Source organism: Capricornis sumatraensis, chromosome 1, assembly GCF_032405125.1.
Source record: "Capricornis sumatraensis isolate serow.1 chromosome 1, serow.2, whole genome shotgun sequence".
Classification (NCBI taxonomy): Eukaryota; Metazoa; Chordata; class Mammalia; order Artiodactyla; family Bovidae; genus Capricornis; species Capricornis sumatraensis.
In genome coordinates this window covers 250,021,437-250,164,232 of record NC_091069.1, presented here as the reverse complement: position 1 = coordinate 250,164,232, position 142,796 = coordinate 250,021,437, and the positions used below count along the sequence as shown (strand labels likewise).

The window sequence follows — 142,796 nt, the reverse complement described above, 5'->3', positions numbered from 1 at the left end:
TCTCTTACGGCCTTCCACTGATTAGATGAGGCCCACCCATGTTTTAGAGGGCAATCTGCTTCACTCAAAGTCTGCTGATTTAATGTTAATCTCATCTTTTTAAAACAAACAAACGAAAAACCTTCATGGCAATATCCAGATGTGTTTGACCAAATACCTGAGCATTGTGACCCAGTCAAGTTGACACACAAAATTAATCATCCCTTGTCAATCATTTAAAAATTACATTTTGGGAGAAACTATAAGGAGAGGAAAATATCCTCCTTTTTGAAGAGTGAATCACCTAATCTTCCCTCACACAACATGAATTATTTCTACCATATATGTGCATATTTATTTTTATACTTCAAAAACAAACTTTTATTCCTAATTACATAGGTGGGGCAAGGGTGAGGGATCTCTAAAGGCATTAGTCTAACCATTAATAATATTTGCACATTTTCTTTCTACTTACTTTATTAACAGTGAAGACTTTTCCAGTAAACCACAGATGTCGTGCCATTCCTCCCCAAAATCTCTGTTTGCCTGTCTTAAAAAGACAAATATTTCTCCCCTAAACAAATATCATCACCACCACCATCACAAAATCAGGACAAATTTTTTCATAATGTCCAACCCCCAGTTCATGCTCTGATTTCTCAAACTGCCCCAAAATATGCTCCACAGCTGGCCTCTCTCAAAGAGGACTGAATCCAGGCTGCACATGGTTTGTTCCAGTCCCGGATGTGGCGTTCCCAGACCACATGCCGTTTCCACAACATGGACATGGAGACCTGGGCTGGCGTCCTGGAGAGCATCCACTCCTGGATTTGCCTGGTGGCTGCTTGTCTTGTCATTCCTGCAGCTGGAAGTTCGCTCTGAAGGCCTGTTAGACTTGAGTTAATTGTTTGGGCGACAGTGCCCTGTAGCTGATGTCTGTGGACTTGCATCACAGGAAGAGACGCAAAATCCAGGCATCACCCTGTCGTGGAGCCAAGATTGACTCAGGTTCAGGCTTCAGCCAGCGATGCTGGCTCACCCAGCAGAGCAGCCACAGTGCCTGGCCCACCTGCCCACCCATCTAGAGACTACTCGCAGCCATTGTTCAGGAGCCCACGGGGCCATCTCAAAGCGGCAAGGCAGGTTCACGTGGAAGCTGGGGGCTGGCTGCCACCCTTGCTGTTGCCAACTTTGTTGTGCTGCCCCCACCGCCCGCTGTGGAGTGGGCAGTCCAGCTCCCAAGCAAGTGCGCTGCTGGGCCTTGGCCCCACCCGGGTAAGCAGGGCAGGAGGGCACCATGGCCAGGGGCACTTCTGTTGTTCGGTCACTCAGTTGTGTTTGCCTCTTTGCGACCTCATGGACTGAAGCACGCCAGGCTTCCCTATGTGCCAGAGTTTGTTTAAACTCGTGTCCATTGATTAGCTGATGGAATCCACCGAGGCCCCCAGTGCCTCACGGGGTCCCCACCCCCATACCCTGTGACCGTGTGGGCCCAGTAAGAGCTTCTTTCGCTGAATTACATTTCGGAAAGTAGCCTCTTCCTGTGGGGACGGCTATAACCCGGCAGGGACTTGCATCCGTGGCCTGTTTCTCCAGGTGGCTGCTCCTGCCTCTCGCTTTCCCCACACGGCCCTCTTCGTGTGACCACGTCCATCCCGCCCTGGGGTCACGGAGCAGCAGCTCCAAACTCACCCCCTGAGGCCAGCACAGCCTGTCCACATCCATCCAGCCTACGGGGGGGAGGTGGACAGAGGCCCTTCCCCCGGTGGGGGTTGGAGAGAACCAACAGGCTCTACAGGCTGGGCCACCCCAGGAACCAAATGCCTCTCCTGGGAGAAAAGGCCTGACTTTCAGTACCTGCCTCTGTCCACAGCATGAACACCCCACCCGGCAGGCTGGGTGACAGCCAGGTCCGACCGCCGTCCAGGGACCAGGGCCCCAGGAGACCTCGCAGGCTGAAAGCAGAGACCACATCCAGGGAGATATGGGCATACTGCCCCTAAAAGCTGACCTCCCGTCTTCACAGTGTGACTGTCGGCTAGGTTTTGCTCACCCACTTCTCTGTAACAATACCCCAAACTCAGTCTACTTAACTCATGGGTAGAATGTGGCAGGGCTCCCTTGGCCAGTCTGCCTCTTCTCCATGGGTACCAATGGGTGACACCAGGAGGCTGGGGCTGGAATCCCCTGCAGGCTGAGCTCAGACCTGGGGGAATGGGCTGCCAGCTGCCAGATGCATCCAGGAAATGCCACATAAGATGGTACACACTCTGCTCCAGGGCTGGAGGACGGCTGCTCAGACCGGGGGTGGGGTCCTGCCCTAGGAAGTGGGTGGGTGCCCTTGGCTGGCACAGAGCCCATGGGGCCACTGGGGACTCAAGGCCCTTAGTCTTTCTGTCCAAATTGCATAGCCCATGCCAGCCGCACGTGTAACCAGCATGTGTGGCTGTTGATGGCCAGGCTGCTGCCTTCGATTAACTGATGGCATTCGGCAGAGGCAGGCTCAGCGGCCTCCTGGGGCCTGAGCTTGGCCGTCAGAATTCTCATGCTGAACCTGATCCAGAAGCAGGCCGTCTGGGTGGTGCATGTGCAGTGGGTGGCCCCAGCCCGGGCTCTTCCCGCCTCCTCACCGACCCCAGAGTCCCGTGAGGCCTCCCCCAGGGCTGTGCAGAAAGAGCCTCCACTGCCTGCACGGAAGAGCCCTGAGGGGTGCCCATTGCTTCTCAATAAAATGGGGCTTGAGGGAGAAGCCTGAGTGGCACAGGAGATGTGGTTCAAAAGGGGGAGAAGCAGAAAGATGCTCATGCGACCAGACTCTGCGGCCAAGATGGAGCAGCACAGAGGCACCGAATCAGGAGCAGCGCAGAGAAGAGGAGAAGCTGGGGCCTCCCACTTCCCCAGGAGCCCTCATGGAGCCCCAGCTCCCCCAGGACCACACTGCCCACAGGCCTCGGTCTGCAGGTCTGCACCCGTGCGCATCCCAGGCTCCTGGACGCCACCTGGGTCTCGCCCTCCTCGAGGGGCAGGTGGGCAGATGTTGGGGATTGCAGGGTCCACGTGGGCTAATTACCAGCTAACTGCTGCTCTGACCTGCCCAGCAGCTTTGTCACGGCTGGACACACCGCCAGCACTATTCTGCCACCCAGGGGTCTGTGAGAGACTGCACGGGCTGCAGTGCACACACACACAAGCACACACACACTTGCACATACAGTACAGACACTCGCAGATAGAAGCACACACACACACAGAGTCTTGAGCACAGCAATTGCGGGCAGAGCCACAGTCTGACCAGGGCAGCACGGAGCTCAGCTGGGGAGGACAGGGGGACCTGTCAGCCTCCATGGTGGGGTCGGATAGCACCCATGGGGAGGAGGTGACACGGGGCTTGGTTCTAGACTTGCTGCTCATGAGCATGGACAGTGGCCCAGCACCATGGGAGCGTGACCCCAGATCTCCAAGCTCCCCTGGGTTTCACAGGCGTTCGTGACTCGGACGCAGTCACTCCCGAGTTCTGGAAAGATGGGACTCAGGCTGAAAGGACAGCAAGACGACCCCAGTGCTCTGTCTGCATTGGGAGTCTTAACCCCACACCGCCCCTGTGGCCATGGACACTTGGCAAAGAGATTGGAGCCTGTGATTTCATCATGAACCCTTGACCACCCCAGGGGAGGATCAAGGGGTCCTGAAGGCACAGCCCTCTGAAAGCAGAGAGTTGTCCCCACTGGAGTCGATGAGCCGAAGCTGCCTGGGAGACTGAGGGCCACCAGGAGAGGACCTAGTACATCATCCAGGCCAGGGAGCTGCCCCCACCCAACAGCCAGCAAGAAAACAGGTCTCTCAGCTTTGCTACTGCAGGGCCCTGCGTTCTGCCCACAGTGCAGTGAGCATGGAAGAGGCCCTGTGCTTCGACTCAGCCCTGCCAGCATGGGCCTTGACGGCGACCTTGAGCAGGACCCAGGCCCACCGGCTGCACTTCCAACCTACAGACTGAGCTGACAAGTGCTGACGGGATCTCCCGTGTACTTCTTTATTTTTATTGTGGTAAAGTACACACCACAAGAAATTTACAGTTTTATCTCTACATCGAGCTGCACTAAGTACTTCATAGAACTGCACGGCCATTGCTTCTGTCTCAGAACCTCATCTTCCCAGGCATACCAGGTGGACAGACCCCAAGTTCATATCTTTGAAGACGTACTTGGAGAAAGTGCGGGCCTTGGTCAGAAGCCAGAAGAGCCATGGGAAGCCCCAGCCTGGCCCCTGGGGCGGCTCATTTCCTCCTGGGCAAGCCCCACTCTGTTTACTTTCTCTGAGCTGCCTTCCCACTGGGGAAACTCCATGCCCAGCACATGGAGACCAGCTCCCAGGAGAACATTCCACCCCCTGCAAGCTGGGGCGCAGCGAGGAAGTGGGCGAACACTCTTCTGGGTGCTACCTGGTGGGAAAGAGGAAGGCATCTGCCCACTCTTGACCTTGGGCGCCGGGACAGTGGGCCCCCTTCCTCCGGACTTCCTGGCATCCCACTGGCACCTGCAGCCTGGGATTTCTGCAGGAGAGTGGGGGGAGGGGTTGGTTTGCACGTGGCCCCCTAGGCAGCCCCTCTGCACAACCACTGCAGGTTCGTTCAAGGCAAGAAATCTGCGAGAGGCTGCCTCCCCATCCTCTCCAAGCCCCATTGCCTCAGTTATGTCTGGTCTCCTGGTCCCACGACAGGTTCCAAATGTAGCACCTCTCTGAGTGGACATGAACACACACACGCGCAGGTGTACAAGCTCCTATGTACAAATGCACACGGGCCTCAGAGTCCAGGGGTCAGGAGGGCCCAGGCACCTTTCGGAGGCCACCTTCCTCCCCAGGAGCAGACAGGCATGGGGTGGACAGGGCGTCTCGGTTCCTCTCTTAACCTGAGCATGGCGCGTCAAAAGAGGAGCTGACATTCCTGTCCTCGCATCTACTTTCTGCTCAGCAAATTGGAAATTACTTTGGAATAACTCCTCCTCCAGTCCCCCAGCTTCAGCTTTTTTATTTAGAAGTTTTCCTTTTTGCAGGAAGCCCGCATGCAGGCAGGAGGGGCCTGGCTGAGTGTGGGTGCCTCTTCTGGTGGTTTCCACAGAGGGTACTGTGAGCGGACAGATGCCCGGCCACTCCGCCAGGGCTTAGGAAACTACTTGCCACTCACACACCCGCAGAGAGGCTGTGTGCCCAGCATGGAAGACACGCTGGACATGAGCACTCGATGCATGAACCAGGTCCCGTGTACAGAGACGTGTCTGCTCCCGTGAGGTCATGTCACAAACATGGATGTGTGCAGCTTCAGGACACACCTTCCCACAGCTGTAGGGATGCATGGCATGCTTTCTGATGCACTTCGTGGGGAATTTGGAAAGTACAGAAGAACTCGGAGAAGAACCCGAAAATCACCCAGTTTGTGGCCAGCCACCGCCCAGGATGTTTAAGTCACGGGGGGTGGGTGGGGGTGGTCATATTAAATGATATGACCAAGTCGCCCACAGTGGCAGTGAGGACGGAAGTCTGTTAAATACAACAGGACATCCGTGCTCACATCCAGCCCCTGATCTGCCCCAGCAGCAGAGCGAGCATACAGCCAGAACAGGCGGGGGTCCCTGACTGAGGAGTGGGGCAGGCCAAGTCCCTGGAGGGTGGGGACAGATGTAGGATCATGCCTGGTGGCCCTCTCTGTGGCTGACGGTGGGGATGGGCTGGGGGTGGCAGCTGGCAGTTCAGTTGCCTGCTCTAAGCGAAGGCCCCTCCTGAAGTCCTGGACCCCCGTCCTCACCCCAGGGTCCTGCTGTCCCAGGAGCAGCTTCCCAGACCCCAGAATGCACCTTCAGGACCCTTGGGTGGGGTTCCACTAGGATAAGCTGGCCAATCTCCTAGAGGCTTGGCCCCTCCTTGACTGCCCCAGAGCAGGAATGAGAAAGCATTCCCCGAAACCATCCTCTCGGTCAGACCTGGGCACCAGCCAGCATGGAGATCTGGTGGAAAGGGCTCCCTGCCAGCCGGAACCTCTGCCTCCCCAGCCTGGTCACCTAGCAGCTCTCTCCATCAGACTGTGACCCCAGGACTGCACTTGCCCGCAAGGCAGCCTCCATGCTCCCGGCCCACCAGCAGCCCCCAGAGTCCCTCATCCAGGTCCTGTGTCCCAGCCTTTCTGGCTCACAACTCCCTTCACTATTTTGCCACTTTTAATAAAGACATGAGTTTAGGGTTAAAAAAAGGTTAATTTTCTATCTGTAGCTTATTACAGATTTATTTAATAGATTGAAAGTGAAAGTGATAGTCACTTGTCATATCCAACTCTTTGTGAGGCATGGACTATACCCCACCAGGCTCCTCTGTCCATGGGATTCTCCCGGCAAGGATACTGGAGTGGGTTGTCATTCATTTCTCCAGGGGATCTTCCTGACCCAGGGACTTAACATGGGTCTCCTGCATTGCAGGCAGATTCTTGACTATCTGAGCCCCCAGGGAAGCCCCAGTAAAATTTAAACTAAATATAAGAAAGACCAATGTCAACCTCCACTCATCCACCTTTGTAAGAAGAACACACATTTTTCTGAGTGATAACATGTTTAATGCACCACAAAGTGCTTGATTTGGCAGAAAACCTGCGCCAGAACATAGATGGCATCTAGCTTCCTGTCCTGGCCGCACGCCCGGGCACACCATCCTCAGAGGGGACTGTCACAGGGAAGTCAGCTGCCAGCTTTCATCGCATCCAAGCCATCTCCAGGAGAAGAGCTTGATGCTGCAGGCCACTTGGGTATGCTTCTTGTCAGAAAGGAAGGCAGGACTTCTGGCCCAGAAAGCAGCCTGTGGACCACACCAGGCATGGACCCACGGCACTGGTTCTGGTTCATGGGCAGCCAGGTGCGGCAGGTACCTCAACCTGCCGAACCACCCAGTTCCCGAGTCCCATCAACTACAGGTGAAAGTGAGCCCCATCCTGAGCCCACGGCCTCTGCAAAGAAGGAGGTAGAAATACCCAATGCTTCTCAGTGAGGCTGGATGTGTGTGATACACACATCCTACAAAGCTGAGTTGGACACAGATCCCAGGACTGAACCACCTGGAGAGATGGGCCCGAGGCCCTGTGGGGTCAGGGTTGGGCAGGTGGACGCAGGCGAGAACTCGACCTCCAGCCACCTTTGGGGCATATGGGGGTCCCCAGATGGCCTGTCTTCTGTCCCAATTCCTTGGCAGGTTGCTCTTTATACAGAAATCAGGCAGATGCTGCCCTAGGAACGACAGGCCTCTGTCCTGGCCCCGCAGGAATGTGGCCCCCGAGGAGGCTGGCTGTCCTCTTGTCATGCCCACTGCCCCCTGGACCTGCCCCTCCCTCGCCTAAGGCTCCAGGACGGTACAGCACAGCTGCCTGGCTGCCTTCACCCAGGGACATGATGTCCACTACCCCGGGGCCAGGACATCGGCCTGCCTGCCAGTCTACCCCCACCTTTCCAGCTGCAAGATGTGGTGTGGATGCTGGGCACCCTGCTGCTGGGCGAGTGGGGAGCAGCAGGCACTCCCCACAGCAGGAAAGTGCCAGGGGCCCTGGGCACAGGAGCCATGAGGGCCTGTGTGGATGGAGCCCCAGGGGTGTGAAGGCTGCAGTTTCTACTGGAGGAAACAAAGACCTGGCCAGATGGAGGGGCCATCCTGTTCCCCGATGTCAGGAGAGGGGAGCCCAGGCTGCTAGCTTGGCCTCTGAACATGTCCCCCTTTTAACAACTGCCTTCCAGCTTCACTGACTCCAAGCTCCAGTTCAGGGACTCCCCAGTCCTGCAGCAACATCGCCCTCAGCACATGGGCTCCCGGCCAGCTGGGAGCTGAGGAGGTGGGCAGGGTGCCAGGGCACATAGCTGGCAGGAGTGCCTGCCCCGCCCACCCAGTGCCATGCCCGCCTGAGGCTCTGGGAGAGGGCTCACTTCCTCCCACTGCCTGTCTCAGGGTCCAGCTCCCACGTGAAAGAACGAAACATCAGGGCAAGTCCCCCGGCTACTTCCCAGGAAAGTCCCAACCGAGTCCCGCTCCCTTGACACTTTCAAGGCTTATTTTAGCCCAGGAGGAAAGGGGATTTCTCTCTCCTGTGTCTGACAGGCATTCTGGGCCCCTCATATGTCCCAACCCGGCCCTGACAGTCACCAGCTCCTGCTGCAGCCACGGAGCCTGAAGTTTCCCGAAGGCTGATGAGGCTGCACCCACACAGGTGGTGAGGAGCCCCCAGGCCAGTGCCCATTGCACCCAAAGGATTGGGGAACAGATCGTCCCCCAGGTCAGTGCCCACCACACCCCCAGGACTAAGGACAGATATATCCCCAGGCCAGTGCCTACCACAATCCCCAGGACTGGGGACAGATTACTCCCCTGTCCAGCACCCACAGCAACCCCAGGACTGGGAACAGATTACTCCCCTGTCCAGTACCCAACACATCCCCCAGGATTGGGGTCAGACCACCCCCCTAGGCCAGAACCCAACACACCCCCCAGGATTGGGGTCAGACCACCCCCCTAGGCCAGTACCCATCACACCCCCAAGGACTGGGGACAGACCATCCCCAGACCATCATTCACTGCGTCCAGGACTGGGGGCACTAAAAGCACCGTCACAAGGCGCTTCCCCTCAGCAGCTCACATCATGCCTTTCCAGGCCTTTCTTGGGCCACAGATTCTGCAACCACCTGATTAGGGATACCCCCCCACCAAGCAGGGTCGTGGCCTCTTCCCATCAATGGGGCTCTGGCTGCAGTTATGAGTGGGGTGAGAGGAGGGGAACCTCTTCTCAGCAGGGTGTCCCGTGGTACAGAAGTGTGGGGCCCTGGGGAACGTGGTGAGGGACAGTGGCCCAGAGGAGGTGGACACGGCTACAGGAGACGTGCTCAGGCCCTCCTCCCTCTCACCCACCGGCAACCTTGACCTCATAGGGCCTCCTGAGCCTCAGTGTGCCTCCTTGAGCTGCCTGGTCCCAGCCCTTATTCCAGCCTTCTAAGAACTGGGACCACGCACACTTGCCGCGGTCCTGACACCCTGCCCCTCTGGTCTCTGTTCTCTCCCCGCAAACCCGAGGGGTCTGTACGTTGGTCACTGACTTTTACCCAAGCCTGGACACGTGTCCACTCTCTGCCAGCTCTCCCTGGGCCTGGGGTGAGTGCAACTTGGAAAGGAGCCCTCCAAGCGAGAGGAATAGCCTGTGCAAAGGCCCCGGGGCGGAGGTGCCTGGAGAGAGCTGAGCTTGGAGAGGTCGGGGATCAGGGCGGGCCTGGGTGCAGCCTGGCAAGCCGGCACTCAGGGTGTGGGCTGGGGGAGTGGGTGCCGACTCCCACCCCTCTGACCCGGGCGAGGCTGCCCAGGATACTGGCCAGCCAGCCCTCTCTCATGCCGTCAGCTGACCTGGTGACTCCACTTTCACCTGGGGTTTCCCCGCGAGTGTCTCCGTGGCAGGGAGACTGGCCAGGAAAGTCCCAGACCACAGGCGACGAGGGAAAGTAGGCTCCCGGCCAAACTGGGCAAGGCCAGGCCAGTGGTGCCTGGAGGACTCCCGAGGGCCAGAGTTCAGGCTCCAGTTCCTCCAAGGGGCCGTGCGGACCCCAAAGGGCCTGCAAGGAGACCCCTGACAGGCCTTGGCCTGTGTCCGCGCCGGCCTCTCGGTCTCTGCTCTGCCCTCAGCCCTGAGGCCACAGCCATCTGTGGGCGTGGCCCACGGACCTCAGGGCCTGAGAGCTGATTGCCCTCTGGGAAGTAACCCCGATGCTGGGGAGTGGGGGTGGCCAAGAGCAGGGGTGCGGTGGGTGTGGGGTCTGGGGGATGAGGACCCCAATCTCAGGTAGAGGGGGCAGGTTCAAATGTGCGGGGCTGAGCGGCCACAGCAGGGGGGCTCTGGGCTCAGTGGGGGATGTGGTGGAGGAGATCTGAGAATCCAGAGTGAAAGGAGCCCCGAGAGGACATGACAGGGTGGAGGGGCGGCCGGGGATGTGCGGAAGTGCTTTCATGCCAGGAGGTCCTGCCCCTTCCAGTGCAGCCCCAGAGGTCAGAGGTCAAGCATGTGGACAGTTGCTGGGCTGTGTGGGGGGGGCTCCAGGGCTGCAATAACAGGGCACAGTAGGGGTCATGCCCCAATAGAGAGGGACAGTGGGGGTGTCCTGGGCCTGAGCTGCCCACCTCCTCCCAGGGTGCAAGAGCACATGTAGTGAGGGGGGCCCCAGAGGTACCCTGTTCCCACTGGGGTTCCTGGGAAGCAGGTGGCCGGTGGAGGTCACAGTCCTGAAGGTAGGGAGGAGAGGCCCCCACCCGCTGAGGGAGATAGCCCAGGCCTCACCATCACCCCTAAACGCCATGGCCAGCACGTACACGGAGTCCCTCTCCTCCTCACCTGTCCTTCTCTGTCCCTGCGCTGGGGACCAGGGTCCCCTGAGAGTGTACAGCCCACAGGGAGCACACGCGGGTTCTCCCAAAGGGACCCCACTAGCCAGAGTCCATTCAATGACGGACCTCGCTCCACCCTGCCAGTCTCAGCACCCTCTCCTTCCGGTCCTGAGACAGCTGGCGTCCTGTCTGACCCCCCCACCCCGTGCCTCCAGGATTTGCACCCCCGCCTGCTCAGACCAGCCGCTCTCCCCCGTGGCAGCCAGCTCTCTCCTAATCCTTCTCCAGGAAAAGGTCCAAGCCCGGGTTCCTGTCTGTGGACGGACAGGCTGTGACTCTCCCTGGGCCCTGACGTCGTCTTGGCTGTGCCTTGTCAAGAACCCAGCCCCTGTCACCCTGGAACCAGTGCCCGAGTCCCGACTTCCACTGATTGGACTTCTTGGCCCCACTGACCATCACTGGCCCACTCGCTGCTCCTTATCTTGACCGTCCAGGCCCTCCTAAGGCAGCCAGGTGACCCTCTAGAAGCCGTTTCCAGCATGCCTCTCCTCTGACTCCCAGGGGCACACCAAAGGCACCGACAGCCCATTCAAGTCGGCCGACAGTCCTGTGCTGCCGCCTGAACACGCACCCCAGCCCAGGACAGCTTGCACGCCCGCTGTCCCTCCAGCCTGTGTCCTCGGCTCCATCTGCACACCGCTGGGTGCACCCCTGCCCCAGGGCTGGCGTCCTCTTGTGAGCAGTGGTGGGAGATACCGGCCACGTTTGGATGTGAGCAAACCCTGACCCACCCCATGGAGTCCACTCCCCGCTGGCCTGGCCACATCCTCACGTGCCAGGGTCCACGGCTGGATGCATCCATGCCCCTCGCCTGCAGTGCCCACCTGGCTCCCCACAACCCTCAAGCACCTCAGGAAGCAGCTCCTTATTCTCCCCATTTCACAGGTGAGGAAGTTGAGGCCCAGAGAGTTAGGCGGCTCACCCCAGGCCACAAAGTGCAGAGGACGGAGCTTGTTCAGAGAGAAGGGGCCCTGCCCACGCCCACGGCAGCCACACCTCAGGCTTGCGGCGGGGAAGCCCCTGGAGGGAGCGTGCAGCTGCAAGGACAGGGCTCTAGCACCGGACACTTCAGACATCAAAACAGTTTCAAGAGTGGAAGAAGTCTGTGTGCAGAGCACTGCTTTGGGTATTTGAGGAAACGGGGTTGAATGTCACACTTTCTCCACACTGACAGCACTTCCGTCGGGGAAGTCAGTGCAGGCGGCTCGGAGCCCTGGCCTCAGGAAACAGCCCGTCAGGGCCTGCGCTGAGCCCCAAGGACCACGAGGAAACCCGCACCTTCCTCGGAGCCGGAGACAGAGGCCGAGATGTGAAACCCGGGTCTCGTGAGTCATATCACGAAGTTCTTAGAAACCGAGAGTTTCAGGGCAAGGGGGAGGTGGCACAGACAACCACACGGCCGAGCCTCCCGATGTCGCGTGAGCAGCCACGCTGCCGTGCGTGTCCACCTGTGTGTGTGTTTACCCTGCGCTCCACATCCTAGCTAGCTTGATGCAATGATCTGGAGACAGGGACACCTGAGGCCACTGATTGAGCCTGGGCCTCGGTCTCAAATCCCCCTCCCTTCGGAAAGGAACCAGGAAGGAGGTGGGTGCAAACCCGCGAAGGGGGGTGGAGGGGGGCGCAGGTGCGGCCAGGAGGCACTCGCCACCTGGGACTGTGGGTTGGGGGGAGGCCGGCGGCCACACTATGGACACTTTGAGGGTCAGAGTAACGGCTGTGACCCACTGAAACACTCTGAATGAGTAAAAATCCATAAATCCAGAGAGATACTTTTAAAAACTCTAAGGCTAAATCTAAATGAAGACAGCAAGAGACTGGAGACAGAGGGAAAGGGAACTCGATAGTGGGGAAGCGAAAGCACCCCCACCTGCCACCCCCTGAGAGCCGCAGGGCTGATCAGCTGGGCTCTGCAATTGCTCAGTACCACCCCCACCTCCTGGGACAGAGGCAGAGGGGGGCCACCAGCTGAAGGGTCCCCGGGGACCAGGTATCTCTTGGGGTGAAGAGGGGTCCCCAGTGACTTAGGAGTTGCCCGGGGTGTGGGCCTGCCTGCGGAGAGGTCACAGGCGCCCCTTGTTGGCTGCCCTGGCAGAGGAGCAAGCTCTTGGCAGCGCTCGCTGCAAGGACCTGGCAAGAGGTGTCTGAGCTGGAGCTCAGCAGCTTCCAGACCAGGGGTCCTCACCCTGAGGCTGCTGAGCTCTGGGGGGACAGCTCTGTGTGGTGGGGGCTGCCCTGCACGGTGCAGGGTGTTGAACTGTGCTGCCATCCCTGGGAGTGACTGCCCTGAATGTCTCTGAGTGTTGGTGACTATCTCCTGGGGGCAAAGTTAAGGATGACCACTCTGGACCCTGGTTTCCTCCAGGTAACAGGAAACCAGGCAAGGGACTTGTGGGCAAGCCAGAGACTGCAGGCGACAGTGAGACGGATCCAGACTGTGGACTGACTGCAGCCAAGTAGTGTCATCAACGAGAGAGTGTGGCCCGAGGCGGGCTGTGACCTGGAGTGCAGGCTGGTGGGCATCTGGGAGACAGGGGCAGGGAGGGAGATGGAGGTGGGCAGTGAGGAGCTACGGATATCCTGAGGGCAGAGAGGTCATTGTGGTGACCTCTCCTTATCCCAGAAGTTGGCTCAGGGATCCAGTGTCCAATGTCTACGACTCACTTTAAGTGGAATATCCAAAAACAACATATATGCTGATATCAGAAGAGGTGGAGTGAACTTGCTAACTGCTTTCCTGGGATACAGGATGTGGGTGAGGTCCTCAAACTTCCTAGACACTTAGCAGTTTTCACAATACACCCCCATTGAGATGACTGTGATGTAGAAACAAAGAAACAGGAACCCAAGTGTTGGTGACGATGAGCCTGTAAGGCGGTGCAACTGCCAGGGTGCAACCACAGGATGGTGGTTCCTCAACCAGTGAGAAATAGAATTTCCATATGACTCACTTCTAGGCATAGACACCAAGGAATTGAAAGCAGGGCCTCAGACAGGTCTTTTGAGATGTATTAGCACATCTGTGTTCATAGCAGCATTACTGACAACTGCTAAGGGGTGGACACCACTCAAGGGCACGTGCGTGGATGGATGGATGGATGGACAAAACGTGGTCCATCCGCACAAGGTCCATCTTCCAGCCTTGAAAAGGAAGGAGGCCCTGACACCTGCTACACATGGATGAACCTTGAGGACACGATGCTCAGGGACCCCAGCCAGACACAAGACGAATACTGTGTGATCCACTCACCTGAGGTTCCTGGCGGGGTCAGATCCATAGAGACAGGAAGGAGATGGTGAGGGCCAGGGGCTGGGGTGGGGGAGGGGGACTGTTTCCTGGGGATGGAGGTTCAGTTTGGAAGATGGGAAGTCCTGGAGATGATGGTGGCAATGCTTGCACAACACGAGTGTACTTAACGCCACTGAGCTGCGCACTTAAAAATGGTTATGGTGGCAAGTTTTACATTATATATATATTTCCTACAATTTTATAGAAGGAAATACTGGTTTCAAAAAAGTTTTCACAACAAAGCACTGGAGAAAACTTCCCTCAGACCCCAGGGTCCTTTCTGGAGAGAAGGCCCGCTCACGTCAGCCTGCTCACGTCAGCCCAGCTTGGTGGCTGCAGCTGGTGAGTGGGGGCGGGGGCTGGGAGAGAGGGGAACAGGGCCCTGGCAGCTCCAGTCGCTGGGCCACCGCGGGGGTTGGGGTGGACTTCCGCTCTACCTTCCTGAGTCTGACAACTGCCCACTCAGTGGTCCTAAAATTCAGGCCTCCGCACCGCCCACCAACCTCCAGCACTTCCCCAATATTTCCCGAGACCGCAGCCTGACCCCCTGCTCTGAGGGAAGCCAGCACTGTGGCTGGAACACACGCAGCTGGCCGCCCCCACCTGGGGGTTCCTGGATTTCTCCCCACTTCCTCCACGGGTAGCTTCCTTGTCTACCCCTGTCCTGTAGCGCACACTGTTCACCCTTCACTTGTCCCAAACCTGGAGGGGCCTGTGGGGCTGGGCAGGTGGCAGTCATGGGACCAGGAACTGGCTCCCATCTGCAGCCACTCCTGGGCACCTGGGGAGAATGTGGGGGGGTCACCGGGGCGGACACTCTAATCGGCATCACAGGCCCCCCGGCCTCCAGTCGAGTCCCCCACACGGCTGCTCTCTTGGCACAGGCTGGCCTCCTCCTGGAAGTGGGGGTACCCTTCTGAGGTTGAGGAGAAGTTTCCATAAAGCAGCTCAGCCATGGGGACCCCCCGCGCCACCCACTTGCCCCCCAGACCTCATCCCTGTTCCAGAGGGACGTCCCCTCCCCTCTGGAGGTGACCCCTGCAGGTGACCAAATGGCACTTCTGGGGCTGGAGGTGGACAGGGAGGAATAAGGCTGCGGCTGGGCTGGTGTTGGCTGGAGGCTAGGGGTCACGGGTCAGAGGGCACCCAGTGCCAAGGAGGGTGCCCAGATACACAGGGACCTGGGGCAGTTGGGTGTGGGGGAGGAGATTATCAGAAGAGGCCAACACAGAGCTGGACCTGGGAACTGGGATCCTGGCCCCCTCCCCTGGCTGGTGGGGGCCAAGGTCCAAGCCCCATGGCCTCAGCCCGGGGCCCCACTACAGGGAGGCCAGGGGTCCTGGGAGAGGGCAGCCCTGAGGCTGGTGCTCCAGGGCAGTCTGGCCACCAGCTTCCTAGTGAGTCACCACATGGCTCGGAGGACACTGTCCTGGTCAGGCTGTCACACCACAGAGACGGCACTGGTGTGACCCCTGGGATCCTTCCAAAACCCTTCAGACCAGGGGCGTTTCCCTGCCTCTGGGTCTTCCTCAGGTCACTGTGGGCAGGTGGACAGATGGAGCGGCCACCCCTGTGCCAAGTGGGTGCCTGAGGCCACCGGCTCTGAGCCCAGGGGTGGGGGGGCACACCAGGGTGTGGTGCCACCTCCCTGCACCACTAGGGTCTCCTCCGCGGTTAACTCCAGGCTGGAATGCGGACGCTCAGGGCCCATACCTGAAGCTCCATGCGATGGCCGCACCGAGGGTCAGGGTCAGGCACTGCTCTCACCAGCTGGGCTCCCCCAGCGTCTGGCCCTGGAGGGTTGACGGCACTCGGTTAGGCGTTTGTTTCGCAACAGAGGACACCCTGAGGTCCAAGTTCAACAGCCTGGGCAGGCGGGAGGTCTGGACTGAGGTCAGTGAGAGGAACTGACTGGGAGGGGAGGGGATGGCTCCCTGGGCAGTGGGGCTGAGGCCCACCTGGGGTAGACAGTGATCGCACTGCAAACCCCAGCTGACACCCTGGCTGGCAGACAGGCCCCCACATGGCGCCCCCGCTCTTCCTCAGGCCTCTCCTGACCTAGGACCCCACGGACCCCAGGAGAGGAAGCTGACTTCGGAGCTGCCCACCTTGCTGGCTACAGCGGGCACCCACCTCCTTCTCCGACCTGAGTCACAGTTTCCAGGTCAGGCCCCGGCCTTCCTCCTTTTCAGCAGGAGGCCGAGGATTCCGTGCCCAGCCGCGGGTGCGGTGGGCTGCTTGGTGAGAACCTGGGAATCACCTTGAGGGAGTGGCCACGTCCACTCTAAGAGGGGCGGCCCCCACCCTCATTCGCCATCGTATCACTCCCTGGAGCTGCTGTAAGCACAGACATGGGCCTTCAGGCAACAGAGATCCAACCCCTCATGTTCCCAAGGCTAGGGTTGGAAACCCAGGTGTCTGCAGGGTTGTTCCCTCCTGGAGACTCAGGGAGGCCCTGCTCCAGCCTTGTCTCCAGCTCCAGGGGCTCCACGTGTCCTCCGCTCATGGCCACATCATGCCATCACTACACAGCCTCCTCCTCTCACCGTGTTTCCTGTAGGGACACCTGTCCCTGGACTTAGGGCTGACCCTAGTAACCAGAACCATCTCATCTCAGGATCCTCAATGTAATCACCTTTGCAAAGACCTCGCTTCCAGGAAAGGGGTCCAGGTGGAAGCATCTTTGGGGCGGGCATGATTCAACCCTCTATAGGATCTGGACCAGTATACTCCTTCCCAGAAAAGCAGCCGTGTCCAGACCATGTCCACATGTGCTCTGCAGACCAGCACCTTGGGGACGCAGGGTCCTGGACAGCACCCCCAGTGGGATTACAGACGAGGGGTAGGGGGGTTGTTTATGATGCCAACGCCTTTAGTCCAGGTCCCAGGAAGGAGTTCCTCAGGGCAGGGCCCCACAGCATGACTGGAGCAAGATACAAGCAAAGAAGGTTGGTGGGGTCCGTGGGGTCAGCAGGGTCCGTGACTCTGTGAGGTGCGCCCCTGGGAGGTATGTGCAGGACCCAAGATGTTCTCCCTTAAAGACGCTGGTTTGGTTCAGTTCCATTTAACCTGCTGTTTTCCTATACAGGAAAGGCCACCCACCCAGATGGATGCTGGACACCAGGCCCCCTCCCCCTGCAAAAGAGGCTGGGCCATGGGCCTGGCCCTCCCAGGACCTGGGATGGTGCCCAGACAGAGGGCCTGCCCTCGCTGCACCCCCTCCACAGGCTCTCCATCGTCCTCCGCCACCCCTGGGGCTCCAGAAGGCCCTTGGGAGTGAGCTGGAAACCAGGGCCAGCTGCTGGGCTCAGGACAGAAGCCTAGGAAAAGACTTGGGGTCAGGGTCACCTGGAAACCCAGGCTGGGCAGCGGTTACTTAAACCCAGAGCCCCGGCCCAGTCTGGAGGGAGCTTCAGAGGAAAAAAGCCATGTGACAACCCTTAACATGAGAAGGAGACACTCAGGGGCCTCGGCTCAGCCTGAGTACCGGGGTGACGAAGGGGGCTGGCTGCTCGGAGATCCCGGGGCTGACAGGACTCCTGCTGAGGGTGAGTAGGTGATCAGATGGCTCTGGGGACCAGAGGGTGACGAGTCTCATATAGAGGGTGGGGCTGGGGGGTCCCAGCGGAGAGGGAGGTGCGCAGAGGAGCCTGACTGGTGCCTCCGCCCCAGGCTCTAGGTCAGCATGAACGGGAAGGGGCGCATCTGGCCTGGGACAAAGGCTGTGGCTGGACGGTGGCGGGGGGCGGGGGTGAGGAGACCAGAGAGGAGAGAGGGGGAGGGGCAGCATGGTGGGGGGCAGGGGGCTGAACCTTCCTTTCCATGTCCTTCCCATGATTTGCCGAAGGTTCCAGGAGAAAGTCTCAGGGGAGAGGTGACCTTGAGGGCCAGGCTGGGGGCAGCCAGCGGACCCCTAGAGCCCCAAGCCCCACACGTGCTCTGACCTGCCTGGAGCCTGCGGTGACAGTGGGCCAGGGGGCCGGGAGCGGGGCCCTGGCCCATGGTCCTGAGCAGCCCCACCTGCCCTTGGATCCTGCCTGGAAGCTCCGCCTTCACCTCCTGACCCACTGCCCGCCCACCTGCACGTGCAGACGTCGAGTGTGCTCAGAACACGGCTCCTCTCAGACCAGCTACACAGACAGCGGGGCCTCCACCTGTCAGCCAGCGACCCCGTGAGCCCCGGACCAGGCTGTGGGGTTGCCATTCCCTCCTCCAGGGGATCTTCCCAACAGGAATTGAATCAAGGTCTCCCGCATTGCAGGTGGATTCTTTACCAGCTGAGCCATGAGGGAAGCCTGTGGGAATGCCCAGCACAAGCCAGGAGCACACGCATAGTGGAGGGACCTAACACGGGATTCCTGGGAGAAGGGCGTCTCTGCAGCAGCCCCAGGGGAGGCCTGGGGAGCCCCCTGCCCAGCCCGAGGACACCCAGCCCCTCCACCAGGACCCCGGTGGCCCCAGTCCTGGCCCGTCACGTTGGGAACGTCCCTTGAAGGGCAGCTCCCGCCGTGGGAACCTCCCCTACTGCAGCTCAGCTGTGCCTGTTCACAACCTCGGTCCTGTAACCTGCTTCTGAGAAAATACTCCGAGGAAAAAGCCTTAGAGGCCAAACTGTTCTTGCCAATGTTACTTGCATCAGGAAAAATCGCAAACAACCCCAATGTGGGTCACAGTAATGGGAAGAGGAGGGAGTTTTATGTAAAGGCCCCGTGGAGAAAACAGCACGGCCACTTGGAGGCCCCAGGTCCTGGCAGGGATGTCGGAAAGGCCGTGAGACCCAGGGCTTGTCAAACAGGCTGCAGGGCGCACGTTGAGTGTGCATGCCCCAAACATACCAACGACAACATGCCGCTGCTTCGGGGCCCCTCCCCGGCATGACACCACCGTGGAGGCAACTCAGCAGCCAGAGGAGCCCCTGGACAGCCCTCCCTCAGCTTCCCACACTGGCCGGCCCTGCTTTGCCGGGTGCGGGGGAATAAAAGGCTTTTCCACGGGAAGGGCCGCCTCCATGTCCATCGGGGCAAAGGGCGGCATGGCCACCTCTGGACAGGCACCGGCCTCGGCTGTGCTGCCCACTGTCCCCCTCCACCCCGCTCAGCCTCCGGGAGCCTGAGGCGGACAGCAGCCCCACATCATGTGTCAGGCGAGCCCTTTGTCAGCACAGCAGCCGTGAGCCAGTGAGGGGGTAGCCCCAGGTCTGGGCTGGGGGCTCCCAGCGTGCCGGTGTCTGCTCTGGTTTCCTATTGGCTTTACTGGGATTGCTGGGGAGGAAGGCAGGGTCCACCAAGTCAGACCCTCCCAGAAGCACCCCAAGATGCAGGTAACACATGAACTGGGCCAGGGGCCAGGCGGGGAGGCCCTGCTGCCCGCCCTCGCTCAGGAGCCCACAGGACTGAGCCCCAGCGGGCACAGCATGGACCTGAGTGGCTGGGCTTTAAGCTCTAAGGTGACTCACTTGCTAAGGACTGACCTTTCAGAGCCACATAGCGCCCCCATAAAAGCTGGTGCCTAAATAGAACTCCCCTCCCCCACACAAAACCCCCACGGGCTCCAGAAACCAATTTCCTCCTCTGGACGGAGCTGAAGGTTGTGCCACTGGCTGCCACCTGCCCAGCTCCAGACCTGTGCCAGCCCTGCCCTGCAGAAGCAGTCAGGCAGGTGAAGGGACAAGTAAGTCCTGCCCAGGACATCACGGGCCCAGAGCTGGTGGGGGACCATGCTCACTCTCACAGATCCTCTCCCAGCTCCTCCATCCTTCTGTGCCCTCATCCCAGCCTGCCCATGGTGGGCACTCGGGGCAGTGGGCTCCAGGAACCAGTCCTGAAGTCCCTACCCAGGCAGAGGCACCTGGGAACCCATGTCCCGGGCCTGACGGATGGGGCAGGGGCAATGGGAGCCCCACCCACCTTGCCGGCTGGAATCTCGAAGCTAACTCACCCTCTGGGGCCCAGGATCCACCTTGAGCCTGCCATGCTCGCCCCTGTCTGCCCATGTTCACGCCCCTCCTCCATCCTCCATAAACCCCTTGACCCCCCGCCCCAGGCGGCTTCTAGAGTGCTGGTCTGAGGCAGCCTGTGGGAGCCCTGGCTGAGCAGAGGGAGGCCCTGTGGGCACCGTGGGGTCACGTCCCAGCCCTGGGGCGGCCAGAAGAGGGTGGGCTCTGGGGAGAAAGCGGCTGTCAGGACTTCCTCGGACCCCCTTGGTGCTGGGGCCCCGCTGCTGTGCTCACAGACTGGTGGAGAGAGGCAAACAGGCTCGGGGCGCGGCCGAGGCTTCAGCATTGCCGCGAAGAGCTAGGGTCTGACACCCAAGGGGCCTCTTAATTTTTCCTCTGAGCATGTCCAGATCCAAAATCCATGTCCACCTTGAGCTGACAAGTCCCGTATCCAGGGTGATGAGGCAGAGTGCCTGGAACTGACTCTGCTGGCAGGCTTATGGCATCAGGATTGTCCTTGTCAACCACAGAACCATCTGCTTTAATATAGCTAAAATGGTGACAGCTAAAAACAACCTGTGCTCACCCTGGAAAGTCCATGGACCAGGAGTGGGGTGGGGGAGTGGGGGCCAGTGCCCTCATCCTGGGTTGTGTCGGGGCCAGCTGTTGGCAGGGGCCCTGCAAGCCTGTTCACCCTGTCCAAGAGGGTCCACCCAGAATGAGCTCTGCTGTCAGATGGGCACTGCCTGACCCCAGGTGGTTAACAGCCTCACCATCAGCCTCTGTACTGACTTTAAAAAAAGATGGCTTTACGAGTTGACTGGTGTCCTTCAAAATCTGTATGTTGGAGCCCCGGCCCCCAGCACTGGAAACGTGACGTGTGGAGGTGAGGCCTCCAGACGTGACTGTGTTATAGGGAGGTCACCGGAGCTGGTGCAATTCAACCTGGCCAGCGTCCTTCCGACCAGGGGAGATCAGATATAAACAAGGGACAAGCGTGGGAGACACGGGGCGGGGATGGCTGTCACACGCGTAGGAGGAGGCATCAGAGGGATCCTGCTGACTCCCTGGTCTCAGGCCTCCAGCCTCGACTGAGAAAGAACAAACTTCTGCTGTGAAAGCCGCCCCATCCATGGTTTCGGATATGACAGCCTGAGAGGACTGGGTTCCAAGCTTCCCCGCAAGGACCTCAGTGCCTGCAAAGCTCTGGTGTCATCCCCAGGTCAGGGCCGGGCCTTTCGGGCTGAGGGCCCCGCATCCCCGAAGGACCCCCAGCCAGGGCCACCGAACCCGCGGTGGACGTGGAGACTTCCAGCAGCAAGTCTCAGGGAACTTGCTGTTTGGGGCCAGATCAGAGCACCATGAGACATTTGATGAGAAATATTTTAGTACTTCTGCTATTTGACCTCAGCCCAAACCAGGAAGTGCAGGGATGCATGCCACGGAGATAGAAAGTAAAGATAACATTTTCAAAAGGAGCCACGGGTTATGATGTCTGAATTCCATAAATTCTTCCTGAGTCCCCCACTGTGTTCCTGGCCCTCAGTCCCTTCAGGAATGCCCTTCTGGAACCAAGAGGTCAGGCTGCACATGTGAGGGGGCTGGGGGTGGGGCCTGAGGGGCTGCAGTGTTGGCCAGAAAGGCCAGGGCGGCCGCTGTCTCCACATGGGAACCGTGCACAGGGATCAGCAGTGGAGCTCCAAACCAAGCACTGCGAGGCCCCAAGGCCCACAGTCCCCAGGCCAAGGCAGGAGGCTGGGCCCCGCAGGCTGGGTCAGGCCCCACCACAGCAGGAGAAAGTCACTGACCTCTGCTTTAAAAGCAGCGCCCCTCCCCGCCCAACCCTGTGGGGTCAGGACACTTCTGGCTTCCTGTTTCAGCACACCAGCCCCTGAGTCACCCTCCCCTCCAGGCAGAGGTGGGGACCCACACAGCCAGGCCCTCAGGAGCTGCGAAAGCCTTTCTTGGGGGCGGGGCCCTGGGCTGCTGTTGTCATAGCAACAGGGGCAGCTGGGCCCTGAGGTCAGAAGTGACGTCCCACCGCTGCCCCTGGCAGTGAGGTCCTGGGCTCGAGTGACTGAGTGGTGGTTGTTTCTTATGGCTGCTGCGGTTTTCTAAGAAGGTAACTCATGCTATGTAATAGTAACAAAAATAATCATTACTGTTCATGCAAACTGGCATCTCTCTGACTACTCTAGACGCTGGCATACATGCACACATTAATGCGCACAACACACACACGTGCACACACCAACACGCGTGTATCAGCACCACACAGAACCACACATGCCTATTCACCTGCGCACTCACATGACACACCAACATGCATGTACACGCCTATCTGCACACACTTGTGCACATATACCCTGTACACACATGCACACACTTACACACATATACCCTATACATGCATGCACACTTGTGCACATACACTCAACCACACACAGCCCAAGTCCTCAAAAGCCCCCATGAGCAGGCGCTGTCACCTCCATTTCTCTGTGGCCTCAGCACTCACGAGATTTGCCTGTGGTCACGCAGGAGAAGGGATCAAGGTGCAGACCAAACACTGTTCTTTGCCCAGCAGTGCCCTGGGTCGGGGGGAGGGGTGGTGCTGCTGGTGGTCATAGGACTCATGTGCCCACAGCACAGAGAGGCCAGCAAGGACCTCCCTCTGGCAGCTCCAGTGGACTTGGGGCACCTGGACTCCTCCAGCACTCAAGCTCATGCCAAACGTCTACCCTCCTGGAAATCCAAAACACCCAACCTCGGTTCCCTGAGGACTGGCGTGGGGCCACGGGACCTGACTGCAGAGCATCCGGGGAGCCGGGCCTGCCTCGCTGGGTAGGCCTGTTCTAGAAACATCTGTTGCCCGCTGGGGAGCTCCAGTCCACACATGGATGAGCTCCCAGCACACACAACACCTCGGGTATTTCTTCCCTGTGAGACTGTTCTGTTTCTCTCTTGGATGAACAATGGCTTTGGATTTTTACATCTGTGACTCCTGAAGCCCCTCACCACTCCTTTCACTGTAGACTCACCAAGCAACCCGGCTGCAGGGCCCTCTGCCCGGTGAGCCCCCTTCTCCGGATCCTCAGAGCCCAGGCCTGCAGGCACGCATACAGCATAGCTGGTTGGGGGGACTCTGGTGAGTTGGGCCAGCGCTGGGTCAGTGTGACCCTCAGGACTTGAGCTGCTAACTCGAGACCCTTCCCAGTAGGGCAGTCGAGGGCACAGGAGTCCCTGGTATCAGGAGACACCAGCCACACAGGGCTGATGAGGAAAAGGGACTTGACCATTGGCGACTTCACCTGAGGCCAGCTCATTCCCAGAATTCTCCAGGGCAAGCTCAGGAACCCCTCCCCTGTGTAAGCCCGTGTGTGTGGGTCTCGGTTTTGGAATTGACCATTCTGAATCCAAATGCCCCTACTTTTGAAATTCATCTTCAATTCACATCAAGGCAGAATTTACTTAGCTATTAAAAGGCCAAGGGGGGCTTTCCTGGTGGTCCAGTGGTTTGTTCAGCTCAGTTCAGTTGCTCTGTCATGTCTGACTCTTTGTGACCCCATGGACTGCAGCACGCCATGCTTCCCTGTCCATTACCAACTCCCGGAGTTTGCTCAGACTCTCGTCCTTCACGTCGGTAATGCCATCCAACCATCTCATCCTCTGTCATCCCCTTCTCCTCCTGCTTTTACTCTTTCCCAGCATCAGGGTCTTTTCCAATAAGTAAGTTCTTCACATCAGGTGGCCAAAGTATTGGAGCTTCAGCTTCAGCATCAGTCCCTCCAATGAATATTCAGGACTGACTTCCTTTAGGATTGACTGGTTTGATCTCCTTGCAAACCAAGGGACTCTCAAGAGTCTTCTCCAACACCACAGTTCAAAAGCATCAATTCTTCAGCACTTAGCTTTCTTTATGATCCAAAGCTCACATCCATACATGACTACTGGAAAAACCATAGCTTTGACTAGGTGAACCTTTGTCAGCAAAGTAATGGCTCTGCTTTTGAATATGCTGTCTAGGCTGGTCATAGCTTTTCTTCCAATGAGCAAGCATCTTTTAATTTCATGGCTGCAGTCACCATCTGCAGTGATTTTGGAGCCCAAGAAAATAAAGTCTGTCACTGTTTCCATTGTTTCCCCATCTATTTGCCATGAAGTGATGGGACCGGATGCCATGATCTTCGTTTTTGAATGTTGAGTTTTAAGCCAGGTTTTTCACTCTCCTCTTTCACTTTCATCAAGAAGTCTTTAGTTCCTCCTCACTTTCTGCCTTAACGATGGTCATCTGCGTATCTGTGGTTATCGATGTTTCTCTCAGCAATCTTGATTCCAGCCTGTGCTTCATCCAGCCCAGCATTTCTCATGACGTACTCTGCATATAAATTAAACAAGAAGGGTGACAATATACAGCCTTGATGTACTCTTTTCCCAATATGGAACCAGTCCGTTGTTTCATGTCCAGTTCTAACTGTTGCTTCGTAATCTGCACACAGGTTTCTCAGGAGGCAGGTAAGGTGGTCTGGTATTCCCATCTCTTGAAAAATTTTCCAGTTTGTTGTGATCCACAGTCAAAGGCTTTAGCATAGTCAATAAAGCAGAAGTAGATGTTTTTCTGGAACTCTCTTGCTTTTTGTATTATCCAACAAATACTGGCAATTTGATCTCTGGTTCCTCTGCTTTTTCTCAGTCCAGCTTGAACATCTGGAAGTTATCAGTTCACGTACTGTTGAAGCCTAGCTTGGAGAATTTTGAGCATTACTTTGCTAGTGTGTGAGATGAGTGCAACTGTATAATAGTTTGAGCGTTCTTTGCCGTTGCCTTTCTTTGGGATTGGATTGAAAGCTGCCCTTTTCTAGTCCCGTAGTCACTGCTGAGTTTTCCAAATCTGCTGGGATGTTGAGTGCAGCACTTGCACAGCATCGTCTTTTAGGATTTGAAACCGCTCAGCTGTACACACAATGTACAGCACAAACATTTCTGCTCTACAAAGACACGATCAGGAGAATGAGAAGAGCCACAGATTGAGATAATTACAGAAGACTTATCTGAGAAAGGGCTGTTATCCAAAACATACCAAGAGGTCTTAAATCGTAACAAAAAGTAAATGAACAACAGATTTTGAAGTGGACAGAAGATCTGAAAACATACTTTACTGAAGATACACAGATGGCAAATGAGCCTGTGAAAAGATTCGCCACGTCACACGTTATCAGGAGGAAAATGGAAACAGCAGTGAGCTGCTCCTAAGCACCCCTTGTGGGGCCAAAACCCCACGCCTGACACACCCAAGGCCAGGGAGGATGTGGTGCCCTGCCTCACTGCTCGAGGGAGTGCAGAGAGGTACAGCCATCGTGAGGGACACACTGTGGTCTCTTTCAAACTGAACGTACTCCCACCATACAATCCAGCAGCTGTGCTCCTGGGGTTTACCCAAAGGAGCTAAAAACTATCCACACAAAAACCCGCGCACACACATCTACGGCAGCTTTTTTCCACAACCACCAAAACTTGGGAGCAAACAAGATGCCCCTCAGTAGGTAAAGGGATAAACAACGGGTCCATTCTGACAACGGAGTATCGTTTCAGCACCAAGAAGAAATGAGCCATCAAGTCAAGGCCTGGAGGAACCTTAACGAATACAGTAAGTGAAAGAAGCCGGTCTGAAAAGGCTACAGACTGCTTCCAACTGCACAGCATTCTGGAAAAGGCCAAACTATGGAGACAGTAAGATCAGAGGCTGCCAGGAGAAGGGCTGGGAGGGCTGCCCAGGTGGAGCTGTTTTAGAGCACACCCGTCTGTATGATACCACCATGGTATCACTGTCATTACACACGTCATGGTATCACATGTCGTTACACGTGCATCTCGACACACGGGCTGTCCAACACCAGGAGTGACCCCCGGGTACACTGTGGACTCGGGCGGGTGAGGCATCGGTGCAGGCCTCTCAGCTGTAGCAGCTCCACATCTGGTGGGGTTGCTGACAGCAGGGGAGGTTGTGTGCATGGAGGTGGGAACCCTGTACCTTCCCATCAACCTTCCTGCAAACGTAAGACTGCGCTAAAAAATAAAGTCTGTGTAAGACAGAGAACCATGTTATCACAGGAAGTCCTGCAGGAAGAGGAAGCTGTGGAAAAGCAGGTCTGTCAAGCAGCAGGGCCACAGGGCACGCCTGGGGCAGGCTGAGGCCCCAGCCCGGCCGGCAAGCTACGCAGCTTCCGGTGCCCACTAGTAAACTCACAGCCTGGTCCTGGGGAGACCGAGGAGCAGTCCAGTATCCTCTCTTTCGGAGCTCTGAATCCTCAAGGATAGGACCAGTGACAAGTCAGTGATGAGAACGTGCACCTGCGTGTGCACAGGCACACACACACACACACACACACACACACACACACACACACACGTCACAAACCAAGAGTTCAAGGCAGCAAACCAGGGGGTACCGCCTCAGCCAGACAGCATGGCAAGCCCTCAGCAGGGTGACAGTGGGGCAGGGAGCTGAGGGCCGAGGGGGTGGTAGTCCAGAAGCAGGCTTTCCAGGTGGAAGGGACTGGAGAGGTCGTGAGGAGGTGTCCATGAAGGGGCCCAGACAGGGGGACAGGGAGGGACAGCGGGGGCCAGGAGGGCCTTGGGGAGAAATGAAAAGCCCTGCCCCCTGGGTGCAGGAGGCGGCAGCTTGGGGAGGCTGCCCACCTGGGCTGGGTCAACCCTGGAGCCTGCACCAGGCCTGAGGATGACTCTGCAGCGCCCCTGGTGGCCACCTCCTGTCAAGAAGCCTCCAGGGACCCAGAGCCCTGAGGCACCAGTGCCTCCCACCATCGGTGCCACGCTGTCCTTGACCCCAGGACCCCTGCTGGGCACCTGCATGCCACTCCTGCCAGGACCACGCTTCACACACAGCCACCTGCTCGCTCTGCTGTTGACCCTGCTCAGATGGTGACCATCCCCTCCCTGATGGCCCTCTTGCCCCCTGTGTCCCTGCCCCTTGCACCCCAGCCCGGGGACACTGCCTGGCATGAGGCAGGCACTCAGTCCTTGTCAACTGGACTCGTGCCTGGACTCCCTCTGGCTCTGGTCTGCTGGTCCCTCCGGGGCTTCTGAACATCTCAGATGTGTTTCCAGAGCCATGTTCTTTGCTGGTCCTGCTGCCTAACCTGGGCCCCTAGCTGAGGACCCCTCCTAGGGCTGGCACCAGGGCTAAGCGGGCAGGTGCACAGTCCGCAGGACAGCGCGATGGCTGGCACCTAGACCTGACACCCAGGTGCTTTGTGTGGAAGAGTCCAGGGCAGACAACAGGGAACCATGTGATGATACCAAGTGACCACACCAACGTCCTTGGGGGGCTTTCTCATGAGCTCTCCCTGCTCTCCCTGGTCACCTGCACTCTGGCCAGTTCACGGCAGGTGGCAGCAGAGGAGGTGAAATCCAGGGGCCCCACCCCTTGGACACCGAAGCCCCACAGGCCACAGGCCTCACCTCCAGTCGTGGGATGAACCCGAGCAAGCGGGGGCCCTGGTGGCCTCATGGTGATGGTTCTTGGGCCGCCACACCATGCTCTGATCCGCAGGCATGGCCCCGGGATTTCTGGAAGAGAAGGATGGAATGCAGAGCAGAGGGTTCCAGACCAACCACTGACCTAACACAGAGGCAGAGTAACAGCGGACCCAGGTTTCTGTGGAAGCACGGGAGAGCGCGACTTCCTTCCAGGGGAGAAAGCTCTTCCACAAAAGGACAGAAACGCAGGCAGCAAGGGGAGGTGCACACCTGTGACTCTGCACACTGCCACCTGCACATGCAGGCACTCACGGGCACACACACATTTGTAGTGAACTTGTCTGTGAACAAGCTCCTTAGGAGGAGCTGTCACCCTCAGCTCCCTGACCTCCGCAGGCTCTGCAAGCCCTCTGCAGCCGCCCGGGGCAGGATGGTCCTGGCCAGCCAGGTTGGTGCCCCCAAGGGGGCCCAGGAGCTTGTGTCCCAGGGGACCCAGCCTCGTGGGAGGACAACAGGCCACCAGAGAACGAGTTCTTGGGGAGGAAAGAACAGCAGACACGAGACACCGGGACGCTGAGGGAACTGGGTGGGTGTGGACTCAGGTTCTACTGGGCCTTCCGCAGGCCCCTGCCCCACCCACGGTACCCAAGAACCCAGACAGCCACTAGAAGGGCGTCGTTGTACCTGATGTGGGGCAGGGGGCAGTGTGGGGGACCTGTCCAGGCCCCTGCCCAGAACACCCAGACACAGCTCAGTGTGGACTGGGTCCAGCAGCCTTCTCGGGACCAGGCATGGACGCGGCAGCACTGAGCAGCAGGTCCCTGAGGACGGGCGGGCAGGGCTGTGCTGTGACGCGCAGAGCCCTGTCTGTCCCGGGACAGACACCGCCCTGGCTCAGAGGAGGGCGCCGGTCAGCACCACTCAGACTTCACAGCTCCGCCCTCACGTCCTGGTCCCCTTGACCCCCTGCTCAGAGCCCGACCCCCAGGGCCCACCCTCCCTTCCTGACATGAGCAGACCTGAGCCCAAGGTGAGGAGCTCACATGGGCTGCCCCTTGTTTGCGGGCTCAGGAGGCCTGGATGGGGTGCCCTTGTCTGTCTCGGACACAAGTTTACCCGCCCAGCCGATGGCCTGCCGCTCTAGAAAAGCCTCAGGTCATTCTAATTAGGACACGTCTACTCCAGGTGAGAGAATCTTTAATTACCGATGAGATGATATTTTGGTCTCCTAACTATGAGATTTGTGAGCTTCAAGAACGTTGCCTTCCAAATACTACATAAGGTGCCAAGGCGAGCCCGACCTCAGCCTGGCGTCACCTCAACCTGCTGCTTGTGCTGAAGAGCCGACTCGAGCTGAAGCCTGAGCCCGCAGAGCAAGTAGCCAGCGCTCCTCAGAGCGCAGGCCCCGCCGTCCCCTCCCTCCTTGCTGGGGGAATATCTCACGTCAGCCTCCCGTCCGGAGTGTGTGCGAAGTGCCCTCCTTCCAAAGACGACGCCTACACGTTTAAGCAAGAGTCAGCCCCTGCAGGGTCCCAAGCCAACGGGAGGGTGGCTGTGCGGGGAGCTGGGCGGGCCTATGCCGAGGCCTCAGCGGCCAGCAAGCTCCAGCACCTTCTGCACCATGGCGCCGATGCCGTCGTGGATGTGGTGGAGAGCGGTGTCACACATGAAGGCCGGGGTCGTGACCACCTTGTTCTTCTGGTCCACGTGAGCCTCGTGCACACAGGTTATGGAAAAACACCCGCAGCCAGGACCAGGACGATCTGGTGTCCAGCGCCACCCTGCACCCCCAGGAGTGCATCCCCCTCCTGCCCCACAACAGCACTTGGAAGGGGCTTCTGGCACTGACTGTGCTGCCTCAGCAAAGACCCGAGACCAGCCAGCAAGCTGCTGAGACCCCACAAACAGAGCGCCGCTTCCTGACCCGCACCCCAGTGGCAAGCCACTGAGGGGCCAGCTGCAGGGCATCTCCACACCACACAGCCACAGCCACCACCACCCCCACCCCCGCCACGAGCCCAAAACCGTCTCCTTGGCCCACCCACGAAGCCCGAGTCTGGGGTGCGCTAAGATCAGTGGGCACCGCTGTGGGGACGTGGGAACAGAGCCACTGGGCAGAGAAAGCATCATCCTCACTGCCACACCCATCACTCAGGTGCCCTGGGCACCCCCGCCCTGCAGTGCCCCAGGGCAGCCCCGAGTGGCCAGAGGGGGTCCCCACGCTGCCCCAGCTGTTGGAAGGATATGGTCACGCCCATGACACAGTGCTTGGCGCCCAGAGCTTTGATGACCTCCGCGGTCCCGGCGTGCGGCCACTTGCCGCCTTCCTCCTGCTCGTGGCCCACAGTGACCTCGACGCCTCTGAGCACTTTGGCCGCAAGCACCGGAGCGATGCAGCACAAGCTGAAAGGGGACGAGAAGGGGTCAGCTCAGGATCACACGTGGCCACCCGGCCGGGGGCACAGTGAGGCCACCTGGGGAACACAGTGAGCCTCAGAAAGGAGTGTGACCTCTGTGCTGTGGGCTCTGCCGGTTCCAAGGGCTACAGTCTGACCCCGACCCTGGGCTGCCTGCCTGACTGACCTGCGGAGCGTGGGGCAGTGCAGGGCCCGGCGCCAGGCTGGGGAGCCTCGGGGGGCAGTCAGCTGAGGTCCCGGCTGCCACATGTGCAACAGGCGCCCGGCAGCGTCCCGGGTCCCAGGGAGTGGACCGTGCATGGCAGCACTGCCTCTGGCCAAGGCTTCTGGCCGGTTTGTCACACGACAGAGAAGCTGGACGGCACTGACTGGCTCCAACCCGACGTCCTTCTCTGGAGGGAGAGCAGGGGGCTGGGGGACGTGGTCCAACCAGCAGCCTTGCCTGGCCTGTCGAGTGGAGGCGAGGGCCCTGTCCTAGCAGCAGGCCGAGCCCACCCCTGCTCCCCACAGCAGACTGTCCCCAGAGGCGCCCAGCAGGTTCATGGGGACACCTGCCACGTGGGTGCCTGATCTGAGGTCCTGCTCTTCATCGAGGGGCTTCTGACCGGCAGCTCCTGAGCCCCTGGATCAGCAAACTTGAGTTCCACGGGAGCCAGGGCTGCACCAGTGCCCTGCTCCCCAAGACAGCACATGTGACACCCGCCACAGCGGCTCCGGGCCTGGCCGGCCCCACTCCCCTGGGGCCCAAACGCCAAGGGGCTGCGCCCCACCTCCCCCACCTGTTCATCTGGTCCTGAGCTGACCTTAAGACCAAGTGTGCACTCCCTGTCATAAAACGTCCTAAGAATGTAATCTTCACACTAATTGGTACCACAGGATCTGGGGACAAGATAAATCCTGGACCAGGTGAGCATCATCGGAACCAGCGCCCTGGGGGCCTGTCGTGTCGCCAGGCCACAAGCACCCAACTCAGCAGGCGATGCCCAGAGGTGCAGGCTGCCAGGGGCTCCTGCAGTGTGGGGACGAACGCAGAGGCCTGGCACAAAGCCTGCTGCTCCCCTACGCCGTCCGTAATCCTGACAAGCAGGCCGAGGAGTGATGGGCGGGCAGCTTGGAAGGAGGATGTGAGAAGCCCTGACCTAGAAAGGGCGTTTTGCTTGTGGTCGAATGACACTGCCACTTGTATAAAGAAACAGGTGAGCTGGTGCAGGAGGCACTGAACAGAGCTGCCCAGAGTGACCTGACAGCCACCATAGGGCCATGTCCCCGCTCTGCGCCCTTCCCCCGGCTCCCATGCAGCTCGGCTGAGGCGTCCGCTCACTGGAGGAGTGTCCGCTGGGAGGCGGAGGAGCGCCCACCGGGAGGTGGTCAATCTGCTGGGCACCCACCCTGTTCATCATGCCGACGAACTCTTAGAGGAAGAGCGCGAGGCGCTTATCCACACACACAAGCCCTGCCTCAGCGAGGCACCACGGCTGATCAGCTGGGCTCTGCAATTGCTCGGAACTGCCTCCCACGGGCAGTCGGAGCATGGGATGGAGATGTTGTACGGGCACATGCCCTCTGGGGCTATGGCTGCTGCGGGATGTGTGTCCTGGACGTTGAACCCGTGGTAGGCTGTCCTCTCCAGCCTTAGCGCTCTACACCTCCTTCTCCAGTTGGCCGAGAGAAAGCAAGCAGCTGTGCGATGGAGGCCTGGCAAGTTTTGCTTTCAATGCGTCTGTGCGCCACTGTGCTCCTGGGAGGACTTCCCCAGTCAGGGATGACCCCAGAGCACGAGAACCATGTGCTCCAGCACTGCCATCTCAGTAAAGCAGGACTGAGGAGCCCCCGGGGGTGCTCGTGGACAGGACAGCCTGACGAGCAGGTCTGATGATGACGCGGCCATTTCTTGTCCTTGAGAGCCTCCTGGTGTGAGTTACAGCCAGTCTGTTGGGACCAGGACCAAGGACCAAGGACCGGGCAGTGAGGAGTGGCTGTGCCCTGAGTGTGGGCCCAGTGTGCGACCGCCACAGGATCTTGTCCCCAGGGAAGCTCAGCTGTGTCACAGGGGCCAGCATTGTGCTTACGCGGCTGTGGCTCCAGGAAGGACAGGCCAGCTAGCCTAGGGGCTGCCTGAGCCGGGAGCGAGTAGAGGCCTGGCAAAGGCTAGGGCCAGAGCAGGACCAGGGAACCTTCTAGACATGGACAGACTCACCCTCTCCCCTCCCTGTTATGTCACCCAGAAACATTAATGTAACCACACAACTTCAGAATTCTCAGAGCTGGAAGGCTTTGTGAACTCACACAAAACCCCCTGAGTTACAGTGAGGAAAGGGCCTAGAGTTTCCAAAACCACACAGCTCCAAGCCCAGCTCCTGGCTGGGGGACCCGGCGTGACCACGCTGCGGGATCCACCATGGCCCTCCCACCACCGGGCTACAGCCGCCCCTCCCAGCTGCACCTACCCAATGGGCTTTCCGGCCTGGTGGAACTCCTTCAGCACGCGCTCTACGTCTCTGTTGACCTTGCAGGTGCCCCCATCCACGGCAAATGTGCTCCTGCCACGAGAAGAGGGCTCCTCAGACCTCAGGGCTTCACTCCGCCGGCCTGGGGAGCACCCCCTCCTGGATCCCGAGTGCTCCGTCAGCTTCTCAGCAGCTGAAGGAAGTGACACGTGTGCAAACACATGTGGGCGCTCAGCTGTCTACTCGGTCAGCCCTGGAGCAGCAGGAAGCGCCGCTGGCCTGAAACCCATGACGGAGCCTGTGTATCACTAACAGGGATGAGAGTCAAGTCAAACAAGACCCGTCTTCTTCACAAGACAAGAGCACCGAGGGTCTGGATGGTCCCCCTCCATTGGGTGGGCTCAGACCCAGCGACACCACAGCACTCTCTGCCACGAGCCCCTTCTTGGCTCCCTCAGTCAAGGCCTCTGCCCCGGTAGGCTCTCAGGCTGTGTGAGAGCCTCAAAACGGGTCAGACTTTACACTTTAACCACACGCACATCAGCTAAATCCTCACAAGTGATGAAGATTCCTGGAGTCTCGTTAGCCCCATGTCACTACATGATGGTATCTGCATGCGCGGCCGCCCGTTAATGGACAAGTCGCAGCTTTAACTGAAAAATACAAAGTGCAGAACAAGAGGCTCCCATCTTACTGGATTTTTAAGACATGTGTGTGAATCTCGCGGAAATCAGAGTTGGCAACGGTACTGGAGAGGGGTCCTGGGGTCCTGTGCAGGAAGAACTGGGGTTCCACAGGGAACAGGTCACGCTGAGCTCGCCTGCTGCCCCATGTGCATCGCACAGACCACTGGGAAGAAGCTGGCCTTTCTTCTGGAAAGGTCAGAGAGAGAGCTCCCTGGGGGTCTGTGAGCTCACGGACAAGGATGCTGACCCAAGGCCCCGCTTCCTCACGACCGCTAAGTCACATGAGGCAGGTCGTGAGCCACACCAGAGATACAACCCCAACCCCCTCCCCACCACACACACAACGACACAGTGGTGCCACTGCCCTCAGACTGGGCAACGTCTAGGGACTGGGGCAGGCTCTGTGAATCCAGCTCATCCTTCAGAGACAGAAGCCTGGTCCCGCCAGGGGGACGAGCCCAGCTGACACAGACGAGACCTGCTGCCTCCCGCCAAGAGGCTCGGGGGCATGGAGACAGTGGAGAGCAGCCCAAGGCTGGCCGTGAGAGAGGCAGTGGGCACAAGGTGTGGCAGGAGTGCGGGGAAGGACTGTGGAAACCGCTGGCAATGTAAGAGAGGAGGCTCTCTGGGGACGCCCGCGAGCAGAGGGGAGCCTGGAGGTGAAGGGCCAGGGGTAGGGATGGACTCAGAATGGAAGCACCTCTGCCCTTGCTCCCGGGGGCATGGCACCCGGGCAGACAGAGCGCCAGCTGGGAGGCCATCATGCTGCAGCAGAACCACCACCAGTGAATGGCTCAACGGAGGAGAATGGTGGTGTTGGGCACACCACACCGTGCTGGAGCCCCAGAGCCGTGGGCATGGCTGTCTGGTGCCTCCTGGCATAGCCCCAGCTGCAGCGAGCCCCTCCACCACGGGAGCAGCAGCCCTGTGCAAGGCGGAAGGGATGTGCTGGGCCCGCGAGGCCAGCGTAAGGGGACGTCCATGAAACGTGGAGAAGAGAGTTAACGGAACGGAGAACAGAAAGAGGATCTGAAAGCCAAAACACGTCACGGCTGCGGTCATGACGGCCTCCCGGCTAGAGGTCCAGTTACCCTCCGGTTCCCACAGGGCAGAAAGAACAGGGCGCCTGGCCTCATCAGGACCGTGGCCAAATGGCCCCACTGGGAAGGAAGGACTGTTGCCCCCCTGCAAGGTCCACAAGAGGGCGGGTGTCTGCGGGGAACAGCTCCGGGGAGCGACCCCCCAACTCCACGCCTGATGGATGGCCTGGTCCGGGAGCCTCCTCCCTTCGGGGTCCCGTCCTGAGGCAGCTACATCGTCACTGTCCCCCAACAGCTGCTCCTGTCATCATCGTGTCCCCACCTGACGCCCCGGGGGAAAAGGAGGAGAGCCCAAGCAGCAACACATACAGGTTTTTGGCGGCCCCAAAGCCCCCAGGGAAGATGGCCGCGTCATGGTTGACGGCAGTGAGCTTGGCCAGGTCGGTGATCTTGCCTCGCGCGATCCTCGCCGACTCAGTCAGAACGTTCCTGGGGATGAGCAGAGGCCCCAAAGGGTCAGTGCAGACAGTCCATCCCTCAGCACGGACAGGGGCGGGGTGGAGCTGCCCTGACACAAGAGGACCCATCCTCCCAGCTCACAGGCCGCACAGTGACAGGGACCCCAGCAGGTCTACACTTAGTCTCCGGACCCTATCAAACGGCGCTCAGAACCACCACACCTGGTCACTCAGATGCCAGCGTAAGGTAGGGCCACCAGGTGGCGTTCAGTGAAGAGAGCAGATGGGACGGAACTGTGGGTGGAGCGTCAAGAGGCGACTTTGAAGGACCAGCCGCAGCGGGAACTTCTCTCCGCCCTGTGGGCAGCCCAGGCCAGGGTCCTCACTGGGGGCCCTCAGTCCCCGGACAGGGCACCATGCTTCCTTCCCACCACCCCGTCCCTCACTTTCCGCACCCTGGCCTGAGGGCCCCTAGGAAACAGCCTCCAGGGGCTGTCACCCCATAGCCCAGGCAGGACGGAATCTGAGGGCAGGGCTGCACACCCTCAGAACAGAAATGCTGGTGGGAGTTGCTCACAGATATCTGGGGCCCAGGCAGGTGGATGAGGTTCAAGGCCAAAGGAACGCACACGCCTTCGGTCAGAAGGCAGGTATGAGAGCTCACTGGGGAGACCCGCCTTCTTGTTCCTGTAGTGTGGGAAGCGAGAGCACCCTGAGGCCCGGGACAAGCCCAGGACCACGGCTGTGAAGTCCACCTGAACACGGGCTCGGCTCACAGCTAAGACGAAGCAACTGTGGGCGGGCTCTCGGGGAGTTTCAGCCCGCCCCGTCCACACTGAGGGATGAGGCAGAGGGCTCGTACCTGGTCTCGCCCTCGGAAGGCTGTCCCTTGATGTGGTCAATCACGTGCATCTGAGGGACATCAGGGGCGAAGATCTGGACCTCGGCCCCCCCGCGGCTCAGGTGGACCAGGATCCTGCATGGGGGGAACCAGACCAGACTGACCTGTGCCCAGCCCACCCTTTCCTGCCCACAGACGCTTATAAACACAGGGTTTCAGCTGACGGACAGGCACACACTCCTCACACAGGTTAAGCCTCCTTGCTCTGAAAACAGTTATAGCTGGCTCGCTAACAACCCAAATGCCCTCCATGTGAGTCGCCGTCACTGATCTGGAGGAGACCAGTCAGCGCCCAAGCTCCTTCTACAAACCAGGGTATGGGGACGGGTGACCAGCTGCGGTCATAGTCTGGATGTCTAGGTTCCCAGGCGGCCTCTGGGCACTTGTCCTCCCGCAGGCCAGCTGACAATGGCCTCGAGGGTTTGAGGAGGGCTTCTGGTGGGTCTAGTCCCCTCAACCTTCCCCTCATGGGGGTGGGAAGCAGGAAGACACGTAGGCATTCCAGGAGCTGCCGATGATAGGAGCGTTGCCCAGGGCTGCTTGGTGCCAGCCCGAGTCCAAACACTGGCATGTGATCCATCCCTGGCAGGGCTGTCACCACTCCCTTCCAGGGAAGGAGGTGATATGAGAGCATGACCCCAAGAGAGATCACAGCCATCTCCTGGCAGGGCTGGAAACCCCTGGTTCTGGTCTCTGCTCCTTAAACCTCATGTACATTCGACCCATGAAATCCACTCCCTGTCCAGCCAACACCAACAGACGCTGGCCACCCGCAATGGGAGGGTTCAGTGTCAGAGTCCTCGGGGGGTGGGGGGGGGGATGTTCCCTAACCACTACCTAACTCTGCTGTCCCACGAGCTTTGAATCTCACAGCCTCTTCAGTCCTGCTCACAGTAACTTCTCAAATAAATGAAAAGCCAAAATATAAACTACTTGGTAATAAGTGACAGGCTACACCAGTAACACCTGTCTACAGTGAGGTCATTGCACCACCCTTCACAATCACACTGTAAACATGGGATAGAGCTCGATCTCCAAAACACAGGATCTGGTGATTCCAACGTGTGTAACACAGGTGTGTGGAGAAACAGGAGGGCAGAGAGTGTTTACTGCTGGGTGACATCAGAGGCGACGCTAAAATGCTTATTTTGTGCCTCCCTGTATTTCATATGCATGACTTCAAATGTTTTCCTTCGCGTCCACCATGGTCTCTGCCTTTCTAACCAGCAGGAAGGTTTCTCCAGACGGTTCAGGAAAAGGGGAACCGGCCCTCCCGAGGGTGAGCCGCCCGGGGGCTTACGATGAGGCCTCGTGGAGCTCGGTTCCATCGTAGACCCCGCATCCAGACAGCACCTGCGGGGATAGAGGGCCGGTCACCAGAGTCAAGGGGTCCGCCGGACAGCCGATCGCCTCCAACGGGGGGAGAGACAGACTTCGGGGGCGGGGAAGGGCTGGGGAGCCGAGGGAGGGCGTGGGTGAAGAAGGCGGGCCTCGGCGCTCGGCCCCCACGGCCCCAGGTTCCCATCTCCCCAGGTGACAGCGTCCGCTCACCACTGCAACCCTGGGCCCGGGGCGCGGGGCGGAGGCGTGGAGGGCCGCGCGCGAGGAGGGCGCCGGTCCGCCGAAGGGCAGCGGCCACAGGCCGGGACGCGGCGCGAATCCGGCGGTCACCGCCAGCCTTGACGCCGCCAGAGCCCTGAACGCCGCCATGCTGCGCAAGGAGAACAGGGTCACAGGTCACGGTGGGCGGGGCCGCGCCTGCGCCGTAGCCCGGGAGTCGGGCTCCGCCCCGCGAGCGCAGGTGGTCCCGCAGTGATCTGCGCGGCCTCGCGCGCAGTCGCCGCTCCGCGCCGGTTTCCCCGGGGCGGGACGACGCAGGGTCGCAGCCCCCTAGAAGCACTGTGCTGAGATACTGGTTCCGGAAAGTTAACTTTCAGTGTCGCCATAAGGCCTCAACGTGACTGGCGACACCGAGTGGCCGGCGCCCGCTTGTCCAGCTCTCATCCACGGCCCCTTTCCGGTTCGCTGAGTTGGGACGGAGTGAGGGTCCCGACTATAGCGGCCTGGCGACCTTACCCCACCCCCATCCCCCCCACCCTCGCCGCCGTTCCCCAACCCCCACCCGAGTTTCCATTGACCCAGTTGTGCAAGGGGAAGGTCAGGTAGAGGCCAGGTCTTTGCGGAGCAAAGGCTTTATCACGGGGCCAGGCAAGGACCAGGGGGTGAAGCTCAGATGTGTGTACCTGAGGGCTTCGGAGGGGCTGTTTATGCGGAAGTAAGAAGCCAGAAGGGAAGGGTGGGATTGATGGAAAGCAGCCTTATGGAGAGCTCTGCGCTGGGGCAGTGGCGGCACTTCATGCCTCTTCCCAGGTCCATGTGCAGACTGGGAGTAGGACACGGTGGGTCTTCGGCCCTCGATGACTAAAGTTCACAATCCTTCATTCTTGTCTTTCATGTGCCCACGTGATTCTTGGTCAGAGGGACTGTCAGCAAGCTGTTTCCCTGTTCAGTTGGTTGGTTGTGTTTGACTCTTTGCGACCCCATGGACTGCAGCACACCGGGCTTCCCTGTGCTTCACCATCCCCGGAGCTTGCTCAAACTCATTCTATCGAGTCAGTGATGCCATCCAATCATCCCATCCTCTGTCATCCCCTTCTCCTCCTGCCCTCAATCTTTCCCAACATCAGGGTCTTTACCAATAAGTCAGCTCTTCGCATCAGGTGGCCAAAGTATTGGAGCTTCAGCTTCAGCTTCAGTCCTTCCAGTGAATATTCAGGGCTGACTGCCTTTAGGATTGACTGGTTTGATCTTGCAGTCCAAGGGATGCTCCAAAGCCTTCTCCAACACCACAGTTCAAAATCATCAATTCTTCGACCTCAGCCTTTGTGGTCCAAGTCTCACTTCCATACTTGACTACTGAAAAAACCATAGCTTTTACTAGATGCCCCTTTGTTGGCAAAGTAATGGCTCTGCTTTTTAATATACTGTCTAGGTAGGTCATAGCGTTTCTTTCCAAGGAGCAAACATCTTTTAATTTCATAGCTGCAGTCACCATCTGCAGTAGTTTTAGAGTCCAAGAAAATAAAGTTTGTCATCATTTCCATTGTTTCCCCATCTATTTGCCATGAAGTAATGGGACCGGATGCCATCATCTTCATTGTTTGAATGTTGAATTTTAAGCCAGCTTTTCACTCTCCCACTTTCATCAAGAGGCTCTTTAGCTCCTCTTTGCTTTCTGCCATAAAGGTAGAGTCATCTGCATATCTGAGGTTATTGATATTTCTCCCGGCAATCTTGATTCCAGCTTGTGCTTCATCCAGGCTGGCATTTCTCATGCTATACTCTGCATATAAGTTAAATAAACAGGGTGACACTGTACAGCCTTGATGTACTCCTTTCTCAATATGGAACCAGTCTGTTGTTTCATGTCTGAGTTTAATTGTTGTTTCTTGACCTGCACACAGGTTTCTCAGGAGGCAGGTAAGGTGATCTGGTATTTCCATCTCTTTAAGAATTTTCCACAGTTTGTTGTGATCCAGTCACCCCTGCAAACAGGCTTGGTTTTCTCTGTATCATTTCCTACCTCATGGGCCTTGTAACTTACAGGGGTGGTTTTAGTCCATGCCTGTCTTTGGGTCATTCCTCAGTCTTGAGGGATGGAGGCAACCACTGCTTTAGCTGCCTCCTGTTGCTAAGGGGCATAGGCCTAGCAAGGGCTTGGGGAATAAAACAGTTTGACAATGGAGCTATACACACTCTCGGGTATGCAAACTGGATGGTTGGAGGGACTGCTATCTACCGGCTCAGGGTTGACACAGGGGTTGACAAAGAGGAATAATCTGGTTGCCTGTGGCCTTAGGGAGACAAACTTGACATGAAAGTTAAGAATTACAGGCCCAAACAGAGGAATCAATCGTGCTGTAACTAAAGAAGTACCAGCGGATAAAGCCAATTTTACTCAAACTTACAGGAAGGTCCTTTATAGAACCCCATGCCTCCAGGACAGAATCAGCAGGGCTGTGTCCCCAGCTGCCCCGTTGGTATAGTTCCTTTCTGTCACAGCCACTCATTGGGTGGTGGCCATGCGCAGCAGCAGGTGTGGCAGCCACACAGACACCTTGTTCTGCCAGGAGAGAACTGAGGGCTGCTCTATTCATCACCATGCTGTCTACACAGCTCTCCACGGTCTGTAGTCTAACCAGAGGCTGGTGTTTCAGCCGGTTCCTCCACTGAGGTGGGTAGATCTCTGATAGGCCCCCTTCCCATGGTGAGCTCGTCCTGGGCTAAGCTGGCACCCGTGATCATCAACCCTGAGGCCTGCTCTGCCGGGGTCCAGCCCCAGTGGATCCAGGGTAATTCGAAGACTGGATGGAGTCAGCATCTAGGAAGGAACTTATTATAAAGAGAGATTAGAAGACAGTAGGAAAATTAGTGGAGAAAAGAGGCTGATATTCCTTGGTTTACACGGAAAGCTAATAAAGTCTCAAGACAAGAAACTTGCACCATCTACGTTAGGCCACAGGCGCCCGCTTGAATAGCGGAGGGTGCCCCGCCTTGGGCTCCCTCTTGTGTGGGTCTTAGAAGCCCGGGCAAATAAGTAGACACGGAGAGCCTCTGCGTTCCAAGGGATCGGCCTGAAAAAGGGAGGGAGGGAGAGGGAGAAAGAGAGAGAGTCGACATGGGGGGAGCCAGATTTCTGAGAAACTGGTCCGAGAAACTGGTCCATCCTTTATTTTCCAGGAAAGCTCTTTATCTTTTGGTTGTACATAGAGATCAATGGATAATACAAAGTCATGCAGGGTCGGCAGCCCTGACCCTTATCGAGACCAGGCTTTCTCTCTGCATACCTAGTTGTATACATAGGTCTTAGGTGATTTACATCATCTTCTGGCCAGGAGGCCATTAGCATTTTAATGGCCCTTTTCTGATAAGGGTCCGTCAACCAGAAAACTTATTTGCCCTAAAAGTGTTGTTCTTACTAAAGTCTGGTGCCACTCTCAGAAAGCACTAATTAAGGTTACATTCTTACATAGCAAGGACACAACAATTTATAACAAGGAAAGAGGAGTACAGTGATTTAAAACAAAGAGAAAATTCATTAACTCAAAAGTCTAGTATTGCTAACATCAAAACTACTATATTCTTTTTCTACATCCCAATTACATTGATTAATATCCTCCAGGTGCCTAAAAGATAAAGGATATGGAGGCCTGGCGACAGTCATTAACACAACAATGAAAACCTACACCGATATAATTTTTAGCTCTTTAAAAAGGGGCTCTATAAGATGCTTTACGCTTTGTGCCTCTCGCGGTTGGGGGGCTATAAACAATCACATGCATAGCTGTAAAAATCTGGGTAAGCCTGTCAGGCAAGTTAGAGAGCCATCAAAGGGGTTTGATCTGAGACACTCCTTTTATATGCAGAAGACTGTTAACTGGAGCTCTAAGTTTTCCAGAGAAAGGTGGTAAGGGATAGCCCCTGTTAATGTCAGAAATATAGGTGAAAGGCATAATGCAGCAAGGCAGGCAGACTCTGGTTTTTGGGGCAGATGCATGAGCAGACCCAGTGATGCTCCCTTAAGGCCCGACTCGCCTGCCTGGCCCCTTAACCTCATGACCTTTGCCACGGGCGGGACTCCTTGTGCTGGCTCCCGGCACTGCTCCCTTTTTATCTGCTCTCCTGGGTGAAAAATACTTGTCTTGGAATGACATGTTACAACCCTTGTGAGCTGGGCGCCACCTTCTGCTCGCTGTCACTCATGCCAGTAGATGGAGACCAAGTTCAGTTCAGAAGCAAAGGGAAACTTTATTCTGTAATGATGAAGAGTGAGCAGTGTGAGCACATACCAGAGCGCACAGGCTCGGCCCTGAAAGGCTGTAGGTGACGCTGCTTTACAGGCTGCTCCCAGAGGGAGGGTTGGAGTTGTGGGTCAGGCTGGTCGAGGTGTCAGGCACAGTGACTTTACACTGGGAACTCTTTAAGTAATTCCTGTCTGGGGACCTGTTACACTTATTTTACTTGAACCCATGCTTCATACTCAATGGGCTCTTGGTAGCCAGCATGTTCTAAGGCTGCCCAGACAAGTTAGGAGCACCCTGGAAGGCTTGTCCATCTTTGATTTGGGTCAGTTCCTTTGCTGACTCATTTTGGATCCCCCTGTGGAATAGATAACAAGCTGTAAGGTTAGTTTGCGGCTGGCACCCAATTGCTAGGGTGTCCTGGGTTGCGGATAATGGCAGGTCCGAGCTCTGTAGGGAGGCATTTAAGTACATCGTTAAGGGACCTGTCTGGTGGTGTGCAGGCTTTCCTAGTGGCTCTGGTGCAGAATCTGCCTGACAATGAGGGAAACATGGGTTCAATCACTGGTCCGGGAGGATCCCACTTGTCAGGGAGAAAGTAAGCCCACATGCCCGAACTACTGAGCCTGCCTGCCTAGAGCTCGTGCTCTGCAGTAAGACAAGCCACCACAGTGAGAAGCCTGTGCACAAGGAAGAGTGGCCCCGCTTGCCACTAGAGAAAGCCCACCTGCAATGAAGACCCAGTGCTGCCAAAAATAAACATACAAAAATCTGTAAAGACAAGAACTGTATAGCTGCATGTAATGGGCAAGTCAAATTAACACAGGAATTTTGTTTCAGGAGTGATGTTGGGGCAGCCTCTAGAGGAAAGTCAAGGTTACATTACTCAGTCCTCTTCTGATTATTAGTGGGGGAGCCTGACCCCAAGATGGGCGTGGGAAGACAGACCCTACAACCGCTCTTCACCGCCTGCTGCCGTAGTGGCTTTTGACAGTAGATTCAGAGTATTTGTGTCCCAATCTTGGTGGGTGACAACCAGCAGCAGGGAGAGGGGAGAAAAAGGTCTGTCCGAATTCTTTTTAGGACCATGGGGATAGCTTACAGATGAGTTATCTGTGTCTGAACATACACAACCATCCATGTGTTTATTTTATAGCTTAAGACCCAGTGATGGAAGAGGATCTGATAGATATTATATTTACAGAACACACACGTTTCACAAGCAGATAGGAGAGCCCCGCAAGGTGACACACCCGACAAGCAGGAGCCTGCCTGCTGCTCTTCCCAGTAACGTCCAGTGACTCCTGGCCATACCTCTGGAGACCTGCAGGCTGGGGCCTGTGTCCCGACCCTGGAGGCTGTCACTGCTGAGAGACCAGGCGCCTGGCTGTGGTCTGGACCACCCTCGTGGTGACCCTTCCTAACGGGCCTCGCGGGATGGAGTCCTCCTTGGAGCTGGCAAGCAGGTCCGACAAGTCTCCCTGGGAAGCCCATCCAGGCCCAGCCTTGGGGCTCCCAGGCCATCTCCAAACTCAGAGTCCAGCGATGCTCCTTGCTCCAACCCTGGGCAGGGAGATGGGGCTGGTGGCCAGGCTACCTGGCCAGCTCACCTGTTCGCTGGCATGGAGGTGCCAGCACGACAGTCACACCCAGGATGCGTTACAAGCACTTTAAATTCAGAGATCAGGCTTAATACATATGTTTTAGAAATACATGTCTTTTTCATCCCTAAAATTATCAAAACTTTATATAAAAAATATAAAAATCCTCATACAAAGTTTGCATCTACACACGTTGGCACACTAGCCTCTCTGCAAGGTGTTTTCAACGGCAGCCGCTCCCGGGCCCTGAGTGCTCAGCCATGCCTGCCGGGAACCCAACCCCGCGGCGGTGTTTGGTGCCTGCCGCGGAGCGAGTCCCAGGCCTGGGGCTCTGGCTCTCGGGACGGCTGCCCCCCGCGGTGGCGGCCCCTCCTCGCCCAGTGTCCCAACCAGAGCTGTGGGGTGCGGCCCTAGGCCAGTGGCCCGTCCGCGTGCCCAGGCCCTCCCCCGAGCAGGTGCAGACTGTCGTCGTCGTCCTCGGACGCGTCTGCCTCCTCCTCACTGCCCGGTGGCTCTGAGGGCCGCTTCAGGCCCCGCTGCTTTGAGATGGCCAGCGCGTACTGCAGGTTGTAGCGGTTCCAGTCACAGCTGTGAGGACACATGGGACTCGTGTCAGTGAGACCGACACGGGGGCCCTTTGAGCCCAGGTCTGACAACACGGGGAGTGACCCTGGCTGGACCAGCTGGCGACAGTGAAAGCCCCCTTGCTCCCTCCCACCGGGAGACATCACATACAGTTTGGAGACATCATCCAAGTGGCGCTGGATGTTCTTCTGAAGGAACTGAACCACTGGCAGCAGCGTCCCCACTCTGGAAAAAGACGTTCCTCAGCGTGGGCTGCCACCCGAGGCCCCCGGGACCCACTCCACGCCGTCCCCGGGTAAAGGCTGCCGCCCCCATCCCAGCCAGCGGCCCCAGTGATGGGAGTCCACGGTGAGTGGGCAGGGTGTACCTGGATTTCAGCTTCTGTCCGTGCACCATGAGCAGTTTCTGAGTCCATATGAGGTAGAATTCTAAATGGCGAGATACTTCAAAGGATGAAGCTAAAAACTCCAGCACCTTCTCAACGTACAAGTCAGGCAGGGAGGAGCTTATGACCTCGACTGTGAGGGAAGGACAGCCACACTCAGCCCACAAAGACCCCGTCAGGAGAGATGTGCTCACAGCTTGTGGCCTCTGCACATGCAGAACCGGCCAGCATGTGTGAACGCAGGCCCCTGGGGGCCCCCCGCTCCTCTGGCCCAGGCTCACTCTCATCCCAGGGCACCGCCTCCAGGGTCTCCTGCAGCAGCTTCTTCTCGTTGAGCCGGAAGGCTAGGAGGATGGCCCTGGTGAAGTCCCGCTGGCGCAGCGCTGCCCGGATCCGCACAGGGGTGACGCTGGTGTCCAGCTCGAACGGGTCAAAGAGCATCTGGGCATCCAAGGAGTAAATCAGGAGCCCCTCGGTGGTGGTGGCCGCCCAGCAGCGCCCTGCAACAAAAAGCAGACTTGAGAAAAGCTTCCTGAACATTTATTTCCACTTTTCCCCTTTTTTTGAAGCACAGGTCCTGAACACATCTGGGACCCCAAGTGAAAGTGTGGAGGGAGCCTGGGGATGCTGGCCCCTCAGGAAGGGGTGCCTGGGCCTCTGTTATGGCCCCTGTGAACCCCAGCCACTAAGACCCTGTCCTGTCCCCGCCAGACACTCCAGGGGTTGGGGCGGCCGGGGGATGAGGCCCAAGGACGACACCACTGTGGGGGGGTGGGGGAGCCGCCTGCCTCCATGCCCCCACGCCAGGCATGTCTACAGCCACATCTGCCCTCCAGCAAGGACACAGATGACATCTGACCCCAGGGGGACTGTGGTGCCCAGAGCTGGCCCCGGGAGCAGGGTGACAGGCCCAGAAGCCCATCGGGACCAAGCCCACCTCTCCCACCCTGATGACCCGAAGCCCAGGGCTCACCGGTGGGGGAGAAGCGGAGCGAAGTCACCCTGATCTCAGGTTTGAAGTGCCGGGAGCTCATGTCACCTGGGAATAGAGATCCCCCTACTCAGAGGGCTGCACACACCTCAGCACCCCCCCACAGAGGGAGGTCCACGGTGCAGGGCCTCAGGTGCTACTTCGCGGGTGCTGGCGGCCTCCACAGGCAAGCCCTCAGTGTAGACACTCCCGTGGGCTAGGGCCCAGCCTAGAGCAGCCCCCCTGCGCCTAGGGAAAGCCCCGCCCAGCCCAGGGCTGCCAGGCAGGGGAGGCCCTGCACTCCTGACACAAGGCTTTTTCTCTGGCCACATGGGGGCAGGTACTAGGAGCAAGGCACAGGGCTGGGCGCCAGCCAGACATCCAGCTGCTCACAGGGGGGCCCACCCAGGCCAGGTTCCTGGACATCAATCGCTATAGCCTCAACAAGGGAGCAAAGCTGCTATTACCCAGGAAAGTGGCCAGGGAGCAGGACAGCCCGCCATGGCCTGGCTGCGGGACACGAGAGAACCCCCTGCTCACCTTTCTTCACACCCGGCAATGGTATGACAACCCCGCCCTCCTCCGCAGCATCTTGGTCAATGAGTGCCAGGTTGCCAAACTCCGTCATTTTCCTTCGGTTCAAAAATTCCTGAAGGGCGAAACCCAGACATCTCACTGTGGGAGGTGGGAAGGTGCACTCATCTGCCCCACCTCCCCCTGCATCACCAACACGGGGCCCAGTTCTGCCCGGAACCCACACGGGACACAGCGAGCCCGAGACAAGACAGCCCGGGGCCCACAGTCAGGCCTGAAGAGGGCGGGTTCTCGTAACTCAACGTCTGAACAGAGGGTGCGCGAGAGCCTGCAAGGGAGACGCACGTGGGGAGCCTCTGCTGCCACTTGCCTCAGCCTGTCCTATGGACATGATGAGAATATCCCAGCCCCAACACCTCGGAGGGGTGGGCTGCGGCCACACAGAGAAGCCCCTCACCCTGGCACGAGGGCCAGGACAGGTGAACCCAGGCGAGCACACCTGTCTGGAGGGTCCCCCAGGTTGCCTGTAGGGCTAGGGTGTGAGGAGGCCTCCAGGTGAGGCCGGACAGCTCTGGGGACCACGGAGCCCTGCAGCGCCCCCAAAACTCACACACCTCCATGGCGTCCAATGACAGGTTGCAGGAGATCTCGAACTTCTTCCTGAGAATCTGCTCCCTGACGTGATAGATGCACACGAACTTGGACATCCCTCCCGCCAGGATGCTCTGGCCATCCGCGGAGTAGCACAGAGTGGTGAAGGCCCTGGGCAGAGGGCATGCGGGCTTAGTCACCATCCAGAGGGCAAATGGCATGCGCCCCTGCCCCCTCCAGGGCTCCAGCCCAAACCCTGCAGCCCCGTCACCCGGCTCCCCGCGGGCAGCACGACCCCTGGAGGAGGTCAAGGACCGCAGCGCTGCGTCAGGGCGCTTCCAACTGAAGTCAGCACGGAGACGGGTCAGCCCGCCCACCACCCCCACAGCAGCCGCAGACAGGACCAGAGCTCAGGCCTGCGCTGCCCTGGCTGGCTCCCAGGACTTGAGACTACAACCTGGGGTTTGGCAAAGGATTCTTAGATATGACACAAAGAGCTCCAGTGACCAAAAAAAACAAGTGGGGCTTTGTCACAGTTAAAATCGTTTGTGCTTCACATTAAAATCCTTGAGAGAAAGTGGAGACGAGCGACTGGGGGAGGAGGTATCTGCAGATTGTGTATTTGATGAGGCCTCGTATCTCGAGTCTGCAGAGAGCCCTTGCAACTCGGCACCACAGACACACACCCATTAAGACAGCCCACACATGATGGCCTGTCAGCTGATGATCAGATGCCCAGGAACACCAGCGCACGGGGGACGCCAAGCCCCAGGCATGGCTACACCGCCCCGCCCCCCACAGCGCAGCTGTGACTGTAAACCAGAGTAAAGAGCACTGCTCATGACGTGGGGAGACTAGAAGCCGCTGCCCTGGACGGGCGTAAATGGTGCAGGCTCTGAAAGATGGCCTGCAGGGCAGCAGACTGCCAGGGATGCACCCTGGACCTGATAACAGGACCCAAAAACACTTATCCTCAGGGTGTGAGAACATGGACACCTGTTAACCCACATGGACCCCAGGACAACCTGCTCCCTCTGAGGTCCCAGCCACGGAGCCCCCAGGCTTCAGGACACACCCCACTGGGCACTCACTTCCCCTTGGCTGAGTGCTTGGCGGTGATCTTGTCCAGCTCTTTCCGGCCCGTCTTGAGGTCATGCCTGCCCTCGATGGAGCCCGTCTGTACTGCATTCTCGGGGTCCCAGAAGGTGATCTGTGCGTTCAGTGTGGCCACGGCCAGTTCAGCACCATCAGGGCGAAAGGTCACGGCCAGAGCTAAGAAGAGATGTGTAATCAGGGCCGGGGAAAACCCTGGGCTCCAGCCATTGGGCAACTCTGCCCTGCCCTCATCCTGGCACCCTGAGGGTCTGGGGGCTGCAGGACCCACACAAGCATGACCAAGCTGGGCAGCCTGGTGACAGAGTCTGGGCAGGAGGTGCCACGCGGAGGCCGTGAGCAGGCTAGAAACAGACTAGCTGGAGGCAGGGTCAGTACAGAGGCCCCGAGAAGATGCAGGGCCCAACAGCTAAAAGCCTGAATCAGACCCGTGTTGGGTAGCAGATAGCCTAGACCACCACAGAGACTGAGAGCCCCAGGCCGACGACTGGGTTCTGTGAAGGCTGGGCATGGGCAGGCGGCAGGGTAGGGCCTCGCTCCCAGGAACAGGAGGGAAGTCAGCTGCAGCAGGGCCCTCACTCGCTCGCTCTGCTGGGGAGCCCGATGCCAAGCCACACGGCTGTGCTGCCAACCCCCACAGCCCACGAAACTCTGGGGCCACCAGTCCTGACAGCCCATGCGCTCAGGACCCTGGGTTTACCCAAGCATGTGACTAAGACAGGGCCTTTCCCCTGGGTGCCACTCACCGTCAGAAGTGAGGGCCAGCGTCTCTGTGGTCCTCCAGCTGTCCGCCATGTCCCACAGACGCACCGTCCTGTCCCAGGAGGCGCTGGCCAGGACCGACTTCATGGGGTTGAAACACAGTCCGCTGATGGGCCCCTCGTGGCCAGACAAAACCTGTGGCCATTCAGAAGAGAGCTCTGAGGACCTGAGACCCTCAGGGGCCCTCCACCCCGGGGCTGAGCTTGCCTGCTGGATGCTGGTGTGTAGAGGCCACAGGCCCTGGGCTGGGGGTGAAGGAACCCCACCTTGGTTGGGCCAGGGAGTGGAGCCTGCCAGGAAATGTATGTAAACGGTGCCACCTCTGCTGGACGTGACCCCTATCCCCACTCTTCTCGCGTCAGCTAGGCCCCCTCCCCACACCCTGGCTCCTCCCAGACTTGTGGCCCTTACATCAAGCAGCCGGCCCGTCTGCATGGACCAGATGAAGACCTCGAAAGAGTCCTGTGCTCCAGCAGAGACGATCTCCCCGCTCGAGTCCACAGCCACGCAGGAGAACTGGGTGGGGCGTGGGGATGTGAAGGTGCGGAAGTTCCGGTACCTGTGGGCGGACAGCCCAGTTGGGACAGTTCTGGGGCCACATGCCCTCAGTCGTGTCTTCCTGACAAGCCCGACCCCTTGACCTTGCTCTCACAGCCCAGAGCTCAGGGGGACCCTGAAGAGCCAAGGTCCCCGCAGGAAGTCACCTGTGAAGATCAAAGGCGCGCACAGTCCCGTCCATGGAGGAGGTCACGATGACGTAGCCAGTGGTGGTGAAGGTCACGCCGGTGACCCCACTTGAGTGCTCCGTGAAAGTGACAAAGCAGAAGCCGCTGAGGGTGTTCCACACCTTGACCTGAGCAGGGAGGCCACGGCTCAGGACAGCCCACGTGGGTGCCCTGGTGAGTGAGGACTAGGGGCTGCGGGGGGCCTCCCGTGTCAGAGCAGCTGCCGGCAGCACGGACCCGAGCCACGTACGGAAAATCAAGTCAGGAAGGGAAACACGGTACAAGGCTCTTCGTTCCGACACCGGCGAGCCTGTGAACGGCTTCTTAGGAGCCCGGGGGGTTCCTTGCTATCAGGGCAGACCACCAGTGTGGCACCCCCCAGCCGGTCAGCAGAACAGAGACAGGAGGGGGGCCCCCCGGACGCGACACAGCCAGCCCACCTTGCCGTCGTCCCCGCCGGTCACGATGTGCTGCCCGTCGGGGGAGTAGGCCAGGGACACCATGCTGTTGAAGTGGCCCTGCTGCTTCAGCACGTAGGACTCGCTCTGCCACTCCCACACCAGCAGCTGGCCCAGGCCTGCGGGGCGCACAGGACTGCGCGTGACCCCCGCGTCCTTCCCGGGCCTGAACACGGGGGCCCAGAGCGGAGATGCTGCCTCCCACATCGCCCCCAGAGGCCGGGGCCACAGGCTAAGCATTTCAGGTGGCAACGGGACTCAGACTCGGAGGAGCCTTTGTTCTCAAGGTTTCATCAGCTGCGTCTTCACAGTGAGCCAGCGGCCTGCCAGCCTGGCCCCGGAGCCTTGGGAGCGAGGTGGGGCAGGGCAGGCTTCCCAGGGAGGAGGAGCTCCACTCGGGTCACCTCACAAACCCAGGCACCAACCTGAGCACCCAAAGGCGATCCAGTCCCCAGAGCTGTTGATGGCGACGGATGCAACCCTCTGATCCGAGATGCTGGGGAGACACACGGGACCCGGTCAGCACAGCAAGGCCTCCATCCCCACCCCAGGGTGGCTGCACAAGCCAGGACGGGGCCAGGTCTGCTGGCTGGCGGCACCCACCTCCTCCCCACCCAGTTACTGTGTTTACTTCACTCAGAACAACAGAAAACCCAGAGCTTCTGCACCCCATGTTCAAAAACTCAGAGCTTGTGGCTTCATGAAACCAACACTTCGGTTTCCTCTATACTCCGAAGATACAGGAGGGAAAATGAAAACGGAAGATAAGAACGACAAGACCCGCACACACCTCCCCGTGACTAGGGGTGGGAGTGGCACGTCTGAGATGGAGGGTGGCACAGCACCCTAAGCCCCTCAACCCAGGACAGAGGTGAAGATGGGTGTTTGGGAAGCCAACCATGCAGCCGGTCGGGCCTCCTGATCCCTCCATGGCCCTCAGTCCTGGCAGCCATGGTGTGGCTTCCACCCACCCTGCCTGGCTGGTGGACGGAGAGCTCACATGTACACACGACCACCCACACAGGTACATGACTGTACACACACATGTGTACACAACAGCACACACAGGTACATGACTGCACACACACGCATGTACACAACAACACACACAGGTACACGACTGCACACACACAGGTACACGACGGCACACACAGGTACATGACCACACACACACAGGTACACGACCACACACACAAAGGTACACGACAGCACACACAGGTACATGACCACACACACAGGTACATGACTGTACACACAGGTACATGGCTGTACACACATGCATGTACACAACAACACACACAGGTACACGACCGCACACACACAGGTACATGACCACACACACACAGGTACATGACCACACACACAGGTACATGACCGCACACACAGGTACATGACTGTACACACACAGGTACATGGCTGTACACACAGGTACATGGCTGTACACACAGGTACATGGCTGTACACACATGCATGTACACAACAACACACACAGGTACACGACTGCACACACACAGGTACACGGCGGCACACACAGGTACATGACCACACACGCAGGTACACGACAGCACATACAGGTACACGACAGCACACACAGGTACATGACCACACACACACAGGTACATGACCACACACACAGGTACACGACAGCACACACAGGTACACGACAGCACACATAGGTACATGACCACACACACAGGTACATGACTGTACACACAGGTACATGGCTGTACACACACATGTGTACACAACAGCACACACAGGTACATGGCTGTACACACATGCATGTACACAACAACACACACAGGTACACGACTGCACACACACAGGTACATGACGGCACACACAGGTACATGACTGTACACACAGGTACATGGCTGTACACACATGCATGTACACAACAACACACACAGGTACACGACCGCACACACACAGGTACATGACGGCACACACAGGTACATGACCGTACACACAGGTACATGGCTGTACACACATGCATGTACACAACAACACACACAGGTACATGACCGCACACACACAGGTACACAACGGCACACACAGGTACATGACCACACACACACAGGTACATGACCACACACACAGGTACATGACGGCACACACAGGTACATGACCGTACACACAGGTACATGGCTGTACACACATGCATGTACACAACAACACACACAGGTACATGACCACACACACACAGGTACATGACCACACACACAGGTACATGACGGCACACACAGGTACATGACCGTACACACAGGTACATGGCTGTACACACATGCATGTACACAACAACACACACAGGTACATGACCGCACACACACAGGTACACAACGGCACACACAGGTACATTACGGCACACACAGGTACATGGCTGTACACACAGGTACATGGCTGTACACATACGCATGTACACAACAACACACACAGGTACACGACAGCACACACAGGTACCTGACACCACACACAGGTACATGACCACACACACAGGTGTACACAACTGCCCACACACAGCAGAGGTGCTGACCTCAGTGAGTGGATAAGGTTGAACTCTGGGAGCTCGTGAAGGTGGAAGATTCCAGAAGCAAAACCAGTGACCAAGAGGTGGACCTTCTTGTGATATGCAGCAGCCGTCAGATTGTTAAAATCTCCTTCTTTGTTGAAAAAGTACCTAAACAGACAGGGACACAAGAACTGTGGGAGAGGGACCAGAGAGCCTGGCTGGTCCCACACCCTCACCCCAGCCTCCGCCCTGGCCCCCCGGGGCAGGTGGTGACCCCGGCCCCCAAGGGCAGGCGGGGGACAGCAGGTTGGTGCTGCCCTGCAGTGCCCCCGGTCCTCATCCCCCGCCCCGGTGCAGGATGGGCACCTACTTGGCCAGCCGCGAGTACTTCACTTTCCCTTGCTGCTCCTCGGCGGCCGGCGTGGCCTTCCCGCGGATGGTGGTCTCCCTCTCTGCCCCTTCCTCCTCCTCCTCCTCCTCCTCCTCCTCCCTCCGCAGCAGGTCTGCCTTCCAGCCTGCGGGGGCCTTCAGCCTCAGGCCCTCAGGAAGGGTGTCACACTGCCACACGCACAGGGCGCCGTCCTGGCTGAGCGTGTACAGCTACAGAGGAAGACGTGTGAGCCCGGGTGGGTTCCCCAACCCCCAGCCCACACCCACCCAGGCTGTGGGGACTAGAACATGGGCTGGTGCAGCTGAAGCCTGCCTGGCCCTCACGGCCCCCGCGTCCCCAGGGGAGGGGCTGCGATGGGGACGTACGTCCAGGCTGCTGGCCTCGAAGAAGCAGGCCACGATGGCATCCTTGTGTCCCCCCAGCGCGTAGTAGATGAGGTTGTCCCAGCGCTCGGCCCCAAACACCCACGTGGACATGTCTCTGCTCCCGACTGCAAAGCACCTGGGGACAGGGGGCCACAGCTCGGCCTGGGTTCGCGGGCGTCCACCTTCCAGCGTCCCGGGGCACGGGGGTGACGCCCGAGGTCGGCTCGGGTCTGCGTCCGCCCTGGGTGGGGGCTGGGTCCACCTGCGGTTCTCCCAGGGCCAGGAGTCTCACTGCACGTGTGTCGCTGCCCCTCGTTGCAAAACAGTCTCTCCCCTTGGCCCACGGGGGCCCAGGACCGACCCCTGAGCCCAACGGAGGGCCGCCTGGGGGACCCTGTGCCTCCCATCTCCCTGACCCCAGTTGGAGCCAACTGTGCGCTTGGCAGGAGGAAAGCCAGATGTGGGCCCAGGCCATGCAGAAGGGCACGACTTCTTGGCTGTGGCAGCCCACAGACCACCAGCATCTCCCACAGACACAGTGTGAGCCTGGGGCTATTCCTGCACTGCGGCCCAGAGAACGTGGGAAGAGTTGGCCTGGCCTAGAAAGTGGCAGCCACCTCCAGCCGCGCCCCCCAGTTCCCTCCCCTTGCCCCCTGAACGCAGGACAGCAGACACAGCCCCAGGACGCCTTTGGGACAGTTGCCCAGAGCACTGCCTGGGCAGCCAGACTGGGAGACGCTGCCAGCGCTCCTGCCGCCCACGGCTGCCATGGAGGCTGGGCCGCAGCGCGCTGGCTCGGGCCGTCCTCGCCCTGGGCCATGCTTCGCTCTACTCTCCAGTGACCAGGGTCAGCAGACCTGACTCAGACTCAAGAGCCAGGCCTGCGTCCAACCCACACGAGAGGCTTGTGACAGGCCATTTGAAAAAGAGCTGGGGACGTGACAAGTCACCCCACGTGATCAGACACTTCACAGGTGCCCCTTCAGGCCCCTCCTATGTCCAGCACCCCTGCCTCACCGGGAGTCGTCTGTCCAGTCAATGCATGTGGTCTCATCATATGGCCCAAAATAGGTTTTGTCCAGGACGAATGCGTTGAATTCCCGCTTCCTCCCAGGGGCATGGTACATCTGAGCAATGTTGCCTTTGGTGACGACGAATTTCCTGCCGTAGAAACGGTGTCGTCAACATCGGACACCAGGGCAGGTCCTGAGCCCGAGGCCAGCTTCCCACAGGAGGCAAACCTGGGTGGGGCCCTAAGCCTCACCCTGCCTCTCACGGGCCCCAAGTTCCCTCTCCGCTGGGTGGCCAGTTGGGGAAGAAGTGGACGGACTCTAGGTCACGCCACACTTTTGCCCTGGAGCAGACACCCCTTCAGGCCCTCCCACCAGTCTGGGAGATGGTCGCCAAGGGTAGGGCAAACTCGGACAGCCCCGGTCCAGAACGCCCTCTACTGTGTTTCAGAGTGTGGACACGGAGCTGGGGCTCACAGCTGACCACTGGAGCGCCTCCTCCCCGACACGGCCAGGCTGGCCCAGGTGTGAGCAACCTGAGATCGAGCCCCCTTTCCTGCAGTCCAAGAACAGGCCAGGTCTGGCCCCGTTGTCCTCATGGTGGATATCGGGGCCAGGGGCCTGTGCCACCCAACACCAAGGCTCCCTCATGGCTCAGGGGCTGTCTGTGGCTCGGATCATGGGCCATCTGAGCCCAGCACATGAGTAATGCAGCTCCACGGCTCCCACCCCGTCCACAGACGCGTACCTGCCATCGGGGGAGAAGGAGACGCTGTGCACAGCACCCTTGAAGTGGAAGCGGTGCAGCACAGACCTGCAGACCAGGCTGACCAGCAGCGCATCGCCCCCTGTGGGAAAGGGGAGCAGACTGAGGGCCAGGCTGCCAGCAGCGCATTGCCCCCTGTGGGAAGGGGGAGCAGACTGAGGGCCAGGCTGCCAGCAGCGCACCGCCCCCTGTGGGGAGGGAGCAGACTGAGGGCCAGGCTGCCAGCAGTGCACCGCCCCCTGTGGGGAGGGAGCAGACTGAGGGCCAGGCTGACCAGCAGCGCATTGCCCCCTGTGGGAAGGGGGAGCAGACTGAGGGCCAGGCTGCCAGCAGCGCACCGCCCTCTGTGGAAAGGGAGAGCAGACTGAGGCCCTGCACACGGCGTGCACACACTAGGCCTTGAAGGCGGGCCCTGGGCCCTGCACTGTGGGCAGCACACTGCCAGGAAGGATGCCTCACATGCCCACCCGAGGCCCACCCAGGCCCAGATACAGAAGCAGCCGGGGCAGTGGAGGGACTGTGTGGGCCTCGACCCCCAAGGGTCTCAGTGTTGGCCTCTAGTCATCTGGACACCACCACACCTGGCCCCCTGTCGAGGTGGTTACCTTCGTCAACAATGATGGCCAGGCGGCCGTCCGGGGACAGCCCCACACACTTGATGTTGTAGCGAGTGGCCAGGGGCAGGGTGTTGGACTTGTTGCTGGGAGACAAAAACCAAAACTGAGCCACTACACTCACGTCATCGGGGGTGGGGGGGCGGGCGGGGGCAGGCCAGCCTGCACCAGCAACCCTCACCCCTGCACAAAACACATAAAAACCTTACAAATGCGTTTTGAACATGTCAGTTCTGCTTCTAGGGCCTCATACCAAGAGGACCTGCAAATATACAGTCAGGAAACCAGAAATGACCAAGCTGCCCAGTAAGAGGGTAAGCCCAGGGACAGCACGCCCAGTAAGGCCTTCTGCAGGAGTGAGAAAAATGTGGAGCCGTGGAAAACTAAGTAAAGATAAGTAGCCACTGGGCCACACTCTAATTCTGCCCTTTATCGTATCACTTTCCATTGCTTCTTCAGCAGCCATGGGGCCTCGACCTTGGAGTGCCCCTGCCACACATCACTTAAACAGTTGACACCAGCAATGACCTGCCAGGAACTGGCCCTGGGTGCACCCTGCACTTCAGGAAACAACTCACAAGCACAGCAGGTACTGTGGCCCCATCTTATTGATGAAAAAACTGAGGCCTGCAGAGATCCAAGCAGCCTCTGCAACAGGAGGGTCTCACCCAGGTCACACGTCTGAGCCAAGTGAGTGCTCAGTGGAGACAGTGAACCTGAGCATGCTGGCCAGGCAGCAGTCTAGGGCTGGTCTCATACCCAGGCATCCTCTACCAGATATTTCAGCCAAGTGATACAACCTCAAGACACAGGGTCCAGTGGAGAGGTTAGAAGGGAGAAACCAGGACCCCTACAGCCAGTCCCGCTGCTGATCCATTGGCACTGTGTGAATCTGCAGGCCCCTCTTGGGCTGTCTTAAGTAAAAGCTGTGCTTTAGACAGGTGAGGAAAAAGCTGTTTTTACAAGGATGACTATTGCTAAGATCATTTTAGCATACTTACTTTTCCTTTTTTTTTTTTTAGTTTTTTATTTTTTTAATTTTAAAATCTTTAATTGTTAGCATACTTACTTTTTCAAGTCGAACACAGTAACTCTGTTTCCCACAGGGCTGATAACTGAATTCCCATCACAGGTAAAATTTAAGTTTCCACACTGATAGACTGTCCCCAGCAAATTTGAAAACTGAAAAGAAAACAAAACTGTCTCTATAATATAAAGAAAATACAACTCTTGAAAACGACGAAGCGAGGCTTCTGGTCAAGGAGATGGTGCAGACTCTCGCAGGCTCCCTGATTATTCCCAGGGTCCCTCGAGCCACCCTCCTCCTCCCAGGACAGTTTCTGGGCACCTCTCAGTCCAGCCCTGAACAAGACAGAATACATAAGCCCAGTTCCCAGGGGTTGTGAGCTTCCGCTGGGGTAGACAAAGGGCAGGGTCAGCGCAGGGAAGCCTCCAGACAAGAGGCGTCTGCTGGAGGGAGGGGGGGACAGGACCCGTGCTGCAGGAAGAGAACTGCTGATGGAACAGCTTTCCGACTGCAGGTGGGGTTCAAGGCTTCCTGAACAGGGTAATCTGCCAGCAGCCGATCCGTTCAATCATTCATTCAACCATCAACCACCTGCAGGTCCCACGACCTGCGTGTGGGCCACTGAGACAGGAAGGATCGCCAAGGAGCATCTGGAGCTGCAGGCGGCAGGGCCCTGGGAACCCCAAGAGGCTACAGGAGACTGGAGAGCCGGGGATGGACGGCACACCGAAAGGAGCTGGATAGGGGAGGTTGGGGTCACAGTGGGGGAGCATTCTGAGCTGGAAGACCAGAATGGGTAGGGGCAGCCTGGGTGTGGGGTGGACCTGAGGAAGCTCCCGCTGAGGACGTGAGGAGCTGGGACCTGACAGAGACAGAAAGGCTGGAAACGACGAACCTGCGGAGGAACAGCCTTCAGGGCAGTGGCAGCAGCAGGCAGGGCCGCGCAAACGCTCACGGCTCCAGACACACAGGTGGCCCGCTGTGCCAAGGGGATCGAGACGCGGGGACGATGCAGAAGCGCGTCCAGTGAGCTCGGCACCCGGCTCCCGCCCGCTGCCCCCGCGTCCTCCCCACGTCGCGAGCTGCGGAGCCTGGGAACCAGGACTTCCGTCCGGGCTGGCCTCCGCTGCCCCGCTCGGATCTCGGCGTGACCCGCCCTTAGCGCTCCTGCTCTTTTTTCGTCCGCGCGCGCCGCTCCGTCCCAGTCCGGGGCTCTGCGGCCCCGGGCCGGGCCTGTCTCAGGCTGCCGGGTGAGGAGCCGGTCGGTGGTGCCGGAGCCAGTCAACCCAGGCTCGGCTCCCTGACCCTGAGGGAGCAGTCTAGAGGAAAGACTCCATCCGGACCCCGAGTTAAGAACCCCTCACCACCCCTGGCCCGCGCTCACCCTGTAAGCGAACTTCATCCCGGCAGCCACACGTGCGTCGCTTGCAGTCTCTGCGCCCCGCCCCTCGGCTCTCAGCAAGTACTTCCGGGATGGGAGCGCGGCCACGCGCCACAGCGCCCCCTGGAGGCCTGGAGGAGCGGCGCGGCCCGAGGTGGGGTCCCTGCCGGCCGACCGCACCCCCAAGGGTGGTTTCCCGGCTGCCGGTCCAGCCCCGGAGGCGAAACCCAACCCAGCGGCCTCTCCCCAAAGCGCGGGTTCTTTGCAGCCAGTACAGTCCCAAGGCGCAGCCCCAGCCCCCTGCTCCGCACCCCGCAGGTCAGGCTCAGGTCCTCTTGGGCTTGGGGTGGCTTGCACGGCTGCTTTGACAAACCATTCCAGCACCATGGAGGGCGAGATCTGATCAGATCGTCCGATCCGTCGCTTATTTGTTTAAAAGCTCTAGGTTAAGTGGGGGGGCAAAACACCAAGACTAAGTAAATGGAAAACCTTTTCCGAAGAAAAGAAATTGTATTTGTGAAGATACCAAATGTGACTGAGGCAGCTACCTTGTCAGACTGTTGTTCAGGGGCTAAGTGGTGTCCAACTGTCTGCAACCCACTGGACTGTAGCCTGCTAGGCTCCTCTGTCCTCCACTACCTCCCAGAAATTGCTCAAATTCATGTCCATTGAATCGGTGATGCTATCTAACCGTCTCTTCCTCCGCCACCCCTTCTCCTGCCCTCAACCTTTCCCAGCATCAGGGTCTTTTCCATGGGTCAGCTCTTCACAAAAGGAGGCCAAAACACTGGAGCTTCAGCTTCAGCATCAGTCCTTACAATGAATATTCAGGGTTGATTCCCTTTAGGATCGACTGCATCGATCTTGCAGTCTAAGATGTCAAACTGTAGGATGGCAAATATGTCTACAAAAAACCTCAAAAACTCTCTAGACTCAGATGTCTTACTTCTAGTGTGCTATTGGGCAGCAAGGGGCTTCCCTGGTGGCTCAGCAGTCAAGAATCTACCTGCCACTGCAGGAGAGAGAGGCTCCATCCCTGAGTCGGGAAGATCTCCTAGAGGAGGAAATGGCAACCTACTCTAGTATTCCTCCCTAAAAAATCCCAGGGACAGAGGGGCCTGACAGGTTATATAGTCCACAGGGTCGCAAGGGTCAGAAACGACCTAGCAGCTAAACAACAAATGGGCAGTAAGTTGTGAAAAACAATCCCTAATGCTACCCCCAAAAGAATTAATGTCTAGTCGTCAGGAACAAGGATTAGGGAAAGAAAACAAGAATATTTCTTTTTTTACACACTCAATTTTCACACGCCACAGGATAGAATGAAGTCCAAGACAGCAGTTTTCTTCTTAAAATGTGTATTTTCAGAATTATAATGCTTACATTTTAAACAGTCTTAATACAATGGCTTTAGTCTAACAATATATTACAGAATAATATGAAAAATGACTTTCATAGTAAACTATGAAAATGGAGTTAATACCTGCAGTATCAAAGTCACCAACTTGTCACCTTTTCCAGCCGCAGAACGCCAGCAAACCATCTTGACCACACTCTCAGGTCTTACAGCCTGGTGCACAGGGTGAATACATTTAGAGAAAGGGGCATTTTCATGAAAAGTCAGATTTTAAAATCACATAGGATTTCTTTTAAAGATTACAGTTGACAATAAAACATTTAGATCAGGTAAGTTTGTTGTTTTATAAAAAGTAGTACAAGTTTTCATTTCATATACACACACCTGGAGTGTTTAACTTCATTTTGAAACTCAGTTTTATTTTAAACACTACTGGAATTGACTAGAAGCCTGTGTGTCTTTTCTCCACCAACTCTGGGATACCCAGACCCCATCACCTAAGACCAGTATGGGAACCTGGCCCACGAGAGGCTGAGCTGATGATGGAGTTGCAGGTAGAAGTCATTTTCAGATTAAATACAAGAATTTCCACATTAAAACAAGAAGAGTTATAATTTTTCCAGTCATAGGAGACCCTATGAAATTCACCAAAATTATAACTTATTTCCTTTTCTACTTGCTAGTATTTACATCTTCCACAGATATCTGTAAAATGGCTGCATACTGTTTCTCAGGATGCACATTCGATACCTGGCTTTACAATTGTTTAACAGCTGCTACATTTTTACCTACAAAATCAGCTTGTCTCAAACACATAAGCCTTATTTTAAACACAACAAAAATTCAGTTACAGCCTTTTAGACTAAAAAAAAAAAAAAGTTTGAGGTGACACTCTTCATTTATGTTAAAAAAAATAACAGAGGTACCCACGTAACTTAGATTGAAAAGATCTTCTTGGGTAATCAAGGAAAAAAATAAACCTGTGATTAAATTTCATGTCAGTCAGTTTTCAGACATAAGAAACCACCATGGACACTTTGTACTTCCACTTCATTTTTTCCCTTCTGAATATGTATGTAATTAGAGAATTTCATAGTGGAATCAGAACCCAGTGCAAAAGTCAACTGGGTATCGGGAAGCACGGACCCATATCCCCCTCCGGAAGGTCACACATGGAGGGTGCCGCCCTAGACTCCTGAGGCTCACCATGCAGATGGGTGAGAGGCTTTTCCAACACAATCAAGTCTCAAAGATCTCTTCATTCACTGGGCTTGGCGGATCTGTAGGGCAATCACCAATTTTTCAATAAAGCAAACTCATGTTAGAAACTGTTAACTACCATTAGATTCTGAGCTTCTGATCTGCTTAGTTTATTAGCTTTAAACTGCACATAAAGAAGGTAAATTTCTAAAAAATTTAATTAAATGTACCGGTATTTATCTTCTTTGTACATTTCTCTAGTTTCTATAAATGAAAACCAGGGGAGCAAGGATCACCACCTTTATTTGTTAAACAAGCTGGAAGACCATATACTGAAGAGACTGTGATGCTCTGCTTTCTGTTCATTTTGCCCTGTGCCTTCTTGCCCCCAGGCCACCAGGAGGTGACAGCCAGGGACAGTGGTGGCTGCAGAAGCCTCCTTTTTCTCTAAGGCTCACACATTTGAGGTTATTCGTGAGGTCCCACCCTCTGCTGGACCAACTACACTCACTTGCATTAATCTGGTCAGGTTCAATTCCAAGCACACTTTCCCAATGAATTAAGAGTTCTCTATTTCATATGTACAAAAATACATCGCTTTGGAGAGCTGGAAAAGGTTTAATACATACAACACTTATTTACAAGCTGTGACTTTCACACCAATAAAAACAAACACACATTTATTTTGTCCTTGATTTTTGGTGCAACTTATACATAAACATCAGTTAGTATGTACTTTTAAAAATAATAAATCAACCATATGTACAATTAAATGTACAACCTAAAGCAAATTAACCCATTTGTATGGTACGACTGCCATGTCGTAGGGAGGAGAGTAATAGTCCAAGACTCTCACCCTCATACAACCAGACCAGAAATAAGCTGAGAAGACCCCTCTAATCGTCATTTAAATGGAACCTCTTAATTTCTGAGACTTAAGGTGCAAAAGAAAAATACTGATTATACAGTAACAATTAAATGTAAAGACTCGAAAGGTGAGAGAAAAACACAACATATTAACCCCACATATAAAATGATAATTAAAATAAATATATATTTAATTCCAAGTGCCTATGATACCTAATCCACATGGGGGGAGAGGGGAGGAAGGGCTCCAGAAACATTTATGCCTAAATCATCTCAGTGCTGAGTGGTTTCTCATGCCCTGGCCTAGTCTTTAAGTACCTTTAACACGGCTACAGCTGTCGGATGCTCCAGGCCCTCCCAGTCTGACGTCCCAAGGCACAGAAGGGGTTTTTATTCCCTCCTCACCCCCAACCCCCCTGCCCAGAGAGGGAGTTATTCTAGAAAAGCGCAACTAGATGACCTGGGGTAAAGGGCTGTGCTTTCCTCCTGAGGAGACACACAAGCCCGCCTGGCCCAGAAACTGGGCCAGCCATGTGGCAGAAAGGCATACATGTCACTAACAAGCCCACAGGGCCTGTGTGTCCACCTGAAAGACACTTGGACTTCAGGTGAAGACTGGCAGATGACAGGCTGCTCAGGCGAGTGGGCTCCAGAAAGCTCTCCAGGGAGCAGGGAGGAGGAGGGAAGTGGCGGGGCTCTGGGCAAACCTGGAGGACATCACGGGGCAGGGGGAGGAAGTTAACAGCCTCTGACACCCCGGGTGATATGAACAACCAGCTGAGCACGGGGACTTCTCTGACGCTCCCACGGCCAGGCAGAGTCCACACAAGGCAGGTTAGAGCGAGAAGGCTACCATCGAGTCAGGATCCTTCCGGCGCACACATGCCCGGCCCGGGGACTGTGTGAGCCCTGTGCGTCATGTGACGCTGACTTCGAGGACGTGGTCGTCTTTGCTGGGAATGACCAGGACCTGCGTGCCCGCACTCGAGTTGAAGGCCTGGCCGGGGGGCAGTGCTCGGAGCCGGGGCATCGGCAGGCCTTTGTGCTCGCTGCTGGCAGCTGAGTGCACACTGCCCCTGCTCTTGACGCTGCCGCTATCCAGCTGGTCATCCACGTGCTTGTCCACCGACAGGCTGTCATTTTCTATCCAGCTATCTGCAAAACAAACAGGAAGTGAGACAGAGGCTGCCCTGCGGTGGCCTCTCCCCACCCCGCGGAGCTGCCCGCTTCCCAAGCCGCCCTTCAAAGCACAAGGATGTCAACAGCCACCACGCCTTTGGAGAGATCCCAGTACACAGGTCCCGGGTGGATCACCCTCGGGAACAGGGGCCCAGGACAAGTGACCCTGACCAAGTGTTTGGTATTAGAGCACCCTGGTTCCGAGTGTGGGGCTGCTGAACAGCACAGAGCTGCCACACACCCTGCGCCGAGGGCGTGCTGCGTCCATTACCAGGGTCCCTACCCGCGTCCAGCTGTGAGGACTGTGCAGAGTGGTGGGGGAGGTACTTGAATAGCCTGACGTCGGGGAGCGGCAGGTAGCCCGCAAAGAGCGGCATCACCTCCATGTGGACTCGGTGCGTGGCCTGGGCCGTCACGGGCATGGAGATGACTCCGGAGCTCTTCCCGCACACTGCCCAGTTGCTGCTGTTGTCCACAACTGAAACAAAGAGGCAAAGCGCCATGTTTACCCGGAAAGGGCCTCCAGGGTTCACACAAAAGAGGCGGCGGCCAGTCCACGCTCCAGAGTGACGTCCAGAAGTGGGGGCCTGTCCCATATCTTGGTGCCCTGGAGCTGCATCTCAAAGTAGAACACCTCTGACCGAGAAAGGAAGCTGCAGGCTGGCTACACGGGGGAAGATGGCTTCTTTCTCCTCACATTCGTCAGTGAGCAGAGTCAAAGCTGCCTTGAAAGCCCCTTGAAAATGTGGTGTAACCTGCCACCCAGCACCGCGAAGGCGGCACCAGGAGTGAGGACAGGGTCGGGCGCTGGTTCCGCCGTTATGCGTGGTACTGGCCAGCGCATCTGATCCCACCTCTGCTGCTCACATCAGCCCCCAGTGGTTTGGGAAGAAAAGGTACACGTGAAGCACAGAGCTCCTCTTCGGGAACCATGGGGAGGCCGCACACACGGCAGGTGCTGCTAGGGACGCTATGAGACCATGACTGTGATGTAACTCAGTGCGAGTCAAACACTGGACTGAGCAGTCACCCACCGGCAAGGAGGGCAGGATCCTCGTCGGCTCAACAAAGGCCGATGAGGAAGGAGGGGCAGCAGAGGGCAAGCTGCCCGCAGCTGAGGCCGTGCAGAGGCCAAAGCGGCACCGGGGAGGGACATACTGGAGCAACGGTTCACAGAGCTGGCCCTCAGGGCGCCCCTGAGGGCGCCTGTCCGTTCCTCACTGTGCTGGCGTGCCCTCTGGTGGGAAGCCCGCAGGCCTGAGCGCTGGCCGGGCCACTGGCGCTTGGAGCAGAGGCGCCGTGTCCCCCACCGCTACAGACTGCAGAGGAGAAACTGCTGCTGTCAGTCACAGATGCTCTGCACGCAACAGTCAAAATCCAGTCAATTCAACCCTTTCGGACACGTCCTTTTTTTACTTTAATTCTGAGATGATGACACACTCACAAGAAGCTGCAAAATAGTAGTGAGACGTCCACGCACCCACCACCCGGCCTCCTGTGCCAGGGGACACAGGCCCAGGCCCAGCACAGGTCACTGGGCACTGGGCACTGGGCTGGCAGCCCACGGCAGCGAGCTCCTTAGTCTCAGGTATTGAGCAGATGCCTTCTTAAAAATCAATGGCACAAGCCTGGTGTGGAAGAGGCTGCCCGTGGTACAGTTTGAAACTGACCAAAACTCAGCATTCTGGGAAACATGCATTTGCCACTGTGAGCTTGGTAGAGTCCCAACTCAGAGTGGTGTGATGAGCCCAGAACCAGTGTGAACGCGTGACTGTCAACAGCAAGAAGGGCTGACGTGCAGTGGATCCGCACGACTCAGCAACCATGTTTCACAGACGCCCGAGGTGTGAGGGGAGGAGCAGCGCCTGGCTGAGCCTTTCCACATGCAGGACGGGGAAGAGCACCAGCTGAGCTGCTCACGTGACCTCAGACTCCAGCCGGAGCTGGCCTGTGAGAGAATGCCAGAGGAGTGGCCCAGTCCTCTGAAGGCCGTAACAAGAGCGCTCCTTTACCAGCTGCGACTCTACTCGGGATGGGCGGCTCCCAGGCCCTTCACCAGACTGAACGCAGCAGATGGGAACCGCGCAGGCACCTTCTGGGAGGCGGGCGCTGAAGAGATGTGAGGACAGCAAAACACAGTTCTTCTGTGTTCACTGCTCCGGAAACCAGTCCTTTCTCAAGAGCACTGTCATGTACTGGCTTTCCTAATACCTTAAAGAAAGTCAATGGAGACCTGCCTCCCTAGCCATTTTTAGAGCATAAAGGGCCTGACACCAAAACCTGAGAATCCTACAGAAGCGGCCCAGGCCCCAGAGGAGGAGGGCTGTCGAGGGGCGTCTGGGAGGCCGGGAGGAGGAGGGGCCAGGGTCTGGGTAGAGGGGTGGAAGGGGGGAAAGGAGGCTGGAGGGAGAGGGCGGGAGCGTGAGCACAGGACACCTGGCCTGCTGAGCGAGGGGGGCCCCTGACTCACGGGCAGAGGACAGAGCAGCTCCAGGCACCACTGTGCCCCAGCCCCGAGCCCCACAGCCACTCCAACACCTCTCAGAGAAACCGCTCTGCAGTAACCAGGCTCAAAACCCTCTGAGCCCAGGGCCACATCACACAGTGGGACATTCAAACGTGCTCTTTCAATTCTAGAATGTTCTCTCTTCAGATGAGGAGTATTGCACGTTGTGAGCGACAGGGCCGAGCACAGCAGTCAGGGGCAAGAAGCCTCCAGACCCACCTTCATACATCAGCTTTGTTGAAAAATACTCGTCAGATTCCGTCAGGGCTTCATCCTTATCCACCTCCAGGAGGTCCGAGAGCCGCGTGATGGTCACGTCCAGGGAGCAGAGTGAGCCCGTCCTACAGTGCTCTGTGCCTGGAGGGGGCGATATCTCTGCTCTCACGTTGTACAAGGTCTGGGCCAGAAAGAAGAGAGGGCAAAGGAGAGAGTCAACAATCTGAACTGACGGCTCTCTGAGGCCACTGTGGTGCTGCCTGCAGACTCGAAATTCCGAGAATGGACCAGAGGAGCAGCTGTGTGTTCACGCCCTCTGACCAACTGAGTCCCCGTGGAGACGCCCTCGGGAAGCCCCACCCCAAGAGCCTTAAACTCTTCTTAACATGAACATGGTCAAGCCTCTCAGGAGGAGGGAGGCTGGCCCGGCGACTCCGCACAGGCCTGTCACCAGGTCCCAGGCCAGCGTCACGCTTCACGAGCCTCCTCTCCCACCAGCACACACTGCCTCATCTGCCAGGGCTGCTGTAAAGCAGGCTCCGGGCCTGTCACGGCACCCTGGACACCTCAGACGGGCCACTAAAAGACACAACGCCATTACCTAACCAGCAAAATGAGCGGAGTTCCTTGGAACCACCCCATATTAAGTCCATCCTGAATCTTCTCCACGATGTTCCCTTCTCTGTGACCTCCCTACCTGACAGTCACACCTGCTCACACTTGCCCACCACCCAGGACAAAGGCCCCAAACACGCACAGGGGATGAGAGCCTGCCCCTCCACATGCTGGCAGCCCCACTGCCACAGGAGAGGTGAAGGGCACACCAGTGGGGCGGAGGGAAGAGGCCCGGCCTGGGAAGCCCACGGCTGGAGGCCAGCCGCAACAAAGGACAGAGTCCTGACACGCTCTCCAAGATGAACGAACGCTGGAAACATCATGTCACGTCAAAGCCAGCAGTCTCGAAACGATCACACTGAATGCGACTGTCCTTGCACAGGCAAGGCTCAGGCACCCTGCTCTAGAGCGGAGTAGCTCAGGGCTGAGAACAGGAGTCGGGAGTGTGAATGGGCACAGGCTTTCTTCTTGGAAGAATGAATACCATCGTGGTGCTGATGGCCCAGCTCTTTCAATACACTAACTTCAATGAAGCGAACGCCCCAAACAGTCAACTTCATGGTGAAAGTGAAAGTGCTAGTCGCTCAGTCGTGTCTGACTCTTCGTGATCCATCCGCGGTATGGCCCAGGCAAGAACACTAGAGTGGGTTGCCATTTCCCTCTCCAGGGGATCTTCCCGACCCAGGGATCAAACCCAGGTCTCCTGCATTGCAGGCAGATTGTTTACCATCTGCACCACCAGGGAACTACATGGTACAGAAATGAGACTTAAAAAAAAAAAAATTCTGTATTTCTGGTCCTCAGAATACCAGTTTTAAAGAGAGCAATCCACCAAGTATTTTTCTCTGGCTTTTTTACTAAGCTTGTACAGGTCTAAACGAAAATTTTTCCTATGCTCAATTTGAAAAGGAAGCAAAAAAGACAAAAAAGTACCAGTGGAATCTGCTAATGAGTTCGTTGTCACTGGCAGTAAGCAAACCACATTAAGTTTCTGCAGACTCTTCACCGTGTGAATAATCTAACGTTCAACAGCTATCACCACATCAAAGGGGCATCTGCTTGTCCAACAAAACGATGAACTACACTAGTGGCTGTGTTTAACTCTAAGGCCAATACGGAACGCTCAAGAAAACAGGTGGGTTTAAATAGTCTTTTGGTCAGAAGGAGGTATTAAAAAAATTGCTCATATCAAGAGCTATGCACACAAACACCTTCTAAAATAAAGTGTTGCTTGACAGTCTCCGTTGTTAAGAGAAGAAAACACCACAAAGCTGTGTGTCCACGTTCTAGTTTGCCTAACGCCAAACCCAAGCACCACACAGTGACCCTGACTCACCCAGCTCCGGGCTGCTGTTAGCTCTACACCTAACATGCACGTTAAAGAAAATCTGCTTTCTTTTAAAAAACTGGAGATGTAGCAGCTAACGCTCAAGGTGAAAGGAACAGGTGCAGGACATGACTAAGTCAGTGTAAGGAAGACAACAGGGAGGAGAGCTGGAGTCCTTTCCCTGGAGATGGTCATGCTCAGCGGGGGTCACGCAGGAGGGCCCAAGGGGCAGACATGCCACTGACAGGACCAGGGCTCTAACCACAGCTGGTGGCTGCCCCCATGCCCCTAGCGCTGGCTCTTTTCCATGACAGGTTGCTTCATTATATTGAAAGATTTTGTCTGTTTGATTTTTAGAAAGTAAAGAATATGACATCACCTTCCATGCTTCCACCCCAGAACCCCACCAAAGAAATAAGGAGATACATACAAAAAAATTTTCCACTTGAAATTCATAGGTGTAGGGCTTTAAGGAGATAGACAGCTGTTCTTCGGAAGCTGGGGAGAATCCGATGGAGAAGCGGCAGTGCAGAGATGGGGGAGGCTCCTGTGTCCACTTCAGCTCCCAGACAAAGAACACGGCCTGCCTGCTGTGGATGCACTGCAAGAGAGTCGGCTGTCACTGCACACACCATGCACACGCAGGTACGCACACACACCAGATGCTCAGGGTAAGGGGTGTGTGCCCCCACCAGGCAAGCGGGAGGGAGCTGGGAGGCTGTCCCCAGGCCCGCTTCTTGACACCCCGCGTGTGCTGCCCCGGCCCTGCCTCCCAGCACCTCCAGAGGCCCTGCCTGCAAAGACTGTCTGGAACTGGTCAAAGGGCTTGATTTCTCATGATTCCGTAAGCTCAACAGCACAGGGGCAAAGAATATTTCTTAGTACACAGTATCCCATACGTTTCCAAAGTGGGAAATGTCATCAAACAATTACAGGGACACCTTTACACCATGACAGTCACTATGACCTACCACTAAGTGAAGTGGGGAAAAGAACTGGTGCCACCTCAGGGATCACGTCCGCATCTGCAAGTGTGGACAGACTCAGGAAGCACTGAAGTGGGCCAAATGGGGGGAAAGTCCTTTGAAAATGCTAGACATCAGAAACCCTTAAGAAAACCTTTGATCTTCTAAACACTCAGCAGTGACTGTCTAAAAACATATGCAACAAATAAACAGAAAGGCGGGGCCAGGATTCAGCCAGGCAGCACAAACACGAACATGACTCCTTTATGAAGCTACCCTGACAACCAAGAGCCCGCCACTGGCAAGGCAGCATGTGACTGTGGGCAGGACGCAGCAGCCACTGTTGCTGGGGTGATGGCGTCTATGCACCACCATGAGACTCGAGGAAGAGCTTAGAGTAAACCTGTGTGGAGTCTGACAAGCAGAAGATTTAATTTTTCTAAAAACACAATCTGTTTCCTGCTCTGCACTGTGCCCCTTGGCCCACAGAGAACCCTGAGCGGGCATGTCAGGGCGCTCCTCCCTGGGCACGCGCGCCCCACTACTGCCTGCGTGGTTGCTCTCTGTACACAGTCAGCTCCGTTACGCCAGCACACTCTTCTCACTCTGCATTCTGCTGAGAGGTTACCTGTTCAGATTCCGTGTTCAACGGTATTAGTCGCAGGTCAGTACTATCATGGGTGTCTACAAGACGACTATCTGACAGTTGAAAGTCAAGTTCTGACAAATTCTGGACACACACTTGAACATATTTCCTAAAAGAGAAAAAAAGATCCTGATGTTTGAGAACTTTATTAAATGCACTTTGGCTGTGCTAAGAAGACACTGGGGCACTTTCCTGGTGGTCCAGTGGTTAAGATTCTACCTTCTAATGCGGGGGTGGGGTGGGGGGGTGGCTACGATCCCACATGCCTTATGCCAAAAAACCAAAACATAAAAGAGAAGCAAAACTGTAACAAACTCAACTAGGTAAGCAGAATTCACTTGAATTTCTGTTATACGTAAGATAAATTTTGAAAAATCAGTCTCAAATGCAGCAACTCAGATTCTCTGTAGAGTCACAGGTGTTTTTAACCATTAGTATCTACAGAATTGCTGACTCATTAACATCTGTAGAACTGTTGGTGTTTTTTTGTTTTTTTCTAATTACTTTTGGGCCGCACTGGGTCTTCACTGCTTTGTTGAGGCTTTCTCGAGTTGTGGAGAGCAGGGGCTACTCTTTCTAGCTGCGGTGCATGGGCTTCTCATTGCGGCGGCTTCCCTTGTTGCAGAGCATGGGCTTTAGGGCAAGTGCGCTCAGCAGTTGTGGTTCCCAGGCTCCAGAGCATGGGCTCAGCGGTGGTGGCGCATGCTTAGTTGCTTCGAGGCATGTGGGATCTTCCCAGACCAGCGATGAAACCTGTGTCCCCTACACTGGCACCACCTGGGAAGTCTACTGCTGGTGTTTTCAAGCACCAGATACTGCGTCTCCCAATGCCCAGACAGATGAAGTGTGGGACGACACCCGCAGACTTCCTTGTTCAGACACTGAATCTGAACTCGGTCAAGCCTCCAAAGCAGCGGCTCTCTCAACTGGAGGCAATGTCTAGAGACATCTGTGGTTCTCACACTGGGGGTAGGGAGGTTGAGGAGTGCCCCTGGCAAAAAGTGGAGGAGCTAGGGGTGCTGCCATTCACCCACCACGTGGGGTTACCTAAGGGAGTGTCAGACGAGCTGAAGTTGAAAACCCCACCTTTGAGGTAAGACACAGCAGCTGACAGGGAACTAGTTACACAAACCCATGATGATGTGATCAGTGGAATCCAGGATGGCAGGTGACCCTGGTCTGTCAATGGGCCAGTGGCTTGAAAATAGGGAAGGAGGGATAAAAAGGGATCTCAGAACAGAGGAGATGTGTCTGAATCCCACATCCTACAAACCAGCTGTGCAAACTCACTCCTGAGAGAGCTGGGGAAATCTGAGTAGAGCCTGTGCACTCAGGATCCAGGGAATGACTCTGAATTAGACAGGTGGACCGCAGCATTATGGCTGTGATAAAACATGCTCAGTGTCACCAAAGTCAAGCTCTGAGCGATAGGGCCTGCGTATGGGGGAGAGTGGGAAAGAAGCAGGGCCTGTGGTCCTTTACCGTGTCCCGGACGACAGCAGGGAGTGCGTGGTCCTGAAGGGCACGCTGAATGTGAGCGCGATGACGGTGGAGTAGATGGACCATGGGCAATCGATGGACACCTGAGGAGAAACAGGGAACAGGTCTTCAGACCACTTGTCACAGGGACAGCCACTGCCAACCCTAGCCAGCCAGATCTGTGGTGGCTGCCAATTTCCTAGACAGTTAGTGTGTTTACCATTCCTTATTCAGAAAGAAAACCCCACTGAACATAGCACAAAGGAAGGGGACAAAAGTGAGTCACCGGCACAGTTTCAATGGCTCCCAAGCAGACACCGCAGCTGAAAGTGCAGACACCACCCCCCCAAACATACACACGCTATTCTCACATACACGTGGCCACAACACTAAATGTGTTCTTTAACATGCAGGAGGATATGACAAAGTGCTTTTAGTCACATATGTGCAGATGACGCTAATCAATCATTAACTATTATAAAATTAAATAAATTGTTCAAACTCTTAATCCACATGACACCGACCACATAAACCAACCAATCTGAGGGCATCGTGGAGACCAAGCTACTAACGTCCTTAAGGGCAGAAACCAGGTCTCAAACTTCTGTTTATTTCCCTCACGGAACAAATGCATATACTGAGTAAAGAGCGTGCACATATTGATGGAAGTCTCATCTCTGCTTCCTGAACTCTGCATCAGGTAAGGAGGGAAGAAATTCCAAGGACTGAAAATTAAAACATTGCCCTTCAGCTGCTGCCCTGTCTGACATTTAATGCCACAATCCTTCTGAAATGACTGCATTTATTAGCCTTTTATCTTACTGCTTTTGTGCATATACTTCTTTTTGCACAAGTAACAAAAAAAATTCATCCCTTTTTCTCAATCCCTCCTCCATATCTCATGCAGCCACCAACCTATTCTCTGTCTATGAGCTTTTCTTTATTTTCCAGATTCCACATATAAGTTAGATCACATGGTATATGCCTTTCTCTGACTTATTTCACTCGGCATAATGCCCTAGATCCATCCTCCACCCATGCTATCACAAATGGTAAGATTTCCTTCTTCTTTATGGCTGAATAATATTCCTGTGTGTGCGTGTTCATCTTTAATTCATTCACTGGTGGGCGCTTTAGCTTGCTTCCGTGTCTTGGCCACTATTAGCGATGCTGCAGTGAACATGGGCTGCAGATAGCTCTTTGAGTTAGTGTTTCTGTAGTCTTCAGAAAAATACCAAGGAGTAGAATTGTGAGGTTGTATGGCAGATCGATTTTTAATTTTTTGAGGAAATTCCATAGTGTTTTCTACAGTGGCTGCACCACTTTACATCCCCCACCAATAATATGGAGGGGTACCTTTCTGCCAACACTTGCTATCTGTTGTCTTTCTGAGAACAGCCATTCTGACAGGTGTAAGACGTGATCTCATTGTGGCTTTGATTAAACTTCCCTGATGATCAGTGATGTTGAGCATTTCTTTAATGAATTTGTTGGCCTTTTGTATGTCTTCTTTGGGAAAATGTCTGTTCAGATCTTCTGCCCATTTTTATATTGGATTGTCTTTTTTTGCTATTAAGTTGTATGAGTTCTTTATATACAGACACTTATCACATATATGATCCGGGAATACTGTCCACCACTCAGCAGGCTGCCTTTTCATCTCGTTGACAGTTTCTTTGCTGGGGAGAGGCGTCTTGGTTTGATAGAGCCCCATTTGTTTAATTTTGCTTTTACCGTTTTTGGTGTCAGACTGAAAAAAGCATCACCAAGGCCTATGTCAAGAACTTACTACCTGTGCTTTCCTCCAGGAGTTTTACTGTTTCAGGCCTTAGTTTCAAGTCTTTAATTCATTTTGAGTTCATTTTTGTGCACAGTGTAAACTCCAGTTTCATTCCTTTGCATGTGGCTCTCCAGTTTTACCAACATCTTTTACTGAGTGTCCTTTCTCCAATATATATTCTTGTATCCTTTATTATAAATTAATTGACCATATATGCAAAGATTTATTTAAAGGCTGTCTATTCTGTTCCACTGATTTATGTGTCTATTTTCATGCCAGTATCATAAACACTGTTTGAATTACTATAGCTTGGTAATGTAATTTGAAATCAGAGAGCATGTTATTCCCAGCTTTGTACCTCTTTCTCAAGACTGCTTTGGCTATTTGGAGACTTTTGTGGTTCTGCACAAACTTTACGATTATTTCTTCTATTTCCGTGAAAAATGCCATTGGAATTTTGAAAAAGGCTGCACTGAATCTGTACATTGCCTTGGGGAGTATGGACACTTGAACAGCAGTAATTTTTCCAACACATAAGCATGCAATATCTTTCCATTTATTTGTGTCTTCTCCCATTTCTTTCATTAATGTCTTCTCAGTTTCAACATACAAGTCTCTTACCTTCTTCATTAAATTTATTCCTAGGTGTTTTATTTTTTGATGCAATTGAAAACAGGATTTTCTTAATGTCTCTGACAGCTCATTATTAGTGTAAAGAAATGCAACAGATTTCTACATATTGATTTTGTATCCTGCAACTGCATGAAATTTGTTTACTAGTTCAAATAGTTTTTTGTTGGAATCTTTAGATTTTTCTATGTATAAAAAGGTGCTTCCTGGTAGCTCAGCTGGTAAAGAATCCACCCGCAATGCTGGAGACCTGGGTTTGATCCCTGGGTTGGGAAGATTCCCTGGAGGAGGGCATGGCAACCCACTTCAGTATTCTTGCTTGGAGAATTCCCATGGACAGAGAAGCCTGGCGGGCTACAGTCTATGGGGTCACAAAGAGTTGGACACGACTGAGACTAAGCAAACAATAGTTTTTTGTTGGAATCTTTAGGTTTTTCAATATATATAATATCATGTCATCTTCAAATAGTTTTATTTCTTCCTTTCCAACAGGGATGACTTTTATTTTTCTTGCCTAGTTGTTCTAAGATTTCCAATACGATATTAAGTAAAAGCGGTGAGTGTCCTTGTCTTTTTCCTGATCTCAGAAGAAGAGCTTTCAGCTTTTCACCATTGAGTACGATATTGGCTGTGGGCCCATCATATACGGCCTTTATTATGCTGAGGTACATTTCCTCTATTCTGACTTGGTTGATAATTTTATCATAAATGGATGTTGAATTTTGATAGGCCTTTTCTGTATCTATCAACAAGATCATATGATCCCATTTGATCACGGTGCATCATACATGTTGAATTTGGTTTGCTAGTATTTGGTGCAGGATTTTTGTACCTATGTTCATCAGAGATATTGGTCTGTAATTTTCTTTTCTTGCGGTATCCTTATCTGGTTTTGGTATCTGGGTAATGCTGGCCTGATAAAATGAGTTTGGAAGAGTTCCCTCCTCTTCTATTTCTGGGAAGAGGTTGAGAGGACTGGTACTTGAATGTTTAGTAGAACCACCAGTGACGCCATCTGGTCTTGGACTTTTGTTGGGGGTTTTCTGATTTCTGATCCAATTTCCTTATTAGTAATCAGTCCATTCAGATTTTCTATTTCATCATGATTCAGTCTTGGTAGGTTGTATGATCCAACAGATGTTGGCAATTTGATCTCTGGTTCCTCTGCCTTTTCTAAATCCAGTTTGAACATCTAGAAGTTCTTAGTTCACATACTGTTGAAGCCTGGCTTGGAGAATTTTAAGCATTACTTTGCTAGTGTGTGAGATGAGTGCAACTCTGTATTATACTGTTTGAACATTCTTTGGCACTGTCTTCCTTTGGAATTGGAAAGAAAACTGACCTTTTCCAGCCCTGTGGCTACTGCTGAGTTTTCCAAATTTGCAAGCATATTGAGTGCAGCACTTTTACACCATCATTTTTCAGGATTTGAAATAGCTCAACTGGAATTCCATCACCTCCACTAGCTTTGTTCATAGTGATGCTTCCTAAGATCCACTTGACTCTGTGTTCCAGGATGTCTGGCTTTAGGTGAGTGATCACATCATCTGAGTGGTTATCTGGGTCATGAAGACCTTTTTTGTACAGTCCTTCTGTGTATTCTTGCCACCTCTTAATATCTTACGCTTCTGTCCTTTATTGTGCCCATCTTGGCATGAAATGTTCCCTTAGTATCTCTAATTTTCTTGAAGAGATCTCTCTAGTCTTTCTATTTCTTTGCACTTTCTATTTCTCACCCTGCTATTCTTTGGAACTCTGCATTCATAGTCACCTCTTAAGACACTGTATTTCTGTGAGGTCAGCTGTAACATCTCTCTCCTTTCTGATTTTGAGTTCTCTCTTTTGTTCCTGGTGAGTCTGGCTAAAGGTTGGTCACTTTTATCTTGTCAAAGAACCAGCTCTTAGTTTCACTGATCTTTCCTACTGTCTTTTCAGTTTCTATTTCATCTGTTTCTCCTATGAGCATCTATAATTTCCTTCCTTCTGTTAAATCTGGGCTTTGCTCTTCTTTTCCTAGTTCCCTAAGGTCTAAAGTTGTTTGAGACTTTATTTCTTGAGGAAAGCATGTATTGCTACGACTTTCCCTCTCAGAACTGCTTACAATGCATCCCAGAAATTCCGCTATGTTACATTTCCATGTGCATTTGTCTCAAAGTAAGTTTTTATTTCTCTTTTGGTTTCTTCTTTGACCCACTGTTCAACAGCACATTGTTTAATCTCTAGATATGTGTGCATTTTGCAGTTGTCTTCACGTAATTAATTTCATTTTATACCACTGTGGCTAGAAAAGATGCTTGATATGATTTCCATCCAGTTAAGTTTACTAAGGCTTGTGTTGCAGCCCAATATGCTCTACCTTGGAAAATATTTCATGTGTAATTCAGAAGAATGTGTATTTTGTTGTTTCTTGATGGTACATTCTGTAAATGTCATGTTAAATCCATCTAGCCTAACTACACTTAAGGCCAATGTGTCCTTATTCATTTTCTGTCTGAGGGATCTGTCCATTTATATAAGTGGAGTATCAAAGCCCCCTACTATTACTATATTGCTATTTCTGTGTTTAAGTATAATATGTGCTTTATACTTTAGGTACTCCTATGTTTGGTGCATAAATACTTACATATGATATCTTCTTAATGGACTGACCCCTTTATCATTACCTAACACCCTGCCTTTTCTTTTATTAATAGTCTTAAAGTCTACTTTGTCTGATATAAGTGTAGCTACTCCTTTTCATTTGCATGAAATAGCTTTTTCCATCCCTTTACTCTCAGTTTGTGTGTGCTTACATCTAAAGTGAGTCTCTTGTAGGCAAGTTAAAGATGGGTCTATTTATTTTTATTTATTTATTGTTCATTTGGCTGTGTGAGGTCTTCGTTGCGGTTACGTGGGATTTTTATTTGCAGCGCAGGAACTCTTAGTTGTGGCGCGTGGGATCCAGTTCCCTGACCAGGGATCAAACCCGGGCCATTATCATAATCAGCACTGGGAGCGCAGAGTCCTTGCCACTGAACCACCAGGGAAGTCCCAGATCTTGGCTTTTTAATTCATACAGCTACTCTGTCTTCTAAGTGGAGAACTTAGTCCACTTATATTTAAAGTAATTAGTGATAGGTGTATGCTTACTGTCATTCTGTTAATTCTTTTCTGGCTGTTTTTAAAGTTCGTCTTTGTTCCCATCTTCTTCTCTTGCTTGCTTCCTTTGTGGTCTGATGCCTTTCTTTAGTGGTGTGTTTATATTCCTTTATCTCTTGTACCCTTACTATAGGTTTTTGCTCTGTGATTATCATGATGCTTATTTATAACAAATTATATTTATAATAGTCTATTTTAAGTTGATTAACAACTTAAGTTTGATCTCATTCTAAAACTCAACATTTTAACTCCCTCCTCCAATGTTTGCTTTTGAGATAATCATATTTTACATCTTTTTATCTTGTGTATCCATTCCTCTTAACTAATAATTGTAATCATAGCTATTTTCACTTTTTAAAAAACCCTTCATACTAGCTTTATAAGTGAGTAATCCATCTCCAGTACTTTGGCCACCTCATGCGAAGAGTTGACTCACTGGAAAAGACTCTGATGCTGGGAGGGATTGGGGACAGGAGGAGAAGGGGACGACCCATGATGAGATGGCTGGATGGCATCATGGACTCGATGGATGTGAGTCTGAGTGAACTCCGGGAGTTGGTGATGGACAGGGAGGCCTGGCGTGCTGCGATTCATGGGGTCGCAAAGAGTCGGACACGACTGAGCGACTGAACTGAACTGAACTGAACTGAATCCATTATCTTTATCAAATCCATTACCTTTTCATTGTGTTTCTGTTACTATAATTAGCAGTATCTTTTCATCTTAAAGAAATCTCTTTAACATTTTTTAGATGGCCAGTTTAGTGGTGATAAACTCCTTTAATTTTTACTTTCTATCTTTCCTTCAATTCTGAATAACAACTTTGCCACATATTCTTGGTTGGAAGTTTTTTTCTCCCCAGCATTTTAATATATTGTGCCCTCCCTTCTGGCATCTAGTCTGCTGCTGAACCCCTCTAGTGTATTTTTCAGTTCATCTATTGTACCCTTCAGCTCTGAGGCTTTTATTTGGTACTTTCTTATGTCTCTCTCTTTCTATTAAAGTTCTTGCTGTTTTTGTCCATTTTTCTCCCAGTCCGATGAGCATCTTTCAGACCCCACTGTGAACTGTCTATCAGATGAATCACTGATCTCTGTCTCACTAAGGTCTCTGCAGAGGCGGTACCTTGCTCTGTCATTCTGGAACACGCTCCTCCGCTCCTCTGTTTTGCCTGGCTCTGTGTCCGTGTCTACACAGCAGATGAAGCAACCACCTCTCCCAGTCCTGACGGAGGCCTCACGCAGGAGACAAACGGTCTGCTTCGCCCCAGCTCTTGGTTGTCTCTGTGCTTGCCCAAGATGCCTATTATATTTTCAATGGCTCCAGAAGCTGAGGATGCACCAAGACCTGTCACTGTCCCAAATGGGAGGATCTCAGCAACTACATTCAGGCTGTTAGGAAGCTAGACCCTCAGGCAGCAGCTTTTAAAAGTATGCCAGAAAGAGTCCCGTGGGAACACAAGTACACACTTCAACCCCTGGGTTGTTCAAAAGCCCTCAGAATGGATATCTGTGTTACGAGACATGGACAAAATCAGAGTAAGCATGATGCTAGTGCAGGTTCTGTGAGCTGATGGACTGTGGACTTAGGACTAAAGTTATGAATCTCTCAAATAACAATCAATAAATACCCATCTCAAAGGATAAAATGATAGCACGTCTTCCTTGCTAAGTACGATGTGATGTTTCGGGGAACAAAAAGTGAAGCACACCGAGACACAGAACTCCATCTAGCCTAATCACCAGGACAAATGGACCACAGAGGCAAACTACTGCCCTCTAAACAAAACCTGTATCTCTTACAGTAAACTGTCCTTCCTCAAGGTGGGACAGAAAAGTTAACAGCCTGTCTGTCTGTCTTTGAAAGATGTACCCCTTATCTAAGGAAGGCTGATTCACAGATATAAATGCTAAACTCAACCAGAAACTGTGGTGTTAGGAACTTGGCAATCTGCCCCCTCAACAGAAATCATTTTGAATGTGCTGTCTTCAAATCTAGGAGGACAGGCAGAAGCTGCCCCCACAGGTTGCACAGCTCCAGTCCCTCCTTACTTTGTGGTCCGTGGTAGCCATGCAGTGGCCAGTCTTCTGCTTGTCCTTATGCTTCCCGTGGGGCTCTGTCACCCCCAGCAAGGTGCTCTCCCCTCCTGCTGCTGGAGCCGAAGGTAAAGAGAGAACTTCCAGCTCAAATTCGATCAGGTGGTATGTGGGTGCAGCTGGCAGACTGATGCTTGTGACCTTGTCAGACGACTGAACCCAGAGCAGCGCGTCAGAAACCTTTTCTAGGAAAGAGAAAAAGTCACCTTTAACACAGTGCCTCCGTTTCCTTGCTCCTTTCTCCTCTTGTAGATGACAGTCCCGTAGTGAAGTTCCAGCCCAGCTCCTGCTGCGTGTGCACATGTGCAAGAGTGTAACCAGGAAGGATTTCAGAGGAAGAGAGACAGGAAAATCAGGGACAGAATCCCGAGACAAAGCAGCATTGCGTGAAAGCTGTCTGGTAGAGCTGGGCTCAGAGAACGGTCACTGTGCTCAGTCTGAAGACAGAAAAGAGACCCTCCCTCACAGCCCACCTGAGAGGGCCTGTGTCCCAGCGTGATGTGGCCCCACCCCATCCCACCACCAGACCAGCCCCCACTCAGGAAGAGTGCTGAATCCTTCTGGCTCCAACCTCAAGGCTGGGGACTGCAGGAGATGGGATTTTTTTTAGGGCTTCCAACCAGTGCCTTCAAAGGTTGATTTGCTTTTGCTTTTGCAGAGGAAAGTTGAAGGGGGTGGAAAGAGGCTACAGGCCACCAAAGCATCGCCAGGGAGCACGAGCCAGGCGGTAATGCTGCATCACAGACTTGTAGCAAGGCCCACACCGCCTGGCTGCAGGGCACGGCACAGTTCTATGTCTATCCCCTCAGATGTCACGCCACGTCTAGGGGCAGGGTTACTGTCCACCCACAGGCGGAACACTGCCAGGAGAGAGCTGCAAGGAGACAGGTCCTTGGATGCTGCCCGAGGATGCGCGGATGACAGAGCCTTAGAGCCTGATGGTGCGCACCAAGGCCAAAGGCCTGCCTTCGCCCGTGAGTGCCCTTTACCTCTTGCGTTAGAGTAGATCACGGCTCTGTTCTCCTCAGGACACAGGATAAGCATTGAGTCTATGTTGCTGAGCTGGAGGCTGTCCCCATTTTTTACTGTATAATGGCCAGTAGTGACAGTGAACTTGACCTTCTGAGGAATACCAGCCAAAAGGCTATCTAAAGGGAAAAAGACGGCAATCAGCATTGCTATCAACCAAGAGGACCAATGGAAGGCCTACTGTAAGTTAGAAGAGTGTGTTTTCTCTTCTAGAAAAGATCTGTTCACTCTAAATACTCCATCCATTCACTCAGTGTCCACCCGTCCCACCCTCACTTCTCATCTCAATTACACAGACTGCAGAGCTGAGGGACCCTCGCTTGGAATAAGAGAATCTGTGCGCCTGGGGGAACCTCATCACCACCTCGGTTCAGAAAGCTAGGGGTCATGGTGGCAACCATGTCTATGAGGGTCTCAAAATGTACCTGCTTGTCAGTTACTAAGAGAGAATCAGATAATAACGACACTAAAGAAAAAAACTGATGAAATTGCATGTGCTGCGGCTATTCAGATTTTCCTCTGGCTTTTTCAGGTCAGGCCTCTTCCAGATCTTTGGTTCAGAAGCAGCTGGGCAGAAGACACAGCTACCTTTTCTCCTGGATGGAAATGGAGGGGAGGGAATGGGCTGAGGTTTCTGAGAATCAGCTCCAGGGAAGGCCGAAGGAAGAAGCGAGACGAGACACAAGGAGGAGGAACAGCTGACAAGAACCGGGGGTGGGGGTGGGGGGCGGCGTGGGGGTGGGGAGAGGTGGTGAGGGAGTCGGGGCCCGGAGGAGGGTGGAGGCGCAAGCCAGCACCTCCCAGCCACTCGGCCCAGCCTCTCACGAAAGGTTCCCTGATGAAGAATCATTTGTGAGACTCTGTGCTCCACACTCGAGGGCCTTTCCAGGAAGTCAAGGGAGTAGTTTCAAAGCATAAAAATGGGGAGTTTGGAGAGATTTAACAGCAAAAAAGGTTTCCTTGATTTTTTTCCACAAATGGAAGAAATGAGCAAATAAATACACTGCTCCCAGCCATTAACTGAGACACTTAATCGTTAGTGTTTTACTAAAGTGCTATGTCGTCTTCAATAATTCGTTTATACCAAGTCCTCCTAATTTGAGAACTTAACAAAAAGGACAGCAGCACTGAATTCTCAAATGCCACGCCAGGGGTCAAGGTTAATCAACACTTTCAGTGGAAAAGACTTTTGATCACAGTATAGATCATAACTAAATCTAGCATTTAGCCTTTGGAATTCTAAGCAGTAAACTGTAATATTTACTGATTAAATTCTCTGCAGCAGACATCAGCTGATTTAGCCAACTTTTCTCTTATTTTTCGTATTTTCAGATACAGAATGTTTAGTAAACATGAAAGTAACAATTACAGAGAAGCAAATATTCAGATGAACAAAAGAGCCACAGTACCCAGGCAAAATCTCCACGATGCTCCCAACAGTGTCACCTAGAGAGGACATGGTCGCAGAGGGCTGGAATGTGATGCAGGAGAAAGCCTCCTCCTGTGTGCCTCCCTCCAGTAAAGGAGCAAAGCACAGCCCAGACACCTGCACAGCGCCTTGCCCGCCGCGGGCCCCGCCCACCCCGGGCCCTCAGACATCTGCACAGCGCCCCGCCCACCCCAGGCCCCCTCACCAGCCAGCGGTTCCACAAGCAGCTGCGGCTCCTGTGAATACACGTCGTACTGCACCAGCGGGTAGATGTGAGGAAGTACAAACCACACTGGGCCCAGCGAGGCGCACAACTGCCGCAGCGTGTACGTTCCCGGCTCCCTGGCCTACGGGTGAGACAAGCGTTGGCACAGTCGTCCCCACTTGTGACGACGAGCTTCTCAAGGGCAAGCTGAGCCATAACCTCCGAAGGGACCGCTATTCTCACCCTCTTCATCCTGCCGCCCTGTGCTAACACGTCTACATTCGGGCTCTTCAAAAGATGCCTCAGAATCTCCTAGTTGAGGTCTGGGTGAGTAACTGATGGTTAAGTTTGACTTGATGCTTCTAACAGTGCTTTCTCAATTTAATAAGCTTTATCTGTGGCATTCTCTTCTGGAAAAGGTAGTCAATGGAGACACGGAGCATGAAATTTAAGACTTGCTCCAGGACTAGACTGAAAACACATGTGGCAAACAGCGGTACCTTCCACCAACCTAGCCTCTGTGCAGGCTCAGAGGCACCAACAGAATGCGCTGCGGTGGCTGGGGGGGTGGGGGGAGAATTGTATCGAGCGGACGGAAGAGACTGTTCTGACATCCATTTCAACAAATGAGGATGCATTTTAATATAAAGGGAAAAAGTCTAAATCCAGTGAGAACACAAATAATTATCTACGCTAAGAACTTTATGCACAACTCATCGACTGCCTTACAACTCTGCAAGTATAGAAGATTTTTTTCAAAACACCCATCTATTTTTCTGTAAGGATAAACCAGAGGCAGGCTAATGGTGCAGAGGCCACCACTGGACTCTCAGCTTCTCCAGATGGTGCTTGCAAGCGCCACCGTTCTGACCGCCCTAAAGCCAGCTCCTGCTCGGCACATACCTGCGTCTTGAACATGATGGTGTTGGGCCCTGGCTGCAGGGTCACGCCGGCACACCTCAGCACATGGGCCCCGTCCTCCAGAGCCAGGCCCGAGGATGCCTCCAGAGACGTGCTGCTCTCCTGCCTCCGCAGGAGCATGTGGACGTTCTTGCAAATGATCCCTGTGGTGTTCAAGGAGTTGTCGGAAGGACTCCTCTCAAACATCTCGTACAGCTCCAGCGCAGGGAGGCTGCTCTGGGATGTGGGAAAGGGTGAGGCCTCCGCCGGGAAGTTAATAACCCCGTTGGCTGTCTTGTGCTTGGTGAGCCACTCGGCAGTCTTCCGGTAATTGTTCTTATCGATGCTGAAGTGGACGTGGATGGCAATCTGCTCCACGTGGATGGGCACGGGCATCTGACTGCACACAGTTATCTCCACAGACAGGACGCCACCCACGTGGACCACGGCGTTGGCAGGGGTGAAGCGGAGATCGCGCAGCTGTGCGAAGGAGTGCATGGGGAGGGCGACCCTGTGACCTGTGGATGCACAGTACACGTTTCACTCCCCAGTCACACTGTCTGAGGCTCAGAGTCACGTCAGCCGGAAGCAGTGAAGGGGGACAGAGACAGTTTAGACCCTTCCGACCCCACGCCACCTTCACACACCAAAAGGAGTTACTCTGTCAAAAGTAGTTACTTTGTAAAAAGCAGAACAGGAGCACATGCCCAGATACCTCCTGGAAATCATAAAACCTGAAGAAATTTAAGGTTTCTCACTCCCGTTTTGGCAAACCCAAGGTAAATACAGGTCAACTAACTCCTCAATTTCAAAATGAGATTTGTAAGTCCAAGTCCTAGAGCTGTTTCAGGAAGTCCACCACCCTCCCAACCCACACAAGAAGTTCTCTAGTGAAGATGCCGGAGTTTCCCCCTACATCTGGAAATAAGTAAGTCCAGGTGTGTGCCACCCTGGGAGCTCAGCCAAGGATGCGGGGAGTCGGGAGGGCAGTGAGTCCCAGCCCTCGGGCACCAAAGGGGCAAATCCACTGCACCCTCCACCAGCACTGTGCGTCAAGAGAACCCACCAGGCCGCTGGGCTGACCAGGAGGGGTTCATAAACACCCAGTAACTGAAGGCTGGGCTGAGATTGACGGTATAAAACCACAAGAAAACAGGGACAAGCACAGCAGAGTTTCTTCACGGAGAGGCCACGGAACGGCGGAAAGTGGGAGTCCACGGTCTCACACACTGGAGACGTGGCACACAGCCCTGTGATGCCAGTATGGGCACCCTGAAGAAACTAACACGCAGACCAAGGCCACGCTGGCCCTGAGAACCTCCAGATGGCTGTGTGTGAGGGGCGCCCGGCAGTCAAGGACCACATCAACCGGAGGCCCAAACCTCTGGACACACCGACTTCCCAGCAGTCAGCACCGGCTGTGGACAGCATGTGACCCCCGCAGGGTGATGGTGACTGGAAGTGGCTCCCGGGGGAAGTTAGTTAGGGTTGGGTGAGGTCAGGGATGGTCACGCCCTTACAGGAGGATGCACCAGAGAGCGCCATCTGTCTCTGAATCTGTCCGTCTCTCTCCTGTCTCGTCTCTCCTCCTGCACCCCCGGTCATGAGAGGAAAAGTCAGGGAGAGAGGAGGCCTCGTCAGGAGCCAGCCGAGGGGCGTGGGCCCTCGGTGGTCAGCCTCCAGAAGCCACTCGGTCTGCGGCATCTTGTCACGGCCGCCGAGACACACTGACGGAGACAGTGACTGTTTAAAATAAACCCTCATCTTGATGAACTGAATGTGAGAAGCTGGATATTACCATAAACCTAAACGTACCACACAGCGATGTGTATAAAGTATATTTGCTAAGACACTCAGAAGCAAAGTCTTTCCGATCTACTGTCCTGCTGGACACGCCCACAAGGAAACAACAAACTTCAGAAGGTGAGATGGTCTGTGAGACACCTGGCTCGACTTTGAAAAGCCAGTGTCTTTCAACCCACAACTGCTGAGGGGCTGAGTGTGGTCCATCCACCCAACGGAATGGTATTCGGCCATGAAAGGGAATGAAGTGCTGACACACGTGGCAACACAGGCGGACCCTCATCGTGTGCTGTGTGAAACAAGCTGGTCACAAAACCCACACACTGTGTGGTTCCATTTACGTGAAATACCCATAACACATATCCTCAGAGATGGAAGGCAGGCTAGTGACTCCCAGGAACTTGGAGGGGTACGGGGTGTGAGAGAAGGTGGGGGTGGGAGAAGGTTGGGAGGAAATGAGTACGGAGCGGGCTGCTTTTGAGGGAAAAAGTGTTCTAAACTTTACGGTGGTGATGGCTGCACATACCTGTGACTAGAGTAAAAACCACTAGGCTACACACTGCAAATGGGGCATGACATGATATGTGAATTCTATCTCAGTGAAACTTATAGTTTAAAAGGTCAGTGTTTGGAAAAAAAAAGATGGGAAGATGGTAAAGGAGAATTGAGATGTAACAATCAAATGCAGTATGTGACCCATGATTGGATTAGTACAGGCCAGTGATTTTTAATATAAAATAATCGTAAAAACACTGTTTGAAACAACGAGGGAGACCTGAAGAGGGCTAAGTGGAAGCCCGAGCCAGAATACCGTCCTTCTGTGGGCAGGGAGTTTAGGGGACCACTCTTGTTTTCAGAAGACGTGACACTGTCCCAAGGTGGAGTGGCCCTTGTGGTCTGGAGTGGCTCTGAAGTTCAGCAAAAAGAAAAAAGTAGGAAGACAGACACACATGGGTGCTGCACAGCAAAATGTTAGCAACTGCGGAATCTAGGCGGTCAGTATACATCACCTATCATATACAGTGTTATTCTTTTTGCTTTTCTAGGGTATTTGACATTTTTCACAATAAAGTTTTTTTAAGCCTTTATTGAATTTGTTACAACACTGCTTCTGTTTTAAGGTTTGGGTTTTCTGGCCGAGTGCCATGTGAGATCTTACTTTCCATATCAAGACTGAACCCAAAGCCCCTGCACTGGAGGGTGAAGTCTTAACCACTGGACCACCAGGGATGTTCCTGTAACAAAGTTTCAGGAATGAGTCTCACCCAGGCTGTTCGTCTGCTGGCTGGCGAAGCTGAGGATCTCTCTGCAGAAGTACTCCCGCTCGTCTGTGGTCAGGTGCTGGTCGCTGGCCAGGAGGCTGCTGGTCTGAAGGTAGCTGGGTACAGAGTCAAGGGGCCGGAGAGGGCCGCGTGGTGGGGCACCGCACACACAGCCCCCAGTCCCGGGGGTGCAGCCGGCAGGCACACCCCTTCCTCGAGGGCCCTCGGGACTGGCACAGAAGTCAGGTAGGCAGACCCCTGACCAGCCTCTACCCAACAGGGGCGCACGTCAAGGCAGGCTTCCCTCTCCTAATTACCAGGCACCTATGGACTTGCAACTGTGGGCACTGCTGCTGTACAGACAGACAGCAATGCTCCTATTCCGTGAGTGTACTCAACTTAAAGGATACTTCTCAATCTGTCCAAGGCGCTTCTGACATTCGGCGAGCTGCTTCCTTGTGTGTGTGATTGGCAGCGCCCAGCCCTCAGCCAGGTAATTTTTCAAGGCTCCTTGAAGGTACATCTCTGCCTTCTGAGGAGACTTCTTCCTCCTTGCAAATCAACAAACAGAAGCTTTCATAATGGGTCACGATAATCAACAAACTCAGACCTTTCATAGCTTGCTCCCTACCCTTGGTGATCTCGGCGACACCACGACACTGGTGCCATCCAGAGTCCTCCTCTGACCACTGCCCCCCACCCAGCCCTCGAGGTGAGAAAGAACACAAAATCAGGAACACATAACCAGACCTGGGAAATGTGCCAGGCTGGTAACCCCACACATGCTGTTTGTCCAGCATCCTACACTAGCTGAAGGGCCTTCAGAGTTCAGTCTCTGGATAAGAGTGTGAGGGCATCACTTATGACTTCAAGCTGCTGTGAGGCCGCCAAGCATGAAGGAAGGGGAAGGATCTGCCTACCGGCACAGAAGCAGGTATGAAGGAAGCTAGAAACCTAGGCTTGGAGCCACCCTAGCTCCTGAAGACAGACCAAAACAGAATGGTTTCCATGAACCAACCAATGGGAGCTTGGGCCAACTCCAAAACGCAGGCCAACGCTCTGAGCAGGTTTCAAAGATTTACAGAGAACTATGAAGGATTCAAATAGCAACACATATCACATAAAAGCACATCTTCCCAGGCCGAAGATATTCAGAACAAACCAAAGTTTAAAATACGATTAGTGAAGCTTGCCCGAGCTTCAGTGACAAAACGGATGCCCTGGCGTTTCCCAGAGGGCTTGGGACTGCTGATCTTGCAGGATAAAGGCCAACAATGAACAAGCATCTGCTCTCCTGGCATCTTGGGAAAACATCTTAGTCCTCAGGACCTTACTCTGAAACAGTAAGAGTTCCCAAATTCTCAAATTTCAAGCCTATTGAATTACATATGCCAGTTTTTCTAGACTTTTCTGGTCCTCTCTCATCCTGTCATTTAAAGGCTCCAGAACCTTCCATACTTCTTCAGTTAGTATCTCCAGCCAATGATTTGTACATTGTAGTGAAGAATGGGAGACCACTGCCACTCAGCCCCCAGAGACACAGGCCGAGGGTCACCCAGCTGGCTAGTGCATGGTGACACCAGAACCAGGACCCAAGTCTCCCGTTAGCAGGCCAGCATCACCCCACCACAGTACCAGCCTCAAGGGGCTGAGCTCATAGCATCTGAGGACATGGCTTCTCTGTTCCACTAACCAATAATAACTCACTCCTCAGGACACCAGATGGAGACTCAAGAGACCCCACCTCAGCTCTGTGACTGCTGGCTGCTCCAACCACACCTAAAACATCAGGACGTTCCCTTAGATGATCTACTAACCCGTTCCCTGCCTACTCAACCAGTTACAATACACTATTCTTTCCTGTTTCATCTAATAAAATGACAAACTGTATATATCCAGATACCACTTCAAACACATATTTCTTTTGAGAAAACAACCATCTTTTCCCTCATAACGTGTATCTTTTCCAGTGCTTTGAATTAGCAGCTGCATTCCCAGCCAGGGTTCTTCTCTTTGATAGGTTATTTACCAAATACATATGAAATATACCAGGTTTTGAGTCTTTTCTCTGGAATCCAACTCGGAAGCTGGGGCCAGACGAGAAACGTTCACCGTCTCTGTGCACTCCGGCTCCCGGGCACTCACAGCTCAGCCCTCTCTCGTGGAGGTGACACATGCATGTACCCCACGTCACTGACCTCGGGGGACACGCACGAGCAAGCAGGGAAAACAACGTAGCACACACACCATATACTGCATACAACAGGGCACACATTATCTACATACGTGTAACATTTATGTAACAGTTCACAAAATTAATTAAAGAAACACAAAGATCAGTAACAATTACTATGGTTAATAAACTAAACTCTGATATTCAGAAGGAATCGTCTGGAAAAATGATGTTTGGTTAACAGTTTACATTTTCATTCTACAAAGTTAGGTACACTTCATATTAACTCCTACATAACAAACCTCTTACTACACATGGGAGATGTCTGAAATTCAGAGAAAAGTTCAAAATCAATTACATGTAAAACTCTGCCAGATCCTTTCCAACAAGCTTAGCAGATCGAATCCTCCCAATACTCGTGAACATTTCGATGGTGGCGTGGGACAAGTCCTGTGGAAAAGCAAAGACCGAGTAACTCTGTACTTCAAATTTAATGCTATACAGACCCGACATTCACTTACCCAAAGCTGAAGCAAAGGACTTCCTTATTAATATAACAATTTTTTACTCTGAATCTTTTTCTGTTATTTGCGTTTTTATAAAACAGTGATTTATGCAAAGTCATCAACTTGTATATAAACTATGAAGTATAATAAGAAAGAAACATAAACTCAGCAGGCATAGAATAACTTTTTCCAGTGTATTTTCCACAAGCAGGTAACATTTTTAGCGTTTTTTCACTCTCTGAGTAACAGAGGCAACTGTCAGATGCTCTTCAATTAACCGTGACTTGGGAACGCAGGTGGTCCACTGAACTTCTACTGCACTGCTTTCTAAGACTGCCCAAATTTAAGTCCTTTAAAATCAAGTACAATAAGCCCTGTTCAGGTTCAAACTGTTCCTCTGTATACAGAAAATCAATCACTAGCCTTACAGCACCCCACTCCAGTACTCTTGTCTGGAAAATCCCATGGACAGAGGAGCCTGGAAGGCTACAGTCCATGGGGTCACTGAAGGTCGGACAAGATTGAGTGCCTTCACTTTCACTTTTCACTTTCATGCACTGGAGAAGGAAATGGCAACCCACTCCAGTGTTCTTGCCCGGAGAATCCCAAGGACAGGGGGAGCCTGGTGGGCTGCCATCTATGGGGTCACACAGAGTCGGACACAACTGAAGTGACTTAGCAGCAGCAGCAGCAGCAACTTTTCTTACAGTTTTTGCTCTACTGAATGAGCAACCCCATGGAGAACAGAACAATCAACATCCAAGGGTGCTTCTCTGCCTAACTATGGCACTGTGGGTACCGACCCACCAACTACTCCAGGTGCATCCACAACTCCCTAGGAAACTGAGGAAACTCAACAGGCCAGCAAGGAGGAGGTCCGTGACACCAGCTCACTCCCACTCCGAAATGCTACAAAGGTAGCAAAGTCTCAGAGACAGGCCCTCTGCCACCAGTGGACAGGGAGCACTTGAAATACTTACTAAGTAGTGCTTTTCAAAAGCTTCTACTGATGATAACGCTTCTTTGAGTTTCTTATAAGGACTCTGAGCTGTGTTGGCTTAAACAGAAAGAAATAAGAATCCTTATTCATCTTCATTACATCCAGTCATGACTTTACGTTCAGCCTCAAACGTCACAGGTACAGGACTTTGTGTGACGCTTGCGGAAACTACCAACACACCCATGTCAGCTGAAACCACACTACTGCTCACGTTCTTGTCCAGTTAATATACTCATGCAATAGTCTAAACACTTCGCGCAACGCTTTTATCTTTAACTAAGGCTAGAAGTCGTTAAGCATGTATTACAAATCCTACGGTGAACTGAATCACTTTTCGAATGCTGTGAAGTGGTCTCAGGTTGAAACAGAGCAATACACACATCATGCGCTCTCCCTGAGGAACTGATCGGAGCCAGTGGAGTCCCCTCAGGTCACCAGGTGCACTTCAGTCAGCACCAGCCCCGCTAACTCGCACTCACCATTAAGCTAAAAGGATCAGCAATGCTCCTTTCAAAGTGCTCTATCACCTAGGAGCAATTGACTCAATAATTAAGGACTTATCTGGCCATATTATCAGAAAAATAAATCTTTCTTAAACTATTTCTGACATCTCTTTATGTGATTAAAGGGTAAAATATCCTGTGTCTTAATCTGCTCAGCTAATAATGAGTGTTATGTCCCAAATGGTGAGTAGTTCTATTGCCAGAATCTGAGTTATATGTGCCAGGCACAGCCCACATTCTCGGTGCTTTTGGGTACATTTCAAAAAGTACCTGTCTCAGGCCGCTCGGCTCCCAAACCCGCCAAAAGATCCACGGTCCTATTGAGGTCCTCTGAGTTAGGTCCCTTTTCTGACACAAGTCCACACAGATAGCCCAGGGACTTCAGCTGTTGAGACAGACCCCGAATATCAATTAATCTGTTGTAAGAACGAGTAAAGAATTTACAAATTTAAAGTTAACATCCATCTAAATGCAAGAAATTTAGCTTTCCTACCCAAAAGATTCTTATCTGGATATAAAAACACATCTTGCTATGATCCTTCCAAACTGAAACCTTCTACACGATCATCCCGGGAGTGCCTCTGACTCTGGTCATTCCCAAGCTGCAAGGCCCCCACTCTGCACTGCCACCAAGCTTTCCTGCTGCCACACGGGACCACTGTGCTCATCTGATTTCTGCACGGGCTTCACGCTCACCCTCTTTGTCTCCACCACCCTCATTCCTGGAGCAAAAGTCCACCTTTAGCACGAGCACAGTAAATGTCTGACGTCTACTGGAGTCAGAAACTGGCAGGGACCCACCGCGTCCATGTTGCTACTGGACGCCCCTGAAGCAGCCAAAGCCACAAGGAGGGACCGTGTGTGCAGCACTTCCCCAACAGTGAACTCCATCCCCACCCTGGGGGCACAGCCCAGACAGGCTCCCTCTGCACTCTGCAGCTACCTTCTCCGTGGCATAGCTCCACAAGCCCACGGTGTGGGCAATGTTCGAGTCTATCTGCGCCCGGTCACAGCACCCTTCTATCCTCTGCAGCACCTCCAGGCAGCTCAGGAACACCCAGCAGTCCAGGGCACCGGGCGGCACGGAGACCTGGGGGCACAGGTGTGGGCGGTGAGGAGGGCACTCGGGGAAGCCCCTCCTATCAGCCACCAAGACTCTGCACAACCACAGGGAAGAGAAAGGGGCATAACGACAAGGGCAGTGGCTCAGCTACAGGAGGAAGGGCCATCTGTGCCCAAAAGCATTCAGTGGCTCACACTCCCGATGATATGGATGGGCTCAGCAGGGGTTTGATCTCAGCAATGTACTCAAAAGCTTATTAAAGATGCCTGCAAGAAGGCCGACTGTCAGCACGTACTCTAGGCTTGGAAACTGGTCATTTCTCCGTTTAAAGAGCCACACAGTGTGAAGGTGGGAAGCTAAGACGTCAGAGGACCACTGGAAAACAGTTCAGATCATATATCAACACAGAAATCTGAGTATTAAGTAGATATTTGATGGCATTTGAGAACTGCTATTAATTTTTTAGGTGTAATTATGTTTGTAAAAATGGATGCCTGTTGCTTGGGGATATAATAAACATTATACTGTCAGATATTCAGAAGTATCTACTGTATGTGATCGGTTCTAAGGTGGGCTTTCCTCTACACTTCAGGGTCTTTGAAACAGGAGTGTCTCACAATTGACAGTACCTTCATGCCCACACCTGGCAGTGCAGACTGCCTTTCTGGGGGGCACTGACGTCATGAGGTGTCTCACAGCTGGGGCCCCAGCTCTGGTGAGACCCACCAGGTGGTCCTAGTCACAATGGGGACTAAGAAGTGATACCACATCAGCTGACAGGGGAGGAGCTGCACAAGCTGACAAAACCAACTTCTGTAAGAAACTTCTTCAACACACCCTGAGCATACATGGAAGGACCTGACACCAGCTGGGAAGACCCAGAGAACGCTATTAAATGCTCCCACACATGCTCAATTGCCCAGTCTTTGAAAAATGAGACAAACTACTTAGATCCTTTAAATGAGACATCAGTATGGAAAATAACGACATGATCAGAAGCAACTTTCATAAGGTGATAAAGTGGTATGACTCTTGTCCAGACAAGGGACCAACCTCAAAGGGATGCAGAGAGCTGGCCGGTGGGATGCAGTTCAGGGACCCTGTCCAGAGCACATACGCCCCCCCGAGTCGAACTGCGGTGCTCCACAGGGGGCGAGGCTGAGGAGTACAAATGGCCCACAGGGGTCTCACCCAAAAGCCACATACCTTTAGACAGTGGCAGGCTGACTTCCTCTGACAGCCACCGCCCCCCCTTCAGTGCCCCACGGCCTGACAAAGAGCAAGCCCTGTCTCCCACAAGGGACAAGCCCTAAGCAAGCTCAAGGCTCCGCCAGTCCACCTGGAGCCCAGCAGCATTCTCGCCATCTAGACACTTCATGCACTCTAACAAGAAAGACACTGAGTGCCTTCCCATAGACTTCGGGGCCCTCTGGATAAACTCCTTTGTGAACAACAGACTTTTTAAAACTAATTTCTTCATAAACATTCTTTACCTTTCTTCAAACCTCTCTCCTTTCCTGATATCAGTATTATTGGTCATGGCAAGAGCTGTCTTACCATTTTCCAAGCATAAAATTAAAGACATTCTTTTGTCTTTACTAAACCTATGTTTTAAAACATAATGCAAATGCTAAAAACCCCAGTGTCCTATATGGACCACAATGGGGCCATGCCCACCACACACCTCCCAACACACCACTGGTGCCTCCTTGTGAACTTGTACACACGCAGGCACATCTTGGGTCTGACTCCTCCAGCTCGACTCTGTGTCCACAGCTTTGGCCACTCCAAGTTCAGATTTCTGCGGCCACACCCATCTGCTGTCCGCGCAGACAGCAGTGACTGCTTCCCTCGTATAGGATGGACATTTGGGTTATTTCCAGGGTCTGGCAGTTACGGTAAGGCCACCATGAGCGTCCCTGTACTGCCTCCTGGACAGAGCAGGAGGAACAAATCACCGGCTCACGGGCAGCACAGGTTTGGCTCTAGCAGATGCTGCCAAACAGCTTTCCTAAGATGGGTGCCCATTCCTACTCTTCTTGTCAAGGAAAGAACTCCAGGTGCTCTCTGCTCTCACCAACACTGATCAAGCCCTTCCACTTTAGCCACTTGAGGGGGGGTGGTAGATTTCACTGTTATTTTAGTTTGCATTTCTCTATAATGAATGAGACTGAGCACCTTTTCATCTGCTTACTAGCCAACTGGATATCTTCATTTGCCTACTTTCTATTGATTTTTCAGTCTTTTAAGCTGATTTGTAGGGGTTCTTCCCCTACTCTGGGTAAGAGTCCTTCTTAACTATATAGACTATGGACCTTTGTCCCCTCCTGGCTGCCCTGTCACCCCCTCTCCATGGTGCTGATTGATGATGAGAGGCTCTGATTTCCAGGCTGCCCATTTTCCACACTCTTCCCTCCTGGCCCAAGCCTTTCTGTCCTACTTAAGCAACATTTGCTAATCTCAAGGTCATAAAGATACTTCCCCACATTATCTTTCAGAAGCCTTGCTTTATCTTTCATAAATAATAATTATTTGTGGGTGGTATGAGATTCAGTTGACTCAGACCCATTTATTCACTGAATCCATTTACATTCCATTTATTCGAAGTCTACCCCAGTGCCTTTGCTCCGCCTCATGTTTCTCCCCAGGTCTCAGCCGAGTCTCCAACTCTTTTCCGCATCTCCTCCTAACCGGGAGCCTCTCTCTGCCCTCACCTCTCAGAGCACCCCAGCTTTCAACCCAAGGGTGGCTCCCCACTAGTTGTAGAATAAAAGCCAACTCTCAAGGTGATGTATGCTTTCAAACCTGGCTTCCAAGACCTCTGGAGCCTCACCTCCATGTCCTGCCTCAGCCCTAAGTTCTACCAAGACTAAGCTCCTCAAGAGTTCCTTCTCAACAGTGAGTTCTCTGCCTGGAACTCACCCTGCTCGCCACCCAGGCCATGTCCACCTGGTGGGTCCGGACTCAACTCACGGGGTGAGGAGGGGTGATGTTGGTCTGTCATGCTCGCTGCTAAAAACATAGCTCCTAGAGTGAGTGCTTGGCCAGCACAAAACAGGTGCTCAACGAGTAACTGCAGAATGAATGAAACTTTAAAACCCAGCTCACACAAGATCACCTCTTGACCCCCACCCCTAGACACGTCAGGCAGTGTCCATGCGCCCATACAACCTGCCCCTCTCTCCTCGATTCCACACCCTCCCACCCACCCCACCCTGGAACAGCTTGCTCTGATGGCCCGGCAGCTCTGGGCTCTGACAGCCCACTCACACAGCTGGCTCTGTGCACAAACTGTGGGTTTCCTGAGGTCAAGCAGGACTCGTTTGTTCCTCATGTGTGGGCCCTCTCTCCCCTTACCACTGTGTGTAGTCAGCTGCTTTCTGAATGGTGCTGGGCAGTTTCTTCTCTAACCCTTTCTCCCTCTTCCTGAGGCTCATCGGCTCTTATCGACATCAGCGCCTTCCCCGGTTTCCTCCTGCTCCATCCACTCCCACTCCTCTCACAGTTCGGGTCCTCCCTCAGGGCTCAAGGTCACATGATGAGCAAGTACTCGAGGACCCTGAGGTTCACTCCTCTGCAAAGCCTCTGCTCTGTCCTCTGTGGGGCCTGAACCCAGGAATGCCAACACCAGCTGGCAGGCCTGGATGGCAGGCCTTGTCCATCCTGGTCAGCCTGCAGCTTCTCCCACACACAGTCTGGGCGTGGGCTTCTCATGCACAGCACTGGCCAGGCTCTAGATCCTGAAGAGTCCTGATCCCTCTTGGCCAGCCCTGTCCGTGAACATAATCAGAACCTATGCTGATAAAAGACAAGCCGGTACTGAGAAAAACACATTAACACAGAAATCCTTTGGGTAGTCATTGTAACAAACATAAAACGACATTCTAGAAAATATCCTCCTTATATTGTTCTCACTTTCCAATCTGGTAAAGATGAAAATATATGCACATATTACTTTTTTTCTTACCAAAGATGCAGGAAAAGAGTATTACTAGTGCAACAAAAAACGGGACGATCTTTCTAGAAGCCAATTCGATGATGGACACTAAAAGCGTTAAAGACAAGTGCAGTCTTGAACTAGCCATCCTATGTGTGAATGCACTGAATAAGGGGGACGGACAAGGATACACACTCCTGCAACGGCAGACACTGCTGAACAATCCCAAAGTCCAAACAGTCCTTCTACACACAGAAAGGCCACAGACCAAAAAGAGAACCTCTTACTTTAGAATACGCAATGACATTTTCTTCTGCAGATCTGTCTGTATTTTCCAAATTTATGCAGGGAATACACTACACTTTTGGTAAACGGGTGGAAGGGGGGTTAAATGTCTAGACAACAAAGAGATACTCTGTGACGGAGTCATCTGAGCCCCCACAGACCTGACGCAACTTTAGGGCTATTGCTCCTGACGCCAGCAGCGTGGTGGGCAGGCACCCTTTCCACGTTCACACACTGCCAAGCCGGGAGCTGGCCCCCCGCCTCAGCAGGCACCGCCGGGGGTGACAATCCCAGGCCACACCGCAGAGGTGGCATCTGGCCACCTCAGCGTCCCCTACTCTCAGAGAAGATACTATAAATCAACTGATGCACCAACAAGGAAGTCACCATGACTTGCTTTACAAACCACAAAGAGCAAACACAGGCATTTTCTGCAAAAGAAACATCACAATAAGAAATGCACAAAATGGTTGCAATACATACGCTTTTGGCTTAAAAAGGATAAATGACCAAACCTAACCCTGGAAGCACCACATACTGGCCCAGCCTGCAAGTGGCCTGAGGACTGGCTCTGCAGTGGCAGTTCTGCCCAGCTCTGTGTGGGGGAACCCAAGGCCCTACGCTGGCCTCTGGCCATGGACATGACTGTCAACAGCAATCACCAGGAAGAAAGCTAGCAGACACAGGAAATGAGTTCTAGTTTTGAGAGCGGAATCAAATCTGCAGAAAAAATAAATAATTTTGAGTCTTGAATTTTCATTGTCTCCATAAAAATTTAAAGAAATTCTAAGAATAAAACTCATCTACTTTATTGCCAACCACAAAACTTCCTTAAGATATAAGGACCACTCCCAGCTCCCAAAACAACCTAGAGAGAGAATCTCAGATGAGAGAGTAGAGAGAGGAGTTCTGTGCCTGACGCCCCACATGCCCTCTCCAGTGAGAACACCATCACTAAGTCCTGAAGAGCCCTCCTGGGCGACCCCAATTTGAAGGTGCCAAGGCTGGACTGCTTGGGCTCTTAATACACTCCCCTGTTTTCCCCTGATCCACTAACAAGAGAAAAGCTCTCAGTCAGTAAACCTCTAGGCCCCATGAACACAGGCGGCCCTGTCCCATTAGTGAGGCAGCCCCCTCAGCCCTGGAGTCTGTACAACTAGAGTGGAACGGCCAAAGGAGATTATCTCAACCTACTCGGTGGCAGGTGGCCACAAGAACATCACCTCAAGGTGCAAACTGTTCTTTTTTCCTCGTGTGCTCAATTAGATGTCCAAAGAAGAAAAATAATTTGATAAAAAGTCTTAAATTCTCAAGTTTGTGACTCAGCTAGGCTAGGCATCTCTTCTTTAGAAATTAGCAAAACAGTTTATCTTATTGAGTCTGTTATGTAGCTTTTTAGGGAACATAAAACAGAAATGTCGGTGATATGAAAACTACCCCTACCACCAGTGCCCTGGGTCTTCATTAACTGTGCCCCCAGAGCCCTGGTGTGGAGCCCAACAGAAAGGACTGCAGCCTGCCAGGAGGATCTGAGTCTGTGACGAGTTAATTATGTTACCTGTAAGTCACCTAACCACTCCCACACCCACTTTCCTCCTTTATAAAATGGAATTAGACCACCCTCTCACTTCTTCACCAGGGAGTGGGAGTGGGTGCCTAAGAATCCTCTGAAAGTGTATGTAACATTTGGAGTGTGTATATGTGCAGTTACCCACGTAAAGAGGTCACTAAAACAAAAAAGGTGAGAACCCCCGGAATGGACAGTCAGTCATTAGAGCTCCCCTACCTCACTAAAATGCTTACAATGCTACAGGCAGGAAAAGTGTCCAGAGCCCCGGGGGATATTAATCTAGAAAAACAAGTGTTTCACTACAAATGAACACCTTCAAGCTAACTGTGTTCCTTCATACACGCATGCACACGTGTGTTTATAACGTACCTCCATTAAACTGTGAGCTACTGGTTAACGTGCACAGCGTGCTGTGTGTCACTCACATTGTTACTGGCGTGCTCGTGTGCAAATTCATGTATCTGAAAGGATAGCTCTGAAAGAAAACAATCACTACCTGTGAAACCTGGTTCTGCGTGTCCCCCAGGTGAGTGATCTCAATCAGTGAGGCCCAGCTCCCACAGAGCAAGCCAGGCTTACCGTAAAAATTATATTGAGAAACTGATCTAGGAGGCTCACTGTGGGCCAGTGTGAACTGCACTGTGTTGAGAGCAGAAGTTGTATTTTCTAGCAATTACTTAATCAGTTTCTACGCCAACAGTCAGGAAGCGGGTAAATGGGGAAAAGAGACGACTCACTTCCAAGAGCTTCAGCTCCTGCACACAGCTGTGCAGCAGTTCTAGGGCGCGCTGAGCCACCTCCCACGGCCTCTGCAGGAAGAGGAGCAGGGTGCACTGGCGAGAGAACAGGTAACTGCGCAGATCTAACAGGGTGGCTTCTTGCCTCTGTATCAATTCGCGCTTCTCCATATCTATGGGCTTTCGGAGGATCAATCCATTCCAGCTCTTCACCGGCTGGCAGAAAAAAGTCAGCCAGTTGGCACCATCTAAACAAACACACATCGTGAAAGGCGCTGACTGCAGATTCCTTCACCTCACTGCGTGGGACTGTGAGCCCTAGGAGACCGATGGGCGGCCCAACTGCTGTTCGGCCCAAAGCACCAGCCCCCCCTTGAGGCTGTGGGGAACCCAGCAAGGGACATAGGACAGGGTGCTCACTACAAGGACACCCACTTGGCAGCTGGCATGGGGCGACAGGACGGAGGCCACAAGGCAAAACACCATTCCAGGCCCCAAAGGTCGTGAACAAGTCAGGATGTGACCAGGCCGCCGGGCCGAGGGTCGGGGACACCTCAGGCTCCACCGTCAGTCACCTGGGAGGAGGCGTGAGGCCCAGGCGGGAGCGTGCTATCAGGTTCCTCCCTACCGTGTGCGGGGGAGCAGCCTGGCCACGGGACAGTCTTTATCTTCTTTCATCTCCACACTCTTCCTGACGTGTTTAAGCCTCCTGCCTGTCCGCCACTCAACCCTGTCAACACCCGAGTCCAGCTCCCAGAGGAGGGGCCCGCAGGCACGAGGAAGATGTAGCAGCGGGAAGCAGAGGGAACCTCCTCTAACGGTCAGAGATTTCCAACAAGGCTCCCCGATTCTAACAGCCCAGAGACTCAAATATGGTTTTAAATTAAACACAAGCGTCTACAATAACAGGGTCATTCAGTCTAATGGAAAAACACGTTTTAGTCTACCTTCCTCTCTCACAGCCACCTCCCTGGAAGTCCACATCTACACGGGCACGGTGGCACTGCTTCATGGCTGCAGGGCCAGCAACGGCAACAGCCTCCCTCACTGACCTGAGCTGAGACTCAGCGGCTCACTGCCCATAAAGTGACGGCCCCCTGCCGTCAGGCCCTTCCTCAGCAGATCCCTCCGCTGGGGCCCCATCTCCAGCACTTTCCTGGCTCCCCCGTTTGGTCAGGCCTCTCTGAGAGGGCCTCTCAGGCCCCCATCTGACACTAACCAGCCTCACCGCCACCGCCCCCCATACCTGCATCTTCTGCCCAGCCTGCACTTGCTACCCTCACTACCTGACTCTAGGTGACATACTTGTTTTTCCATATGTCTCCCTTTCATGTAAACTCTATCAAAGAAGGAATTTTGCTGTGTTCCCTACTGTATTTAGAACAGGGAGGGCTCTCAAGAAGTATGTGTATGAATGAACAAAAATGAACCACCTAATCATTTCACTGTAAAAGCTGGTCCGGGCTTACTTTTGGATTTTAAATTGCCCCAGGTTTATTTTAAAACTGAGAGAACAAAGAAACTATGTGAAATATAATGTAAGAAACATGTAAGCTATTTGAGACACACACACACACACATATATATATATATACACACATATATATATGTATAATATGGGTATGTAAGATATAAGAAATGTAATTTAACTCCCTTTAAGTTTTCAAAATCTAACTAGTAAATTGCTGTAGTTATATGCTTTTGTCTGTGTCTCAGCAAAGTTAGAGATCCAAAGCTGAACTGCATGAAAACTGCCTGGAAGTGGGCCTCAGTGGGTGACATCGCATCACTCTGAGAACCACGGCGGGGCCCACAGGCCAGGGGGGCGGCCCCTGCACCTCACTCCCTACAGGTCTCCTAGTAGACACGACAATGGCTCCTGGGGATCACGCCTCTCTTCAGACACCGTGACAAAGGTTCTCAAAAGATGTCTATTATGGCACTGCTTGTGGTAGCAAGAGCGGAGACAACCCAAATGCCCAGCACCAGGGGTGGCTGAATCAAGTCTAAGGAATCCACACTGTGAAGCACTCTGCAGCTACTGTAGAAACAGCTTAGCGCCTGACCCATCAGCCTGAAGAGATGCCTGCGATGGACTGCTAGTAAGAACAAGCTACAGACAAATGTCATGATACTGTGATGCCATTTCTACCAAAATAAATACCAAGCAAAGAACAGTGAGCACAATCACAAACTTTTTTCTTTGTACATGGGTCACTGTGCTAATTTCGTATTTTTAGAAAACTTTAAGACATCGTTAAAAAGATGAACACCCTTTACAATGGTGTCATGTAAGACTCACTGTAGTGAACACTCAAATATTACACAGACAACTTCTTAACCAAAGAAAAAGATCCCCCACACTATGTTAGGAAGGATGCACAGAATCGGGAGCATCCCTAGACAGTTCAAGCTATAAAAATGACACTTTATATCTGAAAACAACTCCTTCAACACTTTCATTCCTCAAGATTCTTCCACAAGTGTGACTAACACCTAACTCTCATTTCATTCCCTATAGCAACCATGAGAATATATCCTGCATAATCTGTTTTTCAAAAAAACACAGAAGATGATTTAATCATTAGGTAAATAACAGCAGCTTCCATATGAGTTAAAAGTGGGGAAAGCTATGGTGAGAAAATAACTTGTTTCTAAAACTTCACTACTCACCCCCAGCACCAAAGTTGACAACATACTGAGAAAACAAGGCGTCCAGTTCATCGTACTGCACCAGAGCGTCTTCAAACTGCTGCAGCATCTCAAAGACAAAGGCAAGCTCCTCCTAGTCACCCAAAAAAAGTTTAAAAAGGAAAACACAAAATTATAAATCAATGTTTTGAAACAAGAAGCCACGAAAGATCGCAACAGAGAAAAGCAAGCAGCATTCTGAATAATGTTTATGCTAAGAAAAAGAAACTCAAGTTAATGACCATGCACAGACAGAAGCAGGAAAAGGCCAGCATGACTCCTGGAGTCCCTCTGTGACATGCCAGGCCTGAGTGCTCAGCCTCTCGTCCTTGGTACTTCCCTTGCCTCCCCAGACACACACTCTCTAATTAGAATTCTGCTCTATGGAACAGCGGAATCTTCTCCTTCATTTACTTATTAAACCCACTACTTATTTATATCTGTGGAGACACAAGGATACTAATTCTGTCCCACAGGGTGACCCTCTGGTCTGTCATTACTCATTTTCTGCACACACTGCTCCTGCTTTGGGTGTCAGGAGGCCCCTGGAGGTGGTGTGTGTGCTCCTTTGACAGACCTTCACCTTTTTCTTGAGCACCTGCTTACTTTCTGCTTCTAGAAAATATTGTATTTTCCCTAATTAGCCCTGGAACCAATCATGTCCACAAGGAGCCCTGGCAACTTTTATTGGAGAATGCAGTTTAGAAACCAAGATCTTAGCACTAAGTCTGCTCACTGCTACTGAGGCGTCATTTTTTCCAGACCCCATCAGAGGAGAGAGCAAAGCAATATTTACATGCACACGTATTAACCCTCCCTCACACATACATCAATATTTCTGAATCTATCTATCCAGCCATCCAGTTATCCAACCACAAGTTCACACTGATTCTAAACCAATACCACTGTGTTCATTTGGACTCTTCTCTTTCCTTGTCACTTACTCTTAGGAAATAAGTTTAATAAGATTGAAGGGTAAAGAGATAGGGTAATCTGAAAGTTCTGTCACAGTCAGTCATACAGGGAATTATGAACACGTTCAAACTCCCTTATGTTACGCAAATCACCCAAATATCACCATGATAGAAGCATCAGAATTAAGAGACAAACTTCAAAATTTCTAATTAGGGTCTTTTATTGATTCAAGGTGCAGTATTTCTTCAGTAATTAATATACAAGTGATATTTAAATATGAAAATTATGAAATATGAAAATCATGCTTTTCCAGGCAAAACATGGTGAACAAAGAACAAGGACCCTAAGAGCAACACTCTTATCCCGCTGCAGTGCAAGGAGGGTCTCCTCCCCCAAGCTCCTCTGTTTCACATCACTTTGTTCACTTAACACACTCTTCCTCTTAAAGAAGAGAACTGATTATAGACCACAATTTTTGGAAAGCTAAACACTTTTGTAAGCTAGAATAAAGAAACCAGCTTAAGACAATCTTTCATTGGAACCCAAAGTTATAAAACTATGAGGAAACATACTTGGGACTCAGCACCAGGCAGGCAGTAGACATCTCATCATCACGGTCATCACCAGGAGACAACCAGGAGGCCCGAGACACTAACAAAACCAGAACTGCTCTGAGGACAAGATCATTTCATAAAAGGCTAGATGCCAAGCTCTGAAGCAGCGAGGCAGCTGACACAGGAATTACTCAGGAGACCATCTCCGATCTTCCTTAATAAGCCAAGAGAATGAAGCTGGCCACTACACTGTCATTTGGTCTTATAGGAAAGGAAAGTCACTCAGTCGTGTCCGACTCTTTGCGACCCCATGGACTGTAGCCTATCAGGCTTCTCAGTCCATGGGATTTTCCAGGCAAGAGTACTGGAGTGGGTTGCCATTTCCTTCTCCAGGGGATCTTCCTGACCCAGGGATTGAACCCGGGTCTCCCTCATTGTAGGCAGACGCTTTACCCACTGAGCCACCAGGAATATGTCCATATCAATGACCTAAGAGAGCTGCCTTATTCACAAGAATGAAGAGGGAGGGAAAGAGAAGGAAGCAGTCTCACTCTATGTAATCACTCAGGTACCTGCACCATGAAGTATTCACAGAAACTCCAGCCTGGCTCGGTTCTCTTCTCCCTCAAGGTTCTCATGTCATCCTCAAACTTGCCTAGGTTTTTTGTAAAAGACATAAGTAGTAATGTCCTGAGTTTGGTCAGGAAGGCATTCCAGGATTCCTGAGTTCGGGAGGAGTCCTTCAAGGGATCGGAGAGCACGACACACCTGTGAAGACATGAACAGACTATGCAGAAAACACTCCAGGACAGAACCACTGCCCAACAGCGACCACGTTCTTGGGATGCAAACTGGCTTCCTCCCTCCTCTTCCTTTCTTCCCTCTAGAACTGGTGAAAAACATCAGGCAGGTGATGAGACATCAGATGAGGAAATGGTTTCATCGTGAGCTGGTCTAAGGCCATGTAAGCAGTCAGTGAGTGCTGTTACGAGAGAGGTGCTGTGGGATGGATGGGGGGGTTATGATGAGTCACAAGACTCAGACCCTGTCTACAGGGTGCACTGGAAAATAAGGTGATTGCGCCTCAGTTCCCAAACCCCAGGTGCCCTGCCCACTTCAAAAACTTCTTTGGGTTCCCTGTGACTGACAGACTAAAATGCAGGTGTTTAACATGGTACCTGAGGACCATGACAACATGGACCAGCCCGGTTGTCTAGTTCTGATTCCTATTCTCTCCAGTTCAAGCACACTCAGCTTCTCAGGCTCTCCTGTCTTTCTACCAACACCTTCGTACTCACCTGCTCAGCTGACACATCCTCACTGACCCTCTCCCCAGCCCTCGCCCCAGCTGCTCCGAGCTCAGCCCCACCGACTCCATGACCAGTGCGGTCAGTGGCCCTTGGAAACACTTTTCCTAGACACCTCAAGACACTCTCCCAGCAGCCTGAGCTCAAGAGTAGTGTCAATAAACAATAAATAAAGGCTTAGAAGGATGGGGCTTAACTTCTGGCACTTCCCTGGTGGCTCATACAGTAGAATCCACCTGCAGTGCTAGAGACTCAGGTTCGATCCCTGGGACAGGAAGATCCCCTGGAGAAGGAAATGGCAGCCCACTCCAGTATTCTTGCCTGGAGAATCCCAGGGACAGAGGAGCCTGGTGGGCTACAGACATAGGGTTGCAGACTCAGAGAGGACTGAGTGACTGAACAACAACAACAAAGGTAGGATACAATTTCGCTACAAGAAACTCTGTATCCATGGTGTACAAATCTCAAAGCATACAGTTACATGTTTCCAGTGGATCTGGAAAAGATAACGTGTTCATCCAACAGGTTGGAAAAGGTAACTTTCTCTATCCTTGAAAACAATATAGAGAGATGAGTAAATCTGAACTCAGAAATAACTTCTAAATATTGATGCTATGAATTTCAACATTTCTCCTCTATAAATATTTCACCTGAATTACCAGCAAGTGGCAAAATGAACAGATTTTTAGTTTCATTCCCTTTTGGCCCCACCATCCCCGCTGCAGGAAGGACTGATTCTATGGATTATCGACCAGAGGACAAAGGGTCAAACAGCCATAATCTAGATGGCCCACCAGATGAGTAATCAGCACCAAGAAGGAAATTTTAAAACTGGTAGCTGGCCTTAATTTCAGTCACCCCACCCCCCTCACTCCACCCCATTAGATACTGTTTCTTTCCCTGAAAGATAAAGGGGTCCAGGCAGCGCACTCCTAAGCCCCCTCCCCGGTGGGAGTAATATGCATTTGTTCACTGTATGAGCTGCTAGGGTCTACTGGCCCAGTAGTTTCTCCTTAAGGCCCTAAGGATTGCAATCATCCACGTTTATTTCCGACCAGATGCAGAGTTCTCTACTACAGGGGTGGATGAAAAAAGAAACCTACATGAACAGCAACCACCGAAACAGTATTTTCCTTCAGTGCTTATCAACCAGACAATACATCCGTTACACTCTCCATCCCTCATTAAGACCTTCAACGTTTACTGTTTCCAGATCTTCTCCTTATTAATTAAAGCAACAAACAAACTAAGCTTCAGAAATTCCCATCAAGTGTTGTTAACTCAGAAAAGGAGAACCCAAAGCAGCAGATGAAGTCAGGGCTGGTGGGGGCCGATCTGAGCAGAGCAGCGTCCACAGAGCAGGCACCGGCGTGGCAAGGAGCTCCGGGCAGGGCCCTCCCTGTCACTGGGACGCCGCTGCAAAGACAACATGTGACCCTGGGTCAGCAATACTCACCAACAGCCTGGAAATGCACAAAAACTTCTACCCAATTTTTCTTTTAGGGACTCGATTAAGGAGACAATTAGGGAGGGGCCTGGTCTCCTCTGCTGCATCCGCCACGTGCTCAAGCACCAGGCGCAGGGCAGGCGTTCGCAGAGCAAATACTTACAATCACCTGGGAGCCAGTAAACTATTGCACCTAGACGTCAGCCCAATGAGGTTAACCACAATCACACACGTACCTGTCACTCTGTTTATTACAGAAATCATTTCTTATTTTGTCCACAATGGAAGTTCGAGGAAGTATGTTGGTTTTGTTTTTTTTCTTGGCATCATTTTCAACCACCACAATTAACCAGTCCACGGAGCTATAAGCTTTCAGAACATTCTGCCACTTGGTGAGGTCATCCTTTACCGTAGCTTTATATACTTCAGTATCCTGAAAATAAATGAGTCACCGTGAACGCAGATTTATCAACACCCTGTAGTTTATTCAGCAAAAGAGCCTGATAACAGAGAAGGCAGCACGCTTTTCTGCTCTGGGACACACACACTCCATGGAAAGTCCGTGGCCGGTCCCAGCTACGGGCGCTCAGGGCAGGCTCCCACCACGTCCCAGGTGCACGTTGTCCCTGAGCCCAAGGGCACCAAGAGGAGGTCCTCCAACGTTACGAGGAAGAACTGGAAAGGCAGAGGGCTGAGCACACTGCCCACCAAGACACACTCTGCTAAGAAGGCTGGGATTTTAAAACCCAGGTCTGCAGGGCTAGGGCCCTGGGCCCAAACACAGCAGGGTCCCCTCCCGTCATGGCCCCGCCATGACAGGAAAGGGGAGCAGCCGGTCCGACTGCAGGCCCACTGCCATCTGGGGGTGGGGGCCTCCCCATGGTCTCCTCCAGAGCCCCATGGCACTCCAGGAGCCCCCAGAACCACTCCAATCTCAATGCCACTCGCAGGCCATGTCAGAGACAAGGCAGCTGTAGAGGTGACCCAGTCAAAGAGGACAATCCAGGACTTTTGGAAATGTTTCTCATTCCCATGGCCTCAACAGGGGAGCCAACATGGGACTGGAAATCAAGGCTACTCCTGACTTGGGGCCTAAACGCCAGCCTGCTGGAGACAGTAGTCCTTCTGCCCCGATAATCAACAAGCCCAGCCTCGGCTCTCCTCCAGAGAGAAGCAGGGAGACACAAATTCTCCTTGCTTTGTAACTGTTTACAACTGATCTTATGGTCCATGAATCCACTCAGCAGATTAAGAGCGAAAATTGAAACCAAGATGCTTAACTCATTTCAGTATCAGGTATTTAAAAACCTTTGGAATCTATAATTAATAGCTACTGTCTAAATATATTCTTTCCTTCTTTGAAGAGAAGGATTCCTTATTATTCTGCCCACCCATATTTTCTCTGGATTTCCTTAGTCTCTTTTGAATAATACTCATGTGACTGATCCATGAATGAGTTAAATCTCAAATTCTGTATCAAGTACCTCCCTTTCATTTAATCAGTAAGTGAAAAGTTTCAAAAGGCAGTACTTAAAAACGTTAAAAACTGCTATGTCCTCAGTGTAACTCTGAAACAACTACAATCTGAAAAAGAACTTCTGGCTAAAAAGAAAACCATCCCGCAAAATTCTGACTTCTGTGAATTAACATCCAACAGTAACACACTCACATACTGCTTATTTTCCACACAATGGCAGTGCTTAGGACCAGAAGTTTTACAAGGTTGGTGTTCTGTCAAAACCCAACTTGACCCCTGGAAAGTGAAACCAGAAGGCCAGGGGGCGGCAGCCCTGGATCCGGGAGTTCCAAAATCAAAGCACAGATGCAGATCCCAAGGCCCACCAGACAGGGAGAGGTGAGGCAACATGACAAGCTCCAAGGAGGCCTTCCCAGGCGCCCTTCGCCAGAACCCACCGCAAGGGGGGCAGTCACACCCCAAGGGGACACCAGCCCCTCTCCTGGGGACGCTGTGGGTGGCAGCCTGCAGGGACTCTCAGAAGAGGCCTCACTGAGCAGCAGGCAGGACAGAGTCCCCCAAAGTCCTAGAGGAATCAGGACAGAGGCCAGCCCATGGCTCACGATGGTGAGCAAACAACAAACGTTCCAAGAGAGGCTCGGTGACTCTGCAGAAGAGGAACCCAAGCTGAACCCGTGGGGCTAAGGGTCTCTCAGGAAACCACAGTGAAGAGAGGAAAACCCCATCATGGAGGAGACTGCCTGGCTTCTCCAGCTGGAGAAAGTCACATACACAGACAGGGAAGGAATGAGGACTGACCCTGTGTGCTGCACTGGGCTGTGTGTGTGCACACGTTCACATGCATGGGCACAGAGAGTTACGTATGGAGGTAAACACCTGTGTAAACACACATGTGGGGGACACATACACATATACACACATATATCCTCCAACCTAGTGCTGTTCTTAGTCGCTCAGCCTTGTCTGAGCCTTTGCGACCTCACGGACTGCAGCCCACTTAGGCTCCAATCTAGACAGTGTATTAAAAATCAGAGACATCACTTTGTCGACAAAGGTCCATATAGTCAAAGCTATGGTTTTTCCAATAGTCATGTATGGATGTGGGAGTTGGACCACAAAGTAAGCTGAGCACCAAAGAAGATGCTTTCAAATTATGGTGCTGGAGAAGATTCTTGAGAGTCCTTTGGACTACAAGGAGATCAAATCAGTCAATCCTAGTGGAAATCAACCCTGAACATTCACTGGAAGGACTGATGCTGAAGCTAAAGCCCCAATACTTTGGCCACCTGAGGCAAAGAATCAACTCATTGGAAAAGACCCTGATGCTGGGAAAGATTGAGGGCAGGAGGAGAAAGCGGTGACAGAGGATAAGATGGTTGGACGGCATCACTGACTCAATGGACATGAGTTTGAGCAAGCTCCAGGAGATAGTGAAGGATAGGGAAGCCTGGTGAGGCTGCAGCTCATGGGGTTGCAAAGAGTCGGACACAGCTTGGCGTTTGAACAATAACGACAACAACAATAAAAAGGATCAAATTTAAAAGTAACTTAAATAAAGCACCAGAAAATTTCTGGGATTACATAAAATAACATCACCAAACAAGATAAAATTCACAATGACTAGCATCCAATAAAAAACTGCCAGGCAGGTAAAGAAATAAGAATATAAAATCTATAAAAAGCAGAAAAATCGCTCAAAAGAAACAGACTCAGTAAATACAGATAACAGAGTCAGTAGACAAGGCCATTAAAATAGCTACTGCTGCCATATTTCATATGTTCATGAAGGCAGAGAAAGACTGATGCTAAGCAGAGACAGGAAAGATATTTTTAAAGAAGGAGAATACCTCTGAGGAACTCAAAGAGATGAAAAGCAATGTCTAAACTGCAAAATACACTGGGTAGGACTAACAGCAGATTAGACACTGAAGAAGAAACAATCAGTTAACGTGAAGGCACAGGAACAGAAATTATCCAAATGAAACACACAGAGAAAAAGACTGATGAAACAGCCACAGTGCAGTGACTTGGGAGACATCAAGTGACCTCATACAGAGGTAACTGGAGTCCCCACAGGAGGGAAGAGGATCAGAAAAAATATTTGAAGAAAAAATGACCAAAAATGTTCCAAATTTGATCAAAATTATAAATCCCAAAAGTAAAAAAGCAAAAACAAAAACCCAAAATCCAAGCACAAGAAATGAAGCTCCACCATGGCATACCATAATCAAACTGCTTAAAATCACTGATAAAGAAAAAGAATCTTAAAACAACAAAGGAGGGCTTCTCTGGTCGTCCAGTGGTTAAGAATCCACCTGCCAATGCAGGGAACACTAGCTCCATCCCTGATAAGAGAAGATACCACATGCCAGGGGACAACTGGGCCTACGTACCACAACTGCTGAGGCTGCGCTCTAGAGCCCACGAGCCACAACTACTAGGGCTGTGCACCTCAGAGCCTGTGCTCCACGAGAGAAGCCACCACAATAAGAAACCCACGCGCCACAACTAGAGCGTAGCTCTCACTTGCCACAACTAGAGAAAGCCCATAGGCAGCAACCAAGACCCAGTGCAGGCATAAATCAATCGATCAATCTGGGGGAAAAAAAACAAAGGAAAGACATTTTACGTACAAAATAACAGTCAAAAATCAAAGATGTTTCATGGGTAACAATGGAAACCAAAGACAGTGAAGCAACATCTTCTAGGTGCCGAAAGCGGGGGTGGGGGGGGGGGGGTGCGGGGAGAACCTTCCAACAAGACCTCTCTATCAGGGAAATATTTTCCAAAAATAAAGACAATATAAATAGCTCCTCAAATATTTAACGGCTGAGAAGAACTCATCACCAATGGACCTGTACTATACAGAAATTGAAAGAAGTCCTTCAGGCAGAAAAAATTAATACCAACTGAAAATCTGGATCCACACACGGAAGGGGATGCACTGGAAATGATAAACATGCAGGCAAATATGAAAGACACACTTTCCCAGGTTTATTTTCTTAAAATCATGCTTGATGGTTTACAGCAAAAACAACAACAATGTACTGTGGGGCCTACCACACACGTAAGACTGAGTGTAACCCAAGGCAGGGGCATGAAAGGCAGTGCTGTGCCTGTCGTATACTGTCTCAAGCAGCCCAACAGATGTGAAGGAAGGAGGTGTCGCTTACAGTGTGGACTGTAAACCCAAAAGCAACCACTAAAATAACACAACGGAATTTTACTTCTAAATCTAAAATCCTAAACGTTGTCAACTTGTTCCAGGAATTTTTCTTAATAAAAGGAAAAGTGAAAGTGAAGTCACTCAGTCATGACTGACTCTTTGGGACCCTACAGACTGTAGCCCACCAGGCTCCTCTGTCCGTGGGATTTTCTAGGCAAGAATACTGGAGTGGGTTGCCATTTCCTTCTCCAGGGGATCTTCCCAACCCAGGGATCAAACTCAGGTCTCCGACATTGCAGGCAGACTCTTTACCGTCTGAGCCACCAGGGAATCCCATGGTGGGATTCTCCACCCGTGGAAATTTTCTTAATAGATGATAACCAAAACTAAAACAGAAAAATAAAAAACTCCACAGGATTCCTACTAGGAAATGTAAGTTTAAGAAGGAAAAAAATCATCTATAATGTCCACCTGATGCAAAGAGCCAAATCATTGGAAAATACCCTGATGCTGGGGAAGACTGAAGGTAGGAAGAAAAGGGGACAAGAGAGGATGAGATGGCTGGATGGCATCACTGACTTAACGGACACGAGTCTGAGCAAGCTCTGGGTAGTGACGAACAGGAAAGCCTGGCGTGCTGTAGTCCATGGGGTCGCAACGAGTCGGACCTGACTGAGTGACTGAACAACAACATAATGTCCATAAACACTAAATACATCTTGCAGTAAAAATGTAAGACTTTTATGAAAAACATAACAACAACACAGTACAAAAGAACATAAAGAGGCCATAAAGAATGGTTCCCAGAGGAGAAGATTCATCATCATTAAAATTCTCAGATGAATGTATAAACGATTTCAAGGCAATCCCAATCAAAACACTTCCAGTCCTCTGCTTTTCTCTTTTCAATCAGTTATCTATGACTTTGTAACAAACCACTAAGAACAGAGTGGCCCAGAAGACTGACTGCTCCCAAGTCTACAGCTCGCCTGCTCCACCTGGTGTCAGCTGTGGCCCTGGGATATATTTAAAGTCACATCTTTAAAGATCTATATCACTAAAAATTTAAGAATGAAGATAAATGTATTTCCAACTCAAAACCACTAGGAAAAGAACAAAGTAAACTATAAGAAAACAAAAGGAAGGAGACAGTAAAAAAAAAAAAAGTGAAAGCAGAAATTAATGAGATAGAAAACGTACCAACTGTGTATCAGACTAACAAATGAAAATCCTGGTTCTGGAGGAAAGGGGAGAATCAAGCTAGCTAATTTCATCAAGAAAGAAAAAAAAAACACACCAATATACAAATAAGACATAACAATGGAGAAGTAACTACTGACAGAGCACATTTTAAAAGTCGAAAAGATACTACTTCATACATCTCAATGGAAAGAGATTTTAAATTTTAACTGAAATGTAAAATTTGTAAGAATAACACAGTTTATCAAAGTAGACAAATGGTTAAAACAGACCAACTTCCATGGAAGGGACACAGAATATAATCAAGAAACTATCCCATGAGAGTGCCGGGCCCAGATGGTTCCTCAGGAGAACTCTGTCAAGTTATGAATCAAGCATGACATTGATAGCTAAACCTTATAAACACAATACACAAAAAGTTAAAGACCAAGCACTTGTGAATGCAGATGCAAAAACTCCTAAATAAAATGAACAGACACCAATGTCACATTAAGAAAATAATACTCTGACCAAGTGGAATATACCAGGAATACGAGTATGGTTCAAAAATACCCATTACCAGTAATGTAATTCAACGTGCTTTATTGACTATGCCAAAGCCTTTGACTGTGTGGATCACAATAAACTGTGAAAAATTCTGAAAGAGATGGGAATACCAGACCACCTAACCTGCCTCTTGAGAAATCTGTATGCAGGTCAGGAAGCAACAGTTAGAACTGGACATGGAACAACAGACTCATTCCAAATAGGAAAAGGAGTATGTCAAAGCTGTATATTGTCACCCTGCTTATTTAACTTCTATGCAGAGTACATCATGAGAAACGCTGGACTGGAAGAAACACAAGCTGGAATCAAGATTGCCGGGAGAAATCTCAATAACCTCAGATATGCAGATGACACCACCCTTATGGCAGAAAGTGAAAAGGAACTAAAAAGCCTCTTGATGAAAGTGAAAGAGGAGAGAGAAAAAGTTGGCTTAAAGCTCAACATTCAGAAAACGAAGATCATGGCATCTGGTCCCATCACTTCATGGGAAATAGATGGGGAAACAGTGGAAACAGTGTCTGACTTTATTTTTTGGGGCTCCAAAATCACTGCAGATGGTGACTGCAGCCATGAAATTAAAAGACGCTTACTCCTTGGTCATAAATATATACCTAGATACTATACCTAGATAGTATATTCAAAAGCTGAGACATTACTTTGCCGACTAAGGTCCGTCTAGTCAAGGCTATGGTTTTTCCTATGGTCATGTATGGATGTGAGAGTTGGACTGTGAAGAAGGCTGAGTGCTGAAGAATTGATGCTTTTGAACTGTGGTACTGGAGAAGACTCTTGAGAGTCCCTTGGACTGCAAGGAGATCCAACTAGTCCATTCTGAAGGAGATCAGCCCTGGGATTTCTTTGGAAGGAATGATGCTAAAGCTGAAACTCCAGTACTTTGGCCACTTCATGTGAAGAGTTGACTCATTGGAAAAGACTCTGATGCTGGGAGGGATTGGGGGCAGGAGGAGAAGGGGACGACCCAGGATGAGATGGCTGGATGGCATCACGGACTCGATGGATGTGAGTCTGAGTGAACTCTGGGAGATGGTGATGGACAGGGAGGCCTGGCATGCTGCGATTCATGGGGTCGCAAAGAGTCGGACACGACTGAGCGATTGAACTGAACTGAACTGAACTGAAGTGAGAAAAATCATATGATTATCTCCACCAGGTATGACAAAGCCTTTAACAGAATTCAACAGTGTATTCCTAATTTTAAAAACTCTCAAGAAAATAGGAATGGATGGAAGTTCCTTCACACACTGACTCAAATCCACCTGATTCCCACAGCCATCGCCCTACTTACTGGGGGGTACCAATCACAGGCATTCCCACTGAATCAGGAACAAGGAAAAGATACTCACTGTCTCCACCACTAATAGACCATGTCCTAGACCAGGAAAGTACTCTGAGACATAAGAACTGAAAAGGAAACAGTAAGACTCTCTGCAGGTGGCATCATAGGATGACTGGAAAACCCCAGACTTTGGGGCCTGCAGACACTGGTTTTGAGAACCAATGACAAAACAAACTCAAACAATAAAAAAAATTCAGCAAGGTTAACATGAAAAAAAAAAAAACCAACAGTCTCCATATACACAAAAAATCACCAACTGGAAGATATTATAATGTGAGAAAAAAATCCCACTGACCATAGCAACAAAAAAGGTAAAATACTTAGAAAAGGAATTTAATACTAAGGTTCATATGAAAAAATAAACATGCCAGGGCAACTAGGCAAACACTGAAAAGAATGACCCCGAGAGTGACCAGCGCAACCAGGTCTGAACGTGGACTGTCAGGCCAGGGAAAGCACGCACTGCACACAAGCTCCAAACTCTTCTTAGCCAGTCTGTTTCAGGCTGTCGTGTGGGTATGGCAACTCTGAAACTATACTATGCACACTGCAGCCCTGAGCAGGTAAGTGAATGTGCCCATGTTGTCAGGCCAGGGTGGATACAAACACAGAACAGGTTAAGGCAAGAAAGCGCCCTGGGGTGAGGCTAAAACCAGAGGCATCAGTATTGAGTCATGATTTCTAAGACACGTGCTTTCAGAGCCCTGTGGAGTCCACTGGCGCAGTAGCAGGGCCACTCCCGCCATGCCAGGGGATCAAGGCCTTGAGAAAAGACGGCTGATTCCAACACAGGGGTAGCAAAGGGACAAGAACCCAGAATATTGTCATGCCGAAAGTTAGAAAGTGCTCAGAAGGCCACAGGAGCCAGTCTGAAGTGACTCTCACTGGCCAAACCTGAGACAACTTGAACATCAAAATAAGGATAATGAACTGTAAAGCACTGAAAGAGAAACCCACACGGATTTCTGATAACTTGGGAAGGTGTGCAGGCTGTGGTGATGTCTGGCTCAGCAAGAGTCAGCCTTGGGCTAAATCCAATCTGGATGTTGGAGGATTCCCGTCACTGTGCCACAGGAGTGCCTCCCTGCACACACACTGCGTCCATCACATGGCTTGTGCTGACCTCTGTGCTCCCCAGGAGTTCAGAGTACTGCTACGTGCCAGGCAGAGGCTACCTATGTGCCTGGTCCAATAAAACCCCAGGCGTCGCATCTCTAACGAGGCCCCCTGGTGGACAACACCTCACATAAGCTAGCCTAAGAGTTCCCAGGGAAGAAGCCTGTCCCATGGGACTTCACGGGGAAAGGCTACAAAGTCAGCAACGTCAAAAGCACGTGGGGTGAAGGGAGCCCAGGCGTGAGCTTCCAGCCCTTTCTCATTAGAACTACAAAAACTACTCTGGCATCCTCAGATCCAGGTTAAAACGTCACAATGTGTAATGATTCATGTACTCTGTACACTGCTAAATGCTTATTTTGTTAGAGTTGAAACAGATAGAACAAATGATCCACAGAATTTTCTATTCGTTCATGAAAGAAGAATTCAGGTTCATGACTACAGAACTGCCAAGTACGAGTAAAGGCCAGGGTGCCCACAGCAGCAGTGTCTGCTCTCTCAACAGGCATCACAGAGCACCTCCTGCACCAGACTCGGGGGGTGAGTTAGGAGACAGCTCCCTGCCCACAGAGAACCTGCCAACCAGCACCAGAGACAGGCAAGGATTCTCAAGGAGAATAACAGCCATGTGGTGACTACAGGGTGCGAGGAAAACAAAGCTGAAAGGAAATGTTAGAAATAGCTAGTGCCCACCAGGACACAGGGAGACGGCTCACAAGAACTGGAAACATAGGCAGTAACGTGGCAACTGTACTTGGTGATTACGATGCGAACACTGCACTGCGCCAGAGCAGAAATAAGCCGTGGCAAAGTCACACACTGAAGAACGGAGAAAAGAGAATACCAAAAAATTAAAACAGTAAACTTTAAAAAGTACAGCTGTCTCAGCAAAACCCAGACCCGTGAGTTCTCAACCCATTATAACATTCCCCGGAATGAATACTCACACAGCACTCTGTCCAGTAAATGTGCAGGAAGGGGAAGGTCAGCAGGGCTTTGTTCCCTTCTTTGGGCAGCAGCTCCTCTTTGAACTGAACAAAGTTAGACTCCAGGTGGATCATCTTTGGAGCCCGGCCATAGGACCTATTAACAATTGTGAACGAGTCAGAGAAACGTGAGAGCGTTCAGCAGAAGGAAAAGGGGAAAAAAGACAACAATCCAATCATATCTGTGCGTTCAGAAGTGCACAGGTGATACTAACCCTGAGTTTTAACTAGTATATGTTCCATTTGAAAAGATGCTATAAATCACTTTAAACACAGTTCATGTGTCAAAGCTCTTCATAACTCCATTTGCAACAATACAGACTTCTGAGAAAAATACATGTCAGTATACAGTCACCATAAAAGAAGCAGAGTGTTTCCCAAATGTCAAAAGTGCAGTCTGAAACTACCAAAGCTTTAAACTGCTCTCGTATTTTTGCAACAAACTGCATTATCCAAAAAAGAGAACTGTCTGGTGAAAAAGAACAGGTTTCTATTTGCACAGCATAAACAGTGGTAACCACCCATCCTTCAATTTTTTTAAAAGACATCTCAAGAAAACTTTTTAAAACAACTTTTGAATTTATTGTCGGCTGCGCGGGGTCTTTGCTGCTTTCGTGGGCTCTCTCTAGCTGCAGCGAATGGGGGCTACCCCCCGTTGCAGGGCCTGGGCTCCAGGCACGCAGGCTTCAGCAGCTGCGGAGCGTGGGCCCCCGTTGCAGGGCCTGGGCCCCGGGCACGCAGGCTTCAGCAGTTGCGGTGCGTGGGCTCGCAGCTGCTGGGCTCTAGAGCGCAGGCTCAGTGGCTATGGGTCACGGGCTTATTGTTCTGTGGCACGTAGGATCTTCCTGGAACAGGGACCAAACCTACATTGGAAGGCAGATTCTTACCCACTGCATCACCAGGGATGTCCCGTCCTCCAATTTTCCTCAATCCAAGAACAAAGATCCCACAAGCTACACGCATCTAATTGATGGCTATCATAGAGTATGGACACTGTTTAATTATACTTCTAAAAATAAATTAGACTACATACATCTCTTTTGCACACCTCTATTTTCCACCTCTAGTGAGTTGTGTCTCTTTTAAATATCTACAGGTGGATTTTATTCTTTTTGTCTAACCTAAGGAGTCTCCATGATGAATAAACTGAAAACAACCATACTGAATGTTATTATACTTTAACTTGTGGATTTTCTATTTCACGCTAGTTTTTTTCTATCCTTGGTGAGATTAATCAAGTTTTCTTTTTCCTTCCTTTTTCTCTGTTACCTTGAAAGTTTAAGCTTCTATTTCTTTTCTGTTATTATTTACATTTTAATATTTAAATGCATAAACTTTAATTTCCCTTTCAAAAAGTACAGTTAAGTGTCTATCTCTTCTTGAACGGGACAAAGATATTACAGTTTTCTTTCTGCTTTCTTCCACATTCTGAAATTTTATATTTTTAATTTTTAAAAGCATTGACACCATAAAATAGTGAAATATTTGTTATGACTTGCTTTCAGGCAGCTGCTCCCTTCACTCTGTGAATTCAGGGTTCATGTTCCTGACACATGTGTTTTCCTTGGGACACATTCCTTAATTACTTCAGAGACAGCAGTACAGCTTCTGATCATACACATCTGAAGATGTTCCTGTTGACAGCATGTTTCCAGCTATTTCCATGCTGTGGCGGCAGCGAATGTAAGACGGGAGCAGGGCTCTGGAGAGCACGGTGTGGTGGTGTGCAGACACCCCGGGCCCAGCCGGTACCCTGTCTCAAGGCCTGGGGGAGGCTGAGACCGTCTTCCTGCTGCGTGACTGTGAATAATACACAACTCTAGAGTCAAGGTGGGGCTTCTCAGAGCTCAACTCTCAGTCTCCTTAGAACTCAAGTCAAAGCGGGGCTTCCCCTGTGGCTCAGCTGGTAAAGAATCTGCCTGCAATGCGGGAGACCCGGGTTTAATCCCTGGGTTGGGAAGATCCCCTGGAGAAGGGAAAAGCTACTCACTCCAGTATTCTGACCTGGAGAACTCCATGGACTGCATGGGGTCGCAAAGAGTCGGACACAACCAAGAGTCAAGGGACAGCCTTCGAGTCAGGGTGCTCCTCTTCAATGCTCTATCTTAGGCTGCATTTTAATTGCTGTTAGAGACTGCAGACTCGGTTTTTCTTTTCTCCCTGTTTCCTGATGTGGCTTTTTGTTCGCTTGGTTTTGTTTTCATTCTGCTTCACATCCAGCAACCCCCGAAATCTCTGAACTCACTTCTGGGAAAACCTGGACACCGGTTCCTCAAGCAGGGCCGGTCTCTCCACCCGCTCCACAGTCACTTCTGAAATACCTACTACAGAGACATGGAAATCTATGGACTTAGCCTTCACGGCTCAGCTTTCCTCTCGGACCTCCATTTCTGGCTCTCAGCTCTCAACTCCAGAGTTCCCAAGTGCAATCTCCCAATTCATCACTCTGTTCTTCAGCTACACAGAAGTTCAGTGCATGAAGTCAAGTTTCTGCTTCAACTTTGTTTCCCAATATCTAATCAATTACATTTTTGCCAAAGTGAAATATACATACTTTAACATGTCAAACAGTACTAAAGAGCCACACACACACACACACACACACACACACACCCCTCTGCACTTGGTCTTGGTCTTGGCCTTTTCTCCCAAAGTCCTGGGCCCTGTCACCTGTCAGGGACCTGTCTGCTTCTCAGGGTGTCCCCTCTGCAGACACACAGAGGGCTTTCCCTCCCATTCCTCTGTCCATCCTTCTGCTCCCAGAAAGATAACCAGGTCTCCGCTGCTGCCTCCTCTGCCTTCTCTGTCCTTAAACATTTAGGCTTTTCCAGTACTCTTCTCTCAATTAGTTTTCAAGAAGGTGAAGAAAAGAATATGCTTATTAAATCTATGCAGGGTCTCGATTCCATTTTTTCCTCATAAGCCCATTTCTCATTTCTTTTATCTTTCTGAATGTTTGAATAATGTATACTTGTTTGAAATCCTTTCCAGATCACTCCATTTCTTCAGATATTATTAAATTCTTCCATTTGCTGAATTGTTTTCTCTCATTCACAGCACTGGGCCTCCTCAATAGTTGAATAATTTTCCTGTAAGAGAATTCTCCCAGTTCTGTACATTCTTTATATTACATTTTGGTAAATAAATACATTCCTTGCAACACTAAGCAGGCACAAAGATTAGACTAGACTCAACAGAGACCCTGGTAAAGTCATCCAGAATGTTAATTCTTCACGTCAGGAGGGTAAAAACTGGTGGTCAGAAAGGAATAATGTAGCAAGAAACAGAATTACATGAGCATGAATAACAACAGGAAATTTTTCATTCACCTTGGTTAAAATCAGACTGCCAGTATTAACAGGTATTTTAATATTATTAATAAACAGTGTTAACAATCCAAACATTTTCTACAAATAACATCTACCAGAAGTTAGTTTTTCAGTGAAATAATTAAAAGTCAGTTAAGGTAAGGTAAGGTAAGTTGCTCAGTCGTGTCCGACTCTTTGCGACCCCATGGACTGTAGCCTACCAGGTTCCTCCATCCGTGGGATTCTCCAGGCAAGAATACTGGAGTGGGTTGCCATTTCCTTCTCCAGAAGATCTTCCCAACCCAGGGATCGAACCCGGGTCTCCCGCGTTGTAGGCAGACGCTTTACCATCTGAGCCACCAGGGAAGTCAAAAGTCAGTTATTTCCTCAGAACAAGTCATTAGAGGAACAATTACAAACAACAGGGCCAACGGGAGGACTGATCTGATGGCACTCCTAATTTTAAAGACCATCCTCTGTCCAGTTTCTCATCCTTAAGAGAAGAGCCCAGGCACTCAGGGTGACAAAGCCCTGGTTAAGACGCAGAGGCACCAGCTCTACTGAGGAATATGGGTGCACATCTCCTTAACAGAATGCCACCAGGAGTCAGAAGTCACCTCTATACAAGGGGCCTGCGGCTCCAAAGACGTGTCCCATTTCTATCATCCTAGGTCTTGTTCAGAAAACAAGCCTTAAAACAGGCTCACAGATTACGGGGCCTTCTTCTCAGTCTCCTTAGAACTCAGGCTCTCACTTTGACTGCTTCACTCACTCACACAAACGCCTACAAAACAAGGAGGGAGATGCCATACCTCCTCCATTCCATTGGTTCTCTTGGAAGCTGCTGGGAAAGTGTCGGGTAAATGGAGGTAAATAAATTCTGATCTCCAGCACCTACAACAGGAATGAACAACTGTTAGGTAAATATAGGGAAAATGGGCTCTAAAACGTATTAATTGGTATTTTTAGACAATTTAATAATTTAGCAAAATGACATCACAAAACAGGTTGTTTTGTATCTTTAAAGAAGTGGTCTCTAGAAAAGCCAGCACTTGATCTAACTTCGCCCCCACCTGGCCTCCCTGAGGAGATAAATTCTCCCCAAGAGTAAGAAGAAGAGGAAGAGGTCCGACAGCTAAGGAGGGCGGAGCTGGACCAACCCTGCCCAGCCGTGTACCTGTGTCGGCTCCTACAGCCACTTCTTCAACTTGGGTAAAACAGCCATGAAACTCCAGGCAGAAAAGGAAGCCAGGACAAGTGGATGTGAGTTTCTTCACCAAATTACAGCAGGCGCCAAGACACACAGGCTGCTCTCTGGTACCCAGGACACCAAACACACCTGCTCTCACTCGTTCTCATGGGAGCCCTGGAAGCAGATCCGACCACACACCGAGGAGAGAGCTGCAAGGGCCCGGCGCTCAGAGTGCACAGCTTGCTGGTGGCAGAGACCAGCAAGGAACTCGGGAGTCTCTGACTTCACAGCTCAGCTGTTAACTCAGCTCTTTCATCCCAGCCTTAACAGAACTGGAAAATCCACTTGGCTCTCCTAAAATGACAGTACAGCCACATCCTGCTTCAGCCTAGAAAGAGCCTTTCAATACCAGTGGCTCCGTCTCACACTCAGGAACCTCTACCGTTACGCGAAACCTTTTTCCAAGCTGCATTTATATTGATGGTAAAGAAATCATTGGGAAGTGATGTGGGCCACTGACATACTTACCTATTTTGCTACCACAAGCCTAAAAAAAAAAGAAAACAAAAACAAGACAAACAAAACGGAACCTTTCCCAAACCACATAACAATGTCAAGTCACTACAGAGAGGAATGATGTTTTTGGGCAACTGAGCTGATCCTCAGAGAAGCAGTGAGGCATGGGGACTGGACACAGATGCTGGAAGGTTGACCACCTGGGTCCCTTCTGAGCTCCACCACCTACTAGCCGAATACGCTTGGGAAGACCATGTATCCTTTCTGTGCCTCAGGGACCATCTGTGAAATGGGAAAATAAGAATAGCTTCCAACAGGGCTATTGTGAGACTGAGTCAACACAATAACCTTGAACAAGGCCCAACACAAAGTAAATCGTTAATAAGGGTTACTATTAATAATTTATTGTTACCATAAAAACAGCTTTTAGGTTTTAACTCATCAGTTTTTATTGCATTCATGTCTTTGGTAATTGTCTTAGAAATCATTACAGTAAGAAAACCTTTAGTTAGCTTCTAATTTCTTATCTTTGAGTGCCAACTCCTGCTGCCTCTTGAAAAGGTTCTAGAATTAACATATTAAAAAAAAAATCACTACTCTCTGCTAAAAAGAAATTAGGGCAACCACAGGGAAGCTTTCTTCTCTTTCACTTGGTTTTTTATATATATGCTCCTTGCAATAAAGTCTCACATAAAGGTACAAGTAACCTCTGCAACAGGGTAAACAAATGAAGTGCCTCCTACACACCCCCTTCTCAAGTGTCTCCCACAGGAAATCCTGTTATACAAGATAAAACTTGTCCAACTGGAGGCTGTAAAGTACCAATTTTTCTTACATTCAATCATGAAATAAACCTTTAATCTGTGTCCTAAATTTAATTTTAAAAGATTACAGGTCAATTAACCCATCTGTCAAGGGCAGAGACATCCTCTGATAATAACTGGGCACTGAACATGTGACCATTTGATCTCAGCCCCTGTTAAGGAGCTGAACTGTGTCCCAGCAAAACTCATACACTGAAACCCTAACCCCTCAGCACCTCTGTTATGTGACTGTATCTGAAAGAGATGATTAGGTGAGAACAAGGGCTTTTGAATGGGCCCTGATTAAATCCCTTCAGAAAGAAAGTGAAGTCGCTCAGTCATGTCTGACTCTTTGCAACCCCATGGACTGTAGCCTACCAGGCTCCTCCATCCACGGAATTTTCCAGGCAAGAGTACTGGAGTGGGTTGCCATTTCCTTCTCCAGGGGATCTTCCCGACCCAGGGATCGAACCCGGGTCTCCCACATTGCAGCCAGACACTTTACCATCTGAACCAACAGGGAAGTCGATTAAATCCCTCAGGCATCCTTACAAGAGAAGATGTGGACACACGGTCATGGGGGCAGGAAGGACCACGTGAGGATGCAGCAAGAAGACATGGCCCCCGACAAGCCCCCAAATGAGGCCTCACGGCCAGCCCTGCCGACACCCTGACCTCGCCTCCAGCCTCCAGACAGCGAGGAATAAAGCTCTGCTGTTTCAGCTCCCCCACCCCCAGCCTGGAGGGTTACCCCGAGCACCCGAGCAAACTGACACAGCACCTGCTTTTCATTCCTACCCACTGAAACCCTATGCTGACTGCACGTGAAGAAAAGCCACCATGATTTTCTCAGAATACACGGCTATTATTAATGATAATACTCGCAAGTTTTTATACTGAGTATTATGGAAAACAGAGGGAAGTATCTTTGAAAATGAGCTAGAAAGAGCCATATAAGACAGACAGGAAAGAGCTTATATGTAAAACCTCAGAAGAATAAAATCTCCATTCACTTGACAGGTAATTAAATTAACAATGTGTATTAATACTTTGTAGTGCCCCAAAACAGCCCAACCAGTTAGTAGAAAAGCCACTGGAGTGCTGAGGCCTGAACTGTAAGAGCAACTTCGTTTTGATCCCCTGGGCTGCACAGGGGCATGAGAACAGGGGCTCAGCTGTCAGAATACAGCCACTAGAAGCAAAAATGAGGCTTAAGACAACGTGTTGAGAGAACTTTGTTGAGAAAACTACTGTGTTTATTTTTCTTTCTCAAGAGGGCTACTAAGATTCACTTGGACTCCCCTGGTGGGCCAGTAGTTAAGAATCCGCTTCCAATGCAGGAGACACAGGTGTGATCCCTGGTTATGGAACTATGATCCCACACACATGCTGCGAGGTAACTAAGCCCCATGTTCCACAACAGGAGATGTCTGAGAGAAAGGCAGGCAGAACCCTGGGTTCCTGACTACCTACGCCTCTCTTCTGTCTACCATTTGTGATCAGACTCTGGTCCACACACTCAGATATCTGAGGCAGACCTTCACTATTTTCTGAATTAGGACTGCATTCTCTGAGATTTTTAGAAGCATATATTTATGTATTAGTCACATAATTTTAAACTTTTTATTTTAAAAGCAGGTAAGAACTAATTAAATATGGCCAGTGTGTGTGTGGTGGTGAGGGGGAGGTGGTTTTAAAAACAGATGATTTCAGTGACTTAAGTATATATGGGTCACATTTCAATAAACTCAGCTGAACATTTTCTTAAAATTTTAAAAACAGAAGGACTTGGGAACTCAATTATAAAATAGTTGACTTTCACCAGCATTGAAAAGACACTGACACATGTCCAACAGAATGCAAGTAAATACAGACAAAGATGTGTCGTTTTGATTTTCACGTGCTAGCAAGGTAACGCTCAAAATCCTTCAAGCTAGGCTTCAACAGCACCAGATGTACAAGCTGGATTTAGAAAAGGCAGAGGAACCAGAGATCCAATTGCCAGCATCCACTGGATCACAGAAAAAGGAAGGGAAAAAGAAAAAAGAAAAAGCAAGGGAATTCCAAAAACATATCTACTTCTGCTTCACTGACTAAGCTAAAGCCTTTTTGACTGTGTGGATCACAACAAACTGTGGGAAATTCTTAAAGAGATAGGAATACCAAATAGGAGACTTATCTGTCTCCTGAGAAACATGTATACAGGACAAAAAGCAACAAGTAGAACCAGACATGGAACAATGAACTGGTTCAAAACTGGGAAAGGAGTATGTCAAGGCTGTATACTGTCATCCTGTTTGTTTAATTTATATGCAGAGTACATCATGCATGAATGCATCATTCATGGATGAAGCATTAGCTGGAGTCAAAACTGGGAAAGGAGTACATCAGGGAGAAATATCAACAACCTCAGGTATGTGGATGATACCACTATAACGGCAGAAAGTGAAGACCTCAAGAGCCTCTTGATGAGGGTGAAAGAGGACAAGGAAAACACTGGCTTAAAGCTCAACATTAAAAAAACTATGATCACGGCATCCAGTCCCATCACTTCATGGCAAACAGATGGGGAAAAGTGAAAACAGTGGCAGCTTTTCTCTTTTGGGCTCCAGAATCAATGTGGACAGTGACTGCAGCCATGAAATCAAAAGACACTTCCTCCCTGGAAGAAAAGTGAAAGTGAAAGTCGCTCAGTGGTATCCAACTCTTTGTGACCCCATGGACTATACAGTCCATGAACTCTCCAGGCCAGAATACTGGAGTGGGTAGCCTTTCCCTTCTCCAGAGGATCTTCCCAACCCAGGGATTGAACCCAGGTCTCCCACATTGCAGGCCGATTCTTTACCAGGTGAGCCACAATGGAAGCCCAAGAATATCTGAGTGAATACTGGAAGAAAAGCTATGACAAACCTAGACAGTGTATTAAAAAGCAGAGATATCACTTTGCCGATAAAGGTCTGTGTAGTCAAAGCTATGGTCTTTCCAATAATCATGTAGAGATGTGGGAGTTGAACCATAAAGAAGGCTGAGTGCTGAAGAATTAATGCTTTCGAACTGTGATGCCGGAGAAGACTCCCGAGAGTCCCCTGGACTCTCCTGGACAGCAAGAAGATCAAACCGGTAAATTCTAAAGGAAATCAATCCTAATATTCGTTGGAAGGACTGATGCTGAAGCTGAAGCTCCAATACTTTCGCCACCTGATGCAAAGAGCCGACTCACTGGAAAAGACCCTGACGCTGGGAAATATTGAGGGCAGGAGAAGAAGGGAGGCAGAGGATGAGATGGTTGGATGGCATCACTGACTCAATGGACATGAGTTTGAGCAAGCTCTGGGAGATGGTGAAGGACAGGCAAGCCTGGTGTCCCTGGGGTCGCAAAGAGTTGTAAACAACCTAGCGAATGAACAACAAAAAGAGACAGTAAGAAATTGGCTATTTTTGAAACAACTCTAATTTTCAAAGAAGTCAATTATAACTAAAAATAGAAACCTGTAGGCCAGACAGTCTTTTAGACCCAATACACCATCACTAAGATCAGAGTCTAAGCAGAGCCAAGTAACATGTCCAGACCAAGCCCAGGAGGGCACAGCAGACCCGCCCAGCCGCACTCAGGGCCACTCACAGCTGAGGTCAGTCACACAGCATCAGCTGCACCCTCCAGCAACATAAGCAGCAATGGAAACTTTCACTTTCAATCATTTTTCTGCACAAAACTTTTAGGATCCACTAGAACTGCAATGTCACAAGGTTATTTAGTGTCAAAACATTTTAAAATCCTGATTTTCAGTTAACAGTCAACTGCGACCAGAACAAAATCAGTCTTATGCTGATACTTAAAGAGCAGAGGCTGAGTCCAGGGTCCTGTTCTGCATGAAAGAGCCTCCAGCAGAGGAAAGGCACATGAAGCTCAACCCTGCGGGAATCAACATCCAACCAAACCATGTGAACTGGCTCCGTATGGGGTGGAGGTTAGAGAGAGATTCCCATCTGCATCTCAGCAACACTGCATGTCTAGACTAGGCTAACATAAAGGCACCTGTTCTCTTAATTGAGAAGAAAATATTTGTATCTCTGTTCAAAAAGCTATACGTTTGTTGTTGCTAATATAGCTGCAATATTTATGGTTATCCACTCCAGTGTTCTTGCCTGGAAAATCCCAGGGACGGGGGAGCCTGGTGGGCTCCCATCTATGGGGTCACACAGAGTCGGACACGACTGAAGTGACTTAGCAGCAGCAGCAATATGCAGTATTTATGTATATGTAATATTTATGCAATCATTTTTTTTTAATTTTAAGATTTGATGATGACATAAGACTGCATTTAGCACTAAGCCATCTACAGAAAGGGCAGCGCAAATGAACAAACGTGGTGCGAGTGCTCCAAAGCTACCAGTCATGCCTCATGGGGAACAAAAGGTTAAACAGAAGAGCCACCTATTTGTTGGGAAGGACACAGGGCTTTCATACTTATAGAATCAGACATGTGTCAAGGGCATTCAGAAATTGACAGAATCGTCCTGCTCCCCTGGGGCCTGTGAACATGTTACATTACACAGTAAGGAAGAATCAAGGTTGCAGATGGATTAAAGCTGCTAGTCAGCTGACCTTAAAATAAAGAGATGATCCTGGCTTATCCGGACAGGCCCACTGTGCTCCCAAGGGTCCTTACATGGGGAAGTGCCACAAGCACAGAGATGGCATCACGAGAAAGACCGAACTGGGGCCCAGAGAGAGAGTCAAGGGAGCAGGCGCCTCCAGCTGCTGGAAAGGGGATTCTCCCCTGGAGCCCTCAGAAGAAGCAGCCCTACCCACATCTCAGTCCAGAGAGAACCATGTCAGAATTCTGAATTCCATGACTCTGAGAAAATACCTCTGTGTTACTTTTAGGCACAAAGTCTACGTAATTTTTTACAACAGTCACAAGAAACTGACACAACCATGAAAAGTGAAGTCATGGGACTGATTTAAAGCAAAGAAGGAAAAGCATTTGAGTTGCCATTCCCCGTCCCTCCCCCCAATCTATGTACTACTCCCAATCTGATGATCCGGGAGGACTTGCTATTAGCACTAGAGGGTTTGGCCCCAGGTGAGAACTAGCTGACAGAAGTCAGAGGAGGGACCACTCGTTTACTGCGCAGTTGCTCACGCACTGTAAGCACGCTGCTCAGTCCCCCGGAGTCCTCCCAGCAGCCCGAGGGCCACCCCACACAGGGAAGCCCGGGCACCCACGGCTCCCCACCCAGGTGAGTCAAGCAGCTCGTCAGCGTAAAGCTGCCCACTCTGGACTCAACATTATGCACTGCTGCTGCAAGACGCTTCTCTCATTTTATTGTTTCCTGGGCTTCCTGGGTGGTTCACTGGTAAAGAATCAGCCTGCAATGCAGGAGATGTGGGCTTGATCCCTGGGTTGGGAGGATCCCCTGGAGAAGGAAATGGCAACCCACTCCAGTGTTCTTAAATCACAACCCGGCCCATCCTGCCATCTCAGCACTGGCTTTCCTGACAGGTCTGGTCACCAGCTTCCGCAGCCTGCCGGTGACAGACACCTGCTCACTCTCCCCGAGCAGCTTCCCTTGCTCCTACACCCAGTTACGCAGCCAGCACCACCCTACCCGCAGGCGTGGCCAAAGGGATGAAGTGCACTGAAGGTTAACCGAGTTCCAGGCTGGGAGTTTGCAGAAAAGAAACTACAGCCGACGAAGAGGCCGCCCGAGACAGAAAGTCCCAAAGTCTCCCTTTTTAAAGAAGAAAGACAAGATAGTAATGACCTTCTCTAGCACTCAGAGACCACATTAGACCCCAAACCCAGGAATTTACCAGAAAAAGAAAGACTGGATAAGTGCATCTATATATAAGAAGACCCGAGAATCAGCCTTTGAAAGTTTACGTATTTTTAAAATACAGGGAATGCAGTCAAGCTGCAGCCGTTTGAATCACGGCATTTGCGATTCAGGAGGACATCTTGCTCGCTCCAGGCACACCTGGACCGGAGGCTTCTCCCAAACCGCTCTTTCCCTGGATTTCCCTCACCTCCTCAAAAGTCCGTTCGAAGATCACTCACTTTCTCAATGGGGTCTCACTATCATTTTCAAAAGCAGCACCGTTTTGAAGGGGGATTTAAACTAGCAAAACTGTGTTTACCACAGCCCCAGCAATCCTCACAGTGATAGACCCCAAAAGATACATGGGGAAAATACATTTGATTGCAAGACTGTGTCAAACAGCAAAAGATGAAACCATTCAAATTCCACTGATGGAGGGCCAGAGTGAACCATGGCATGCCGACATGACAGGGCTCTAGGGACTGTAAACAGGAGAGTAACCACCTCTACACTCTCTTCTCCCAGAAATCTTTGGGGAAAGCAAAGTCGGGAAAGTGTGTGCAGCCTGCGATCTCTTATCTAAGAAAGGGGAATACTAATAACAACATGTATGACTGTTTCCTACAGGAGACGCTTCAGGTCAGGGAGGGGCAGGGCAGAGAGGACAAGGCTACACACGCGATTGCTGCACTGCTGGTGGCAGTCACAGGCCTATCAGAGGCTGTGTAAGGTGACTGAGGAGGGCCCGGGACCCACAGCACCCGGATCACCTGGGCATCTGCGAGAGGGCCTCACTCCCAGCCCCCACCCCATCCTGCTCCATCAGAAACTCTGGCCCTCCACGAGCACTCCACGGGACTCTGATCCTGTCTGAGGACCTTGTTCTATCATCCCCAAGCATGCTTGAAACTGGAAGAAAAAATACACGAGAGAGAGAGAGAGCGCAGGGAGAAAGCACATACAGAGGACAGAGCAGTTAAATAAAGCCCTAAAGTCCTGAATTTGAACTGAAAAGATCAGAGTGAATTTAGAGCCCAGCTCTTCCCCCTATAAAGGCCCAGCAGCACCTAGAAGCCCAAGCACACAGACTGGGATCTCCAAATACCACCTCCCACCAGAAGGAATCGGGGCTCCCTGAAGAAGGGCTGATTCCAGGGCCAGAGCAGGAAATGCACAAAGTGAGTCTGGAACATCATGTCACACCAGAGAGCAAAGAAACTAAAGATTCCTACAAGGATTCCTACACCTCAGAAGCCAGCTGGCAAAGAGACACAAGGCACACCCTAGACTCTTCAACAAGCGATAAGGAACCACGGAGGGTGAAAGGGAGACTAAGATTTCGAGACAGAATGAAAACATCAATCTAAAAACCTATCGACACTGAATAATTTAAAGAATTTTTTGAAAAAAGACATTTCAGACACACTGGAAATGTAAACACTCAATATTCGATACTAAGGAATTGTATTTTTAGACGTGATAAAGATTTTGCGGTCATATTTTTTAAAGTCCTTATCTTTCAGGGCTACAGGCCGTCTTAGCTCAGGCTGCCATGACAGAATACCCCAGGTGGAGTGGCTTAAACAATACATACAACCGTTTCCCTCCTCGTTCTGGAGGCTGAAGACCAAGGTGCCTCCTTGTGGCTTCCCAGGGAGGGCTCCCCCCTTGCTGACTTGCTCTCCCAGCCTCTCCTCCTCTTATGAGGCCGATGACGAGGTCACCACCCATGTGATCCAAGCCAATCCTAATTATCTCCCAGAAGGTCCCGTCTGCAAATACGACCACATTAGTGGTCTGGGCTTCAGTGTAGGAATTTGGGTGGGGCATACAAATCTGCAGTCCACAACACATACACGTACTGATAAATGTTCCATGCCTGAGATTTGCTTCAAAATAACAACAGGACTGGAAGGAATGGGCAGGGGTATAAAAAAGCAAGACTGTCCACTTTGTTGTTGAAACTGAGTGACAGACTTGAAGGGGTTCTTCATACTAGTTTTTTTTTAATACAAGTTTTCAAGCTTCTATAATAAAACGTTTGAGATGTTAACAATTCTCTCATTTCTCTTACCCGTTTCTCTTTCTCCTTTCTTCCTAGCATACATTACCTATTACATGATATCATTTATCCTGTATGCACACAATCTACGCTCTCGCTGGAACATAAGCTCTAAGACGGCCAGGAACAGATGCTGAGGACGTGCTCTGATGGTGAATCCAGGGCCTAGTTCTACACTAAACAACACAGGGCCCCCAAAGGCCAGGATATCCTACAGCAGATGGAGTGATGGCACTGGCTGTCAAGTTCTCAGAAGATGAATTTAATTTTAGAATCAGTAAGATTACACTAAAAACTGCCAGTACGGCTAGCCTACTCAGTTCTTCAACTGCTGAACTAAAGAAAGTGATGTTTCGATTCTACTTAGCTCTATGACTAAGGCTTTCTCTCAGGGATAACTTAAGAGACAATCCCCTTTCTGTGTGGGCAGACGGAGTCTGATTCCCCCACCACTTGGCAAGGTTGCGGTGGACGAGGAGTCGGCCACCTTGGGCCTGGTCCTCGTTGCATCACTAAATACTGAGGGGCCTTGGTCAGGCACAGAAACTGGCCCTCAGGTCTTCAGCCTCAAAATGACCTACCTGCTGGCCCTTCCCGCTGTTCACCTCAGTGCTTAAGGAACTTTCAAGCTGACCTAGCCAGACTAAGAGTGCCTACACATGGTGAGCTGTGAATGTAGTAAAAATTGTTACCACAGGCGTTACTGTTAGTTCTAAGACTCTACCTAAAATTGCAGCTCTGAAATGTATGCAACTACGTCTAAACACTAAACAGATCTGTTGAAAAAAGGAAAAATTTCCAAACACGTGACATGACACTCCCTGGTGAAAGCAAGGTATAAGCCTGTTGTAGTTTCTTCATAATTTTTCTGTTCACTGTTTTTAAAAAATAATTTACTGATGCAGTCATTCATGTATTTTATTTCTGGCTGTGCTGGGTCTTCGCTGTTGCACAGGTTTTTCTCCCATGGCGGAGAGGGGGCTTCTCATCGTGGGGGCTCCTCTCGTGGTGGAGCACAGGCTCCAGGGGGCACGGGCTTCCGCAGCGGAGGCACGTGGCTCAGCAGGTGCAGCTCGCGGGCTCTAGGGCACAGGCTCAGAAGTTGTGGCACACGGGCTCAGCTGCTTCATGGCCTATGGGATCTTCCTGGATTAGGGACTGAACCCATGTCTCTTGCATTGGCAGGCAGATTCTTAACCTCTGAGCCAACAGGGAAGCCCTCCCTGCTCACTTCTTTAAAATATTTGGCAAATGAGGGCCTAAAACAACATTGAGGAATGAAACATCATGTAACATGTGTGCAGGAAGCCAAATAAAAACATTTATTTTCTTGGGGGGAAAAAAAGGAAAGAGAGATTCTATAACAGGTTCATCTTTTCTTAAGAGATCATCCCACCTTGAGTCAACATCTCAAGCCCAAAATTCCAGATACCATGGACTTGCTCAGGGGTCAGGAGCACAGTAAGGACATGCCTCTAGACGGAGAAAGTGCTATAAAACCAAAGACACATGAGGGATGCTGCCAACATGCACCTGGATGCCAGTGCAGACGCCATAATCAAGGAGCTGACCAGCACCCCTAGACGGTTTGTCCACATCCTGACCCCCCGCCCCAGGGCCTGGGAATGAACCTTATTTGAAAAAAGGGGTCTTTATAGATATGAGTAAGTTCAAGCTCTCAAATAAGATCATTCCGTATCATATACAGATGGGCCCTACATCCAATGACAAGAGGTCACTTGTCAGGTCAGATAAGAGGCAGAAGGGAAAACACAGGGAGAGAGAAGGCCATGTGAAGACAGGGCAGAGACTGGAGTGATGTACCTACAAGTCAAGGAACAGCAAGGATTTCCGGGTGCTGGAAAGAGGCGAGAAAGGACCACCTCCATCCCCAAGGCCTCAGAAGAAGCACAGCCTTGCTGACACTTTGAGTTTCAACTTCCAGTCTCCAGAACTGTGAGAAAATAAATTTCAGTTGTTTTAAGCCACTCAGTTTCTGATAATTTGTTACAGCTATCCTAGAAAACTAATACATGTGGTGTAAAATACAAAAATCAAACGCACATCTTCCCTAGTGCTCTTCCAGTCCATCTTTTAGATATGTTTTTGGCCACACCACTTATATGTTGAAATAAACACAGATGAACAAGAAATTCTCAAGAGGTACAAGCATGAAGAACCACATAAAAAGAACCTTACTAATCATCAGGTGTATGACACCAAAACTATGATAGAAGATGGCCTTGGGCTGGTCAAAGAGTTCTTAGATACGATATTAAAAGTATAAGAGAAAAAAATGGGTAACTGGACTTAAAACATTTAAAATGTTTGCACTTCTGAAGACAGATTAACTAAAAGACAACCAAAGAATAGGAGAAAATATCTGCAAATCACATATCTGATAAAGGAGTCCACACACTGGAATACTAGACAGCAAGAAAAGGAGGGGCCAACTGTAGTTGGTGCAACACGAACGAACCTCAGAAACACTGCAGAGCGAGAGAAGCCAGATAGAAGACTGCACGCTACACGACTCACTTCTGTGCGACGTCTAGAAAACGCCAGTCTATAGAGACAGAAAGCAGATCAGTGGTGCCTACGCCTAGGGGCAGAGATTAACTGCTAACAAGCTCTTGGGGTGATGGAAATGTTCTAGAACTGAACTATGGTGACGGCTGCACAACTGTAAACGTTTACTAACCGTCTGAAAAGTGTACACGTACAACGGATATTCATTTTATAATATGTAGACTAAAGCTCAATAAAGCTGCTCAGAAAAAGAAAAAACAAAAAACTATAACCTGTCCACTAGACTGGCAAAAATTAAAAAGATATCTCCAACGCAATAGGGCAGAGTATAACTCGGAGGGCAGCTTTTTCACAAGGCGATTCGGGCTCTCCCCTTCTGACCCAACAATTATACTTCTAGATTCCATTCTTCATAATGAAAATGTATTCCTGCTTTATTTATATACTTTTAAGGTTAAAGTTTCATTTCTAAAAGTTACAGCTATATCTTTTTCAAAGGCTTCACCCAAATGCCAGGTTGACAGTCCCTCAATCCTAAATGCTCCAGAGCAGAAGCTGAACCACAGACCTGAGAATGCTTCGGTTTGTTCATACATTTGTCCTGACTTGAAGCAAAGAAACCATATCTGAACACAACTCAGAAGGACTATTTCCAACATTATGGGCCATGGAACTTTTCTTCTACTGGGTTAATATGTATTTCCTCAATTCAAAAACCCCAAAGAGAAAATGCTCCGGCACCAAAACACAAAGAGCCACCTAAGTGCATAGCAGTTTACCTGAAACCAAGTCTCAGCGGCCAGGACTCAAACTCTCCAAACATTTTCCTACAAAGCTATCTAATCTTGACAAAGACATGTATTTAAAGAAAGTAACTACACCATTAAAAGCTCCTACCTTACATATAACACAGTTCCCCCTTTAGAGTAATGTTTACTCACTTATTAATTTCCTCTACAAATATTTACTGAGCACCAACTATGTGCCCAGCACCATCCAGGTGCCACAAATACAGCAGTGAACACAGCAGATGAAGTTCTGAACCTCACATTCTATTCCAGGGCAGGCTGGGTTGTGGTGGAGAGCAACAACCACAGGAAAAAAAAAAATTTGTCAGGGTGCTGAGCCAGAAGACTGAGCAAAGTCCAAGAGATGCCAAAGGCTCACAGGCCTGGGAGGTGGCACATGAGCAGCCCCAGTGAGAACGGGAAACACCGAGGGGATCAGGAGAGCGACAGGACAGGGGCTGCTGCGCCGTGTGGTGTGTGAGGCCCGGCCAGGAGGCCAGCTGGGAGTGGAGATGGGGGACGTGGACAGAGGGTCTCAGAGCCCACAGGAAGCCCTGAGAATACTATCCTGAGAAGGTGGGTGGCCCCTGGAGAGGCGGAAGCCAAGGAATTATGTGCCAACTTCTCTCTTGGAGGGACTGCCCCCAACCCCAGAGAGAATCAGCTTCAAGGGTAAGGCCAGAAATGAGCCGGGCAGCTGGAAGGCTGCAGGGGTCCCACGGAGAGGTGAAGGGGGCCGGGGTTTGGGGGAGCAGCAGTGAAGGCAGAGAAAAGGGGCTGAATCCTAGATCAATTTCAAAGATAAAATGGTATTTGCTAGTAGACAATGTTGGCTATGAGGGAAAGAGAGAAGTCAGAATGACTCCAAGGTCATCAATTTTAAATTTAAAAACCAAGTATTCTCAAAGAGCAAAATACTGCGAATACACTTAAAAGTCACATTAAGCACAGTCCCACCGGGACGACCTGATTGAAAGTGGGGAATGAGGGGAGTAAAGGCAGAAGGGAAGGTGAGGTGAAGGAAGGGGTGACAGGGAGGATCTGTGGGGGCCCGTGTCCGTCATCCAGACCCCCCAGGCCAGGGCAGAGGGAGGGAGGGCCATCAGGGAGCCCTGGGGGACAAGGCACCAGCACGCCGTCAACTGGCAAAAATCTGTTTTTAGACAAGAAATTCTCAGGTAAGTCACTTGCCTTTTCAAGTAAAGGTGACCAAGGCCCTTCCTACCTCTCGCGTGGACCAGCCAACTAGCTGTCTGCTCCCCTCCAGCCCAAGACTGCCTCCTGCATGGTGTGTGCCATGTTTATTTCAAAGAGCTTAAAAAAACTCAGACCCTGAGTCTTATTGCACAAACCAAACTTCACTGGAAACTCTTCAGGAACACATCTTACAAATCAAGCCCATGAGCTGAAGTTCAAATGGAAAAGGAAGTTTTTCGCATCTAAATGACTGATTCAGATCCACCCTAGAGTTGGGCTAACATACTAGTAACATCGGTTCCCCAGGTGCCCCAGGGACCGCAGCAAACCCACAGAGGCCCAAAGGATGTCCCAAATCTACAAGGGGAACAGCAGTACCAAGCCATCCCAGGCCCCAGGAGAGTCAGTTTCAGTACTACATCAGCTGTATTTCTTTCAGTGACATCATTATCATCACAAAACAGGGTAGCTGTTGTGATGAAAGGCAAATACCACCCCACCCCCACCCCAAGTAAAGCGAGCCACTGTGTCCAATCTGATCCCCTGGTTACAGAGGTTGTGCAGTGCCCAACAGGTGCAACCATCCCAATAGTATGCTACTGTGGTTATCTAAGAAAGAAGTAAAAACTTTTCTTCCAATTTATGTGTATTTTTTTTCAAATAACTTCTGTTAAGACATAATACTTAATAAAATTACTTGAATCTACTTAATAAATGGAATTACTAAGTGCTCTTCTGAGTCTAGAAGTGCCATGAAAACACCACTGAAGACACCAAAGCCACCATGGAGAGAGAAACTGAGGAATCTCTGCTGAGAAGCTAACATTTTTTGCACATTCGTCATTCTTCTGAGTACTTTACACATACTCATTCAAGCCCCTATCAACTCTCTGTGACTGGCACCGTCCCTGACCCTGGGTCACAGGTGAGGAAGTCATCACACAATAAACCGTGCCTGCTTTTACCTGCGCACAGATGGCAGCGCCTTCTAAAGCCAGGGAGCACAGGCAGTAACTCCTCCAACCATGGCCCAAGGAACTGCGGTCTCCTGAGGAGACACATTCCCCCCTCTTCTCAACTGTTACTTCTCTGCTGACTTAAGAATGCACTGTGGACCAAGACCTGCATTTAAGTGTATCAGTTTAAAAAGAGGACATTTTAAGTTACTTTTCCAACAGTGAAACTGAGAGTGGTTAAATCACAAACGCCACACTTTTATGCTTGGTAGAAAATCACAACCGTGCGAATTTAAAACCTTTAACCCACAGGGAGAGAAAAACAAACTCCAGCCAGGTACAAAGTGTTACAGATCTACTCATTTTTTCATCTTTTCCCCCACTATGAAAATTCATAATGTCATATCCAGAATTCTAAATATAGAGACTGAGAAAAATTAAAGCGGCAACATCCAGTGCAACTGGGTGAGAACAGATCATCATTTGGATGGAACACTGCTATTTTTCAGATACTACACAATCTCTTGTTGATGCTTTCGAACTGTAAGGCTGGAGAAGACTCTTGAGAGTCCCTTGGACCGCAAGGAGAACTAACCAATCAATCCTAACAGAAATGAACCCTGAATATTTATTGGAAGGACTAATGCTGAAGCTGAAGCCCCAGTATTTTGGCCACCTTTTTCAAAGAGTGGACTCACTGGAAAAGAAGGGGGGCAGCACAGGATAAGATGGTTAGATAGCATCACTGACTCAATGGACATGAATCTGAGCAAACTCCAGGAGAAAGTGGAGGACAGGGGAGCCTGTTGTATCACAGTCCATGGAGTCACAGAGTCGGACACAACTGTTCAGTTAGCAACTGAACAACAATTCTGGGTAGGATACCAACAAATCAGTGAAATTACCATAGCTTTGCCTGCTAAACGAGACAGCTGGAAAGGAAACACCTCTTTCCTAACGTATCCTTAGATCAGAAACCCCAGTCTTTATTCCAAAGCAGAGAACTGATCCAGTGGCTGAAAGAAAAAAATCGAAGCTCCAACTTAAATTTAGACTGAATGGATCTGCTGAATTGGTTTCAGTTTCAGGGTACATCTTTCATGATTAGTAAATTATGCTATACATGTTCAAATTGCTACGGACAGGTGATTTATCACCCAATGTCATCACACCAGCAGCACCCCTGAGAGCTCGGAGGACAACCTGGGCATTTCAGACACATCTTCCAACACTGACACGTTTCTGAAACTTCCCAACCCTGGAAGTCTAAGCAAATCCTCGACTAAGGTGGTCACTCTGCACCAGAGGCAGTTGGGCAGTGGCTCTGGAAAATTTTAATTATGAACTGAAAGTTATTAAAACTTCTAGATAGCTTCAGAATATTATTAAAATAATTTAACAAGGTTTTCAAGTAATGATGTATCCTGTTTACTCCTAATCTCTGGGGACTTTCCCCTCTTCTCACAGTTGCAAATAAATAGTTCTTAAATTTATCTGAACCAGTAACATTCTACATTCTTCTCAGAAAGGCTGATGCACAATTCATTCAAAGTAAAATGTTCTAAATTCTATGAAAAAAAAATCTGAAACTGAGTTATCAACTCGGCTGTCATTTTTACAATGAACAAACACAGACTTCCTGAGGGTGCAATGGCTGGAAAAAGTATTAAACAGACTTTTGAAAATTAAAATGCTGCTAAGGAGGCTATGTACACAACAGCCAAGCCTCCAGATGGACTTTTAAAGCAGTTTTTCTGCTACCTTTATCTACACTGCTTAGACTAGGGGCTCCCATCAAACGTGTGCTGCAGAAGGAATGGAACAAAATGAAGAAAATATGACGAAAAACCAGGACAGCAAGTGCTTACTGGAGCTCCAGTCCAGACACACCAAAATGGAATTTCAAGTGTGAACTATGAAGTCAGCTTTTCTAAAAGTTAAAAAAACTTTAAATTTAAAAAGATCTTTTTTATTTTTCAAGCTAACTTTCTCTGAAAGTTTACTGAAGCCGCTAATGAATGAATGGTTGTGCCTTTGAAAACAGAGATACCAGTACAGACAACAGCTTTAAACACCGGAAAAACCTCCACCAGTGTAGCTTTTACAGTAAATCTGTAGGAAAGGAAACTTTCCCAGAGTTGTCTGTCATGTATGTGAAATGAAACTAAACATGTCACACGTATCTCTAACACCATGAGGACAACAATCTCCCCACTGAGTCAATGCTGAACCAAGAGCTTTAGGAACCTTCTCTTCAAATATGTATTTACACAATGCCTACAGAAACACGGCTAGAAAAATGGAAGCTAAAGGCTATGAGGTATAATGAGAGATCTAGATGTCTCCACAAGTAATACTGATCCAGCACTCAGAGCATGGAGGGCACTTAGGGAGAAGTCCCCAGGATCTGGGAGACACTGAACCCGAACACGAGCACCACCCAAGTTTGGCTCCTCTTCCCTCAGGATACAGAAAGCACCTGGGGATTAACTGCAGGGCCTCCAGATGACCACCTGCTCCCTCAGACTGAAGGTGCAGTTCTGAGTAAGACTTTCAGTTGGTAAGTGTCCTGGTGAAAAGGGAAAACCTGGCTGAATTATGCAAGTGTCTAAATTCAGATGTGACAACAATCCATTTTCCTAAGAAAGTTTATCAGCTAAACATAAAGCAAAAAAATCCGACTTTAAATATACAGTTTCTCAGCAATATGACAAGAGGAAACACACAAGGAGAGTATCCATTAATCAGAAAAAAAAGTGAAAAAGAATGAGAGAGAGAAACTTTAACTTTTAAAAGGATCTTCTACCTACAGAACTGTCTAGTATGGCCTAAGCGCCTGCCCCCGGATGTTGCTATAAAAAGAGCGCTTCCTTTCAAAGTATAGAAGACCATCAAAAAAAAATAAACTGACGACAAAAGCACTGTCAAAAGTTAAAACTCCTAACAGCCTGAAATATCTCTGCAAGTCAGCAAAACGTCAGCCAACATTTCAACACTTTCCATAAACTCACTGCTTTTGAAAGTACTGAATTCTGAGGTCACGACTGTAAATATTAGAGGGAATTTTGTAACAGAAAAACAGTTCTTTGTGGGTGCATAAATGTGGCACCAAAAAAAAAAAAAAACTAACTTGACAGCCAAAACGTCGAGACACCGGTCCAGAGCGCTGAGAGCTCGCCGAACCTTTACACGTCATCTGTGAAATGGGTCTCTGCTCTGTGCCGGCGTCGCGGGCGGGGAAGTCCTGGCCCGCGGTCCCAGCCAGGCAGGGCCGGCTGTGCACGGCTCTGCCGGGCGTCCTGCGTCTCAGACCCACCACTTAATACGTTCCTGAAGTGCACACCCCGTCTCCTAACAGCACAGCCGCACGCAAACTTCGTCCACGCTGGTGACCGAGCGCCGGCAGACCCGCTGCGGGGTCGGAAGGAACAGTATGCCCGGAGGAGACAGTCTCCGCCGCGAAGGACGGGCCGCGAGGGGCAAGCTGCCGACCCTGTGGCCGGACGGGGCTCAAGGCGGGGGCCCCTCGGGGCGCACCTCAGTCCGGGCCGCCCCGCCTCCCCGGCGCTATCAACTGCAGCCGAACAACCTGGAGGGCGTCCCCGGTGAGGTCAGAGGTCGCCTCCAGGAGAGCTAGGAGATCGGACCCGGGGAGGTCGGAGGTCGCCCGCGGGGTTAGAGCTCCGCCGCAGCCGCCGCCCCGGCCACACCTCTATTCCAGGAAGTGGCCGGGCCGGAGCGCGGGGCCCAGGAGCCGGCGACCTGGGCCGCGCTACCAGCCACGACCGCCGCCCCCTCCCGCGCCGCCGGGCACTCACAGGTGACGATGGGCTTGTTCTCCATGGTGTAGATCACCGGCGGCAGCGGCTCCTCAGGGGCGTCCATGGGCGTCCGGAGTCACCGGCCCGGCCCCTCGCGCCCCATGGGCAGCCCGAGGCCGCGCCGGGCCAGCTCAAGCCTGAGCGGCGCCGCAGCCGCCACAGCGACGTCCGCCCGGCAGCGCTAAGCAGCTCCAGAGCCGGCCGCCCGCCGCCGCCGCCGCCCGCCGGCCGTATCCACTTCCGGTGCCGGCGCGCGGCGGGTACCGCTTCCGGGGCGCGCTCTTTAAAGGGGAGGCCTTTCCGGCGTGCGGGCATAGCCCTCCAACGGAATGGTGGCTGGGGCTGCGCGAGGATTGGTGGAGCGCTCCTCTGCGCCTGGGGGCCGAAGCACCCATGAGCCGGCCGTGGGCAGTTGTGAGTCCCTCCTGGGCCCCTGCCGTAGAGGCTGGACGGCCGAGAGCCGCCACCCCAAGCCGGCGCCCTCGGGCAGACGGGGCTGGCTTGGAAAGGGCCGCCCAAACTCGCCGCCGTGGAGCGCCCAGGATCATCGCCCCCACCCTGCCCCCACGCCGCGTGCCCGACGGCGAGGACCGACTCAGGGGTCGCTGACAGCCGCTTGCGGACACGGAAGCCACCTGGGGGTCAGTAACACTGACACATGGACCCGGGAGTCACCAAGAACAGCAAGTGGGCATGGGCATCCAGTTTCTCACCGGTGTGGGGCTGTGGCCCATAACCTAGCATTGTTATCTTTACCAAAGACCTGATGCCTGGGGGGGATCAGTTAAGACACCGGGTTAATTCCCACCACTGAGCAAATGGCAGTTACCCCTTGCAAAACTCTTGGTCTTGTGTTTCTTGTTATTCTGGTTTTATGAAGTAATATTGCTGCCGTGAAGTAGAGCAAGATTATATACCTTCTCGATACAACCTGAACCCTTCAGCACCATCTCCTCAGGGTGTACCTGGGAGGTCGATCCCCACAAATCCTCTCCCTCTGGTTGAAAGCAACCATCTCTGAATTTCCACAACTCTGGTTTCCTGTCTCCATGGCACTGAGAAGTTCTTACAGTAGGGGTTGCCTTTCACTTTTGTCCCCAATCCGCTCCCCTCTCCATACCCACCAGGGCCTTCCATGGCTTGTGCACCTTTGGGGAATGCACAAAATAAAACCTTACTTTAACTGCATGTACATTTCTTATGAAAGGGAAGTAGGTTTGGGATACCTTTCACAAAAGCAACAAATGTATGTGAAACAGTTTGAGTGTGAACACAGTTGCTAAACGTGTGTGCGTAGCGTGTGCTCTGTGGCTGGGTGAGTAGGCAGAGGGCAGAATCCTGGACAGTTGGAGCCTGTGAGGCAGAGCACCGATCTCAGGATGGGGAATGAGAAGTCTCTGTGGGGGTACCTTCTATGTGCCCCATGCCAGCTGGCCTCAGCATTTTCTGGATGAGATTCCAAGAGACCCACTGAGAAGAGAGTGAGAAGAGGGCAGAAGTCCACAAACTTGATGATAAATGTTGACTTACAGATTCAGAAACTCAGGACAACTTCAGTAGGGTACCTGCAAATAAAGTTGATAGGGACAGAATGAAGGGACAAAATAGGTGATTAAATAGTTAATCCCACTAGTAGATTGTAAGTAAAAAGAACATGGTTGACCCCTGTAAGTTAATGATTACTGGAGAAAGCAGGTTTGCTTAACAACAAAATCCTGCAACAGAAACACGAGACACACCCCCAAACAACAAAACAATGGTAACATGAAACCACATCCCACCCAGTGAGCTGAGTGAGTTAGTAGCCCCCGAAACATGTTCTTTGGCCCCTAAAACAAGTTTTTTACACAATGCCCACAGAAAGATAAAACAACAGTAGAAAATGGGGCCTGCACCCTGCCCAATGGTGTCAACCGGTCAGTGACCCCGAACCAAGCTCTATGCACACAGAAAACGATCATTTATGGGAAGGTGACTTCAAAATGAAACACCTTCATTGTACTGAGACCTGAAAATATTTTTCCAAAGTGCTATGACAGTCCTGGCCTGACCATCTAGGGAGGGACAGGTAAACTCCCCTGCCGCACCTGGGGAGGAACTGATGACGGAAACATGGCGTCTACTTGAGAAAGACAGAGTTCTCTCCTCCCCACTTTTCCTTTGATGAGAAAACTGTGTCCGCTAACTTATCAGGGTGTGGCATTTCTCGTGCGCCTGCTTGTAAGTCTCACAGTGTCCTGTTCTAATAAATTACTTCTCATCTACCACTTTGCTGTCACTGTATTCTTCTCTGCAGAGACATAAAGAACTGTGGTCCCGGAGCTCTTCAGAGCACCCCCTGAAATGACACCAAGTGGTCTCAAAATCATACCTAGTCACACTGTGGTCAAACTGATGAAAATCGTAAAGAAAAAAGTCTTGAAAGCATCCAGCCAAGAAAAATAAGTTACTTTCAGGGGGAAAATGATAAGAATTTCCACCGACTTTGCACCACACAAAAAACCACTGTATAAACCTCTAAAGGGCCGAATTTTAAAAACTCAGCCAAAAACTATATGTCCAGCAAAAAAACAAACAAACAAACAAACTGTAAAAAAAGAGAACAGATAAAGCTATTTCCTGATAAAATTAAAAGAATCTGTGGCCAGCAGGTAGAGACTACAAGAAATGCTTTCCGTTCAGTTCAGTCGCTCAGTCGTGTCCGACTCTGTGCGACCCCATAAATCGCATCACGCTGGGCCTCCCTGTCCATCACCAACTCCCATAGTTCACTCAAGCTCACGTCCATCGAGTCGGTGATGCCATCCAGACATCTCATCCTCTTGTCATCCCTTTCTCCTCCTGCCCCCAATCCCTCCCAGCATCAGTCTTTTCCAATGAGTCAACTCTTTGCATGAAGTCATCAAAGTACGGGAGCTTCAGCTTTAGCATCATTCCCTCCAAAGAACACCCAGGGTTGATCTCCTTCAGAATGGACTGGTTGGATCTCCTTGCAGTCCAAGGGACTCTCAGGAGTCTCCTCCAACACCACAGTTCAAAAGCATCAATTCTTCAGCCCTCAGCTTTCTTCATAGTCCAACTCTCACATCTATATATGACCACTGGAAAAACCATAGCCTTGACTAGACAGACCTTTGTTGGCAAAGTAATGTCTCTGCTTTTCAATATGCTATCTAGGTTGGTCATAACTTTTCTTCCAAAAGTAAGCATCTTTTAATTTCATGGCTGCAGTCACCATCTGCAGTGATTTTGGAGCCCCCAAAATAAAGTCTGACACTATTTCCACTGTTTCTCCATCTATTTCCCATGAAGTGATGAGACCAGATGCCATGATCTTCATTTTCTGAATGTTGAGCTTTAAGCCAACTTTTTCACTCTCCTCTTTCACTTTCGCTTTAGGATATTATTTTTTTTGGTGGGGGGGGGTGGGGCGAAATTCCCACTTTAGGATGCTCTTGAGAGTGAAAAAGACTATATCAATAATACATTGGAAACTTAGATGTATGGGAAGGAAAGGATAGCCCTGGAAATAATCAACAAACGGGCAAACATAAATTATGCTTTTTTTCTTCTTCCCATAGGTTCCTTAACAGACAACTGACTGTTGAAAGCATGCTTGATAACTTTGTGTGATGGTTTTAAAGTATATGTAGAAGTAGATGCGGGACTTCCCTCATGGTCCAGTGGCTAAGACTGTGCTCCCAGTGCAAGGGGCATGGGTTCAATCCCTGGTCAGGAAGCTGGATCCCACACGCCACAGCTAAGACCCGGCACAGCCAAACAAATAAATACTTAAAAAAAAAAAAAGAGTAAATGATATGACAATGACAGTACAAAGGATGGGTGGATAAAGGACATCACACATTTGTGAATGGGTTACATTGTGAAGTGAGAAATTTCAAGTGTGAGGTGATAAGTGGGAGATGAGAAATGTGTATATGAAGAGGTGTGTGTGTGTGTGTATGTGTGTGTGTGTGCTCTGTCATGTCCGACTCTTTACACCCCCCTGGACTGTAGCCCACCAGGCTCCTCTGTCCATGGGATTTCCCAGGCAAGAATACTGGAGTGGGTTGCCATTTCCTTCTCCAGAGGAAATAAAATGGAAGAATAAAAAATATTTGTCCAATCCAAAACGAGGCAGGAAAGGAACAGCAGAAGAAGAAAAATCAGGGAACTGAGATTCTGCAAGTCTTGCAGCATGACCAAAACTTTAAAAAAATGAAAGAGATTCAACACAAAGAGCCAATTATCACATGAAAAGATGCCCAACATCCTTTAGGTATCAGGGAAATGCAAATTAAAGTGACAACGTATCACTTCACATCTACTCAAATAAGAATCGTAAAAATGAAATGAAACGAAGGATACCAAATGTAGACTCCAAGGCCAGTTCTCCACCTCTTAATCTATTCTAACAGAGAAGGAAGTGCCGAGACTCTGAAAAGACAGACACTAAAAATTCTTCCTTCATGGCAATGCTGTGTCCTGGCCTCACCGGCCAACCCTTGTTTGGAAGAATTTTCTTTCTGGAGGGAAGGGGAGGTCAAAGTTCTTCCAAACTCTACCAGGCAACACTCCAGCTCATGGGTGGTAAGTGAGCTGTTTTTCCCCTAAGCAGACCTATCAGAGGTTTTATTTTTCACGTGGGAATTTAGAAAACGCTTGAATTTAGCACACATTCTGGTTTAGTGATCCCTTTTAATACTAGTGAAAATGATGCTATTCCTATTAGTTGATGTCCGCTGAATGTTTTTGTTTTTTCCCTGGATCCTTTTCTCCTGAGATAGCATTTGCTTTTTCAAAGGTTGCTGGAACTGGAGCCCAAACAGTCTTTCCTGGTAGCCCATTACGCCGTCTCCAGGCTGCAGAGAGCCTGATCAATTATGTATTGGGATTTTGCAGATGCTTCGTCTAAAGGGAGGCCTCACAAAGTTTGCTCTGCCCCACCACTCAGGCCCTCACCACAGAGGACTGCACCAAAACCGAAGGCCAGGCAGCAGCTGCTCACAGCAGGTTTATTCCTAGTAGCTGAAAACTGGAAACCACCCAGGTGTCCTTTGATGGGTGACTAGTCTGACAATGTGTGGTCCATTGGCACCGCGGAAGGCTATGCAGCAAAAAGACTAAGATGTTGATATACACAACCACCTGGCTGGATTTTGACAGAATTATGCTGAATGAAAGAACTCCAGTCCCCAAAGGCTATATATCATAGAATTCCACTTCTGGAACACTTGAGAATGACAATATTATAGACATGGAGAAGAGTTTAGTGGCTGCTGAGGGTTAAGGAGAGGTGGGGTAGGGAGGGAGTGGATGTGCCTACAGAAGGGCGGGAGGGCCCTGTGGGCACCAATGTCCTGGGTCTGGACAGCACTGGTGTCAGCTCCCTGCTGTGATGCTGTGCTAGAGTTTTACAAGACACCACCATTGGCGGAAACTCGGGAAAGTTTACCCAATCCAGGCTTGCACTACATACCGCTCAACAAGCCAATAAATCGAGAGACCAGCAGAAAGCCAGCAGACAGGACAGGGTGGACTAGTGTCCCAGAGAACCATCTTGCCCAGCTTTATCTTTTTTTTTTTTTTAATATTTACTTATTTATTTGACTGTGCCAGGTCTTAGTTGGGGCACTCGGGATCTTTGATTGTAGTTTCAGGGTGTAGGATCTAGTTTCCTGACCAGGGATTGAACCCGGCACCCCCCTCATCTCCCGCCCCCGTGGCATTTGGAGCACGGAGTCCTAGCCACTGGACCACCAGGGAAGTCCCATTGCCCAGGTTTAGATGCTAGTTTCTTTCACAGAGCAAAATGGGGAGGCAGGGAAGAAAAGATTAAAAAAAAGAAAAAAAGGCCCTAAGTTGTTGCAACTACTTCCGCCTTCCAGCCAGACTCCCATTTCTTCTTTCCTGCAGCCTTTTACAGGTGGTCCTGGTCAGGGTCTTTCCTGTGAGCTGAAAAAAAAAGGTATTTCAGTTTAACCTCAGGCATGGGAGGCAGGGCTCCTGGAGTTGGGCGACAATGTGTACTTCAAGCAATAGGCAGCATCCCTTTAGTGACTAACACAGGTTAAAGTAAAAGATCCGGCAGAGAGTCAGCTTGGGCTTCCCTATTATGTAAAGGGTGTGTGGGACCTCTCTACAACAGCATATGAATCTACAGGATCTCAAAGTGGAATTTTAATAAACTCACCTGACTCTGGAGCTGTAACATATAGAGAACCCAGCCAGTGAACACTGCGATTTCGTGGCACTCCGGCGCTTCTCCCTGCGCTTCCTTCCCTCACCTGGAGTGCAGGAACACTGTCGCCTGTAGCGCTCTGAGGAGTGAGGCAGGGTGGTCCTAACCTCAGGACAAGTGTTTCCTTATACTTAATCCAGACTTCCGTGAAAGGTAGCCTCAGGGGAGCACATGGTCCACAGAGGGAAATAGACGTAGAAAAGCTATGACAAACCTAGACAGCATAATGCAGAAACATCACTCTGTCAACAAAGGTCCATAGAGTCAAAGCTATGGTTTTCCCAGTAGTCAAGTACAGATGTGAGTGTTGGATCATAAAGAAGGCCGAGTGTCAAAGAACTGATGCTTTTGAATTATGGTGCTGGAGAAGACTCTTGAGAGTTGTTTGGACTGCAAGGATATCAAACCAATCAATGCTAAAGGAAATCAACTCTGGATATTCATTGGAAGAACAAGAAACATCAATGTACTCTTGCCTGGAAAATCCCATGAACGGAAAATGCTAAAGGAAATCAACTCTGGATATTCATTGGAAGGACAAGAAACATCAATGTACTCTTGCCTGGAAAATCCCATGGACGGAGAAGCCTGGTAGGCTGCAGTCCATGGGGTCGCTGAGTCAGGTACAACTGAGCGACTTCACTTTCACTTTTCACTTTAATGCATTGGAGAAGGAAATGGCAACCCACTCCAGTGTTCTTACCTGGAGAATCCCAGGGACGGGGGAGCCTGGTGGGCTGCCGTCTATGGGGTCGCACAGAGTCGGACACGACTGAAGCGACTTAGCAGCAGCAGTAGCCAGGGAAGACTCTTGAGAGTCGCTTGGACTGCAAGGAGATCAAACCAGTCAATCCTAAAGGAAATCAACTCTGAATATTCATTGGAAGGACAAAAAACATCAATGGCTGTTATGTAATTTATGTAACAATTACGCTATGTTTATTGATGAACTATAATGTCACCATCAAAATAGTGTTTAGAAAGGGTTTGTGATAGTCTGGAAAGTCTTAAAATGTTCATTGTTAAAGTGGATTCCCAGATCATAAAACTTTCCCCCTTGCCATGACGGTGATTGCTACTTGTACTGTCTTTCTCCTCCTTTTTGGAGTGGTACCTTTGATGAAGTAGGCTAAAGTCAGAGGAATTCATCACCCCCTAACTAGAAGAATTGTGGAGGTACAGAACTGAGCTAGTTGAGATGAGGCTTAAGCAACAGGAAAACCAACAGTCAGAACTGCCTGTCATCTAATCTGAAACCTGGCTATCTTTAGGCCTTTGAATCTTTTCAAAGTCTCTTGAGCATTTTATTTATCTTATTATTTTTGGTCACACCACATGGTATGCAGGATATTACTTCCCTGGCCAGGGGTTGAATCCAGGCCCCATGAAGTGGAAGCACAGGGTCATAACCACTGGACCACCAGGGAAGTCTTCCCTGAGCATTTAAAAAATGAGTCAACGTGAAGGAGTGATATGATCACAACTACATAAAAGTTTTTAAAAAAATTTTTTAAAGAGAGTGACTCTGGAGAAGGCAATGGCAACCTACTCCAGTATTCTTGCCCATGGACAGAGGAGCCTGGCGGGCTACAGTCTAGGAGGTCACAAAGAGTCGGACATGACTTAGTGACTAAACAACAGGGCCTTCAAAGCATGAAGGAATCTTCATCTTTTATTTCTCAGAACCAAAATCACAGGATATAGAGACCATTTTT

The 142,796-nt window shown here is 51.4% G+C and overlaps 3 protein-coding genes across 3 annotated transcripts; all 3 read right to left on the bottom strand.

Moving 5' to 3' along the window:
* Positions 1-28,339: 28,339 nt before the first annotated feature.
* GATD3 (glutamine amidotransferase class 1 domain containing 3) lies at positions 28,340-36,802 on the bottom strand. The gene is made up of 7 exons (XM_068973165.1): positions 36,644-36,802; positions 36,393-36,445; positions 35,054-35,167; positions 34,103-34,222; positions 32,008-32,100; positions 29,390-29,546; positions 28,340-28,859 (listed from the first exon to the last, which is right to left on the bottom strand). The coding sequence occupies exons 1-7, from the start codon at positions 36,800-36,802 to the stop codon at positions 28,731-28,733; spliced, it is 825 nt and encodes a 274-aa protein (XP_068829266.1). The 3' UTR covers positions 28,340-28,730.
* Positions 36,803-42,164: 5,362 nt separating this feature from the next.
* PWP2 (PWP2 small subunit processome component) lies at positions 42,165-56,725 on the bottom strand. The gene is made up of 21 exons (XM_068972898.1): positions 56,684-56,725; positions 55,342-55,454; positions 54,264-54,358; positions 53,641-53,740; positions 52,900-53,043; positions 51,883-52,018; positions 51,497-51,726; positions 51,151-51,294; positions 49,043-49,113; positions 48,600-48,736; positions 48,139-48,287; positions 47,846-47,993; positions 47,419-47,569; positions 46,651-46,831; positions 45,583-45,730; positions 44,975-45,083; positions 44,438-44,503; positions 43,746-43,964; positions 43,447-43,597; positions 43,230-43,304; positions 42,165-43,082 (listed from the first exon to the last, which is right to left on the bottom strand). Exons 1-21 carry the CDS (start codon positions 56,699-56,701, stop codon positions 42,905-42,907), a joined length of 2,763 nt encoding a protein of 920 aa, XP_068828999.1. The 5' UTR covers positions 56,702-56,725; the 3' UTR covers positions 42,165-42,904.
* Positions 56,726-58,091: 1,366 nt separating this feature from the next.
* TRAPPC10 (trafficking protein particle complex subunit 10) lies at positions 58,092-134,904 on the bottom strand. Its single transcript, XM_068970707.1, has 23 exons — positions 134,838-134,904; positions 115,966-116,047; positions 111,807-111,942; positions 102,234-102,430; positions 99,816-100,011; positions 97,757-97,868; positions 95,084-95,331; positions 88,435-88,581; positions 87,762-87,876; positions 86,969-87,045; positions 85,841-85,932; positions 83,720-83,860; positions 83,313-83,425; positions 80,248-80,762; positions 79,345-79,486; positions 77,671-77,829; positions 76,637-76,866; positions 69,041-69,141; positions 67,541-67,667; positions 66,378-66,548; positions 64,009-64,186; positions 61,567-61,761; positions 58,092-61,259 (listed from the first exon to the last, which is right to left on the bottom strand). The coding sequence occupies exons 1-23, from the start codon at positions 134,902-134,904 to the stop codon at positions 61,021-61,023; spliced, it is 3,780 nt and encodes a 1,259-aa protein (XP_068826808.1). The 3' UTR covers positions 58,092-61,020.
* Between the last annotated feature and the right edge of the window lie 7,892 nt (positions 134,905-142,796).

What these genes read in the sequence shown, in the direction of transcription:
- GATD3 (XM_068973165.1), bottom strand. Translation starts at nt 36,802, where the DNA reads ATGGCGGCGTTCAGGGCTCTGGCGGCGTCAAGGCTGGCGGTGACCGCC. An exon ending in CCGGGCCCAGGGTTGCAGTG is followed by an intron (nt 36,446 to 36,643) that starts GTGAGCGGACGC and finishes CTATCCCCGCAG; the next exon opens with GTGCTGTCTGGATGCGGGGT. An exon ending in GAGCTCCACGAGGCCTCATC is followed by an intron (nt 35,168 to 36,392) that starts GTAAGCCCCCGG and finishes CCCCCCATGCAG; the next exon opens with GATCCTGGTCCACCTGAGCC.
- PWP2 (XM_068972898.1), bottom strand. An exon ending in GATCGCCTTTGGGTGCTCAG is followed by an intron (nt 48,737 to 49,042) that starts GTTGGTGCCTGG and finishes TGCGCCCCGCAG; the next exon opens with GCCTGGGCCAGCTGCTGGTG. An exon ending in CGCGCCTTTGATCTTCACAG is followed by an intron (nt 47,994 to 48,138) that starts GTGACTTCCTGC and finishes GTCCGCCCACAG; the next exon opens with GTACCGGAACTTCCGCACCT.
- TRAPPC10 (XM_068970707.1), bottom strand. Translation starts at nt 134,904, where the DNA reads ATGGACGCCCCTGAGGAGCCGCTGCCGCCGGTGATCTACACCATGGAG. An exon ending in TTTACTGGACAGAGTGCTGT is followed by an intron (nt 102,431 to 111,806) that starts GTGAGTATTCAT and finishes ATTTATTTTCAG; the next exon opens with GATACTGAAGTATATAAAGC. An exon ending in GGAGCTATGCCACGGAGAAG is followed by an intron (nt 87,877 to 88,434) that starts GTAGCTGCAGAG and finishes CTGTCTCAACAG; the next exon opens with CTGAAGTCCCTGGGCTATCT.